General features: G+C 45.5%; 2 protein-coding genes, 1 non-coding gene and 1 pseudogene across 3 annotated transcripts; 1 reads left to right on the top strand and 3 right to left on the bottom strand.

Annotated features, from left to right (window-relative positions):
• Nucleotides 1-2,303: 2,303 nt before the first annotated feature.
• Nucleotides 2,304-2,389, bottom strand: LOC114228606 (U2 spliceosomal RNA; annotated as a pseudogene).
• Nucleotides 2,390-24,033: 21,644 nt separating this feature from the next.
• Nucleotides 24,034-116,056, top strand: ANO10 (anoctamin 10). Its single transcript, XM_054729815.1, has 13 exons — nucleotides 24,034-24,119; nucleotides 30,518-30,670; nucleotides 31,551-31,748; nucleotides 32,090-32,224; nucleotides 37,586-37,705; nucleotides 39,890-40,459; nucleotides 42,349-42,404; nucleotides 45,268-45,342; nucleotides 47,077-47,259; nucleotides 50,886-51,077; nucleotides 52,301-52,429; nucleotides 85,094-85,210; nucleotides 115,464-116,056. Exons 2-13 carry the CDS (start codon nucleotides 30,532-30,534, stop codon nucleotides 115,521-115,523), a joined length of 1,974 nt encoding a protein of 657 aa, XP_054585790.1. The 5' UTR covers nucleotides 24,034-24,119; nucleotides 30,518-30,531; the 3' UTR covers nucleotides 115,524-116,056.
• Nucleotides 116,057-117,855: 1,799 nt separating this feature from the next.
• Nucleotides 117,856-142,819, bottom strand: SNRK (SNF related kinase). The gene is made up of 5 exons (XM_008154506.3): nucleotides 142,156-142,819; nucleotides 128,826-128,967; nucleotides 126,872-127,084; nucleotides 124,713-124,847; nucleotides 117,856-121,514 (listed from the first exon to the last, which is right to left on the bottom strand). The coding sequence occupies exons 1-5, from the start codon at nucleotides 142,742-142,744 to the stop codon at nucleotides 120,296-120,298; spliced, it is 2,298 nt and encodes a 765-aa protein (XP_008152728.1). The 5' UTR covers nucleotides 142,745-142,819; the 3' UTR covers nucleotides 117,856-120,295.
• LOC114228625 (U6 spliceosomal RNA) lies at nucleotides 136,497-136,605 on the bottom strand. Its single transcript, XR_003614755.1, has one exon. It is a non-coding gene; the product is annotated as a U6 spliceosomal RNA (small nuclear RNA).
• Nucleotides 142,820-144,179: the final 1,360 nt, after the last annotated feature.

Genomic DNA, 144,179 nt, shown 5'->3' with positions numbered 1-144,179 from the left:
CTCCTTAGAAAAACCAGACTTAGAGACGAAAGTCATAGGAGTGGTTGTCCAACTTCAAGCTCAAATGCCAGTGGAGTTGGAGGCGAAAAGGGAGCAGAAAGGAAGGGGCCAGAGAGGCTAGAGTTCAGTTTCCAGACATGTCCCCAGGCCCCATGAAGTCATACTTTGAGAAGTGAATTTCAACAGTGTCCCTTTTCTCTACCTTTCGTTTGATTAAAATGGAAAAGTCCTGGATTTGTATTGTCAGTAGGATCAGTGTTTTTAAAAAGGATTTTTTCCTACCATATTTCAGTTATTTTAACTTCTCTTTTTCTTCGGATTGTTTTTTTCTTTTCTGATCAGTGTATGCCGAAATAATAGGCATTCTCACAGATCAGGAAAAGTGTTACCCTCCAAAATGTTCACATTGAAAATGAAAGGTGCCTTTCTGTGCTTGAACTTCCAAGAGCGATACCCATCTACGTAGCCATGATTTATGCAGGGGCAGGTTTATACAGTAGCAGAAAGTGTCCATACCCATAATTCCCTCTGACATTCATGTTGCCTCACCGTTTTGAAAATGCATCCTTCGGTTTAATACAGCTTATTGAATATCCATTCTGTTTAGTCTGCACTTGTGGTGGAAAACAAACAGCAACTGGTGTCTTGGCCTCTATTACGTTTTCTGACAAGTGGAAAATATCTGTTTGTGATGCAATGCATACTTGGTTTTAAGTAATTCAGCAAATTGGCTTATTTAGCTTTCGCTCTGCAGGGAACAATTTTCACCCATCATTGATTCCCCACTGAAATATGTTGTGATTGTTGATACCGGCAGCCGGAAGAACTTGGTGGTGGTTTGAGTGAATGAGGAGTCAGTGAAAATGCTGTTAGTGAAAATGCAAAACTAGCCATGCTCATTTTGCTTACCTACGTGACTGGAGCCGGCCCTTGTCAGTTCATGACAGTCTGGTGTTAAATATTCAAGAACTTGGTGAGCTAGATGTTTGAAATTGAGGGTGTTTACACCACAGAAATGGTCAATTTTTCAAATCAGGGTGTTTTTGTTTGTTTGTTTGTTTGTTTGAGAGCTGGTTTACCAACACACCATTTCCTCCTCTACCTCAATGTAGGAGGGCTACCAAGGAGATGGCAGGCAAAGAAATGAAGGTTTTGCAGGGAAAAGTGAATAAACACTAGTAAACTGAAAACGCAAAGAATCGGATGACAAAGGTATAAATTTCTGTAAAAGTACCCAGGTATAGAAAGCACATTTAAGCATTTGAGAGCTAGAGACTGGTTATTAGATCGAGCAAGTATGGTAATGACTCATGAAAGTGAGTTTCAAATAAGGCTTGTTTTCTTTTAAGTTGAAGTATACAGCACAAAGCATAATGGTTATCACAAAGTTAACATCCACATAAGCACAATCCAGATACCTACAGCTGGAAGAACTTTATGAAGCAAATTTTCTGGGATAAAAAGGCATAATCTAGGAGGAAGTAATGGAGGGGGCAGTCCAGGCAGGCATGCAACGAAAGAGCTCCATAGCAGTACTGAGCTTCAAGAATTTCAGTTGGCACTGGCGGGGTAGCTCATTTGGTTAGAGCAGTGGTTCTCAACCTTTCTAATGCCGCGACCCTTAATACAGTTCCTCATGTTGTGGTGACCCCCAACCATAAAATTATTTTCGTTGCTACTTCATAACTGTAATTTTGCTACTGTTATGAATCGTGATGTAAATATCTGTGTTTTCCGATGGTCTTAGGCGACCCTGCTAGCGGTTCTCAACCTGTGGATCGCAACCCACAGGTTGAGAACCGCTGCTGTAGAGCCTAAGACCATCGGAAAACACAGATATTTACATCACGATTCATTAACAGTAGCAAAATTACAGTTATGAAGTAGCAATGAAATAATTTTATGGTTGGGGGTCACCACACAATGAGGAACTGTATTAAAGGGCAGCGGCATTAGAAAGGTTGAGAACCACTGGGTTAGAGCATCTTCCCGATATGCCAAGGTTGCAGGTTCGATCCCTCATCAGGGCACATACAAGAATCAACCAAAGAAGGCTTAAATAAGTAGAACAACAAATTGGTAACAAATCTCCCTCTCGTTCTCTCTCATCAATACATTAAAAAAAATTTTCAGTTGGACAGTATAACCTCCTCTGGATTTTTCTTTTATTTTGATAGGTGCTGCAAATCAGTTTTATGAAGACTTTTTTAGCTGTGCTGATGAATATACATTTACTAGTTAAATTTAGGGCTTTTCTGCTTTGAAATGTGAAGGTGTTACTTAGGTACCCTCCCCTCTTCTTAGTGCAGTCTCTGATTCAATGTAATTTTTTCAGCTGCAAGAGGGCAAAATACTACACTTGATCTTAGCCAAAAGGCCGAGAAGCGATAAGAGGGCAAAATAGACTGTTATTAACTATCTCGGGTTCAGTAGCATCTGCGGTATCTCTGTTACTTGCCACTTCTGTATTAACTCATCAGTTTCATTTAGATACATGTACATTCTTTTCCTGGGGGAAAGTTGAAGTATAATAATTCCTTGAGAGTGAAGATATATAGCTTTGAGTCCAAAAGAAGAGGGCCGGCCGTCAGGGCCTACTAAATCCAGTGTAAGTTTTTCTTCTCTACAAGACGTTAACCCTTTGCACTCGCTTGCTTTTTTCTCGATTCCTGCTACCGATGCTAACCGTGTCGAGTCACACTCGACATCCGAGTGCACAAGGTTAAGTTCTGTGAAGGCTAGGACAATGTAGGACACACAGTGTTTGTTTATTAATTAGTTATGGACTTGGATTGGATAGAGCTGAATAAAATCTTTTGAAAGATGTTATGAATAGTGTTCTTATCTTAACTTCATCCAAGTTTTGCATCCATGATTTCATCTAATTTTACTGCCCTCCAAAAATTACAACACTTATTGATAGTTTTGTACCAGTAACAGAATGTTAATTGAAAGGAACACATACTTGCTGGTGCATCAGAGGGACAAGAAATAAATGATGTGATGAGCACTTTATTATTCATTTTATCAAAAGGCGCTGCCTCAAGGAGGTGTTGCTTATTATCAGTGCACTTGCACAAGTACATTTGAGGCTGTTGACTTCTTTCAGAGATAGTAAATTGCTCATTTATTACGTTAATGTTAATATACACAGCTTAAGGCATGCATTTCATCAGACAGGAAATCAAAAGGAGCTGAAGTAACACAAACAGAACATAGCTGGTTTAAGATAATTTTTTCTTGCATGTGTACTTTTCCCTCAGACCTGCTTTAACCCCTACCGAGAAACCCTTTGATGACAGTCTTGCTTTTTATTGAAGTTGTTTCTTTAACTTCTTCAAATAACTCCCGATTGCACTTTTTCTGTGATTCTTTATGATTTACAAAAAGAGGTTCAGGTTACTACCACTTGTTGTTTGATGTCCTGTTGCTTCTTTTTCTAATCACCCAAAAAAGACACTAGACCTGATGTTCTTGACGAATTTGCTCAGTAACTCCATGGTTTTTTTCTCAATTTTTCAAAGCAGTTTCCTTTCAACTACCTGTTATTTTTCTTAGCTTGCTCCCGTTAATGATCTTTTACCTACCTAGGCCATTCCTAACACCTCCCTGACTCCTCCCCAGGTTCTGTTGTATTTGGTGAATTCTAAATCCTCTCACCTCTCAACTCCAGTACTCGTGATATTTATTATTTGTCCTCAGGTGTTGTATGTGTGTCAGCCACAGCATGATATGCATCTATATGGGCAGGAGGGACCTTATCACGGTATGTGTGTGTACAACACATAACAGGTTTACAAACAAGTCAAAGTGGAGTAGATGAGGGACTAATCTTATAGGCACACAGCATTGGATATTTTAATATAGAGTATACATTCTTTAAAAAAAAACACACCCAGGTTTATTGACATATAATCTACATGCCATAAAGTTCACCCTTTAAAAGTGTCCAATTCAGTGGTGTTTAGTTTAGTCACAGTGTTTTGACTGTATCACTACTACTTATTTCAGAACATTTTCATCATCTCCAAAAGAAACCATTAGCATCTCTCCCACCCACCAGCCTTAAGCAACCACAAACCTATTTTTTGTCTCTATAGATGTACCTTTTCTGGATATCCTATCTAATAAAAGACTAATATGCAAATTGACTGTCACTCCAACACACAAGATGGCTGCCCTATGTGGTCAAAGATCCTGCCCCCATTTGGACACAAGATGGCCGCCACAAGATGGCCAGCAGGGGAGGGCAGTTGGGAGGGACCAGGCCTACAAGAGAGGGCAGTTGTGGGCGATCAGGCAAGCAGGGGAGGGCAGTTAGGAGGGACCAGGCCTGCAAGGGAGGGCAGTTGGGGGTGATCAAGCCTGCAGGGGAGGGCAGTAAGGGGTGACCAGGCTGGCAGAGGAGGGAAGTTGGGGGTGACCAGGCCTGCAGGGAAGGACATTTGGGGGGGACCCAGCTTGCAGGGGAGAGCAGTTAGGGGCAAACAGGCTAGCAGGGGAGCAGTTAGGCATCAATCAGGTTGGCAGGGGAGTGGTTAGGGGGTGATCAGGCTGGCAGGCAGAAGCAGTTAGGGGCAATCAGGAAGGCAGGCAGGCGAGCAGTTGGGAGCCAGCATTCCTGGATTGTGAGAGGGATGTCCAACTGCTCGTTTAGGCCCAATCCTACTGGGATCGGGCCTAAACGGGCAGTCGGACATCCCTCAAGGGGTCCCAGATTGGAGAGGGTGCAGGCTGGGCTGAGGGACACCTCCCCCCCCCATGCACAAATTTTGTGCACCGAGCCTCTAGTATCATATAAATGCAATCACATGATATTTGGCCTTTTATGTCTAGCTTCTTTAACTTAGCAATTATTCATGCTTTATCATGTATCAATACTTCATTTCTTTTTTTTTTTTTTTTTTTTTTTTTTTTTTTTAATATTTTTTATTGAGGTATTATATGTGTACATATCTTACCATTACCCCCCCCACCCCACACCCACACATGCCCTTCCCCCCAGAGTTTTGCGTCCATTGTTTATGCTTATATGCATGCATACAAGTCCTTCGTTTGATTTCATAACTCCCCCACCTCTCCCTAACTTTCCCCCTGTAATTTGAAAGTCTGTTTGATGCTTTACTGTCTCTGTATCTATCTTTTTGTTCATCACTTTATACTGATCTTTACTATCCCTAAATGAGTGGGATCATGTGGTATTTTTCTTTCATTGACTGGCTTATTTCACTTAGCATAATGTTCTCCAATTCCATCCAGGTTGCTGCAAATGATGAGAATTCCTTCTTTTTTATGGCTGCATAGTATTCCATTGTGTAGATGTACCACAGTTTTCTGATCCAGTCATCTGCTGACGGGCACCTAGGCTGTTTCCAAATCTTAGCTATGGTGAATTGTGCTGCTATGAACATAGGGGTGCATATATCCTTTCTGATTGGTGTTTCTAGTTTCTTCGGATATATTCCCAGGAGTGGGATTACTGGGTCAAATGGGAGTTCCATTTTCAGTTTTTTGAGGAAGCTCCATACTGTTCTCCACAGTGGCTGCACCAGTCTGCATTCCCACCAGCAGTGCACGAGGGTTCCTTTTTCTCCGCATCCTCGCCAACACTTGTCGTTTGTTGATTTGTTGATGATAGCCATTCTGACAGGTGTGAGATGGTACCTCATTGTTGTTTTGATTTGCATCTCTCGGATAATTAGTGACGTTGAGCATGTTTTCATGTGTCTCTTGGCCTTCCTTCTGTCTTCTTTTGAAAAGCTTCTATTTAGGTCTGTTGCCCATTTCTTTATTGGATCATTTATCTTCCTTTTATTAAGTTGTATAAGCTGCATGTAGATGTTGGAGATCAAACCTTTATCAGTGATGCCATTTGCAAATATGTTCTCCCATGCAGTAGGCCTTCTTGTTGTTTTGTTAATGGTTTCTTTTGCTGTGAAAAAGCTTTTTATTTTGATGTAGTCCCATTTGTTAATTTTCTCTTTAGCTTCCATTGCCCTAGGGGCAGTGTCAGTGAAGAATTTCTTTTGGCATATGTCTGAGATTTTGCTACCTGTGGATTCCTCTAGTATTTTTATGGTTTCCCGTCTTATGTTTAAGTCCTGTATCCATTTTGAGTTTATTTTTGTGTATGGCGTAAGTTGGTGATCAAGCTTCATTTTTTTGCATGTATCTGTCCAATTTTCCCAACACCATTTATTGAAGAGACTGTCTTGACTCCATTGTATGTTCATGCCTCCTTTGTCAAATATTAATTGAGCATAGTGGTTTGGGTCAATATCTGGATTCTCTATTCTGTTCCACTGATCTATATGTCTGTTCTTGTGCCAGTACCAGGCTGTTTTGAGAACAGTGGCTTTGTAATACAGCTTGAAATCTGGTATTGAGATCCCTCCTACTTTATTCTTCTTTCGCAGGATTGCTGTGGCTATTCGGGGTCTTTTTTTATTCCAGATGAATTTTTGGAGAGTTCTTTCAAGGTCGGTGAAATATGCCATTGGTATTTTAATGGGGAGTGCATTGAATCTATAGATTGCTTTGGGTAGTATGGACATTTTAATGATGTTGATTCTACCAATCCATGAACATGGTATGTTCTTCCATCTGTTTACGTCTTCCTCTATCTCTTTTTTCAGTGTCCTGTAGTTTTCCGTGTATAGGTCTTTTACCTCCTTAGTTAAGTTTATTCCTAGGTATCTTAATTTTTTTGGTGCGATGGTAAATGGAATTGCCTTTTTAGTCTCTCTGTCTGTAAGTTCACTATTGGTGTATAGAAAGGCCATAGATTTCTTGGCGTTAATTTTGTATCCTGCTACATTGCCAAATTCATTTATTAAGTCTATTAGTTTTTTGACGGAGTCTTTCGGATTTTTTATGTACAATATCATGTCGTCTGCAAATAAAGACAGTTTTACTTGTTCTTTTCCAATTTGGATGCCTTTTATTTCTTCTTCTTGTCTAATTGCAATGGCTAATACTTCCAGTACTATGTCAAACAGGAGTGGTGAGAGTGGGCATCCCTGTCTTGTTCCTGTTCTTAGGGGAAATGTTTTTAGTTTTTGTCCATTGAGTATGATGTTTGCTGTGGGTTTATCATATATAGCTTTTATTATGTTGAGGTATGAGCCTTCTATTCCCACCTTGTTGAGAGTTTTTATCAAGAAAGGGTGTTGGATTTTGTCAAATGCTTTTTCTGCATCAATTGATATGACTATGTGATTTTTATCTCTCAATTTGTTTATGTGATGTATCACGTTTATTGATTTGCGGATATTATACCATCCTTGCATTCCTGGGATAAATCCTACTTGGTCATGGTGTATGATCTTTCTGATGTACTGCTGGAGCCGATTTGCTAGAATTTTGTTGAGGATTTTGGCATCTATGTTCATGAGGGATATTGGCCTGTAATTCTCTTTCATTGTGTTGTCTTTATCTGGTTTTGGTATTAGGGTGATGCTGGCTTCATAGAAGGAGCTTGGAAGTGTTCCTTCCTCTTGAATTTTTTGAAATAGTCTGAGGAGGATAGGTTTTAGTTCTTCCTTGAATGTTTGGTAAAACTCTCCTGTGAAGCCATCAGGCCCCGGGCTTTTGTTTGCCGGAAGCTTCTTGATGACTGCTTCAATTTCGTCCATAGTTATTGGCCTATTGAGCTCTTTAGATTCTTCTTGATTGATTTTAGGAAGGTTATATTTTTCTAGGAATATGTCCATTTCCTCCAGGTTGTCCAGTTTGTTGGAATAGAGTTGTTCGTAGTATTTTGTAACAATCCTTTGTATCTCAGCGGGGTCTGTTGTTATTTCACCTCTTTCATTTCTGATTTTGTTTATTTGGGTCCTCTCTCTTTGCTTCTTGGTGAGCCTGGCTAGAGGTCCATCAATCTTGTTTATCCTTTCAAAGAACCAGCTCTTGGTTTTGTTGATCTTTCGTATTGTTTCTTTGGTCTCTATGTCATTTATCTCCGCTCTGATCTTTGTTATTTCCTTCCTTCTGGTTACAGTGGGCTTTTCTTGCTGCTCTTTTTCTAGCTCTTTGAGTTGTAGGGTTAAGTAATTTATTACCATTGATTCTTGTTTTTTGCAATAGGCTTGTAGAGCTATGAACTTCCCTCTCAAGACTGCTTTCGCTGTGTCCCAAAGATTTTGGATTGTTGTGTTTTCATTGTCATTTGTTGCCATGATGTTTTTTATTTCTTCCTTGATCTCTCTGGTGACCCAGTCATGGTTTAATAGCATGCTGTTTAGTCTCCAAGTGTTTGATTTCTTTGGATTGTATTTATTGTAGTTGATTTCCAGTTTAATGCCACTGTGATCTGAGAAGACGCTTGATATAATTTCTATCTTCTTGAATTTGAAGAGACTTTGCCTGTGACCCAGCATATGGTCTATCTTTGAAAATGACCCATGTGCACTTGAGAAGAATGTATATTCTGTGGCTTTGGGGTGAAATGTTCTAAAGATGTCAATTAATTCCATCTGGTCTAGTGATTCATTTAGGATTGCTGTTTCTTTGCTGATTTTTTGTTTAGAGGATTTGTCCAGTGGTGATAGTGGGGTATTAAAGTCTCCTACTATGATTGTATTGCTATTAATCTCTCCCTTGAAATCTTCCAGGAGTTTTTTTATGTATTTGGGTGCTCCTATATTGGGAGCATATATGTTTACCAGAATTATTTCTTCTTGTTGGATTTCTCCCTTTAGTATTATGAAGTGGCCTTCTTTATCTCTTGTTATGGCATTTACTTTGAGGTCTATTTTGTCAGATATAAGTATTGCTACCCCAGCTTTTTTTTCATTTCCATTTGCCTGAAAGATATTTTTCCATCCCTTCACTTTCAATCTGTGTGAGTCTCTTGTTCTGAGGTGGGTCTCTTGTAGACAGCATATATATGGGTCGTGTTTTTTTATCCATTCAGCTACTCGATATCTTTTGATTGGAGCATTTAGTCCATTTACATTTAAAGATATTACTGAAAGGTATTTGTTTGTGGTCATATCTATTTTTGTGTCTAAATTCCTTCTTACCTGTTTATTTCTTCTTTTTACAGTATTCCCTTTAGCAATTCTTGCATTGCTGGTTTGGTGGTAATAAACTCCTTAAGCCTTTTTTTATCTGCAAAGCTCCTGATTTCCCCTTCAATTTTGATTGATAGTCTTGCTGGATATAGTATTCTTGGATTCAGTCCTTTGCTTTGCAACACTTTGTATACCTCCGTCCATTCACTTCTAGCTTGTTGTGTTTCTGTTGAGTAATCATTTGACAATCTGATGGGTGTTCCTTTGTAGGTAACTCTCTGTCTCTCTCTTGCCGCCTTTAAGATTCTCTCTTTATCATTTATATTTGCCATTGAAATTATGACATGTCTTGGTGTGTGTCTTTTGGGGTTGATCCTGCTTGGGACTCTCTGTACTTGCGTAACTTTTATCTTTTCCATATCCGGGAAGTTTTCTGTCATTATTTCTTCAAATAGATTTTCTAATCCCTGCTGCTCTTCTTGTCCTTCTGGCAGCCCTATTATACGCATGTTACTTCGTTTCATGTTGTCCCGAAGCTCCCTTAGGCTTTCCTCCTGCTTTTTAATTTTTTTCTCCAATTGCTGTTGAGATTGAGCTTGTTTCTGTACCTGATCTTCTAACTCACTAATTCGGTCCTCTGCTTCTTGTAGTCTACTGTTGAAACTTTCCATGGTGTTTTTGATTGTAGCTATATCACTTTTCATTTCTTCCTGATTCTTGCATAAGTTGTTGATTTTCTCATCCATCCGATGTATAAATTCCACGACCATTACTCTAAACTCCTTTTCGGTCATGTTGCAAGCTTCAGTTTCACTGATTTCCTTTCTTGGCGACTCCACATTTTCTTTCCTCTGTGAGTTATTTCGTTTCCCCATTCTGGCTATCACCAGAAAGCTCAAGCTTCCGTTTGCGTGGACCTGGGCCGTGTGCTGTGGGGACTTCACTCCACCCGAGTTTCACTGAAGTGCTCTGACACTAGGACGTGTGGCTGCCTTTGGTTGGTGGGAACCAGACTTGCCCAGGGTCAGTGTCCCCAGTGTTCCGTGTGGTCTCGTGTGCACACTTAGATTCAGGGGCCCTGTCTGCACCACACTGTTGGTATGTGCCGAAAATGAGATCCTTAGCATGTGCCAGGAGTCAGAGTTTCCCTTTGTCTGCACCAAGACTAGAGTGTCAGAGTCTCTGTTGCCTTGTGCGGTTTCTCGTTGAGACTCAGGGTCCCTATGTGTGCATGCACCAACAATTGGGGTCGCTGGCTCTTAGTGTGAATGCGCTGTGAGTCAGGGATCCCAGGCAGCTGTGTCCGGCGTGCCAAATTCCCTGAAGTGGAGCTGCGACCTGTGTGTGCTCTCTCTACTGAGCCAAACCGGCTAGGGCGCACACTCTTGATTTCCTGAAGGTGAGCTGGCTCCGTGCACTCTACTGGAGTCCCGGAAGGGGGGCGGAGTCTGTCCTGCGCGCCAAATTCCCCAAAGGGAAAGCCCCTCTGTGCAAGATTCCCTGAAGGGAGAGCTGTGACCCGCAAGCCAAATTCCCCCAAATTCTCCGAAGGGGTGCCCTCTGTGCGCACTGACAGATTTCCCCAACAGGGAGCTGATTCTCTCCTGTGCGCTCTCGCGCGCGCGCGCGCCAAATTCCCTGAGGGGGAGCGAGTCCCTGCGCAAAGCTCTGCGGCTTGGGCGAGAGGCGGATCTATCAGTTAAAATGGCGCTGTCTGCGCGCCTGCGGGGAGGGGGATAGGCTCTTTGACTCACGGAATTCTGCCGGGACGTCTGGATTCTTGTTGTTTGTTGGTCTGAAGCTGTGATAGCAGTTCTCTGTCCCCAGTGGCTGCAGGGTCCTGGTTTGTGTCAGAAGCCAGGATCCGAGTCTCAGGCAGCTCTGTTTCTCAAGATGGCGTGGTCTCCGCGTCCGCAACAGCCGCGGAGATGTCAATACTTCATTTCTTTTTATGGCCAAATAATATTCCATCATATGGACATACCACAATTTATCCATTTGACAGTTGTTGGGCTGCTTCTGTTGTGTTTTTGTTTGTTTGTTTGTTTGTTTTTGCTATTATGAATAATGCTGCTGTGAACATGTATGTGCACATTTTTATGTGGACATGGGCTTTAAGTTCTCTTGGGTATATACCTAGGAGTGGAATTTATGAACTATATAATGACTCTACAGTGAACATTTTTAAGGATAGCAAAAACGTTTTTGAAAGCAGGCACAGCATTTTACAGTCCCACCAGCATTATATGAGGGTGCCAATTTTTTCACATCCTTGGAAACACTTGTCATTATCCTTCTTTTGGATTATAGCAACCCTGCTGGATGTGAAATGGTATCTCCTCATGATTTTGATTAGCATTTTTCTAAGTACTAATGATGTTGAGCATTTTTTCATGTGCTTGTTAGCTATTTGTGTAACTTATATGAAGAAATGTCTGTTCAAAATCTTTGAATAATTTTAAATTGAATTATTTGTCTTTTTTTATGTTGACTTGCAGGAGTTCTTTATAAATTCTGGATATAAGTCTCTTACCAGATAAATGACTTGCAAATACTTTCTCCATTCTGGGTGATAGCTTTATTGATATTTGCAGCCAAAAATTTAAAATTTTTTATGAATGCAAATTTATCTGTTTTTTTTTTTTTCATTTTTGGCTGCTTATGCTTTTGGTGTCATATCTAAGCTACCATTCATTTGTGATCCAAGGTCATAAAGTTTTGCTCTTATGTTTCCTATGAGTTTCATAGTTTTAGCTCTTACATTAGGTCTATGATTAATTTTTAGTTAATTTTTGTATATGGTATGAGGTAGGGGTCCAACTTTATTCTTTTGAATATATCCAGCACCATTTTTTTGGGGGAAAAAAACTTATGTCCTATTGGCTCTCTTGCCAAAAATCAATTAACCATAAGTGTAAGGGTGTATATCTAGATTCTCAATCACATTCCATTGACCTGTCTATCCTTATGCCAATACCACACTATCTTGATCACTGTAGCTTTGTAGTAAGTTTTGAAATCCAGGAGTATGTGTCCTCCAACTTTGTTCTCTTTCAAGATAGTTTTAACTCTTTCCCAGTCCACTAGACACACAATAATCACTAAATAAATGTTGTTAAATGAAGAGGTGAGCGATGCCCTGTGCATGCATCTCATATTCTAGACTTCCAGGAATCCCAGAGTTTGATAAAACTCCCAATTTGTATCTCATTTCCAGTTTTTTTCTTTTAAGATTTTTGGTCAGCTCTAATGTTAGTTGTAAATAACATCAGGTCGCTTTAATGTTAAATAATTACTAGTGATTGATTGTGCTTGACAAATCCCTTGAAGTTGACTATTTTTAGGGTGAACTTGAGTTAAATAAAATAACAAGCCCTGAGGATGGGCTTTCCATTGAGATGCCAGGCAGGTCAAATAATGCCAGTTCCCATGGGACTGGGCTTTTGGGAAGCTCAATCTTGTTCTTCCCCCTTTAGTGGCTGCTAAGCTGCTAGTTTTCATGGCTAATGTAGTTGGAAGGCTGTTGGTTTTCAAGGCTCCTGTGGAGCTGGGGAATGGGAAATGGGATTAGGGCATAGATCTCACATTTTCTTACTGTGACTCAGCTGTTTTTCTTGAATAAACACTCATTAGACTGTTGCAACCCTTTAGTTAATTTCCAGAATTTGAAAAAGGGATTTTGATAGTTTTTGCCAGTGTTCTATTGCTTTTATGGGAGAATAGATTTTCAGAGGTTTTTACTCCAGCATGCCTAGAGTCAGAACAGGTTATTATTGATTTTTTAAATTGAATTTATTGGGGTGACATTGGTTCAGAAAACTGTACAGGTTTCAAGTGTACAGCTCAACAAAACATCATCTGCACCCTGGATTATGTATTCTTTTTTAAAAAAAATCCTCACCTGAGGATATGATTTTTATTTATTTTAGAGAGAAGAAGAAGAAAGAGAAGAGAAGGGAGAGGAAGGGAGGGGAAGGGAAGGGAAGGGAAGGGAGAGAAACATTTATTGGTTGCCTCCCACATGCGTCCCAGGGATAAAACGCAACAACCTAGGTATGTGCCCTGAACCGGAATTGAACCAGCAACCTTTTTGATGTATGGGACAATGTTCCAACCAACTGAGCCACTGGCCAGGCCTGAATTATGCATTTTTGATACTTTACTTTTCAGCCTGATTGTCTAACCTTGAGTCAGGTTATAGTAGCCTAATTCAAGAAAGGCAAGTGGGAGATGGAAAACTTTAGCTTCTACCAGGGATCAGGAAGGAGGCAGCCCCACTTGTGCCAAGCCAGCAGGGCCATGGCATACTTAGCCCACGTTGGGCGCCATATGTGCCAAGCCAGCTCAGCCAGGTTCGGTGAGCCTGAGAGGGGGCGATGAAGGATTGAGAAAAGACAGACGAGAAAAAAGCTGGGTCTGGGTGGGACTCTGCTCTAAGCGCCACAGTCTGTAAGCTGTCTCTTTATTTTATAGCCAGACTCCACGAGGCAAAGGGTGTGGTTACAACGTTCTCGTGAGTTTTGAATCTACTCAATTACATGCACTTGAACTCTATCAAGTCCTCATCACTCAGCCATGTGGGACCACAGGTTCGGACCATAGGTTCAAGCTTACAACTATAGCCTTTGGCTATAATTGTGCTGGGAGGGCTTTGCTCTCCAAGTTAGCACTTGCACGTGGCTTTGCCATGAGAGAACCATGTCTTCTCATTAGTCCGAGGCTTGAACCTGTCCAAATGCTGGCCCCGCTTCTCTACACCCACTGAGGCAGGAGCCACGTAGGTTGGCTTGGCTTGGCTTTAACAGCAGGTGATGTTGTATAAATAACTGCTTTGCATATGACTTTCCTCTTTTGTAATGTGGGGATAATGTTGTTGACCTCACAGATTATTCACTGTAAGAATTAAATACACTACTTCATGTAAGACAGGGAAGGCACAGTGTAAACTAAAAAGCAGTTAATAAATATTCTTTCCCAATCCACTAGACACACAATAGTTACTAAATAAATGTTGTTAAATGAAGAAATAGCTAGAGCGCATGACTCCTAATTAGCACAGTGATTGATTAAGGTCATGGGAGCTGGAGCTCAGACAGCCTGCGTTAAAATCCTTAGTCACCTACTAGCTATGTGACTTTGGGGGATTAGTTACTATTACTATTGCCTATTTACTTTAATTTTGCTCAAATCTTGGGTGTGCCGTGGTCTCCCACTCTTTCACCACCCTGCTTACTGCCATCTAGGACAGTTTAGTGTTAGGTGCCTGAGGGAGGGACAAGCAATTTGCCCCCCTATACGAATGCCCAGTGAACTCTGCCATTTATTCAGTGAGCATGTCAGGTGTTCTAAGCTTCAGCACAGTGTTTGCCTAAGGAGCTATGGCTTCTGTCCCTTGGCTTACATGGGAATTCATGGGGAAAGACAGGAGCAGGTACAATAAACATATATTGTTTGACAGGTTTAAGGTTAAATTTTGTATTTATGTAAATAAAATATAAAACTGTATTTAGTAGGATCCTAAAGGATGGCGAGATCCTAGAGATTTTCATAGATAAGGGAAGGCCTCCTGGGGGTGACAGGCTGCAGCCTAGCTCTGAAGAGTAGATAGAGGCTGATTCGCCAGAAAGAGGAGATGCAGGGGCCCGACAGTGAGGGGGGCACAACAGCTGGAGTAGAGAAGCAGGTGAAGGCCTTTCATGGTAGTGGAAGTGGTTGTTGAGACTACAGCCATGCTAATCACTGTTCATGTACTAAGCTTGTTTAATCCCTATATAAATCGGTGAGTTTTAAGCTATTATTATCCCCCAATTGCAAATGAAGAACCTGAGACCCAGGAAAGTTAAGTCTGTGCAGATGAGTCACATGGCTGGTGATTGCATCAGAGCTTGATATTCTGTCTCCTTCCAGAGCACCAGGGAACATGGCTGAAAATAATGTGGAATTAGTAGAGGGGTATGGATACTTTAAATACAGAGTAGTCTTGTCTCCTGGACTGGACTCAACAGTTGAAGGAATGATGCTCTAATGGCAGAATTCTAGACATCGACCGCCAGGAGGTGAAAGAGGATTTTCTCCTCTGGGAAGGGAGAGTGCTTCCCCTCTTTCCCACTTTCACAGCAAACCAGCCTCTACCTTCCAGACGTTGTACCCCCAGGGTGACTCTGCAGTACTTGGAAGGAAGGGTTTTGTTTGACCAGTACCAACTTCCCCTTTCAGGGTTTAAGTAACCACTGGAAGTAAACACTCATACCGGTCCATACTGAAAACCTCTTAACTCAGCATGACCATGACTCTGAACAACATTCTTTTAGACCTGCCGTTTCCTCCCTGTGGAACATGGAGGCTGGATTAGATGACTTCTAAGGCCCCTTCCACCTTAACACTGTTGTATTCACCCTTTAACTCAAAGACAGATTCAGCATCGGAGTGACCTCTGCTATAGGATTAGAGCAATAAAAGGAGCAGGGCAGGTCACAGGCAGGAGTGCATGCTGTCTGCTCTCTCCCGGTCCCCATCTCCCCAGCTCCACATGAGAGACTGGGAAGTGTCCCTCTTACAAACATGGGACCTAGAACTTTTGTTTTTGCATCATGTTATAGTGAGGCAGTTAGAAACTTATCCCTAAGGTTTGTATTTACTGAAACAAAGCTGTCATAACTTTGAACATGACTCAGCAGTAGAACAATAAACTTCCCTTGGAAGTTTCCCACTGATCAATGAGACAACTAATAACAGGCAGAGGCACTTAAATAATGATGCTCCTGACCTTTAAAAGCTGAGTCCAGAAACATCAGAGTAAAGACATGTACCCAGGAAGTAGCACCCGGGGCCTGGCTCTAAGTAATGGGGATAGGGGATTTTGTTTTTTAACTAACCAGACCGGAGCCTGCACATGCTCGTGTCTGACTTCAGCGCAATCACCCAGAGAGAATACCAGCTCAAGACATTTTAGGAATGCTTTTAGTGGAATCGTCTTCAGAGGCAGAGAGCACAATCGTTGATGTCCAGTTCAACCTTAAATCTTTGAGGATGGGCTTGATTTGTAAAACCAATCACAAAGTAAACCAGAGCCTTGTATACGGAATAAGGAAGATAATCAAGAGGAATAATACCCCTCTGGACTTCATCTGGAGATGGTGGAGTAGAACCCTATCGCCTACCTTTTTGCTGACAGAGTGCTATGTTTTTGTGATCTGTTGGTATCAGTCATGCGCTAAGGCCAAAGGGGCCTAAGAAAAAGGATTTAGGAGGTCGTTTTAACAGCAGTGGTGTCGGTGGGACTGAGGAAGCAGCTGATCGGGAGGACTCTGGATCTGGAGGGGTCCGTGGAGGACAATGCCCATACACTGTTGTGAGCATTGTTCCTCTCTATTCCAAAGCACCAGGGAGCAATTTTCTGCTCCACAGTAGAGTAAAAATGTCTATTTGTGGATCTCTTTTCCACCCAGATGTTTGTTCCTTAGTCTCTGTGTCCTACATTATATATCAAGTTAATGTCTAAAAATGAATCAAATGGGCTTTTGCATAAATGGTGGTTGGACAAATAGAAAGTCACTTGGAAACCTCACATTGAAATAAACTCCTAACAGATCAGAGATCCAAATGTAAAACATGAAACCAAATAATTATGTATGGGTACTACGCTAAAGTTGTGGGTTCGATCCCTGGTCAGGCCATATACAAGAATCAATCAGTGAATACATAAATAAATGGAACAGCAAATCTCTCTCTCTCTCTCTCTCTCTCTCTCGCTCTCAAAATCAATAAATAAAAAAATAAAATAAATATGTCTTTCCTAGATCTGTCCACTGAAAGAACCTAGAATCAATGCTACTTTAGTGGGAGTGAGCACTCCTTGCCCCAGATCTTGGTTTCTAAATATCATTTCTCACCAATAAGAAGAACATCCTTATTAGGAGATGGGTATTGAAATATTTAGGGATGAAATGGTGTGAGTCTACCATTTATTTTTCAAATGCTTCAGCTGTGTGCATGTGGGTTGATGGGTGGGTGGATGGGTGGATGAATGATAAGGATCTAACTATTGCACCAAGTAATCCCCTTTCCTGCACCTGACATAACCTCCGAAGAATTAGCTCCACCTGCCCACACTCTCTTGAGCACATGGCCTCCATTCTGAAGATGAACCAAAGCCTGGAGGAACACTCATAAAAAGATCAAAATTACTAAATTGCATGTCCCCGATGCTTAGGGATCCTAAAAATAGACAATGCCACGTGAGCTCTAATTTTCTGCTTAAAGCTCCTTAAATTCTTTCAATTCAGATATTTAAAATAGAACACCTGGGACTTCAGTCTTACTAGTCAAATGCATTTATTGAAATACCACTTCCCAGTGCTTTTGTTTGTGTGATTATTTGGGTGTGACCGGTGAGAGCTTTCATTAGAAGTTACTGTCAGTTTCTGTGATTTTGAGTTTTCTCCAAATAGGGCTTTGCATCTAAGAATAACAGGAGTGGAGAGAGAGAGAGAGAGTGAGAGAGAGAGAGAGAGAGAGAGAGAGAGAGAGAGAGAGGAGTGAGGCTTTATTGGGATATGAAGTGACACCTGGAGCAGGATAATTTTTTGACATCAATCTTGTGTCACATTCTTTAAGCATGTTAGAATGGATAAGGGTGACAAATGGTTCTTCAAGTATAAGAACAATATTTTGGTATATGATTTTATTTTTAATTATCCTTAATTACAACAATTATTTTCTTTTCAATCTATAAGAAAAAGGATGGGTTCTGAGTGGTTCTGTGGCAGGCAGTTAGACTGACATGAGCAGAGCAAGAACATGGGACAGGTACAGAGAAGGTCACCAGGGCAGAAAGCCACAGGTGCCTAGCAACGGGCAAAACTGGGAAAACAAGGATCTTCCCCTACCCCCTACCCAGGGTAAACTTTTCCTCCCCTAGCATATTGCTGGTCATGTAGTTTAGACCCCCTGACCTTTCATATTGCTGGTCATGTGGTTCGGATCCTCCCCTGACCTTTTCCCTAGTATGCTGCTAGTCATGTGGGTTAGACACCCTTAGAAGAGAAAGAACAAGGGGCCCAGCAAATAGCCCTCAAGTTTCATAGGGCACCAGAAACACCAGAAAAGATATCCGACAGCCCCCTGAGTCTAAGGGAGAGGGGCTGTTCCCGTCTCAATTCTTGTCATGCTCGTGGGAAAGAATTCAAACAAGCGACAGACAGGAGCATTGTAGTTAATTTATGAAGGAAGCAAAGCAATGCATTTTATTAAAGAAGTGAATCAGGCAAATCTATCAAAATAACACCTGGCCTAAAGCACAGGTGGGCACTCCCCGTGGCGGCAGCTCATGTGGGAGCCTGTACAGCTATGCCGGAGTTGGCCGGGGATGTGTAACACACCTCAGATGTTGGTTTAATATGCTCCCATGCATATTAAGTAACCTACCAGGGCAGGACAATTGACAAAGAGTAAATCTTCTGTTTACCCGCATGACTGGGGATAGACAATCAACCGTGACCATCTATCTAAAAGTGTTAGAATACAAACGCACCAAGCATGAAATCCTATTGAAAGCCACTTCATTCTCTTGATTATTCATTAGGGTTGCTCAGAGTCTGACAGACCTTCAAGGTCATTACTGTGAACATTACTTATCATTGTAATGTGGCAATGGAAAGTGTGTTCTAAAAGAGTTCCGTTTAGTAGAAGTCTGCACGTACAAGAAGCCACCGTTTTATCTGGGTGTGTGTGAATCCACCCTTCGGCTGTGTGGTGTCAAAATAGGGATGTTGGGAGCAAACCTTCCAGAGCCTTTTTTGGTGCCTGGGGTGTGGGTACCTGCTCTCCATAAACTCCTGTGCAAAGAGGCCTGGAAGGAGAGGGCCTTGCTGATTGGGGTGGTGGCGGGGGGTGGGTGGGGGGGTGGGGAGAAGCGTTGTGCTTGTTTGGAATTGGTTGAGTGGAGCAGCTTCAAGTCAACTCCTTTCACAGTGTAAGTTGGAAGCACACTTTTCAACCATTTCTTCCCTACCCCCTCAAAACATACAACCAGGAGTGAGAGGTACTAGGAAATATAAACCCATTGAATATCAATGTATCTAATGAGTGTTATGTTTAAATATCAGTTCTTCAAGCAGAGTGTAAAGTGGTTCACTTTGAAGTGACTGTCCAGAAACACCGTTTTCAGTACCCCCACCCTGGCTACCCCAACATACACGTCGATAGCCCCAACGCTGAGGACTCGGGCTGCTCAGGCTAGGGACACTCCTATGGGTTTAACTGATTGTGTTGAGTAAATACTGCTGGAGAAGATCTCCGCCATCCAAACAAGCTCACTATACTAACATGTAAGAAGCTAGTTTCTGGAAAAGCAGAATTGTCTGTATTCCCATCACAAACGGATTCCTTACCTTATTCTAGATGTGTGGCAATAGGGTCCATGTCTGAAGCATTAGTTCTAGGAATGCAGGATAAATCCCCAGGAAGGTGTGGGTGGGAGTGCGTGGTATGTGTGGGGAAGCTGGCTGAGTCGTCTGATCCCTGAGCTTGTTGTACTGAGGTGACTTAAAATGTTAGGTTCTTTGACCTTCTCTTCAGAAGATGGAGCCGAATTCCCCTCCCCTTGATTGGCAGCTGGACTGAGTGATTTGCTTCTAACAAGTTAAACAAGCGGAAATGATGGTATGTGACTTTAGGGATTAGGCCGTCAGAAGGTATTACAGCTTCCTGCCTGCTCTCTTTCCTGTCCTTCCCTCTGCTGGACGCCGGCTGCCATGTCAGGAGGACATGGAAGCAGTCCTATGAAGAGGCCTCCTGCCAACAGCCCAGTGAGCGAGCCGCCTTGGATGAGGGTGCACAGCCCTGCTGACATCTTGACAGCAATCTTGGGAGAAATTCTGAATCAGAACCACCCAGCTAAGCCACTTCTGCATTCCTGACTCTTAGAAATGGGTGAGATAATAAATCTTCGTTGTTTTAAGTTGCTGTGTCTGGGGGTAATTTGTTAAATAGCACCTACTGGATGGTACTGTTGCTCAGCCACATACACCGTGAAGAGAACTGTCTCTCCTGCAGAGGCCAGAGGCCATACAACTCCGCCCCAGTGCACTCTGGGAATTGGGCCCTTGACCATGGTTTCACACTGAGTGCCAGGCAGCTGCTCTCTGGATACTTGCGAGTTAAGTACTTTTACCCTTTAAAGTCATACTTCAATTTGAATAGATGTTTTATTTTTCAGAAATATTAAGGTCGGGAAAAAGATCTGTCCCATCCATATCCCATTGAACTAACTGAGTAGCCAATATTATGGGCATTTACTGCTTTGATTTTGAGAGTTTAAAATCCCATTAAGGTCACAAATGCTTTAGTAGGAAATTCAAAATTTTAGGGCCTTCCAAGGTTCAGAGCACTAACATTTGACATGAATGGTAGACACCAGGGCTCAGGGGCTCAAGTTAAACTCAGAATGTTTTGCTTGCTGTGAAGGAAGGAAGTAGATGCCAGCAATAAGGTGTCCTAAATGATGCATGAGTTGTCACATGGCAGTTCTGTACCCTTGTCTTGAGGTGAGACTGAAGAAGATCCCCAGGAAAACCATTATTGGCAGCAGCACCACATTCGAAGCCCTGGCCATGAATGCTTCCTCCTTCTCTCCCTTCCTCATGACCTTCTGCTCCTTGTTTCTCCAGCACATGCTTTGTCTTTCTGCCTCTGTACATTTGCACATGTCTTTCTTCTTTCTGAATGCCTGTCTACTCCACCCCCTGTCCCCCACTTACCTCTCATGTGTCCACAGGACCACATCCTCTCCTTTCCTCAAGGGCCGCACTTGGATGTCACATCTGCCATCAATCCCCCCAGCAGTCCCTCTAGCTCAATGATGGTGAACCTATGACACGCGTGTCAGCACTGACACGCGTAGCCATTTCTGATGACACGCGGCCGCTGAGGTTTATTAAATACAATTATATATAACAATTATACATTTATGTTATTTAAACTATAAATATCACGAAATAATGTTTTTTCCTCAAAGTGACACACTACCCGAGTTATGCTCAGTTTTTTGGTGAAGTTTGACACACCAAGCTCAAAAGGTTGCCCATCACTGCTCTAGCTCCAAGTAATTTATCCCTCCTCTGGTCTCCTGTAGTACATTGATTTGTTTCCTGCTCTAATTATCTACACTAGTAAAAGAGAAAGATGCAAATTGACCATACCTCCGTGATGCCCACCAGCCAATCTGGAGTGAGTATGCAAATCAACCCAACAAAGATGGCAGGTTAATTTGCATATGCAGGCACAGAGCGAAGACTGAAGACTGAAGAGGCTTGGCTTCTCTGCTCTAGCCTCAAGGCTTGGCTTCTCCTCTGCGGCCGGAGTGGAGAAGCCAAACCTCACTGTGGCTGGAGTGGAGTAGCCTAGCCTCGAGGCTTGGCTTCTCCACTGCGGCCGGAGTGGAGAAGCCAAACCCCACTGTGGCTGGAGTGGAGTAGCCTAGCCTCGAGGCTTGGCTTCTCCACTGCGGCCGGAGCGAAGCCTGGGTCCCAGGTGCCAGAGGAAAACCGGTGCCGGCAGCCAGGGGAAGGAAGGCCTATTGCATGAATCTTCGTGCAACGGACCTCTAGTTTATGTTATAATTGTGTGTGTGTAGATGCCTTGCTCTCCTAGACATGTGTGAGGTCAGTGAGTGGTCACCAGTGAGTTGGCCCTTTATTCCAGCAACTAAAGTAATGCAGGGATTTTGAAAGTCACTGGATGAAACAAACGTGGTTTTGGTTTTAGATTTTTCATCTGTCTTCATTTTGACTGTTTCTACTGGGTGAGGATGTGTAGAGTAGACAAGAATTTCAAATCAAGGAGAGATGAGTATATACATCCCGCCTCCAACCTGTTCGTGTGTGTGTGTGTGTGTGTGTGTGTGTGTGTGTGATAGATAGAGATAGATAGATAGATAGATAGATAGATAGATAGATAGATATAAAATCTCCAGGAAATTCAAAATAAGCTGGTTTCCTTTGGGGAGAAAAACTGAGTGGTTTGGGGATAGGAAGAGAGATCTATTCTCTTACAGCTTTTAAGTGGCTGTGTTATCTATTTAACTTTTTTAAAAATTAGAAGACACGTGACAAGGAAATCTAGTTATCATCTGTCCTCTTACAAAGTCTGTGTAACTCTGAAGGTCTGCTACCTGTGTGGGCTTCTGTTGGGAAGGCTCAGTCGTACTGATAGCAAGGCTACTCCTAATTGTTGGGAGATAATTCTACGTGGGCCTTTTGTGTGTAAGCACATCTACTGAGTAAAGGCACTGACGTCATTGTTCTAAACTATCTATTGAAGGATACTTGCATAGCAAATAGCCTTGATGATAGAGCTAGTTTCTCCCTATGGAGCAGAGGGCAGATTTGTTTCCTGTGTAGGGTGATGTCTCCCTCAGAGGTAAGGTTGAGCAGGCTTGCTAGCAGCTCCTTTAAGAGACCAGGGTTACCTAAACTCAGAGATTCTTAGCTACGATGCAAACCCAGTGAGTATGCAGAATCCACCTGGGTTGCTCCACGTTACCCCCTTGGAACTTGGGGGCAAGGGGAGCTGAGGCAACATGGAACTCACACCAACTGCTATGCAGTGAGTAATAAAGTCTTCCGTCTCTGACCCAGGAGTTTCTTGTCTTCATTCGGCATCCATGAAATTGTGAGATTAATTTATTAGCTCACAAATATGGTAAAATGTTATATCCTCTGTACTTCTTGACACTAATGATATAGATTTTGATAGTTGGAGATACCCATCTTAATCAAAATCTAATAATTTAGGATGAGCAGTTCTCCTCAGGTGAGCAGTTTCATAGAGAAATTCTATTATTTCAATGGCTTTATTCCAGGAATGTATTGGATACACAGAAGACACAGGAAAGACCCATTAGCCATTTCGCCTGTTCCCTGCTAAGACAAGAAATTGAAATAACACTGGGAGCTAAATTGTGTCCTTGGTTGCTTGGCAGATGTCAAATGGGTCATTGCGCTAGGTTACAGGTTTCCAGTAAAACACAGCAGAAATAAAATAACACTTTCCCCAGAATATTCAAAATACTTATATGACATATCGGCTGCTCTAGCAAATAGTGTTTGTAGTCAACACGGGGAGGATGCAAACAATTTACATATTTCTTTCTAGAAGGATGAGATAGGTCTTTTAATATATGAAAGACACAGGAATGCAGGTAAGGTAGATAGCAGGGTGGGGAGGAGAGCAGGTATTGAATAGGATGGTCAGAAAGGACCTCAATGAGAAGGTGGGAGTCCACTCCTTTGAGGAAGGGGAGGAAGAAAAACCATCTCCATAATTAACAAAGAGCTTTTTAGGCCGAGGGTCTAGCCAGGGCAAAGACCCCGAGGTGGCAGGTGGGAGGGTGTCAAGTGAGTTCTAGGAAGAGCAGGGAGACCAAAGTGACTGGGGCAGAGAAAAAGAGCGTGAAAATAGGTTTTCTGAGACATAAGGGATGATGAGGGGGCTGGGAGACCCTCTAGACCACTGTAAGGAATTTGGCTTTATTGGATGTGAGGTTTAATAATAATATGAATTTGGGGTTTCACCACCTGAAAATGAGTTACAACTAAAATGATACTTGCAAGTGACAAGAAAACTGGATTCTGGACCTTAAGAGATGGAAAAAGAGGAAAATGTGAAGTACTACCTGCTCTAAGTACTGTACCCAGCGAGGCCTCGCCCCTCCCATTGTGGTCCCGACCCCTTGGAGTGACAGGCCTCGCCCCCCCTCCTGTGGTCCCGCCCCCTCAGAGTGACAGCTCAGCGAGGCCTCGCCTGTCCTACCGTAGTCCCGCCTCCACTCGGAGTGACAGCCCAGAAGACACGCCTCTCCCCTTCCCGGCTCCGCCACCACTCCACATGACAGGCCAGGTAGGCCAACCCGGTCCTCTTCTGGAGCGACACGCACTAGGCCCCGCCTCTGCCACCGTGGCCCCGCCCCCGACGGCGCGTAATCGCGTCTAGGCCCCGCCCCTCCCCGCAGGCCCCGGCCCGCCCCGCAGGCCCCGGCCCGCCCCTGCCTCCGGGTCTCCCCGGCACTCGGCCCGCCCCCAAAGACGTGGAGCGCCGCGGCGGCCGGTGAGTGGGGGAGGGGACCTCGGACCCCCTCGCTCTCCGCGGGCCGGCGCCCCAATCCAAACCCGGGACGCCTCCTGGGACTCCTCCCGACCGCCGCCCTTCCTCCCAGGGACCTCCCCGAGCTGGCGATCCCGGGAATGGGGAAGTGGGGTGGGGGGTGTTCAGGTGGGGAGAGGGAGGAGGGAAGGTATTGAGGGGGAGTGGCTGTCGCAGATAGGGGGGTGGGGACAGCCCGGGTGTGGGGAGGGGACGTGAGTCTGGGCGCGGAGGGTTGAGGAATGGAATAGAAGAAAGGCGGTGAGGCCGAAATCTGGGGTGGCGAGCTGAGGATGGGGGGCTTCTCGCGGAGGGAGGTGCAGAACGTTGGGGAAGGTGGTCGCGAGTGGGGTGGAGGAGTCAGCGAAGCATAGGAAAGGGCGTGCTTTGGAAGGACCAGCTCACGGAGGCCCAGGATTTACGTTTCCCCTGACAATCTGGGGTGCAGGGAACCTCAGAAAGGGCGTGGCGGGAGCGGGCTTGCGGGGTGATTGGGTTTCCATGCTTCTGGCTGGGACACGTCGTACAGTTTAAAATTTTAAATAATAGGTGCAAGTGAGGGGCAGTGCCTGGGACACAGGAGAAATATGGACGGAATGGGGTCCTCCGCCTACAGGCTGCTCCAATTTTCCTGGTGCCTTCACAGAGCCAGCACTGGTGTGCGCTGTCTTCTGTAAAACCCTGTTTGAGCAGATGAGACCATGGATGGAGGTCCGGGATTTTAAAAGTATAGTTGAGGTTTATTCAGTCTCATAAACAGTTTTATCGCATTGGCTTAAGTCCTGCGGAGTTGTAATTCTAAAAAATCTAATCCTACCCCTGAAAGAATCTTAGAATCGCGATGAAGAATGACATTTAAAAGATTGAAAAGAATGTAAAGGTATAGAAAAGGCCTGGTAAATTGGAGAGTGTGTGCACTTTAAAAAAAACAGTGAAATTTCTTTTTCATTGTAAAAAAACTTGGAAGAGAGAGAAAAGTATAAGGACGAAAATGAAAATCCCCATTAAAATCTTGATGCAATTCTTCTTTTGTACTTTTTGTGTATTTAAATGTACATATTACTTAATTGGGATCATATTATCTGTTACTTAATAATTATTTTGCTTTTTCCTCACCATTTTCCCGGATCATGAAAAATTCTCCTTACAAATTTTTAAAACTGTTGTATAATACTTAGTCCATCGTCTGAATTCATTCTTTTATCACATACCAGAGTTTCAACTGTGAGCCAGCTCATGTGCTTGGAGGTGAGATTCAGGGTTGCTCCAGATTTTCAGACATTATCCAGCCAAAATGACCAAAATCTTGGTAGTATCTGGGGTGATGACAGTAGACAGAAAGTGTGAGAGGAGGACAGTCTTGTCTCACCTCACTGGTCACTCCACGCAAGACTCAGTTGGGTGGCTGTGCCTTCTGACTGTGCAGCGTGCAGTCAGGCCTGGGCCGCTGTGGCCAGGCTGTCTTCAGTGTGCCCTGTCTCATCTCCTCCAGCTTCCTGTTGAGTCCTGAGGTCACGAGGTTCCCACATATGTTCCTCAGGGAATGGGCCTCACCAGCCTCCCTACTCTGTCGGTGTCTCTGAGAAACTCGAGTGGGGGAGGGTGGGGGGGAGGGTGGGTGTGTGCGGTGCTGATTGTTCACTCCCCTATCGGCCCATCTCCTACGTAACCGAGAGTCGGCTGCCCTACATCCCAAGGAGGGGGTGTCCCACAATTGCTCTCAAACTTAACTGCCTGTGGGAGGTTTTAGCGGACGCTGCTGGGTTGTCTCTGGGGGAGTCCTGTCCCACTTCTAGCCCTGGCCCTTAGGATGACAGCTTTCCTCCCAGGAAGCCCCGCCCCCCGTCTTCCAGCTCCATCCGTGTGGCCCTTCATTTTTCTCTCACGGACGTGTTCCATTCTGCTTCATGACTGAGTGGGTTTTGTAATTTTATTTCACGCTTCTCCTTGGGTCTGAAACAAGTTGATTCCTCAAGACAGCCTTGTGCATTTTCTTATTGGCCTTTGAATTTATGATAATTCCACTTATTTTTTCCCCCCTTTACCCAGACTCAGGAAGAGAGTAAAGGGCCCACTGTTATTTTTGTTCATTGATAAAATATGCATATACGCCCCCCCACACACACACACATACACATACATGGTTGAACCCTCCTGCCCCCATACACACACATGGTTGAACTCACAGTGGGTTTCTTTTCCTGTGTTTCAGTCCCCATGGTCAGGATTCACCTCTTCCTGTAGTAGTCAAGTGATTCCAGGAGCTAATGTAAAAGACACACAAATCAGTAATCCAGCTCCTTTGTACTGCTCTCCTCGGCCCTGTGTGCAGTTGTACACGTGATAAAGAAGAACAGAATTTGGGATGGCTATCTGCTGAGCCTGTGCCCCAAGGCCTGTGTGGAACCTGTCGCTCCATGCTGTAGTCATTCCTGGCTGCCATCCTGGCTGACAGTCTGGATAAAAGGGGGACATTGGCTATGGTAGTGGAAAGCAGTCTCCCTCCAGTGTCCAAGAAGTCTGTATACGTTGAATATACTTGTTTAGATCTGCCCTAACTGAAACCATGAGGCCTTTTTCTGCACCCACACTTAAAGCCCTAATGTGCCCCCATCTGGTATTTTGGTCCCATGTACTCATCTGGTATGCACAATGCTGGTGAACAAGCTCCCATTAAGACCCTCTGGTAAAGGCAGATTGCAGAACTCAGCTTAGAGCAGTGCTGCCATGAGGCTTCTTATTTCCAACATCTAACACTTGCTATTCACATCACTGGGGAGAAGTGGGATTGGAGCAGGCCTGGGTGCCACTGGCCAGCGAACTGCAGAGTACAAGTCTGCCTGGCCTGCATCCTGTGCATGCCCAACACAGAGAGGGGCAGAGATCTCCCGAGGAGAGGGCATCCCCAGAGGTGTTACTGTACAGTGACAGCTTTCCTGAGCAGAAGGCACAGGAAGCAGTGCTCCGGGTTGCAGGGACAGGAAAAAGAGAGCACAGGTGGTGTAAGAGGATTGATTCCTGCCTCTTAGGTAACCCAGGCTGTCAGTACACTGTGGCCCAATGAATGGCACATATTATCTCTGCCATCAATGTGTGAAAAGGCCTGGTTTTTTGCAACTGGGTTCTCTTTATCTTTCAACCTCTGCAAATCTGAGAAGGGAAAAGTATCTTGTTGTTACTTTTGCATTTCTTTTGTTAGTAAATTTGAACATCCTTTTAAATGTGTGTCGGCCACTTGTATTTCTTCTTTTGTGACTTGTGATTTCAGTGTTTTTGAATTTTTTTGTTGTTGAATTTGTAAGAATTCTTTGTAAATCACGTATTGTGACACTTTTGTCTGTAATGTACTGAAAATCTTACTAAGGTTGTGCCTCTGCAATAAACATAGGGGTGCATATAGTCTTTCAAATTATATTCTTTCGAATTAGTACATTTAGGATATGTTGTTTTTATATTATGTACTAGAGGCCCAGTGCATGAATTTGTGCACGGGTGGGGTCAGGTTGGCCTGCCCTGATCAGGGTGGGGGGACCAATTGGGGAGAGGCCAATTGGGGGCGGGGCTGGCCGAGGGGAGGGGCTGTGGGCAGTTGGCTGGCCCCACCCCCTGATCGAACTCCTGGTCAAGGGGACAATTTTCATATTAGTCTTTTATTATATAGGATATGTATATGTATATACACATTATACATATAGGAGAAAAAACTATGTAATGCCTAACTTCTCAAGTTATTTGCCAAATGTTGCATTTCCAGTTTAATATATATCCTCATAAGTATATCTAGCATTTATGGATCATCTCTCTCTCTCTCTCTCTCTCTCTCTCTCTCTCCTTCTCTCTCCTTCTGGTCTGGAGTTTGAACATTAGACACAATTAAAATGCTCTAATGGAAAAAGAATGCGCCTTGAGGAATAAAAGGGAGATTATATCTCAAATGAGAATAAATCAATGAGCAAATATTTACTCTGAGTTTGTAAATAGTGCTCATATATACGTTTAAAACTGAAACCTGCTTTTCATGTCTCAGAAAGATTGTTTTATGACCCGGCACTTATGAGGTAGGCCTTTTATTACATGCCAGTGCATACTGGGTAAAAAAACTTTGACCTTTGATGCCATCTACATATGCCCTGCTGAACAATTTCTTGTTCCCTTCACCTAACCAGTCTTTTCAACGTTGCTGCTTGTTCATGCACAGTTGTTCTTTCCATGTCTCCGGTTAGGAACCCTGGAGCCATCCATTTATCTTTCCAAATTGTAGGTTGTCTAGTTCCCTTCCTTCCTTCCTTCCTTCCTTCCCAGAGAGTTTGTTCCCCTCCTCAGGAGGCCCCTCCACCCCGGATTATTGCTGAGGTACATAGCCCAGGTGTCAGAATGATTTGATGCACACATGCCTCTGCTATTAGACTGGGAGCTCCTCAACAGTAAGATGGAGACCTTATTTATTTTGTACTTTCCAGACTATCACAGCTTGGTTCACAGTAAGCACGTGATTCATGGTGGTTGTGTTTGGTATTTTCATTTAAAAGATGATGATGCTTATCTCATAGTCTACTGGTAGAGTAACATTTTCCCGCAACATTTTTTTAAATGAAAGATTCCAGAAGTTCTGGGGAGTTGAAAGAATACCAGGAAGACCACGCATATCCTTGTTCCCTAAGTTTACCCACAGGGAATCACATCACTCTGACACCTAGCTAGTCCTCTGCTCAGAAACCGACAGTGACTCCTACTGGCCATTGGGTCAGGTGTAAATGACAGCATTAAGTATTCTTAAATGGTTGCAGTCTTATTGTTCTACACTGTCCTGATTCTCACTTAATTGATTCATACATGTTATTCCCCTGTGTAGCACAGCTTCTCCCTTTGCTTGATCCAAAACTTCTACACATGAAGTGTTCTGAGTTCCATAGCTCTAACTGCCATCTGTATAAATCCTGACTATATCATTAGCTGCTTGGAGGTGAGTACTAGGTCCTATTTTGATCCGGTTTCCTTTATAGAGCCTCGTGTGCTGACTTTTGATTTGGTTGGTATCTTTAATAGTATTCCTGATGTATTTGTAGTGTAATTTGAAAATAACATTGATTTATAATACCTGTGTTGCCCCAAACAAAACTTATGCTCTGTTAGAGAAAAAAACAAAGCTTATAGGTCCAAGCTAGACAACCTGGATCTCTTTGATCAGCTTGCTGCAAGATTTCCCCCAAAGAAAGGAAAGGCGTTCTATGTTGTTGGTCACTCCTTTTGTGATTGTTCTAGAAAACTGACTTATACTTGTCCTTTGGAGTCATTAAAACTTATACCAAGTTCAAAGTTAGAATAAGTAAGTCTCCAGTCTGAAGATCGCCCCCTGAGAATCGCTTGGTCAGAGAGATTCATATGAGAAATATTTTACAGAGAGGCCAAAGGCCTTAGTGACTGATAGCATTTGTGGGTCTCCAGTTGACTCTTATTTTTCAAGCTTGGTAACAGAGATAAAGGTAACAGAGAAAGCTGATGCTAGGAGATCAACTCTATACTGAAACATGAAATTGGACTGTCAGTTCCCTTCTCATAACAAATGAGTGACTCCCAGCATCTATTGGACAAGGCCCAGTTCCTCTGTAATCATGGGCCCTTGTTAGTTACCAGCTCATTCCCATCCTCCCTCCACCCTTCACACAGATAATGCACCTTTTCTGAGTCTGTTGGCTAGTTTTCATTATTTTATTTTATTTTTTAAAAAATATTGAATGAATGAACTTAAAAAAAATTATTTTTATTCATTTTTTTTTAGAGAGGAAGGGAGAGGGGTAGAGAGAAACATCGATCAGCTGCCTCTTGTAGCACCCAGCCCACAACCCGGCATGTGTCCTGACTGGGAATTGAACCGGTGATCTCTTGGTTCATAGGTTAGTGCTCAACCACTGAGCCACACTGGTGGACTATTTTTCATTATTATTTTGTGGGTAATACAGCTTTCTCTATTTAGAATGCCTTCCATTGTCTGTGTGGCAAACTCCTATTCATTCTTCTAAATCCTGTTCTGCTGTCATGTCCTTTGTAAATAGTTTCTAACTCCTCTTGTGCAAGAGCACATTTTATACTGTTACTTTTCTGTTACCTGAATGTCTTCCCTATTGTATTCTGAGCTGCTTACGGAAATGGATGGCGTTCCCTCATCTTTGTATAGGGTCCGGCTCACATGGTGCTTGAACCATTGGTTAAGCCGGTCATATAACCCATCTGGATCATGAGAAATGTTGCTTTATCTTGGAAGTCAGAATTAGGTGTAACTAAGAGAAAATGCAAATACAATTTATATGTTTCTCTTTCCCATTATATCCCATGTGTGCCTTTTATTGTATTTTAATTTTCAGCAAGTTTGTCAAAGATGAAAGTGACCTTATCAGCTCTGGATACTTTCGAGAGTTCCTTCACGCCTCTGGTAGTCATAGAACTTGCTCAGGATGTCAAAGATGAAACCAAGGAATGGCTGAAAAACAGAATTACCATGAAAAAGAAAGATGGAGGTGAGTAAAAGAAATATTACTCAGACTTACTCATGCTCAGTGACTAAAAATTTTTTTCAAGTGTATTTTACAATTTTTTATAGATATATTTCTAAAATTAATGTTGTCTCTTTGGTCTTTATTATTTCAGAGAAGAAGGGAGAGGGAGAGAGAGATAGAAACTCAATGATGAGAGAGAATCATTGATCAGCTGCCTCCTGCACTCCCCACACTGGGGTTCGAGCCCGAAACCCAGGCATGTGCCCTGACCAGGAATCGAACTGTGACCTCCTGGTTCATTGGTCGATGCTCAACCACTGAGCCACGTTGACTGGATTTAACATCTACTCTTAACATTTGGAAACCTACTAAAGAAAACTATCATTAAATTCAATCAAACGTAGACATTTATGGGAAAAATCATTGAAAATTATTTATTTGATATTTAACATTCACGCAATCTGTTATAGTTCAATGTAATCGTGTAACATTTGAAGCATTTTTACTAGGTTATTTTATTTCAAATTAATTTTCTTAAATTTTGATCTGTTATTTTTTATATTAGAAACTATATCCTTATCCGTTATAATGAGTACAAATTTATAGATAGAACTAGTAAATATTGAATTCTTGTCTCATATTTATTTCTAGTTTGAATATTTGGCAAGCCACTTATTATTGCATTTTCCAGCTTTGACTTTTATTTCAAAAAGCTATAAAGAACCTGCCATCTCCATCTTACTTATATTTCCTGTTTATTTGGAAGATGGATTTAAATTGTTAATATAATTTATTTTCTTTCTACCAAACTAGAGACATAATATTTATTTAGAAAGTTTTCATTTTTGAAACTTTTATGTTTGTCTCTTTCTAAGATTGTGCCTACCTTTTGTTTTCAAAGGTGCCCAGCTGTTGTTTAGACCGTTGTTAAATAAATATGAGAAAGAAACAGTGGAGAACCAGAACTTATACCTTGTTGGTGCCTCCAATATTAGATTGTTACTCGGGGCAGAAGCGGTGGGATTGGTAAAGGAGTGCAACGATAACACCATGAGAGCCTTCACCTACGGAACCCGACACAACTTCAAAGGATTTGATGGTGAGTCCCGGGACGGTTGCTATCAGAATTACTTTATTAAAGAGAATTTTTTGATGAATAGATCAGGGGTCGGCAAACTTTTTTAGCAAAGGGCATATAGAAATATTTGAGGCTGTGCGGGTCATACAAATCACAATTATTCAACACTGCCATTGTAAAGCGAAAGCAATATAAGGCGCTTTATATTTTGTTAAATTTACCACTTTTCTATTTTGCTTACTCCTTATGTTAGTTATTTATTGTTTATATCATTATTTCCACAACCCCAGGTTATTTGAATATTATTAACTTTATTTTGGCTATTACTGAGAAAATAACTGGAGATTTTTGTTTTATTTTAGATAACAATGATGATTTTCTCACAATGGCAGAACGCCAATTCATTATCAAACATGAACTTGAAAATCTTAGAGCCAGAGATGAAAAAATGATCCCTGGTTACCCCCAGGCAAAGTTGTATCCAGGAAAATCTTTATGTAAGTGATTATCTCAACCAGCTTCATGAATACACGTTCTAATGCAATTACTTTTTCTTCAGAGACATAAATAACACATTACAGGGGCTTTATTTTTTCCCTCTTACTGAGAAACTTACACAACTTTACACGAATTTATTTTTTCATGAACATACCTTTTGTCTTTACAAATTCATTATATTGCATGTATTGTTATTTTTTTATCATATTTTAATTGAATTTATTGGGATGACATTAGTTAATACATTATATTGGATGTTTTCAATCAATATATTTGTTCTACATGGTTTGTACTTCTTATTATCAAGGTCTCACAGCATTCAGTTAGCGTAAAGCTGAGTGTGAACACCTGGACATATTACTCAGTTAAAATGAGCAAAGTTTCCTTTATGCCCAAGCACTGTACTATAATGAAAATCTGTGGAGGAATAAAAGCGGAGACCTGGTCTTGTCCTGGAGCTCTCTCTCCACCTCCTCTCATCTCCCTGGTATGAACACAGGCAAACATAGAAAGGTTAGGAAGAGTCACAAGGTGACAAGACCTGAATGAAAGTTGACATTAGGTAATTCCATTCGAGTGAGATGCTAGTTCGCAGAATGCAAGTGTCTACTACAATGTGTAATTCCAAGTTTGCCTCAAACCCAGATAGTGGCAAAGCCTCAGAGCATTTTTGCTGCCTCAAATACACTTTATTTTATTTATTTTATTTTGTGGTTTAATGACTGGTTTATTTTATTTTTTTATTTTTATTTTTATTTATTTTTTATTGAGGTATTATATGTGTACATATCTTACCATTGCCCTCCCCCCCCACTCAAATACACTTTAAACATGTGAGCTTCTGTGTCCCCTAGTCTGGCTTCTTTTTAATAGTCAGTTAATACTTTCTAGACTTTAATGCTGTTTTATTATTACTAAAGTATTATTGAAGCATAAATACATTTAACACTACCTTTCAGTCTTCACCCAGGAGGACAGATGCCCAAGAAGCAGTCCGTATTTAAATTTTCTCAGTTGTCACCAAATATACAGGGTGTCCTCCCAAGATGTATACATGCACATTGAATAATTATAAAGGCATTGCCTTTATTCAATGTGTATGTACGCATTTTTGGGATACCCTATATTTTGGGGGACACCCTATATTTTAGAGCTGGTTTGTCAAAGCATGATCCAATCATAGATCACCCATTTTGTTTGGTTGGTATAGCTCTTAAGTCTCTCTCTCTTTTTCTCTCTCTCTCTTTCTCATTATGTCAAGTCTCGAGAAGAACATGTCTTGGTTCTTTATTGCCTGACTTGCACGTGAACTGGATTTTGTCGTCTTCCTGTCTGAGGAACGCTGCAAACATGTGTTATGCTGCTTTTCCTTGCTCTCCTGGTTGATCTGAGTGGCTTTTAGGAGCTGTCAGGAAATTTGAATGTTGGTCCTCATCATTCTTGATTGTCTACATTTCCAGGTGTCTGCATATATCTTGATATTGATTATTTTGTGGTTGTTTTTGTTAGACCTGTGTTCTTTTAATATAGAGATGAGAGATCAGCATGGTTTCAGGAAAATTTTCTTCAGTCATCTGTGAAGAGTTATTTGGTTGTATTTGCTCTGTTCTCATCTTTAGGTAAAAAATTTCTTGAAGGAAAGATGAGGCTTTTGTAAACAAGGGTCTTCCCTTCCCCTCCCTCCTCCCCTCCCTCACTTCCTCTATTTCTTTTTTTATAGTAAATATAAAAACAATAAAATCATCTGAATCATGGTCATTTGAAAAACTTTTATACCACCTGAGGTAAGAATCATATTAAGTTGCCAAGTCTGTATTTTAAAGTGCTGCATTATTCTCTATCTTCATGTCTTTGACAATATAATCTCTAATATGCCATCATGAATTTTGCACCATTTTAACTTTATAATTTCTGTTAAAGAAGAAATGGTATATGAATAATTACAAACTGTGAACTATTTTCAGAGTCCAAGTAATAAAACTTAGAGTAATTTAAAGCCCTAGATTTTCATTAAGTTTAATCCAGAGAAATAAGTGGAAAAGCTTATCTTCACCTTTGAGTTTTGAGGGAGCCGCTCCCCTTGGGGCGGCCTCCTCTCTGAAGCTGAGGGGAGGAGGGCTTGTACCCTGTTCGGTGTGACCCCCACCGATGCTTTGAGAGCTGGCCAAGGCTCCCCTGAGAAACACTCTCATTTGCCTTAGGCTTAATTTGCTTTTGCTTTTAAATGCAGTGATTGATGATCCCTTTGCTTGCCATAATGTTGTGTTTGATAGAAAGCTTTCATTAAGTAGATGGCACCATGTGTCACTGTAGACATGGCTTTGAGGCAGTGAGGTAGTGCTGTGAGCTGCACGCTTCAGGCTCTCCCTCACCCGTCACACAGCAAGCACTGCGGAGACCTGGGAGCGCGCTGTGTGTCCTGGTTGTCAGTGTTTGTCTTGGTGGGCATCTCATCTCGTTTGCTGTGTGAGCTCAGATCTCTTCGTATTCTCAGACTCTGCCTTCTCCCGTTGATCCCTCATGGTTAACAGTCATGCAAATAACCTAATGACAGATTTTCTTTAGAAAGTGGAGTTAAAGGAGCCAAAAATGTCTTATGTGTGTTAACGGTATCTTCAGGGATGTTATTTAGGTTAAAGCTCTGTCTTAAAATGTCTACCTGATGATTGATGGCATATGGCATGTCTCATATTAGGCCTTTTATTATGTTGTTATTCTTTTAGAACATTATGGTAATTTCCTCTGAATATCTTCTATATGCAAATGGATCGAGTGTCAGGTATAATGTGTCTTTAAAATTATTACTTGTCCTTATAAGAATATTAGATTAGATTTCAAGTATCATGTAGCAGGCATATACATAAGAAGGTTAAGCTATTGATATATTTATAGATGTATGATTTTGCCGGGTACAGCATGTATATATACAGGGTGTCCCCCAAAAAATGTATACACAATTAACAGCTGATAGCTCAATTGGTGTTTTTTTCTTTTCAGATGTAACCCATTGGAATTAATAATTATTCAAAGTGTGTGTACATTTTTTGGGACACCCTGTATATATAAACACACACACACACACACACACACACACACGTATACACACGCACTGTGTTTTGCTACAGACATATTTGCAGTGAAAGTAATACGGGAATATAAGAACGTATTTTGAAAACACAGGTAACCCCAAGAAGCAGTTTTTCCTTACTAAGACAAAAGTGGGCTGCTCACACCAGAATGCTAGAGTCGGGTGATGCCGGGGAGGGGGTGCAGGGGCACAGCAGCAGCTGCAAAAACTGCGGGGGTGCAGAGGGCCCCATCTTCATGTGCAAAGGCTGCTGCGGGCCTTCTCTCCCCGTCGGGACTCTGTGTGCTCATCACTCCTTTGCTGAGGCTGATTCGAGGCAGCACGACCTGCCCCTCCCTGTTGCACAGAGACACAGTGAGGAGTGCGAGAGAGATTTTCGTTTTTACTTTTGAACTAAGCACATCACATTAGCCGAAGGCAGAAGCAGTACTGTTGGTATTGTTATTGCATTCTTTAATTTAGAGGGTTCAGTTGTAAGCCAGGTTACTGATAGTCCCCCTTCAATTAGATTTTGGGTTGTTCAGCTCATTGTTAAAGGGCTGTAACAGGAATAACCCTAGTACTTGACAACGGATCCTTCAGCCTACTCGAAGGAAGGAATCCTGGTTGAAGTTGTTCCTTTCTATAAATAGGCCCGAAGAGCATCATATTTTCCTTTGAAGGTAAGGCTCATGTTAATTACATTTTTAGCTGACATCAGAAGGTTGAAGGATTTTTTTAAAACCCTCTATTTTTAGAAGCTGAAACCAGAACCATGTTTTTGGCGTTGATGGTGAAGAGAAGCCCAATAATTTAGGACCTGTGGCTTTATATTCTCTTCACAGTCCTATTTTTAGAAGTATTCAAGCTGGTTTTTATGCCTGGCTGGAAAGTCTTCTACAATAGAATGGAGTCATTTTTTTAAAAAGAGAACTTAGAAATAATAAAGTAATAATTTAGATGCTGTAGATCAGTTCAAAGTTTTAAAAAAAAGTGATATAGTAACTGAAAAGGATAATAACAGGAAGAATGAATGTGCTATAATTACGTCCCCAAGAACGAGAGAAGAATCAGAACAGTTGTGGGTGATCGACTTTCACTAATATTAGCTAAGAAAAAAGTCCACAGAAACGCTTTAGAATAAAAATACTTAAAGGTGGGTTGGATAGCACCAAAGACTCATTTAACTTAAAGCATATACCTTTTCCAATCACTAAGGAGGATTTCATTACAACCCTACCTTTTAAAAACTGTTCTTCTTTATAGCTTACATGAGAAATAATTGTACGAAGAACCATAATTAAGACTTTTTTAGACCCAGACTTTTTAGTATCAGATATCTCCTTTTTATTGTTATCCTTTCTTTTATTTCTAAGGAGTTAGGTTTACTTTTAAATTAGTAAATCTGGGGATTTTATGAGAGGACCTAAGTGTGTCCTAAGAACACACTGCTTCTTTGTCCTCCTATGTAGTAACTACAGGCCTGGTGCACGAAATTTGTGCACTTAGGGGGTTCCCTCAGCCCTGCCTGCGCCCTCTCACAGTCTGGGAGCCCTCGGGGGATGTCTGACTGATGGCTTAGGTGGCAGTTGGACATTCTTAGCACTGCTGCAGAGGCAGGAGCGGCTAGAGCCTCTCCTGCCTCTGCAGCAGTGCTAAGAATATGCTCTCCAGCCATGAGCCCGGCTTCTGGCTGAGCGGTGCTCCCCCTGTGGGAGGCACTGACCACCAAGGGGCAGCTCCTGTGATGAGTGTCTGCCCCCTGGTGGTCAGTGCGCATCATAACGGCCGGTTGTTCTGCTGTTCATTTGATTTGCATATTAGGGTTTTATTATATAGGATTACTAAATGAGAAAAGATTACAGAACAATGTGTATAGGATAATCCCATTTATATATCGATATATAAATGTACATATACATATATGTACATATGTATATGTGTGTGTATATATACATATATATTTTGAAATCTAGTTATACACTAAATTGCTATTTACAGTGGTTATTTGGTGGGGGGAGGGAGAGAATAACTGGGCATCTCATTCTGATTTGTACATTTCTGTATGGTTTCAAATTTTACATCGACTTGTATTGCTTTCATAGTCAAAGGAAATAGTCAAGATAGTGCCGTTCTGAAGAACAAAAGGAGAATGCACCTTTGGAGGAGGCGGTGTGCGCTTGCTCTCTGTGGAGCACTCCTCACTGACTCGAGTGGCTTCGTAGCACCACATGGAGAGTGTCATGAGCGATCGCAAATTCATTTTATGTTGTTTGGCACTTTCCCTCCGCAGTGAGAAGACTGCTCACGTCTGGCATCGTGATTCAGGTGTTCCCACTGCATGACAACGAAGCCCTGAAGAAGCTGGAGGACTCCTGGTACACTGGGTTTAATTTGAAGTACCAGCCCATAGGTACGTGCCAATGCCCGTTCCCGTAGAGAGAGGAAGACCTACCAGTGCAAAGTCGGGCTTCAGCAGTGGTGTCATCTCCCTGGGGCTCACGAGGCAGGGCTCACCAGCTGCATGCTGGGAAAACAGGGGGCAAGGAGTAGAAGGGGTTAATGATCTATTTATTTCTAATATGATTTTAGATGGACTGAATTACAGGCTTTCTATTTCACCAACAACACAGGCAGTTCAGAATATCCTTCATGAGTGCATGTCAGAGTTGGAATGGAACAGGTTCTATGAGAATTTAGTTTGTGAATATTTTGTATTTGAAAATTTCTCTTTCTTTAGAGCTAGTCGTTTGGAGTTAGTCAAGTTGCACTCACTCTTAGGTGCCGACTTGTGGGGCTAAATACCTTTTGAGGTGGGTTTATAAGTATCGTGTATATTACTGTTGTCTATCCATTTTCTCTGAATACAGTGATAAAAATAACCGTGAATTTATTTGGTGTGTGTTGAACCTACTTTGTATAAATAAACTTAAATCAATACAGATGTCTGAATTTGGGGGTTTAGATATTTTTTTAAGTATAAGAATTATATTTAAGCTGGTAGATTTCACTATAAGTATTACTATCAGTTTTTCCTTAAAGGACATTTCTCTTTTGATTTTATTTAAGGGAATCCCTCTAAAATGATTTTTTTAAATTTCCATTCTGAAAACAACTATCACAACATTATAACTGAACAAAAATGGTTTTTCAGATTATATTTTGAAATTGTATTCTGAATAAATTTTTTGTAGCCTTTGAAAGGAATAGTTTTGTTTTTGATATTTCAGGTGACACAGTAGTCATTTCATGTTACACTATGACATTTTAAAAATTTTGGCATTTAGATGGCGGTAAATTTAAATATTGCTTCTAGGTCTTGGTATGAAGTATTTATTAGCTACTTTTTAGAAAGTAGGGGGAGAAAAGGAGTTAACGGTGAAGGCTGACCATGGCTGTGGTGGGGGGTCTGAGGCCTCTGGGGGTGCTGGGACTGGTGACTGTAGCTGGGGCACAGGCAGATATTGAACTTCCCCTTGAGATCAAAAGAGAACGATCATCTGATTTGGAGCCCATGAACACCTTTTTTTTTTTTTTTAACATTGCTTCAGATTTTAACCTGATTCAGATTTGAGGCAACCTCACATACCCGCTGTTTATAAATGTTGGCATTTAGGTGGTGATAAATGCCACCTGGGTTAGCGAGAAAAAAATAAGGATAGGAGAAAATAGCTTATCTCAATTTATTCTAACCTGCAACCATAGACTGATCTGACACATGACCTTAAGAAAATTACATTTTAACTGTGTGTAATTGAGCAAGAAATAACTTCTACTGCTGCACCTCCCCCACCCCTGGCATCCCACCCCGGTCCCGGGGCAGGGTGCTTGTACAGTCCACACGCTCACCCACGTGGATGCGGCCGACAAAGGACGCAGTGTTGGTGGCCGCTCTTGGATTAGACAGCTTGTGTCAAATTCACGGAATATTAACAGTGATGTTGCTTGGACCTTCTTCTTCCTGGTGCTCATATGAAGGTGTAGGTAATGTTCTAGAAGTCAGTATGTAGAACGTTGTTTTGTGCTTTTGATTAATTTTTCTTTAATGTATTGAAAGATTTGCCATGACACATGGGTGAAAATTTATATCTTTAGTTGGGGGGAACAGGATACAATGGATGGGGAGTCTTCTTTGAAAAGAACATGTGTAACTACAGTTTTAAAGTAGGAGAAAAGTGGAGCGCATAAATTAAAAGGGGAGTGCAAGTTTAAATGTTTTATTGGCCATGACTGAATTTAAATAGGGACCTTGGAGATTTGGGACAAACCCCTCGGCGATTTGTGCCTTTGGGAAGAAGGCATCCATCAGATGAGGAAATAAAGAGGAAATAGACGCAGGGTGCCTGGCAGAGCCTGGGCCCTGAGCTGGGGGAAGTGTCAGGCATACAATACAGATAAATGGGGTCTTTGTACTGCGTTTAGCATGAGGATGGGTTTAGCATCACACACTGATTGGGAAATTATGGTATTAAGCGATCCCCACTTAACTAAAGAAATGAATCAGCTTAGTTGAAATGATAAGAAAAGAAAGTCTTTGGTAGTCTGTAATTAAGGTCTTTTTTTCTTCTTCTTCTTCTTTTTTTCCCTTTTATTACAGACGGTATCCGTGGCTACTTTGGGGAAACAATCGCTCTTTACTTTGGATTTTTGGAGTATTTCACTTTTGCCTTGATCCCCATGGCGGTCATTGGGCTACCTTACTACTTGTTCGTGTGGGAAGACTATGACAAGTATGTGATCTTCGCCTCCTTCAACCTGATCTGGTCCACAGTGATCCTGGAAGTGTGGAAGCGTGCCTGTGCCAGCATGACCTACAGGTGGGGGACCCTGGTCATGAAGAGGCAGTTTGAGGAGCCCCGGCCAGGATTTCACGGGGTCCTGGGCATCAATTCCGTCACGGGCAGGGAGGAGCCGCTCTACCCCAGCTACAGGAGGCAGCTGCGCATTTACCTGGTCTCTCTGCCCTTCGTGTGCCTCTGTCTCTACTTCTCTCTGTACATCATGATGATTTACTTCGACATGGAGGCCTGGGCCTTGGGTCTCCACGAGAACAGCGGGTCCGAGTGGACCAGTGTCCTGTTGTATGTGCCCAGCATCATCTATGCCATCGTGATTGAGATCATGAACCGCCTCTATCGATATGCTGCCGAGTTTTTAACTTCGTGGGGTAAGACTTGATGCTTTGTTTTTTATCTCATGCGTCAGTAAGAAATATTGCTTCCACCGTGGGATTCAGGTAACTGCTACCTCGCAAAGCAGATGGATGCTGCTCTGGGCTCCTTATAGAGTCGTGAGGAGAAGTCCTGGGCTCTGTGAGCTCCAGTGATCTCCAGGTCATAGTCATCACAGCTCTCATTCATTGAGTGTTAGTTACTCCATTCCAGGTACCCTGCAAAGCACTTTACACGGTACCTCATTCTCACCTCCTCAGGACACGCGAAAGACACGTCTCACCATTTTATGGCTAAAGATACTGAGACTTCACCAGGTTCAGACAGCAGACGGTAGAGCCAGGCTAATCCACACCTCTCTGTTCTAAACCTGTGCCCCTAGTGCTATGCTGCTGGGCTTTATGCTAACGGGGAAGTAGATTGGATTATCTTCCTGAAACTCTGGACGGATGAACTTTGTCTGAGTATCTGAAAACCAGTTGTCTAGTCGTGCCGGGCACTGAGGGCTGCCATGGAACTCAGTGAGGTGCTCATGTGTGTCTGCGGTAAAAGAGGAACCTGCTTACAGTTTAAAAACAGCCTTGATAGGCCCTTCCGTCTTTCACTTACTTATTCATTCAAACAAGCAAACGTGTTATTATTCCCTAGGAAGAATCTAGGCCTTAACCACGAAGATATTTTAAATTACTTTTGATAGTCACGTAACAGCAACTGCTACCGTTTAGTGAGTGCTTTGCCGATACTGGGCTAAGGCTGTGTATTCCTTCTAATCCTGACGGTGACCCTGGGAGGAGGGTGGTGTCAGCTCTGCTTTGTAGACAAGGAGGCTGAGCGCCGCAGGTTACGTGACTTGCCCACGTCAGACAGCGGCTGAGTGGCTGGGTTGGGTTTCCAATCCAGGTCAGCCTAACACTGCCTCTCTGTGCACGGTGACACTTCCCAGCGGAATCTTCCTTTTGTTCTTCTGTCCTGCTGTTCCGGGACCTGCACTGTGTCTCCTCTTCCTGGCTGAGGATGGAAATTTGAGTTTCCCTTTAAGCTAAGCCTTCCAAACCACACACTGGAGAAAAACTTTGTTTATTGCCCTTCTCTTTAGGCAGGGGTGAGGAACCTTTTTTCTGCCAAGGGCCATTTGGATATTTATAACATTTGAGGGCCATACAAAATTATCAACTTAAAAATTAGCCTGGCCCTAGCTGGTTTGGCTCAGTGGATAGAACGTTGGCCTGCGAACTGAAGGGTCTCGGGCTCGATTCCGGTCAAGGGCACATGCCAGGGTTGTGGGCTCGATCCCCAGTAGGGGGCGTGCAGGAGGCAGCCAATTAATGATTCTCTCTCATCATTGATGTTTCCATCTCTCTCTCCCTCTCCCTTCCTCTCTGAAATCAATAAAAATATTTTTTAAAAAATTAGCCTGCTGTATTTGCTCAAACATTTAATTAGCTCACCCCTAATTTCTTGACAGGGCCAGACCAAATGATTTTGAGGGCCGTATATGGCCTGTGGGCCGGGTGTTCCCCACCCCTGTTCTAGAGGTTGCTATCAGTTTCACCATCCCCACTTATTCAGGGTCTTTCTCTGGGTGGCTGTCTATGGGATCATTTGCCAACACATCCCACATTTCTTTGTAGCAGTAAGATTGAAAAAATAGTTTCAGACTGCAGTGATACTGTGGTACCCCCCCAAAATGTGTCTTAACCTTGGTTTCTTCCTTGTCGGATGCTCCTAGCAGTGAGCAGTAGGCATGATTGACAGCCTAGAGCATTTACTGACTGAGGCTCTGTAGTTGACATCCTGCCCACAGTGCAGGTCTCACTCACCTCACCACAGTGCTCCCTGCTGCTATCTTATCTGAGAGAAATGACCTCTCCTTTTGATGTTTTAGAGAATCACAGATTGGAGTCTGCCTACCAGAATCATCTAATTTTGAAAGTTTTAGTGGTAAGTAGAGTTTTATATACAATTCATTTTAATTATGAAATTAATGAATACCATTTAACACATTAAGCACCCAGCCTGTTACAAAACTTCCAGACGGTAAGTATAGTGTTAGTCACCGGTGACTGACAGGGCACTTAACGTGTTAATATTTAGGAATATAAATATGAAGACTTGCTTCTAATTTCAAGATATCAGATAGTTAATACATTTTGAGCAAGTAGACAAGGATTGATTAATAGGTGTGTTTATATCTACATTCAATCCTATATAATAAAATCCTAATATGCAAGTCGACTGAACGGCAGAACGACTGGTTGCTATGATGCACACTGACCACCAAGGGGCAGATGCTCAATGCAGGAGCTGCCCCCTGGTGGTCAGACAGAAGCTGGGCTCACGGCTGGCAAGTGCAGCGGCCGTGGCGGGAGCCTCTCCCGCCTCCACAGCACCGCTAAGGACCCCTCCTGGGGAGTGGGCCTAAGCCAACAGGCGGACATCCCCTGAGGGGTCCTGGACTGCGAGAGGGAGCAGGCCGCTAGTAGTCTTATAAATGTGAATGTGGTTTAAGGCTTCAAATGTAGAAATTTGTTTATAGCCAATTTCTATTTATGTAAAAAGCTAATTATCTACTTTATAGTCATGTTTCTCTTCTCTTTGGTGACATCTTTGAATGCTTCACTATTCAACAATCCCTGCAGTTATGCACAGTTCATTTAGTGATAGAACGTTAAATTATTTTTTTATAAATTTTGGTGAAGAATGCTTAGAGTTGAGGAGGTTCCCAGCATGTTCTGATGGGCAGAAGGAGAGAGATGGAGAGAAGGCACTGTGTTACTTGCTTGCAGGTTGTGTAAAAGCTCACACATTCTGCCTCCTTCCACCATCATTATAAACAACAAAGATGTGCCGGCTTGAAAGCACCTCACTTATCAGGAGGCATCTGTACCATAACTGAGGATCAAGACAGGTGCATAGAGTCCTCTGAACTTGCAACTGTAACCGATTTAACACAGTTCATGTACTTGACTCCCCGAGGCAGAGATCGAGGCCCCCACTGAGAAACAGTCTTTGTTTAGCAGTAGAAATCATTTTGAGAAGCCTATTTATCTGTTTTTTTCAGTCCTTAAAAGATCAGATACTGCCATTAGTATCTGGAAGATGTTTAGGTTTCTGGAAGTAGGTAAATTTATAGAGGCAAGAGCGGGCTTGGACATAGAAAACCTGTCATAATAGGTGCTCATAATTCAACGGTGTAGCAATTTGGACATTTGTGCATATCTAAAAAGGCTCTGAAGGCCTCATTCTAGCCCCACAAAGTAATTGATATTCAACATATTGATGCCGAATCAGCGAGGAAGTTACCTTCTCTGTTGTCTGTGTAAGATTCAGGGGAACATGTAATGCATTAAAAAGATCATTCAAATTGATTTCAGTATGGAGCCTTTGCCCTTAGAGGTAAAAAGCTCCATTTGGCTTGAAGAATTCAGTTATTTGTGGGACTTCATTATTCTCTGACATTTCAGATACGTTGTCAGGTGACTGCCTTGTGAAAAGACTCACATGTTAGGATCTGCTTGTGTTCCCTGGGTCTCTCCCTTCCTTTTTAATCTTACGGGGAGAGCATTTCCCACTTTCCCAGGCTTTCGCTTTCCACCTTCTACCCTGACTTAGTCCTCACCCCTCCCCTGGCTGCACTGATCTTATTGCTGACTCTCTGCAGTGACTCCCTAGTCCCTCACTAATGAAGTGCCCACAGCTGTACCCAAAGCAGTCTTCTGTCTCGGGAAGTAGCCAGCATGAGGCTGGAGGCAGAGAGGAAACCCATTAGTGCAGGGTGTGGTTGCAGATTCTTGAGCAGGGGAACTGCTTGAAGAAATGGCACTTGTTATGGTGGGATCCCCAGCCCAGAACTGTGTCTGAGCGGGGCAGGGGCGTCTCAGGCCTGTGGTGACAAAGATGCCTCCCACACTCGGCTGGTTGTTACAGCTGGTCTCTCTTGCTGGTGCCACTCATCTACCTAGGCCAGTGATGGCGAACCTATGACACGCATGTCAGCACTGACACGCGTAGGCATTTCTGATGACACGCGGCCGCATGCCGAGGATGAAACATTTGCTGCTCCTGAGGATGAAACATTTGCGAAATAATGTTTTTTCTCAAAGTGACACACTACCCGAGTTATGCTCAGTTTTTTTGGTGAAGTTTGACACATCAAGCTCAAAAGGTTGCCTATCACTGCCCTAGGCGTCGAGTCTCAGGTCCGTGGGCACAAGGAGGCTTCTGGGGCTGGGCTACTTGTGGTGGTGGTGGTGGTGGTCGGCAGGGGGGGGGGTGTTGGGGGTCCTTCTTGCTGGTGCTGCTAGGCCATCCTTGCAAATCCCCTCGGGGAAGGCAATGGGGGGGGGCCTGCAGGAGGGAGGGAAGGAGAGCATAGCCCCTTGCAGCTCATTGTTGGTGGGGGTCCCCATAGTTCCTCTTGGTTCATCTGCTGTTTTCAAGCTTCTAAGTGGGTGAGTGGGGAATGAACCCATCTGGGCCACCTGGCTTACCAGGTTGGAGGTGGGAGTGGTGGGCCTTGGTCTCCCTCTTGTAAGAACAGGGCAGAAACAGGAGCGTCAGCTGCGCTGGTGCTGTGTTACTCACCCAGTCCTGGGTTATTCCCCAGCCGGTTCATGGCCTCTGAGTCTCCTCCGGGTGCCTCCTGCATCATGTGCAGGGTTTATAGACGTGCCCACTGAGGGGGAGGAGGGAGAACGGGGCTGGAAGTCTCTCGGTGAGTTTTTAAATGCAGTACTTACAGTTGTAAATGTAAATGTAAAGTCCTATGAAGCAACACTAAATATTGTCACCACTTTTTTGCCAGTTCAACTTTCTGAATTGCTTTGCCTCACTCTTCTACATCGCCTTTGTCCTGAAGGACATGAAGCTCTTACGTCAGGTGAGTGTGAGTAGCAGAAAGGTATCCATTCTTCAGGCTTTAGAGGCGGTTTCTTGTAGTCAGGTAATGCAATCGGCTTCCCATGATTACTTTGACAAATAAAACCTTTTCAATTTTGTCTATTTCTAAGCCCAATTCTAATTAAAAACAGAAAACCCATTAGCACTGTGTAGTGTACTCAACTGAAAAGAAATTAATGGAAGCTAAGCAACTTATAAAATTAATGATATAGGGCAGTAAAATAAAACATGTAGTTCCTATATATTTGTATTTGTATAGAATTGTAAGAAGAATTCTAAAAACAAAACATATTTTTTAAACTTTTGTGTGTGTCTCAGGGTGGGGGTGATTGGTGTAGCCTTACATAGGTCTGATACATTTCATTTGTAAATTATAGGTTGTTGTACTTTAGAGACCAGCAGATCTTTTTCTGAAATGCTAAGAACGTCTGACATATATTTAATACTGTGTATGCTTGAGTCAGCTGCCGGGGAGGGCTGCTCCCTCCTGGTGTTAATGTCCTGTGATGGTTAGTGAGCAGCCTCAGAGCCGAGGCTTCTTAGTATTCATATGAGGACTTGGGATCATTTTCCAGAAATTTTTTTTAAAAATTGTATAACAGAGAAAGTATTTTGTAGTTATGGTCCTAACAGCTTGCATAAAAGTAAATTAAATGTTGTGCTTTTAAGAATTGCACTCTCTATATTGCTACTTTTTAAACATTATTTTTGAAAATGGAAAAAGTAGTTGGATGCATATACCTTCCCCAGTCCCACCAGCAGTGTTAGTGGGGTGTGACTTCTCATTTCTTACACTTTAGAGAGTCTCCTTCATATAACAGGGGACAGAGGGATGGGAGAGGATTCTTGAAAAAATAGAATTCTAATATCAGCAAAGACGTTGTGTGATGGAAACACTGATATCCATCTGGGGAAAGTAGAAATTGACACACCACCTCTGGAAACCATGCCGGCAGCTTTGCCAGGAGCCTTAACTCATCCCTAATAAATCATTAGAGATGGGTGAAGATTCATATATGTAGGTATCCAAAGAGCAGCATTTGTAGTAGTTCAGGTTGGGAATAACACCTACATTCAACAACAGTGCCTGGGCTACATAAAGAAAGAATTTTTATTGGCACAGGAAAGTGCTCACAATATGTAACGAGGGGGAAAAAACAATACAAAGCTGTATATAGTATGTAGTGGATGATTCTACTTTGATTTCTACATATGATTGGAAATATCCAAGATGTTAGCAGTGGTTCTGTCCTGTTTGTGGAAATCATGGGTGACTTTTTATTTTTCATTTTCTAAATTTTTTGCAGTGGGTGGGGGAGGTATTAGTTTTATAATATTTTTAACGTTGTGGCCAAGCTATTATTTTTCCAAAATTGGCAACATCATTTAGATATTCAAATTTTGTAGCCAGGATGATATACCAACAACAACAAAACAACAAAATTTAAGGAAATTTGTTCTACTGATTCGTAACTGGTTTATTTTTTATTATAATATTATTTGTATTATAATCTTTTTGTATTTTAATCTAAGTCTTCCCTGTGGAAAAATAAACACACATTAGAAACATCATTCCAACACCTAACTTTTCTGATACTAGCTTTTATAACAGTAGTATACTATTTGTTGAAAATGGCCATTTTCTTTGCGTAACTGTGCGCATGGGGTGGTTTTATTAAGCGACACTGGCAAATAGGTGTGTGCTTCTCCTTAGAGCCTGGCCACGCTCCTGATTATGTCCCAGATCCTGAACCAGGTTGTGGAATCCCTGCTGCCTTATTGGCTCCAAAGGAAGCACCACGTGCAGGTGAAGAAGAAGGTGCAGGCTCTGAAGGCAGACATCGACGCCACGTTATACGAACAAGTCATCCTGGAGAAAGAAATGGGAACGTATTTGGTAAGCTTGAATCTGGTTGAGTTTAGCATCGACTCAATGTGCATACCAGTCACGTACCACGTACATACACACACGTAAACACTCACGGTCTCAGCTCAGGGCTCTGCAGCCAGTGCAGGGCTACTGTCCTGAATCTGAAGTTATGCCTAAAACACAGAGGATGAGCGTGGGGAACCCTGTGAGTGCTCTGCCGAGGTGCTGGGAACAGCAGCTAGAGCCGGTGGGCAGGGGGGTGAGACGGCCATGGGGCTAGCAGCGTGGCTCGCTTCAGACGCAAAGAAAAGATTGAACGTGGGTTCTGGAAATAGCGGAGGGAACTTTGTAAAGTATGTGGTTGTCTAACCACTATGCTGCACACTTGAAACTAATACAAAATAATATGTAAACTGTAATTGAAAAACTTAAAAAAAAATTTTAAAACCAAAGAAAATATTGAAGCCCATCACTAAAAATGAAGATTAATTTATAGTTTAAGTTACTTAGTGCTATTGTAAAAATAAAATAGTTCCTAAGACAGAAGCCTGAAATTCTTTGGGAACTATAAGGAGATCATTGGAGAGTCATAAAACCTAACCATGTATTTAGTGAACTTTTATTGAGCTCCGACTACATTCACTACGAGGTGTTGAGGTCACGTTTGCTTTAGGTCATTGTTTCTTCTATCCTGCACCTACCTTCTTCCTATGATATAGTCTTCTTAGTGCGATAGAGCCTTTGGTGAGGACCCACTGTCATTAAACTTCCATAGTCTTGTTTTTCATCATGAATGAATTCATCTCCTGATTATTGAACTAACTTTCTTTCTTTCTTTTTTTTGTTTTGTTATATTTTATTTATTTTTTACAGAGAGGAAGAGAGAGGGATAGAGAGTTAGAAACATCGATGAGAGAGAAACATCGATCAGCTGCCTCCTGCACACCCCCCACTGGGGATGTGCCTGCAACCAAGGTACATGTCCCTGACCGGAACCGAACCTGGGACCCTTGAGTCCGCAGGCCGACACTCTATCCACTGAGCCGAACCGGTTTCGGCTGAACTAACTTTCTTACTTAGTTTTTTTCTCATATGCTTAAGAATTATAGTTTGCATGTTCATCTGGAGTAGGAATTTATTCTCCCCCCTCTCTCTCTCCCTCCCCTTCCCGGCCCCTGCTCACTGCATCTCATATGCTAAAAATGCCAGGCAGAGCTTGGCATGACTGCCGGGCTGCCCAGCAGCACATCTGAGAGACATTATCTGCACATCTCTGCAGGGGCTCAACCTTTTACTTTATGAGTCAAACCAGCACAATTTTGAAAGCTGAGCATAGGCTATGATGGTTTCTTAAGACCGAATTGTGGTAAAACCGGCTTGATTGCTAAGATTTTTACTCTTTCCCCACTCTTGATTACTTCACTCTTCAGAGAATTAAATCAATGCTATATCGCTGGGCATATTTTAAAGCCACATCTGTATGCTGCAACACAACGTAAGGAAATGCTTTCTAGAGCCAAATGCAACCAAAGAGCAGTTTAGAAATTGCTCGCCACTGAATCCCCAGCTGAGCATCCACCGGCCAGCTCCGAACATACATGTGCTTGGTGTTGCTCTTTGACAAGCCTTGGAAACTGCCAGAGAGACTCACTTGGAATCCCTGGGCCCATGCTTCATCCACGTAGCCAGAGCATCTGAGACAAGCACTCCCTCCATTGCCAGTACTCTATAATTAAGTTAGGAAATTCTCTATTTCAGCAAAATATAAGATACAAAAAGAAACTGACTAGAAGTAGAATCTGACTTTTACTAAAGCGCTCAGCTCCGGAGTCTAATAGGCATGTCTTGGAGAAAGACCAACCCTGAGATGCAGTAGTAATAATGATTCATTTCGCAATATCCATGTTTAATATTGCTTTAAAATACTGGGATGAGTATTTTTCTTAAACTGAAGTTGTCATTGCGTATGCATAGGGCGATCATGGGGAGGTCTGGAGTGCAGCCTTAGGCAACATGGCAATTACGACACAGCATAAAGCATTGCTCAGCTTCCCTCGGGTCAGAATAAATGTGATTGTGAACAACAGGCATCTAGTGAGGCATTCGGGTAGCGTGTCCCTGTGTCCAGTGAGAGGCGGTGGTGTTACTCAGGTGGTGGTGTTACTTAAGCATCCTGCTTCAGCGAGGGCTTCGTTGTCCAGTTATTAAAGATCACTAAGTAACTCACCCCACCCTGTTAGTATCTCTTTAGTTGTTGAGGGTACACAACGACTATTGCCCCTCTCCTCCTTTGGACTAAACCTTTACAAACATAGCGGAAAGGTTTTTAAACATGGTTTCAGAGGGATTTCTCCATGCTCCCATGGTCTCCTTATTTTCTGCTGTAGACTCCTTTCTTTGGCCTCTTTGATGTATATACTGCTTTTGTTAGGGTGACCCTGGGGAGTTTCCTTGTTCTATCAGCTTTGTTTTTCTTTACTTTTAATAGAATTGAGATAAATGTCTTATACCATAAAATTCACTATTTTAAAATGTACAATTTAGGGTTTTTTAAAATAAGTTCACAAGGTGTGCAGCCGTCACCACTATCTAATTCCAGAACTTTTCATCATCCCCCAAAGAAACCCATAACCATTATCTTTTATTTTATTATTTTTTAAATTAAATTTATTGGAGTGACATTGGTTAAGAGGGTCAGATAGGTTTAAGATGTGGATTTCTAGGTTACAAGATCTATATATTTCACTGTGTGCCCACCACCCAGAGTCAAATAATCTTTCATCACCATATATTAGGACCTCTTTACCCTCCACCCCGCCAAGGGAGAAGCCTGTAGCACGGGGGGCGGGGGGGAGGGCGGGGGACTCAGTGAGGCTGAATAAAGGTGAGCCTTCTGAGCGGAGTCCAGAAGGTACCACTGTCCACATCAGGTAGTGACTTCTCTTTGGAGCGAGGCCTGTGAGACCTCCAGCCCCTCTGCTCCCTCTGCTCCTGGGCGTGCCTGTTGTCACTTGTGACGGCTGCTGTGGACCTGGGAGCAGGAGGTGAATCTCGAGTGAATTTAAATGCACAAGATTGAGCTGTTTTTCTTTACTAAGTGCTGCCTGAGTTGCTACTAGCCGTGGGTTAATTTTCACAGTACTGAAAACGTTGATTCTGACAGATTTTGCCCCTTTTGTTTGTTTGTTTGGAGGGGCAAACTTCCGGAGGTCCTTACGCGATCCTTTTTTGCTGGCATCACCACTATTAGTTTTTCCTTTGGAAGGTCAGGGCCTGGGGTTCTATGGGGCCCATACTGTGAGGGGCCACCATGTAAGATTTTTTTTAATTTTTAATGTATTTTTATTGATTTCAGAGAGGAAGGGAAAGGGAGAGAGAGATAAAAACATCAACAATGAGAGAGAATCATTGATCAGCTGCCTCCTGCACATCCCCTACTGGGTATCAAGCCTGCAACCCAGCATATGCCCTTGACCGGAATCGAACCCGGGACCCTTCAGTCCGCAGGCCAAAGCTCTATTCACTGAGCAAAACCGACCAGGGCTCTAACTTTTTTTTTTTAAGTTAAATTTAGTGGGATGACATTGGTAAGTTATTCTTATTAGACGATATTAAAACCATGCCTGTTTTCTCCTTGTGGCTCACAATTCCAGGGCACCTTCGATGACTACCTGGAGCTCTTGCTGCAGTTTGGCTACGTGAGCCTTTTCTCCTGTGTTTACCCGTTAGCAGCGGCCTTCGCTGTGTTAAATAACTTCACCGAAGTTAATTCCGATGCCTTAAAAATGTGCAGAGTCTTCAAACGTCCATTCGCAGAGCCTTCGGCCAGTATTGGTGTATGGCAGGTAATTATTTGAGAAAAAATATTCCTTTAAAAGAAATAACAGAACGAGGCATTGTGATTTAAAGCCAAGAGCCCAAAGGAGAGTTTGGGAAAACTGATTTCATTCTTGCTCGGCCACCGAACAGCCGTGTGACTTCAATAGCCATTAACTTCCCCTGGCCCTCACTTTCCTTATTTTTAAAATTGGGGGTAGGGGTAAGGCAGGTAAAATATAATCTTTATGACTCCTTTCAGGTGTAAAACTTGGACAATTTTCTAGGAGAGTAGCCAGCTGGGCTTTCACTCACATAACGAGGTCCTCCCCACTGCAGTGTCAGAAGAAAGTGGCACAGTACTTTCCAAATGCTTAGAGTAAAGTACTGTCAATACAGAATCTTACATTCACAGAAAACATTCTTTAGGAGCGCAGGAGAGAGCAAGACACTCTCAGATGAAGGGAAACCAATAAGAGATTTTTTATTGTCAGGGGACCTATCCTAAAAGTATGACTGAAAGTTCTCAAAACTAAGGAAATTATAAAAGTAGGAATCTGGAGACATTAGGAAGAAATAAACTTGCTAAACAAAAATACAAGTCAATACAATAGATTTTCCTTCTCTTCTTGAGTCTTTAAAGTTATGTTTGAGAGTTGAAACAAAAAATACAAACCTATCTAATGATTCTAAATACTATATGTAGAGAAGATATTTAGGCAATTATATTACAAACTAGAAGCCTGGTGCACGAATTCGTGCATGGGTAGGTTCCGGCTGACCTGCCCTGATCGGGTTTGGGGGGGCGATCGGGGGTGGGGTCAGCCTGGGGGAGGGGCCACGGGCAGTTCACAGCCCCCTGGTTGAACTCCTGGTCGAGGGAACAATTTGCATATTAGCCTTTTATTATATAGGATAGGGAATGGTAAAGGGAGGTAAGATTTCTATATTTTACTCGAGCTGATAAATAACAACACAAGTAAAAGGAAAAAATGTATATACACATATAAAATATAATGTAACTATATATGTATATACGTGTGTATATAATATAATTATATATATATATATATATATACACACACACACACACACACACACACACATACTTAGAGCAACCCCTAGAAAGCTATATAAAAATATATTCAAAAACACAGATAAATCAAAATGGAATATCAAAAAATGTTTAGGTAACTCATAATAAGACAAGAAAAACAAAGCAGTTTTAATTTCATGTTCTTTTTTCTTTCAGTTGGCTTTTGAAACAATGAGTGTTATCTCCGTGGTCACTAACTGTGCTCTGATTGGAATGTCGCCGCAAGTGGATGCACTCTTTCCGGAGTCAAAAACAGACCTCATTTTGATTGTAGTAGCAGTGGAGGTAAGTGAGAGCTTAACTCTCTTTCAAATAGTTTCTACATCAGATGCCTCTGTTGTTCCAAAGCAGTGATGTCTCTGGCTGGCAATTTAGCAACATGCATTTACTGGTATGAAAGCAACACCGTTCAGGAAATGGGAAGACAGGAGTCTGAGGCTGTGCATTCCTGGTGATCACTTGGGACTGAAAAATGGTCACCACGGAGGAAACAGGAAAGTGACTTTCCCAGCCTGGTCAGGGCTGAGTAGATAAATCTTATTTGAAACTAGAGGCCTGATGCACGAAAATTCGTGCAAGCGTAGGCCTTCCTTCCCTCTGGCTGCTGGCACTGGCTTCCCTCTGGCCACCGGCAGGCACCTGGTATACGGGCTTCACTCCGGCCCCGGCTTCGTCCAGAAGGACGTCAAGAATGATATCAAGTCTAATTAGCATATTACCCTTTCTTTATTATAGACTAGGGGCCCGGTGCACGAATTCGTGCACCTTGAAAGGAACTGTGGGCCATGAGGCTGCGGTGGGCACAGGGGCGGTTCTTGGCCCATCCTCTGCGCCCCTGCCAGCCCCTCCCACTGCGGCCCCCAGTCTCCTGTCTGCCAGCAGCCCCGCTCCTGCCTCCGCTGCTCCCCTGCATTGATGGCGTCGGCCCTGCTCATACCCTCTGACAGCATGGAGTGACTGGGGCTGGTGCCAGCAGTGTGAGCGGGGCCAGTGCCGTCAGCGGGTGTGAGCAGCGGCTGCTGCCCGACTGCCCCTCAGGAGCGGGGGTGGGAGGGGTGGAGAAGCCCTCAGGGGCGATCAGGGCTGGCAGCGGGTGCGAGCAGGGCTGATGCCAGCAGCAGGTGCCAGCACCGGGCGGGACCGCGGTGCACGGGAGCAAAGAATTTTCAGTAACCACCAGAGACTCGCCCCGATGACAGCAACCGGTGCCCCACCTGGGTCTGGCGCCCCCGCTCACCTGCTTCACCATCCCGCCGCGGCCAATGCCCGCCATGTTCTGCGCGCGCGCCCCTGGTGTCAGCGCACATCATAGCGACCAGTTGTTCGGTTGTTCTGCCATTCAATCTATTTGCATATTAGGGTTTTATATATATAGATAGAATTCTGTAGGTTTAATATGGTGGGGTTTTTTAGTCTAATCTAGGGATTTGTCACTTTTACTTTCTTAAACAAACCCTAAGAAAATATTTTTTTGAGAAAAATTCATGTTTAAGTCTCATTTCCAACAGGTATGGAGCCCATTGTGAAACATTCTAAAACTCCAAAGCGTGCTATCATGTGTAGGAGGACTCTTAGTTTCACATACAAAGCACAAGCTGGCTGTCTCTGTACTGCTTAGAAACCATTTAATTATGTTTCTGACTATGGATTGCTGTACCATCTTAAAAATCAAGCACTTACCAATCACAAACAAGAATTTGCAGGCAATTTTTTGTTGCTAGTGATTTTAGTTGTCAGGAATATTGTGATCTTCTAGTTTTAGATATTTAAAACATAGGAGAGTGATGAAAATTTGTTAAAGCAAACTTTGGCAGGAACATAAAGTAGTGATTCATATACCTAAGGTCTCAGGACTTAGAGCTGACCAGAAAAAAAAAAAAATGAAATCCTGGAATTCATTTGTGCATTCAAATGTACATTTGTACATTTCCAGTAGTGGCTGAAGAAATACAGTCTGCTTTGCTCTATTTTGCTCTTTTAGCATATTTGATAGGAATCTGTGCTTGTGATAGATGCTATATGTAGAATATTCGTGTTGGAGAATGATTTTAGATGGCAGTGTGTAGGAGGGGAAAGAGAATGGCTCTGGCAGATAAAAGTAGGTCTGTTTTGGACTTGTGAGTTGAATAGGATTTTGGAGAGCTATTTGCAAGGCTGATTTATTACCTGTGGAAGTGAGAGATCAAAACAGAGAGGGCCCTTAGCCAGGGGATGGCCGGCTGGCCAGGCTCATAATGTAGCTTCTTGATTTAGGATATGGCCCTTAACTTTGCAGATCTAGCAATTTGTCTTTGCCTGTAGTACATCCAGGGCTAACTAGACTTTTGGGACTGACTTATGCTTAAACTAATGAGACTCACAAGGGATTGATGAGAATGCCAAGTAGTTCATTTACAGAAGATACCCGTTGAGCATCTTTTCATGGATTGTAAATGTTTTCATTTGTAAATCTTCTTTGGAGAAATGTCTATTCAAATCCTTGTCCATTTTTAAATTGTGTTGTTTGTTTTTTAGTTGTTGAATTGTAGAGTTCTTTATATATTATAAACATTAACCCCTTATCAGATATATGATTCACAATATTTGCTTCTATTCTGCAGGTTGCGTTTTCACTCTGTTGATACTATCCTTTGATGCACAAAAGCCCAACTTCTCTATTTTCTCTCTCTCTCTCTTTTTTGTCTTTGTTTTTAGTGTTATATCTAGGAAATCATTGACAAATCTAATGTCATGCAGATTTTGTCCTATGTTTTCTTCTAGATTTATAGTTTTAGGTCTTAAGTCTAGATCTTTGATTTATTTTGAGTTAATTTTTATATATGATATAAGGTAAATCATTCTTTTGCATGTGGCTATCTAATTTTCCAGCATCATTTGTTGAAAAGACAGGCCTTTCCCCAGTAAATGGTCTTGGCACCCAGTCAAAACCCATATATGTGAGGGTTTGTTTCTGGGCTCTTTATTTTATTCCATTGGTCTGTATGTCTATATTGTCTTTTCATGCATTTTATTGGGGGTATGATTGACATACATAAAGCTGTACATATTTAATGTATATAAGTTGACAAAATAAGTAATATCTATCTTTTTGCCAGTATTACACTGCTTTGATTACCGTAGCTTTGTAGTAAGTTTTTAAATCAGAAAGTGTGAGACCCCCCCAACTTTGTTATTCTTTTTCAAGATTGTTTTGGCTATTTGGTTGTATGTTTGTAGTAACTATAGCTACTTATTTTCTGACTTTTGAAAAACTATTGATCAAAAGTTGAATTATATAGGCACAGATTGGTATTAAACTAAGTCCTCCACTTCTACCACATTAATGTATTTAAAGATTTATTTATTTTTACTTTATTGACATTTGAGAGAACCCTTGCTTTGTTTTCTAAATTGAGGATTTTCTGTGTCAGAACAAAATCAAGCTCAGAGAAAGTGTTAGAAGTAACCAAAAAATTAGTAAGTTAGCTAATTTTATTCTAGTGTTGCTGAGACCTGTGCTGAATGCCATCTGGTCTTGTAATGAATCCAAAAAGTAGAAAGTTTACAAATAACTTTGAAAATATAAGTTTTGTTGTTTATTACTACATGTTTGTAAAATCATACTGAAATTCTAATTTAGTATGTTATAGAAAAGTCATGAGAATCATCAATGGATCAAATTAACATGTTTCTGTATATAAGGTTTTCTCTTTGATCTGCAGTGTCATCAAATTGGGGAGTAAAATCTTAAAATTATAATTTATTCCCTATTTTTTCCTTCATTCTAGATAAATTGTTAGTTTATCGAGTTAAAATGTTTTGCTAGTAGCATATTAAATAAATAGCATGCTGTACTTCCCTATATTCATTCATGGCTCCTGAAAGAGTAGAAAAGTTACTAATTCAAAAAAGCCATAATAAGTCACAAATAAATAGAAACAAACAAATAAATAAAATCGTTAACATCTTGATGTAAAAAGTAACTTAAGATATTTTATTTTAAAAGATTTTTCCTCCAAATTAGGTAAAATTTAAAATAAATTCATGTTATCAGAATTTTTTAAACTAAGAAGACAAAATATAACTATGATGTTGATGTTGATTGAGAGCTAGTGTTCTCATATTCAAATTGTGGATGACTGCTTAGTTCAATAGTTTTTCTGGTTCACATTTCTGAAGCCAGAAAACTTTAATTTTTATTTATTTATTTTATTTGTTAGGGTTTTTATTTGGTAAAACTTGATTTAATGCAGCATATAGTTGAGTAAAAGGCAAAAATGATCATTACTGTATGCTAGTAACTGAATGTCATATTACAACTTTTGTGTATTTACTGCCATCTAGTGTTGCCTTCAAAAATGACTGAAATTTCACTTTTTAAAAAAAGGAAATTTATTGGGATAACATTGGTTAATAACATATACATTTCAGGTATACACCTTTATCATATAACATCTGTGTGTGCTAATGTATGTCCACCTATATACTAAGAGAATAGCATACCAATATAAAACACTGCTGGAACCACATGAAAATGCCGTTTTCTAGGTTAAAAATAGTCAAATACTGGCAATGTCATAAAGTCCAGCCCACAGGATCAAATCAATATTCAAATAATTTCTTTTAAATAATCATCATGGTCCTCACTCTTGAGGCAAATTTAGTTTACTTCTTTGATGTAATTTCAAGCAAAGGGTCACTCCTTTAAATGCAGAATTACACAGTGATCTCCAATTCCTACAAAATAGAAAAACCCTACAATCTTGTAAGTATCAAATGCTCAGTAATACCTTATTTTAGTATTAAATGCATTCATGGTTTTCTTTTAATTCTGAACTTGGCAAGATGTGCCAGTTAAACATATTGAAGACTAACAGTTCACCTGCTAAGAGCCGTTCCTTTTCTAAGATGCAAATGAATGAACTACTCACCCCAGAAGTTACAATGCACTTCTAATCATTAGGTCGTGGTGAGCAGCAAGGCAGTCTGCACCATGCATGTTTCATTGATAGTTTTAAAAACATTGCTTAATTGCAGTGTTGTTGTTGTTTTTTTTTAAATAGAAGTTAGGTAATTTTATTTTTCTACAGCTGCATAGAAACGGAATTGGTTCTCAGTTGTTTGTAACGACTGAAAGTGTCTTCTGAGAGTGGACTGAGCCCTCTGCTCTTTTATGCCTTGACTCACAGGGTTTATTTTCCTATTTTTAAACAATAGTTTCAGATTTAAAGAAAAGTGTAATACAGATGCAAGCACAATACAGATAATTCCTACATACCCTTCATTAGGAGTAACTACTATTTTGAGCATTTTGCCACATATGCACCTTTCTTTCTCTCTGTCTCTCATTTGATTTATATTTACTCCTGTGTTTATATCTACACATGGATATTCCAAACTAGGGAGATTCTGTCCCTGCACTGCCTCTTAGTGCATCACGGCCCTGGGCCAGTTACCTTGACCTGTAAGCCTATTTGCTTGACTGCAGAATCGAGGCCAGTCCAGCTTCCACTGCAGGGATGCTCTGAGGAGTAGAAAGGGCACATGTATAACCCTCATCACAAGGGTCTGGCATTGAGCACATGTGCAATCAATTGCAGGTCTTGCTACCACTCTTACAAGGCAGGATATAGACACTATTATATTTGTGAAATGCCAAACACAGACCCGGGCACTCGGCCGAGGCACAGGGATGTGAGCTGCAGTTCTAACAGGCTCAGCAATGGCAGAATGAACTTGTATTGTCTTTGTTATCATCGCCATCATTATTTGTTAAGCGGGCATGATAGCATGGAAATAGCTTGGGGTGTCAGAGTCGGGAGGTAGCTGGACTAGAATCTCAGCTCTTCCTCTGAACTCTGCAGTGTCCTGGTTTCCTCCGAGGCAGAATGAAGACATTGGCAATGTGCACATAAGTGATGGGCACCAGGTCTGATACAGAGGAGGAAGTGAAAAGGTGATCACTTAACGGTACCACCGTTGTTAATGAGTTAGCCCTTTAGCAGTTAGCTCCTATGTCTCCATCAGCTCAATGATTCATTTCCATAGGCTTGGTTCTCCATAATACTGAATTGGTTTGGTTTGTGTTACGGTTCCTTGTTTATATGTTAACCACCTCCCCTGTGATCTTGTTTGCATCCCATGTCATGACTCCATTTTTCTCCTCTTCTTGATCTTGTTTCTACAGCTGAGTCCAGCCCTCCCTCCCACCTACCCTTCACTCATCCAGTCCTACTGATTCTGACTTCTGGATCTCTCTTTACTCTCTCTTCCCTGTTACTGTAGGCATGGATTGAGTTCAGGCGCTCACCATTTCTCATCTAGACTTAGCTTTTTAAATAGCTTTATTGAGGTTTATTCACATACCACATAGTTTACTCAGTTCAAGTGCACATTCCACGGTTCTTACCTAGACTTTTACAGCAGATCTTCACTAGCCTTCCAGTCTTCATGCTCTCTCCTCTGCCCCCACGCTCTCTGCTGCTGGAGGGGTCATTCCAAAACAAAATCCTGGTCCTATTTCTCCGCTGCTACAGGCCTCATAGGAATCTCCATGACTTAGAAAAAAATGCCTCAGTCGGAGATCAATTCTATACAGCCCTCTCTCCCTGCTACCCATTCCACCCTTGGACATCCCACAGCCCTTCCCACAGGTAGCTGCTAGCATTTACTGAAGCTGTAGGACCACGTGTGTTCCTTCCACCAGGCTCAGCTTCCTGAGAGCCTGGGTAAAGGCAGCATGCAGTAGCATTCAGTAATTGAGAAATGTCCATTAAATTACGTTAACTTACTTTTCAAGTGATTAAGCCATTGTTTGTTAAATCTTCATTAATGAATGAATGAGTCAGGCACATATAGGTGTTTTTCAGTGAACATATAGTTAGTGGTGGTTAAGAATTGACTTCAACTTTATAATTGAAGACTTTGATGTGCCTTTGGAAGTATAACAAAACTCTCAGGCAGAACATGGGATTATAGTATTTATAAGAAATGGTGAACCGAATTAGGCAGTATGATACAGTGGTTGAGAATGTGGGCTCTGGGTTCAAATCCTGACTCCACCCTTGGCAGGCTGTGTGTCCTTAAATGAGTTTAGTACCTAGAGTTGTCACAGGGATAAGTGAATGAATGCATGTGGTATGCTTACTGCATTGCTTGGCAGGATTAAGTATTGAGTATGTTAGTCATTGTTATTGTTGTTTCAGAAAAAAATCTATCTTCTAGAAGTCTCTACCTAATTGAAAGGTCTGATTAAACTCGGAATTCAATTTAAAAAATTGCCTGGGAAGTTTTTAAATTGAATTATACTTATATATATTCATCTGGTCACTATCAACTATATTCATCAGGGCACTGCTTCCCGGCGTTGGAGCAGGTGCTGGGTTCCTGGGAAGGTAAATAAGGGTTTAACTTGTGGAGTAGGATACTTTTGAATAGAATTATTGAACAGGGTTTTTTTCTTCCTTCTTTGGTTTCCTCTATTCCTGTGATAATCTTGGTAATTTTCTGGTTTGTCTATGGGCTGTCGCCCTCTTGAGTTTTATCCAAATGAAACACTGCTCTGTGTTGTGTTGATTGTGTGGGAAGGATTAAAGACAGTCATTACTAACTATAGCCCTGGCTTTAGAAGTGCTCACCGACTGGGTCCCCCAAGAGGCGAACCACAGTGCAGGGGAGGGCTCCCGAAGACCAGCTCTCTCCATCCTCCCCGGGCAGAGTCCAGACTGGCCGAGGCTCCGCGGCCCACCCAGCGGTGGGGGCCCGGGGACTATGTTCACGCACCAAGTTGAGTGCTCACCAAAAGGCATTTTGTCCCCAAATCTGTTTCCGTGTGGTATTCTTGTTACTGTAATTGGCATAATTTAATTAAATGGAATGGAAGTTGATGAAATGTGTGTGCTAAAACAGAAAGAGCCGTCCTTTCTGTGAAAACCTTTGGAAAGACTCCATAAAGACATATTACTATCCGATTGGGTAAAGATGAGGCAATTATAAAAGATTAGGGAAAAATCATAAAATATGGACAGCTTCCAGATTCTGTTTTCACATGGCTTCACACGTATCTTTGTTTTCACTCTTTTTCAAAGAAAGCGAACTTGGGAATCTTTGACCTTGAATTGTGGGTGTTATTTGTGAATGAAGACAGTGAGAAAGTGTCACTGGATTTGCTCAAAGGAGAGGCCGTGGCCCTATGTTATAAGACTTGCAAATAAATGTACTTTCAATGTTTGCTAAATTAAAATCTTAAAAGATATGCATTTTTTAAATGATTCCTCATTTTAGCTAACTTTTTTTTGATTAACTGAGGAATTACCGATCCCAGGTGTGCCACCTAAATGAGCTTCTTCTGTCTGTGGGGAGTGTGGAATCAGGGGCCTAGCTTTTGCATTTGTCAAAAATGTGAAATATTGGTGTTGTTAAAGAGCCCAGTGCCCTCCAAATCGATGGTTAGTACATAATATGTTTAAATATGACTGTTGATATCCAGTTTTTGTAAATTAGCTTAGGTTGCATTCTTTTAAGGTATTAACATTGGTTAACCTAACCCTGTTTCTTGGCCTAGAACAGTGGTCGGCAAACTCATTAGTCAACAGAGCCAAATATCAACAGTACAACGATTGAAATTTCTTTTGAGAGCCAAATTTTTAAACTTAAACTTCTTCTAATGCCACTTCTTCAAAATAGACTCGCCCAGGCCGTGGTATTTTGTGGAAGAGCCACACTCAAGGGGCCAAAGAGCCTCATGTGGCTCGCGAGCCACAGTTTGCCGACCACAGGCCTAGAACATTTAGCAAAGTCAAGTCTCACACCTCCAAAAGAGATCCGTTTATATTCAGGATGGAGTTGTTTTCAATTTATTTTTAGTATTTACCTTCTATTTATGCCAGTAATACAAATTTTCCATTTCTGATTATAGAAATGGCCACAAATTCTTCCTCTCTCTACAGCCTGCCCTTTGCACTATGACTTTGTCTCCCCCCCGCATCAGGAAGTGAACTCTATTTCCCCCAGTCTTTTATCTAGGCTTGGCCATGTAATTTGTTTGGCCAATTAGACATTAGCAAACATGTGCTGGGGGCTTGCTACTCTTTGGAACCCTGGACTGGCCGCCATGGAAGGTCATATGGAGCAGAGAGTAGCTGTCTCATCTGAGGCTCTCCTGGACTAATAGGCTGCCAATCATCAGACATTGGCCATCCGTGGCTTAGAGTGATGACCAAATATATGGATTAGAATCCATCAAAGACCCCCTATGATGGCCACTGGACAGTTGGACATCTCTGTACTGGGTCCTCCCTCAGTGGCAGGATCACAGGAGTTAATTTGCTCATCCATCTGGGTCAGTCCCTTGAGAACATCTGTTTTGTGAGTTTGGTGTATATATCACCAATTGAAGAAGAAGTAATACTCTGTCTGTGAGTTTGTAATCTAATTGTAATGTGCTCTGTGGATATGATTACAGAGATTGATGGAAGTTCTAAAGAGAAACAGAATTCAAGGGTCATTATAAACAGGGCACAGTGGTGTTCATTTTTAAGAACATGCATTCTGCAATGTCTTGGGGGGATCCTGCCTAGGTATGATATGATTTATGATATGGTATGATATGATATGATATGATATGATATGATATGATATATGATATGGTAGAATCCTGGGCTTCTCTCTAATTTCTCTCACCCCACAGCATACATCTGGTTTCTAATGTGTTTAAAATTCATGCCCTTTTAAGTTTTATGTTTTAGCTAAATATTGCTTTTCTCTTTTAAATCACAGAAAGACTATAAACCAATTCTGGTTGAAACATGGTCTGCAGACTGCTATTAGTTCAGAGTGTTTGTTATAGGTCTACAGTGAGATAAGCACAGAAATGGAGGGTAAGCATTTGGAAACTTCTAAGACAGTTTGACATTTAAGCATGTGATCAGTGGGCTTATCTTGTTGAACAAGTATAGACCAATTAGAGTAGTGTTCACTTTGCATGGTGAGCTGCATGTGGTTACATGCAGTAAGTATTAGTCTGCTCTGGCTGCATAACAAAATACCATCAACTAGGTGGCTTCATTCACAGAAGTTTATTTCTGACGATTCTGGAGGCTGGATGTCCATGCTTAAGGTGTCAGCAGGGTGGATTTCATTCTGAGGTATCTTCCCTGCTTGCAGGTAGCCACCATCTTGCTGTGTGCTCATATGGCCTCTTCTTTGTGTGCATGTGGAGAAAGAGAGAGAGAGAAAGAAAGGGAGAGAGAGAGAGAGCTCCTTGGTGTCTTTTCTTATGAAGACAGTAGTCCTATTCTATCAGGGCCCCATTCTTATGACCTCTTTTAACCCTAATTACCTCCTTGTAAGCCCTATCTCCAGAGTCCCATGGGGGGAGGGGCAGTGAGGGCTTCAACATACGAATTTGGGTGGGACACAATTCAGTCCAAGCACTGTAGGACCACATGTAAGTCCATAAGGACTGGGGATTGACAAGGTTGGTCCTTCACCACAGATAGTTTGAGAAGCTCTGCCATTGACATAAGTGGAGCCCATTAATGTAATCACAAGTAAATATTACTATATAGAACAGTGATGGGCAACCTTTTGAGCTTGGTGTGTCAAACTTTGCCAAAAAACTGAGCATAACTGGGGTAGTGTGTCACTTTGAGGAAAAAACATTATTTCGCAAATGTTTCATCCTCAGGAGCAGCAAATGTTTCATCCTCGGCATGCGGCCGCCTCGCGTGTCATCAGAAATGGCTACGCTTGTCAGTGCTGACAAGCGTGTCATAGGTTCGCCATCACTGATATAGAAGCAGGAAACCTTAGGATTAGGTTAAAATGTTTAAATATTTATGAAATTGATGTATCTTCACGTTCAATAAAGTTGTTTTGTGTGAAATGTTGACTCTGTGAAGAGATTAGATGAAAAACCAGAAAAGAGGTATTGGATAGTTCATTCCCGCCGAGGCCTGGCTTTAAGCTTAACGTCATTGCAGCGTCGTGGCTGCTCTTGCAGCGTAGCTTCCTGTCTGTGCAGCCAGCTTGTGAATCAGTGCCTGCGGCTGCCGGCTCTGGCCTCCAGCTGCCTGAGGACATCTCCCCGAGGCCATCCTCAGAAATCACCCTCTCAGCCTCTCAGAGGGAGGACGGCCTCCTCCCTGGGACCCACTCTTGTGCTTCCTTCTTTCTCTGTAGTTTATAGCTTCACAAATAGGATTGTGAGCTTCAAGGTGACTCATTTTGAAACCGTGGAACATTTTTGGTTTCCCTCGTTTCCTTTGGAGATTTCTTTTGTCTCCCACCTGCTGACTCTGCCTCTGGATGCCTCCTCCACCCATCCACTCCTTCCCAAGCGGCTGCCCGGCACCAGGCTACTGTGGTGGTGCCTTGTCGGGTGGGGCATTTCCGTGAGCATCCAAACGCTCTCCGGGCCTCGGGTTCTTCCTCTGCAGTCTCATATTTGTAAAGCGTGGTTCTGTCAGTACAACCTTTTAAAAAACATTTTACTTTTAATCTATATGTGTCTGTATATGTCAAGTGTGTTACGATTAGGTCTTTTTAAATACAAATCTGATCAAATCTGAGTTTTAACTGGGGTGTTCTAGCATTTATATTTAATCTGGTTATTGATATACTTAGATTTTATTCTACCACCTTGCTCTGTATTTACCATTTGCCCCATTTGCTATTTGTTCTCGTTTCTGCCTTTGAGTTCATAGCGGCATGGGTGCGTGTCTGGGTGTGTGTTTCCATATTTTTTTTTCTCCTTTGTTAGAATTATTAACTGTAACTCTTTATCTTGTTATCTCACTGGTTACTTTAAGGTTTATAGAATACGTTTTTATTTTATTGTAGTCTACCCCCAAGAGGCATTATACCACTTCGTGTACAGTGTAAGAACTAAACAATAATATGCTTCCTGATTTTTTCCCAGGATTGAGTCTAGACCCTCTAAGGACTTGCTCTGAGTACCTGTGAGTTAGGGTTTCCAGTCTGGCTGGTGGGAACATACACCATTCTCAGTCCTGTGTGCGCCCCAAGTGCTGGTCCCTGTAGTCCATTCACATGTAGCTTCCCCGGACCTCACATGTGTGTGCGGTCAGCACCTGAGGGCGCCGTCCGCAGATGCCCCAGGGTGTCTGTCCTGTGCAGCTCTCTCCTTCGGTACTCTGTCCTGCAAACAGGTGGCGCCACGTTCCCACTGCCACTTGGGAGTCACTTGGCTCAGCCCGGTCTCCTCCTCGCCCAGTGCCGCAGCCCAGACACCTCCTCCGGGAGTGAGCGGGATGACCTGCCACCTTGACTCCTGCCGCTTGGGGATCCTGGCCCTTGACTGCCTGACACCCAGGGCCCTGAAAACTGTTGTTTTGTGAAATTTTGGATGTTGTTTTGGGTGGGAGGGTTAATCCATCCTGGTGGAAGTTGCCCATCAGGATTTTTTACTGAGTAAAAATGTCATATTTTTAACAAAGCTCAATGGGTAAGAAGGATAAAAATCTGACTGCTTCTCTCCACCTCCACCGCTAGCATTGTGGTCCAGTCACGCAGTGTGACTTAGCACAAACCTCCAATCTGTAAAATGATGATAGTAGTGCCCACCCTTGTAACGTTGTTAGGAGGGGGGAAATTGTTGTTTTTAAAGTGCTTTGTGCCTGGCATATATTAAGCATTATAGGGGCATTATTTAAATGAAAGGGGGCCGATATGGGGTTCTCTTGTGTCTGCCTGGCTCCTGAGATGTCGATCTTCCATCTCACCCCTGCTTTCCCTCTGCCTGGAGCTGAGGTCAGTGCAGGAAGATACTGAGGGTGGGCCCCTTCCCAGGAGACCCTGGCCAGTTAGTGGGGTGACAGCCTTGATGCAGGAAGCAGGAGTGACTCTGGTGGCATCACCCACCTACCTAAGTGGGAGACCGTGGGCTGCAGCCCTGCGGCTAATCCCGGTTAATGTGGTAGCAGGGGGCGGGGGGCGGGGGGGGGACAAGGGGAGGCAGGGGTCCTTCATTCAGGAGCCACCTGCATCCCACTCCACCCTCAGCTCACAGCGGGGACGTCCTGTAAGGAAGGCACAGTCAGAGCTCGCCACCCCCTGAGTTTATCAGACAGGACTGGGCTTTGCAGTTTAGCCCTGTACTGTGGACCTCACGTCGAGGGCCCTGGGGCCCTGAGGATCCAGGGGAGAGCCCCACAGCTTGTGAGGGGTTTCTGCGTTCCAGAGGGCAGTGTCTCCCTCCAGAGAAGCCCGCGGTCACGTTCTTGCCCCACTACAGACAGGAACCGCTCTGACCCGCTCAGGTGTGGAGGCCAGTTCAGGCTGCACATTCCAAAACTAAAAGTGGGGTGCCGAGGTGGCAGCCCAGAAATTAAGGGTGATGTCACCAACAGACATAAGCCAAAACCGAGCGAGTGTCCTCTGCCTGGCTCCGAGTGTCCGCAGTCGTGATTTACATGTGAAGAAGGATGCGTAAGGTTATTGGATAAAAGATTGTTTTCAGGCTGAGGTACGGGTTGGATGGTAGACGGACATTAACTTAATATGGAAGAGTTTATGGAGGCTCCACTCTCAGGCTAATAGAATTGGAGATGGCAGCCTGAGCTAGGGCCATGTTAAAACATTTTTCTGAGATTTTGCAGATACTGTCAAGTCAGTACATAAATTGATATATGGACTGTATTTTGTGAATTTTTTTTAAAAAAAATCTAATTTGTGTTACTAGAGCAGCAGTAACACAGCTAAACAACCATAATGCATAAATAAATTATGTTGGCAATGTAATAATGCTCATTTTTTATTTTGTGCATGTTACACTCCATTATTTTATTGCCATTGGCTCTTTTTGCATTAATCATATCTGTTTCACTTAAAGCCATAGTCTGAAAATGAAATCATTAAAGTGATAATGAAATTTTGAATGTTGCTTGTAAAAATTCACTAATTGGTCACATGAATTAGACTCTACTGTTCTTGCTTATTACAAAGGGGGATAGCATTAGGTGGTTAATTTTTGTCACCTTGAGGACAGTATGCTTATACTGAAACTAAATATGATTGTGTCCTACTATTTAAAAAGATAATCTTTTTTTTCCATTCTAGCTGGAGATAAGCATAGTGTGCAGAATGTAAATGCTGGCCGACTTAGTGGGACAGTTGGGGAGTTTTTATGTAAATCTGGTCGGTTTAATTAACCATTGGGTGTATCACATTTTCCAACTCTACAAGCTCTCTCCCTTGCACACAGTGACATACTTAGTTAGGTCCCAGGGACTAGAAGAAGGTGCCATCAGATGACAGCAAGGTAATGACCTCATGATTTTTTTTTCCATTGAAATCATCCTACCTAATAATCCTACCTAATAATAGACAAATATGCAAATTGACCATACCTTCGCTATGCCCGCGATTGGCCAGGAGGCGCGGGGGGGGCAGGACTCGGGGTGGCTGGGGTGGCCGATTGGGCCAGCAGGATGCTGAGCTCGCGTAGCCAGCGGCGGCTCGAGCTCAGCGTCTGCGCCATGGCTGTGCTGCGGCACAGAAGGGGCCTCTGGGGCAGCGAGCTCACGTCCCACCGCGGACCATCAAAAGCGGGGGAGCTGGGTGCCTGTCCACTCAGGCACCAGGCCTTTCAGAAGCCTCCGCCGCGCTGGAGGCTTCTGAAAGGCCTGGTGCACCAGCGGACAGGCACCCAGCTCCCCTGTGATCGAAAGCGAAAGCATGTAGGGGACCCTACACGTGCATGATTCAATCATGCACTGGGCCTCTAGTTATTAAGATAATTGTAGGTTCACATGTATTTGTAAGAAGTAATACATAGAGATCCCTGCACCCTCCCCCAGTCTCTTCCAGGGCTAACATTTTGTAGAACTCTAGAGCCATGTTGCAGATCAGGATGTTGACATCGATACAATCTGCCGATCTTGTTTAGATTTTCCCAGTTTGTGTGGATTTAGTTCTACACAATTTTATCACATGTGTAGTTTGCATGTTCACCGTCACAGATAGATACAGAGCAGTTCCGTCAGCACAAGGCTCCCTCTCATCCTTTCATAACCACACCCACCTCTCACCCCTCCACCCCTCCTTCTCCATCTCTTACCCTGGCAGCCACCGACCTGTTCTCCATTTCCCAGTTGGTCGGTATATACCCTTTTGAGTATATATGGGCTTTTTTTTCACTCAGCACGGTTCCCTGGAGATTCCTCCAAGTTAGTATGTGTATCAATAGCTTGTTCCTTTTCCTTGTCGGGTATTGTTCCATGGTATGCGTGTACCACAGCGTATCTAACCACCTACTCTGGCTCTTCCCAGATTTAGGGGCTCCTACAAATAAAGCTACCCTGACCATTTCATACAGGTTTTGGGTGAACATAGGTTTTCATTTCTCCAGATAAATGTCCGAGAGTCACATTGCTGGGCTGTATGGTAACTGCACGTTTAGTTTTACAAGAAGCTGCCAAACTGTTTTGCCGAGTGATCCGGTTTCTCCACGTCCTTGCCAGAATGGTGGAGTCACTAATTTTTATTCCAGCCATTCTGATAGGTTTGCATCGAGAGCTGGTTGTGGTTTAACTTGCATTTTTCTGATGGCCAATGAATTGACTTATCTTTTCATGTGCTTATTTGCCATCTGTCTGTCCTCTTCCGTGAAATGTCTGTCCACGTCTTTTGCCCATTTTCGAACTGGATTTCTTTTTTAAGTAGTTGGGTTTTAAAAGTTCTTTATGTCTAGGTGACATGGGAGCTGCTGGAGATTCTGCGCAGAAGATGGTTGGGTTATGTGTGGGTGTGGTGACAGGAGACTGTGAGGGATGAGGACAAAGGCAGAGAGACCAGTTCGGAGGCCATGGCAATGATCCCGGACAGAGACGGTGGTGCCCTGGGTCAGGGTAGTAAGCGTGGAGGCAGCGGCAGTGGTTGGGTTCCGGATATATGTTCAAGGCAAATTCGGAAGGATCTGGTTAGAGGTTCCAGGTGGGATGGAGCAAAAGCAGGCATCACGGAAGACCCCCGGTGTGTCCTGAGCACCCCAGAGAATGGAATTGTCCTTCCTGAGACGAGAACACCAGTATAAACGAGTAGGGCCAAGAAGGTCTAGATAACACCGCAAGGGCAGCTCTGATACACATTGAGGATTAAAAACATACAGTAAAGTGCATTAAGGCGTGCTCATCTGAAATTGTTCATTTGCAGGAATAAATAGATTTTTTTTTTCATAAAGATTCGAGGGGAGATGTTTTTCTTTGATTTCTTTAATTATTGACATCTTAGATTCTTTACCTTTTTAGCTCTTCTGAGAAACAAGGTACATCTCTCTCTGCTACAACTTGAAATATAACATTGATTTGTTCTGCAAGTATCTTTCACCCCTCTTACGCAGACTCCTAATCTCCGGGCCCTGTGGGGGAACAAGAAGGTATAACTGCTGGCCCGAGGGACCGTGTTCTGTTGTTAAGCATAAGTAAAGGGTGTGAAAACTGCAGAGTCAGGGAGATTGCAACAAACCCCGCTGGCTAACGTTTGTGTATGTCACCTCCTTCTCTTGAACATCTGTCACAAAACGACAGTGTGTTGGCTCTGTGATCTGAGAGGGGACTTGCTGTAAAGGGCACGTGAGGAAAGTGTGACACCTCATTCCTGAGGAAGAAAACCAGTTGAGGCTTTCATGTGGTATAATTTGGGGTCTCGCTGGGACCTGAGTAAACCCCTGGAGATGATGACATCTCATGATAAACTTACTCCTCAGTCAACTCACTAGTGAAATAACGTCAAGGGACCAGCCTAAGCAGGACAAGTGCTCTGGTGATTAAAGCAATTTCAATCTGCCGCTGAGTTTCCCATAGAAAAAGTGATGTGAGAGAGAATTGTATTCTGACCAAGGATCCAAGGTTCACCATTGTATAGTATTTACCAGACACGTTGCATTTGACTATATTTGTTTTCAGCTGTAAATGGTTGCTACTTAGTATAAGACTAAATAGTTTTACTAAAGCAAATCAGAGAAACTGTCATTACATTGAGAGGGTTCAGAAGAAGTTCATTCAGAATGATTTTTACCATTATCTTTGAAAGAGACTTTGGACCAGTTTGGTAGTTTGTTGAGAATTGATTCAAGAATAATTATCTAGCCCTAACCAGTTTGGCTCAGTGGATAGAGCGTTGGCCTGCAGACTGAAGGGTCCCACGTTCGATTCTGGTCAAGGGCATGTACTTTGGTTGTGGGCACATCCCCAGTAGGGTTTGTGCAGGAGGCAGCTGATCGATGTTTCTCTCTCATCGATGTTTCTAACTCTTTATCCCTCTCCCTTCCTCTCTGTAAAAAATCAATAAAATATATATTTTTTAAAAGGAATAATTATCTAAAAGGACTTTTTTCTCTAAACGAGGTGAACTAATCTGATTTTTCGAAAAAACCAACAAGCAATGCCTCGCTTAGCAATAGCAGAAAATATATTCCGTCCCAGCCACAGCTATAATTAGGTACCAATTACATTACCCAGCTGTAATTGTCATAATTGTTATTTACATTTCTTAGTGGAGGTATTTCATGCTTTTTCTTTGGATCCTTTGCACTTGGCTTTTTGTTGGTATTGATTTTTTGGACCTGCAGATCGCCAACACTTTATTGCATCATTATATAACAAGATCCCAAGCCTCAGCACAGACGGCAGCCACGGCCAGGTTTGCTGCTCTGTAAAAACCCTTCTCTCTCAGCCATAACATTGCCTCACTGGAGTGAGGTTTTTAATAGGATGCATGGCTGTGCAGTGATGCAACCTTTCTCTACATGGCAGCCTTGAAAAATTCAAGCAGATCTTAGCTGGCCCAGCAGCCACAGCATCCTACAGACTTGGGCCAGGATTGGCATAAAGCCCGTTAGAAACTAATCCTTTTAAAATGTCTTCCAAGAGGATTTTGGAGCCTTTTGAGAGCATTAAATTTTTTTTTTTTTTTTATGTTGTGGTTACAGCTCACTCCCCTTTGCCGAATCCCATTCTCTATTCCAGTCCCCCTGCATCACGTGGCTTCGCTGTTCGCTGTCTGTCCCCGTCTCTCGTCTCTCGTCTCTCTTCGCTTCTTGCTGCTTGAGCTTCTGATTGTTTTGGAAGGAAGCAGATGAAGTTGCTTTGTGACTTTGGGTCTCTGGGCCTGTTCCCCTCTCCTCACTACTGGGGTGAACACTGTAGTGAGCTCTTTATGAGACTGGTATTTTCTAAGAGGAAAAGGAGTAGGTGATACAAAAACTAAAAAGAAATGATCAAAATAAAGTAGAAACTTCCTTTAAATATCTAAGGGTGAAAGGTGTTTTAAACCACTAGAGGGAGCCCATATTGTTCCGATTTCTGAATCCTATCAAGTTTCACAGCTCGCTTTTAGTGGCCATAGAAGAGGGCACCTCCAAACAGTGATGTGCACGTGCATAATTGTAACGCTCGCCTTCAGTTGGCTTTAAGGTGAAAATGGGAGGTCACCAGTCTACACTGGTGGTCTCCCACTCCATGTCACAGAAGGCCACGTGAGTGAAGTCATTGGAGCCAGGACCTCGCCAGGGTCCCTGCCTCTCCTGCTCCCCTTGCCTGTCACACTCATGGCCATCTCCCACCCGCTTCCTCCCACCATTCCCTGGGCAGATTGAGTTCCATCCTGCAGAACATCAGTCTTGTGTCGACATGATGCTGGGCTCTGGGCAAATTGGAAGGTGCCTAATACAACTGTCTCTCATGGCAGGACAGGAATCTTTCTTCCTCTCCCACAATCTTTCTTTTTGCTTCCAATCCGCTGGTTCTTGCTTCCATGGCTTGGGGCTGCCCCTTCCTCTGTTTAGTGCCCCTGTCTGCCTGCTGAAGTCCTAGGCTTCCTCTGAGGCCCAATCGGAGAACGACTTCCTGTGCCACGCCTTCCCTGGTAAACACATTTCTTTATAATCAAGGTCCTTGTGTGGGGGTATATCATTTGAACCACACTTGAATATACGTTGCCATGGAAATGTTTTGTATGTGCTTCATGCCTGGATTCCTCACTTGTAATAGATTGTAAACTCTTTGTGACAGGGTTATGTCTTCTGCGTTCCAGTGATTTTACCCATAAGGCCTAGCATTGCTTAGGAACTCCCTTGGTAAATACTTACCGATTTTAGCTGTGCTCTAAATTTTACTAGAAGTTGCCAGCACCATTGTCAGGAACATGAAGACATCTTATGAGAAAAACCAGGGCAAACCCTTTAGCTGCCCCCCCTCTCCAGCTCTAGAACGCTGGGGGAGAAGGGTGATTACATCCGTGGTGTGATTTTAGCTTTTTCCTCAGTATTCACCACCACCTGAAGTCAGTTAGGGCTGGGAACTTACTCAAACACCCCAAGGACTACATCCTCGAGTCCAGAACCGTTTGATGATGTAGGAACACGTAGATATGCCCAATAGCTTCCCAGGAAGCGGGAGGGGAAAACCGCTCCCACTGTGGTCCGCTTCACCTGCCCTCGGCCAGCCGGCGGCCGGTCCCTGCTCAGGGCCTCATCCTGCTGCCAGGCCGCTTCACGATGCAGAGCAAGCACTCGGTACTCCTCGCTTTAAAAAATGCACAGGCGGAGAATTCCATGCTACTTCAATCCTTTGAAAGTAACTACCAGATTGTTAATGACTTGATTCGCAGCTGAGAATTCATCCTGATAGGGACAAGATATATGTCATTCCACATACAAAGTGCAGAGATGATGCAACAAAATTAGAAATTAAGCATCAACTTGTACCATGATTTTCACTTTGGGTTCTTTAATTTCATGTTTATGTTAGCTTAATTTGTATTGTTTTTTTTCTCTTTCTTTGAATATATCATAACAAGCAATGCGAAAATATTATATCTGGGGCGAATTCTACAGTTCTACCAATAAACTCGCTGCAGGGAGCAGCCCTCTCCCCTATAAACAACAACGGGCATATGAAGGGTCTGCAGGAGAGCAGAGGGCACCTGGGAGGAGGCGGGGACCGCTTCACAGGGAGCCCAGGGAGGTGGGTCTTTCCTGCTGAGGGGGCACAGCCTGAAAGAGAGGCCCCTCCTTTTAAAGGGCCTGGGTTTTCTGTGGTCAGGAAAACAGCATCAGGAAGGAATTTTGTTGTGTTCGTCTGGTGTCCTATTTATATTTAGATATTTAATTCATCTGGAAACTATTTTTTTGTTTTTAAAGTAGGAGTCCAACTTTGTATATCCCAAAGGAATAGCCATTTATATTTATTTCCTTTTTAAATAAACCATCTTTTTCGGTAACCTAAATACTACCTTTATCACATATGTTTTGAGAATCTGTTCTATTTCACTGATCTATTTGTCTCTTTTTGAGCCAATTGATATTGTTTTGATTGCAGTTATTATAGTAAGTTTTGGCATTTTTCCCTAATTTTTTTCTCCTACTTCCCCCCTACAAATTTGTTATTAATTTTTATATATTTATTTTTCCAGATGAACTTTAAAATTACTTAGTTTCGTTTCAACAAAATCCGTTGGTTTCTGATTACAATTGAATTAAATTTCTATGTGAATCTGGGGAAGCTTTAATACTTTGTGATGAGTTTGTTTAAGAACACTGCATTCAGGATCTCCATGTATCAGTGCCTTTTTCTATGTTCTTCAATAAAATTTTGTTTTCCATCATATGAGCTCTGTACCTTTCTTATTTTCCTTTGGTAAATTGTATTGCTCTTATGAATAGTATTTTTCTAATCAATTTCCATGTCTTACCAGTATACAGATAAGTTTTTAAAATATATTTATATCCAACAACTACTAAGCACTCACTTGCTGCTGCAAATAGAGATGTTTGCTCTGCCAGTGCTCATGACATTTGTTTTATATCTTTTCTTATTGCATTAGTTAGGGTCATGTTGAATAGTAAACATCCCTATGTTAGTCTTGAATGGTAATGGCCTCAGTATTTCACCATTACCTAAGTTGTTTGTTGTAAGATTTTAGTAAATGGCCTTGATCTGATTTAAGTATCTTTTTCTACTTCTATTTTAGGGAATTGTTTGTTTGTTTTCTTGTTTTAATTAGGAATGACAATTGAATTATACCAAATGTTTTTTAGCCTCTATGTTTTATTGATATTGTTTTTATGTTTTCACTGTAAAAAAAATAAATGTAATAAATATGTTGATAGCTTTCCTAATGGTGAGTAATCCCTGCATTCCTGAAATAAACAATGCTTGGTCATGTAATATTATTCTTTTAATTCACTACTGGGTTCTGTGTGCCAGTACTGTATTTAGAATTTTTGCATCTATATTTATAGTGAAATTGGTCTTTTTTTTTTTTTTAATCAGGTTTTAGTGTTAAGTATATTCTAGCTTCTTAGATTTAATTGGGGTAGCTTTCCATTCTTTTCTATGGCCTAGACCAGTTTGAGTACACAGTATCTGTTCTCTGATGATGTCTACTGTCCAATGTTAATAAGAGTTTTGGGTACTACCAAGCTTTTAACCTTTACCATTGTGATTTTAAAATATCTTATTGCTTTAAACTTTGAAGGGAGGTCTCTAAAATGCTTGTTTTCCCCTCTCGTTCAAACTGCCAAGATTTGGGCTGTTTTATTGTTTTTTTTTTTTCTTTCTTTTGTTTTTTTTTTGCTTGTGTTTCCATGAAAAGTTTTAGAGTTTTAGTAATAAGCTGAAAGCTTTTGCAACAGGAAGGAATCCATGGAGGAGGGTGCTGTACATATAGTGTCCAAGCATACTAGATGTTGCATAGTTGGAGATGTGAGAAGGGAAGGAACCTACATTTAACAGGAAAAGGAGGACAGGGCTGGTTGTTGAAAGCCTGGCCCCAGCTCCAACTCCCTGCAAGCTGGGTGACGTTAATTAAGCAAACCTCTGAGCTTTAAGTCGTTTTTCCTCATCCATGTGTCATGTTGATAACTGCCTAATACAACCACTATGAGGATCAGAAGAAATAATATCAAAAGCGTCTAAATCCTTAAAGCACTGTGTTGATACAAAGGTTACTTTACAGGGTTATTCTTATCAAATGATTCATATAATAGGAAACGTCTTTCATGAAAGGAGATTTTTATTTGCAGATGTTTATTTGGGTAGTTGTTGATTTATTATTAGACAGTCTTTTTTTTGGTCAGGATCAGTAATGACCATGAGATAATTAGAACAGGTTTTAAATTTTGTTAAGTCATCTCAGGTTTAAAGATATTACACTGTACCCCAATGAGCCGGCCAGGTCACACTTTAGCATCCTGGGATCATTAGCAATCTTAAGAAAGTGAACAAAACACCAGCTCATTGGTTTTGTGGGCAGCACTACACTTTCTGTCTTTTTCCTTGTCCTCATAGAGAGAGAGAGATTTTTCCCGTGTCCTTTATTTAGTCACCTGGAAATAGAGGACCCCCCCCCCTTTTTTTTTTGTAGCAAAATGCTCCTCTAGCACAAAAACAGAAAAGAAGCATTTTCTCCAGCGTGTGCTTACAGCACCAGTTAATTGAATCACAACACGTGTTAAGCACCTGAAATGAACGTTAGTAAAGAGTCCATCCTGGCAAACTGTGTATAATCTCCGCAGCGTCACGGTGAGAACTTGCCGCATCCTCTTTCGCCCCTCGCGTCTGCAGTGAAAGGTGTATAATCAGTTCCTTTAGTCCACACCAGGCCCCTACCCGCTGTGCGATCAGCTGCGGACAGGTGAAGTCCAAATACTTAGTGGACTGGTCGTGCCCACTGGGGGAGAGTACAGCCTCCACCTCCGTAATCAATCAAGGGTAACGTGGGCTCAGGAGTCACTGAGCAGTGTGAGGTGCTGAGCGGCTGAATGTACTCCTTCCTGTCGCCCGGTTAGGAGCCAGGCCGGGTGCTGAGTGCTGCCCAGGGTGCAGCAGCAGGATGACTCTGTGGGAATCTCGCGGCAGAAGTGAGGCCCCTCTGATGCAATGCCATTTTGCGATGCAAATGAGAGCATGAAACAGGGCATCTGAAGGAAATATCACAAGATCCCCAACACTATAAAAATATCCGGCCGCTAAGCTCATTGGGACAAGGGCCCAGGGCCTGGAGGCAGATCTTTTTCACTGGGACCGAGTCACTTCAGAGATCATTCTTTCCGCAACAAATGAACACACAGCTGGAGAGAAGAGGCTGAAGGTTTTTTTTTGAAGGAACGGCCTGGTTGGATTTCTGCTTTGTGGCATTTGGTGCTGATCACTTATCAGTGCCCAGACCACAGAAAGCTTACAGCATAAAATCATTTGTTCCTAAGAGAAGATATAATTAAATAATTCTTAACCATGACCAAAAATTGAATCTCTGAAGAGACAAATTCAATAGCAGTCTCTTTCCCCAACATCCGTGTCCTATTTATTGAATTGCCTGCCCATGACCCATTTCTCCGGGAAACTGGCCTCCGTCCCTGACTGCAGTGGGTGCAGCCGTGGCTCCTGGTGGAAACAGCCGTGGCTTCTGGTGCCAGTGTGCCCCACCCCTGCCCCAGGATGAGCAGTGAGCACCCAGCCTACGCGCCACCATGCCACTCTTCCTTGGAGGGATTGGAGCTGCCACCAGGGGCCGCTCGTCCTGGTCTGGCTGCTCTCGGAGCCGGGAGCTGTGAACTTGGGAGCTGTTGTTGGGGTCTGCTTTGGTCACACAGCCTGGGGAGCAAGGAGAGCCCCTCTGGAGACAGATGGGAACTCAGAAAAGAGGCCTCAGGGGCCGTGGAGGGTCAGCACGTTCATCTGGTGTGGCATCCTGCGTTGTCGATGAGGGCCTGGCTGTCCTGGGAGCAGTTCCTGGGGCAGAGTGGTCCGTGAAGTAGCTGGTTGCGCACTGGGGAGCAGGTGGCATCAACCAGATGACTGTTCAGGTGCTTCCAACCCTGAGATCCCATGGTTCTCTCAAGGCACAAATGACGTGTGTCTGAGTCCTTGCCAAATTTAAAAACCATATTTGACAAAATTTTCTGCTTATAGTTGACCAAGCATATTGAGGTTCCTCTGACAATCACATTTAGGTTTATGAAAGTAATACATATTCATAATTCTAAAGGTCAAATATTTCTTTAAGAGGACAGTAATAACAAAATTACAGGTCACTGCTTTCTTCTCGTTTCTTAGTGTCAGTGACTCAATATTTTAGCCCTTCTAGTTACATCTACATTTCTAAAAAACATGTTCAGTTTTACTGACTCCCCTGCTAAATAATATGAGCAGTGTGAGGTGCTCACACTTACCACATACTTCTGTTTCTCCATCCTCCCCATGTAGCTTTACGTCACAGTTTTGGGTTAAATTAATATTGAATGATTACATTATTATGTAACTATTACTTACAGGTGAGCATATAACGTGCCGTGATTATATTTCCTTAAACATCGTTGAGGTGATCATTGCCTTATATTTAATCTGCTTGGTTTTCTATGTGCCTATGATGGATTCTTTCCTAAACTCGGTGCGCTTAAACACATCCGGTAACTTATTTGTGTTCTTGTCTGTTGTCTTCCTGGGAGAGGTTACTCCGGGCATCATGGTGTCCGGTCCCGACCGTGGCAGCTCACTCTCTAAATATGCTGTGAGACTCTTATCCTCACTTCTAACTTCCTGAGAATTGACTTCGCGTTGCTCCAACACCCGTTCCTAATCCCTCCTGTGTTGGCTGGTACCGGGCAGAGAAATTTTAGGATCCTGAGTGTCTGAAAGCTTCCCCATGGCCACCTTCCCTCCAGGTTTGGAAGGCTCTGCTCTGTTGCCTGCGGCGATGCTGGGAGGCTGACGCTGGGCTAACCCTGTCTTCCACCTCCATCTGCTCAGTCTCTCTTAGATGCTTTCAGGTTTATCCACGTTGTTTTGAAATTTCATAGTGATATGTCTGGGTGGGTTGGGCTTCTTTTCTCTTTCCCATCAATTGAGCTTGACACATGCAAACTCCTGTTCTTCAGTTCTGTGACATTTCTTGAATTATTTCTTTGAAAATTATCTTTCTCCATCTTTTATCTTCTCTATTCCTGGGCCTCCATTGCATTATCTGGATTTATCATTTGTTGTGTATTTCTCCCCCCGACCCCCACAATTTTCTGTCTCCTTTTTTGTTTGTTTTGATTGTTTTAGTCTGTTTTGAGATTTCCCCAACTGTATTTTCTAATTCTTCTGTTGAATTTATTTCTGTTGTCATTGTGTTTAATGTCCAAGAGCTTTTTGTTCTCTGAATGATCTCACCCCCTTTAAAAATAGTATTCTGCCCTTTGCTTCCTGAGTGCACTGTCATTTCTCTGAAGTTTTCTTCTGGTCCTTGCCTTGTCTGTCTCCTCCTAAGTCCCCTTTCAGTGTCATAGCATTTTCATTGCAGGGGGGATAGGGGCTGGCTCTCCTGGCCAGGAGAGAGGGGCCACAGGAGCCCGGCAGAGGTCACTGGGTCTGGACACAGAGGGCTTTCATTTTAGTGAGGTTTGGGAGGAGAGGGGAGGAGAGGAGAGCAGAAATAAGCTCATCTGTTTATTCCAGAAGTGTCTCAAATCCCAGTATTACATTTTGATTTTAACCATTTGGTAATTAACTTTTCTCCTACTCGGTCTGTCTAATACTTATTTAGAAATGCCTGCAGCTTTTTAAAACTTCCTCTTCCCTCTAAAAGCTCACTTCAGGGCGATGTACCAATCAGATTTCCCCGAGGGTCATTACTTGTCTGGTTCTGTTTTTATCATTGAGTTCTGTGAATTTGTAATTTTTACTACATTGTTTAATTTTAGATTGGCCAAATTCTGAATTGTTACATCCAAGTCTAATGTTTCTGTTTTGTTTCTGCCTCCACCTACTTGAGGATGGAAGTAACTACAAACGTAAAACTGTGTACAGGAAATTAGGCTAAGAAACTTCCAGAGACTGTGTGGACTAACAGGGACAGCATGTTCTTATCCACCCACACGAGATGAGAAATTCAATACAGTCGGGCCTTCAGTCTTGCCTTGCGTTCTCCCTTCAGCTGAAGTAGAAGGGGAAAGGTAATGCATCTTTTTGTTATTAAACAAAATAAAGCATAAACATTCTGCTTTAGAAAAACACATTTTTTAAATTAAGCTCAAAGTTGACTTTATTATGTAATTCCTTGAATGGGGAACCTTGGTTTGCATAATGATCAGTGTCCTCGAGAATGGTTTTAGAAAATGGGCAGAATAGGCCGTTCAGATGGTTCAATGTCATTTCTCAAGCGCCCTAACGCGTAGAGGCACTTCTGCAAGGGCGTGGCTTTGCTTTCTGATGCTTTAACCTTAAAATAAGGATAGAATTTGGAAGTCTAATCCCCTAGTAAACTTTTCCAACTACTTGATTTCTCGGGCTTTTGCCAAATGTTGGGTCATGGCCAATTTATTTTTTAATTATCTACAACTTACACGTGGTGTAAATATTCCATGTTGTTTAAAATGAGAAAAAATTATATCAAGCAAGAACACTACATCGGGGTGAAAGTTAAGCATTTATGAAATTAACTACTCGTGCCTGAAAACTTCTCTCCACCTCGAAGGCCACCTACATTATCGCAGGCACAAGCCATCAGAGCAGGTAGAGCCACTAGGAGGCAGGAACCGAACCTCAGTTTCCTCACCTGCCAAATGGGAACGTAGTGTATTGTTGTGAACATTAAGTGAGTAAATATACGGAAAGCACGTGGAGGAGGGTCTGGCACAGGGTAGGCACTGTATTCAAGAGTGAATTTAAAAAGTGGGAACTGCTTCTCCAGGGACTGGCGGCAGGGAAATAGCTTCAAGACTTGCCCACCCTCACCCACCATGTGAGCCCGTGGTGGGCTGGTTGGCTGTCACCTGCCAAGTCAAGGGGTTCCGTTCCAGTGTAAGTCATCCTCCCTTTTCTGCTCAAAACCAGTAATACGCACCTTCTGTGGTAAGATTATACTTGGTCCAAACAGGAAGACATGTCACCCACCTTCCCATGTGCTACTACGCATGATCACATGCCAAGCCCTCTGACAGCACGGGAGGTGTAAGGGCATTTTTTGACGAGGAGCAATTTACCATCAGGCCATTCCCTCCCATTCTGAGCTCACCACAAGGACAGTGGTCCAGGGTCTCAGGGAGCATTTGAGCCTTGGATCTACATTGTGATTATTCCATTTGATTCACAAGTGACTTTTATGTGATTATATATTGACTTGACACTTAAAAAAATAACCATCAGGCTCCGCCAGCGTGGCTCAGTGGTTGAGCATCGACCTATGAACCAGGAGGTCACGGTTTGATTCCTGGTCGGAGCACATGCCTCAGTTGCAGGCTCAATCCCCTGTAGGGGGCATGCAGGAGGCAGCTGACTGATGATTCTCTCTCATCATTGATGTTTCTATCTCTCTCTCCCTCTCCCTTCCTCAATAAAAATATATATTAAAAAATAACCATCAGTTGTTCTCAACTACTTTATTAATAAGGTAAACTGGAGGATAATAGTGGATCTGTCTTTTTCCCCCCAGTAGTTCTTTAAAACTTTATTTTTAAAAAAACTTTTATACCTAGGGAAAATGTAGGAATATCCATGGGAATGCACCAAATATAGAACTTTTATTAGTACAACTGGTTACAGGGTAGAGTTTTTTGGGTTTTTTTTATTGATTTTTTACAGAGAGGAAGTGAGAGGGAGAGAGAGTTAGAAACATCGATGAGAGAGAAACATCTATCAGCTGCCTCCTGCCCACCCCCCACTGGGGATGTGCCTGCAACCAAGGTACATGCCCTTGACCGGAATCGAACCTGGGACCCTTGAGTCTGCAGGCCGATGCTCTATCCACTGAGCCAAACCGGTTAGGGCACAGGGTAGAGTTTTAACACCCCTGGTGTACACCCTGAAGAGCCATCCTCTGCAGTGGAGGGATACAGTGAGGTTTCAGGTCAAGAGTAGAAAATGTAGACTTGCAAGGACTATTCTGTTTCCTATGCATAGAATTTTGAAATTTTGAGACTTTGTATCCCAAAATGAGACATCTTATGGTAAGTAATTTTTAAAAAGTGTTTTATTTGTACTCAATTCCTTAATATTTCTTTTGTAATTGGATGCACCTTCACTGTGAGTTAAACCTGGGATTGAATGTTTGATGTTATTTAAATAGGTTTCCAACTGGGGAGAGTGTTTTCTGGGCCACCACAGCCGTGTTATGTAAGAGAGGAAATCATTATGTCATCCTTCCAAAAATACTTCACCGAAAAAATATTTTGCAATCAGAATATGTCTGTTTAGCTATGTAATACTAAAAACCTTGTAATCTTGATGTACAATGTACATTTTTAACTTAATACTTTATATTTAGAGCATTTTTCATTTTACAGAAAAATCATATTGAAAGTACAGAGTCACCATATACCCCAATCCCCCCAGTTTCCCCTACTATTAACATCTTTCATGAGTATGGTACATTTGTGATAGTTGATAAACCAGTATTGATCTGTTATTAACTGGTAAAGGCCCACAGTTTACATTAGGGTTCACTCTGTGCTGAGCTTGGGCTCAGCTTCTCTCTGGGGACTGCAACCCTACACAAGGCACTCTCCCGGGAGATCACGTGCTTCCCTAAAGGACACGGCGCTGGCCTTAGTGCGAGGGTAGAACCTGCAGTTACTTGTCTTACGAGGCGCCATGAGAAAGGGCTCCCTGTGGCCCCCGCTTTCCTGAAGACAGTTCTCTAACGAGCTCACTTTGGTGCGGACTCCCTGGCCCACCCTTCCTTTGTGGGTTGAACGTGACATTGGCCCCTCTCTGAGGCTCCTTTGGGAGGTCCTTCCTTTGTCTCAGGAGACTCGAGCTGCACTTTCTGCTCCATCAGAAGTTCTGGCAAATTCTTTTGTTTTCCAGTCTCATTTTTTTTTTTTTTTTTAGAACATATACTTCTGTCATTTCAGGGGGCCTTGGGGAGATGGAAGAAGTAGATGTGCATGCTACCATCTTAAAATGAAAATTTCTGAGTTTTTTTTTCCTTGAGAGCCTAATTGCATATATTTTTTTCAATCTTGAACTCCATTAACCATTTCTTATTGATTGGCATTTGGCATGCAATTCGTCTGGTAATCATCAGAGGATGCTTTTCTGAGGGAGTTTCTTTTATTCAGTGGCGGCTGGCTCTGAATGGGAAGAGGTACCACTGTAGAAATCAAATTAGCTTTTCAGAATTTCAAGAATTCAACTCTAATTTGCATTTTCTATTTCAGAAGAGAGGGTTGGGGACACGCTGCTATAAACACAGCTGCTACTGTCGATCACGTCATGAGGTTTCTAGTTTTTGTAGAATAAAATGGCCCTGCTCACCCTCTGTGTACCCGGCACAAGATCCTGAGGGCTGGCAGCCCTGCAGTGACCAAAGGTGAGGGACGTGCTGCTGGCAGAGTAGGTGGTGCCTACCGCTGGCGCTGGGAGGCATTCCACTGCTGAGTGCTCATCTCCTCTTCCTTCCTCTCCTAACTAAGGCACCCTATAGTCACTACTTGAAGCACATTGTTTGGAGTGCCAACTTCTTTGTATGTATTAGTTTTAAAATTCTGCCCATTTGCCCTAGCCGGTTTGGCTCAGTGGATAGAGCGTTGGCCCGAGAACTGAAGGGTCCCAGGTTCGATACAGGTCAAGGGCACGTACCTCGGTTGCAGGCTCAATCCCTGGCCCTGGTTGGGGCACATTTGTCTCTCTCACATCGATGTTTCTCTCTCTGTGTCTCTCCCACTCCCTTCCACTCTTTCTAAAAATCAATAGAAAAATATCCTCAGGTGAGGATTAACAAAAAAAAGGAAATAAAGATAAAATCTATTTAAAAAAATAAAATAAAATTCTGCCCATCCCTCCCACATTCCCCCACCCCCGCCCCCCGCAAATGTTTTTTCTCTCCTTTACTTTGTTTAGGATATAATTATGTGAGTTTTACTTTAAAAGAAGATTGTTGGTGAAGAATCACAGTCGTGGCCCAGAAATTGTCTTCTCTTTTCATAGACAGACTATGAAAAGCCCACCAACTATTCATTTTGAGTATGTTTTTCTCCAAATCTGCACAGATTCGTATTTCATCTTAGCTTTTCTTTTATTTATGAAAACAAGCTGAAATGCTTTTTATCATTTTTTCCCCCTCAGTTTAGTTAGCACAGTTTTTAGCCTTAAAACAGATTTGCTGTACGGAAAATATAAACAAGATTTTAAAAATTAAACTTTTGAAACTTGGTGGGTGTCTTAAACTATCCTTTCCTGACCACGGAGCCAGTGTTGGCTCATTTCTGCCTCTTTTCACCCCAAGCTGCAATGGTGCCCTCCCCACCCCATTCATTCCCAGGCATCCGAGGTGGTCAGGGTGGGGGCAGGGCAGAGAGAAAGCGTTTACTAGCACCAGCTCATAAATTAACTAACAGGTGTCTGTGAACGGGGAAGCTCCTCCATCCTCCCAGGGGTGTTTTCACTTTTTAAAAAAATGATGTGTTTAAACCAAACAAACCTGTAAGATGGGTGGAACTTCCGGGTGTGTCGCCAAGTCAGGGTGGGGGAAGGGCATCATTGCGGCAGAAGATTTGGGAGGTAAGGATGTGGGGGAAGAAGGCCACATCTGAGCAACGTGGCCCTTTATACACACTCTCCATGCATTTGCAGAATGCGTGAATAAAAACCGACTGCCGGACTCTGAGTCACCAGATGTCTGGTTTGGGTCTGCACTGGGCATATGGACAGTTGTGACCAGGTGGGCGGGTTAGGAGCCGGACAGGTGTCACTCATTGGTGAAGTGGGGGATCCCTGTGTTCTTTTTCACGTAAGTGTTTTTCCCATGAAAAGTCACACATGTCCGCTAACTACCCAAGATAAAGAGATCACCCATAGCACCACCATCCAAAGAAACCCGCTGGGACGAGCTGACACATGTTACAAGCACCTTACGGCCGAGGGAAGACCACAGCGGGGTCTTTCTTCTCACTTATTCCCACCGAGAGTCCGAGGGAGAGAAAACGGGGTCAGAGTTGTTAGGAGAGAGGAAGGAGGCCAGGGCCTGGGTCATGACGGGGCTCTGACAACTTTAGGACACGCAGTTTCTCAAAAATATGGAAGATGTTCTTTTGTTTATTTCCACTGCAGAGGTTAAGTGAAATCATATCACAGTATTCTAGTGGAATGAAATCATGGCACAGTGTAGCTTTTTCTGAATTATTCATTTGTTCTTTGTAGATTATATTCAAGTTCCTGTTAATTCAATTCACTTAGTTCAGAATCAGAACACATGCTGCACCTGATCCGGGCTGGATTATCCACTTGTTTTCCCTCGATGGACACCCAATCAGTGTCCTCGAGTGTCTTCTCTGGGCGTGGCCGTCCCGTTTCGGTGCAGCCTGCCCATCCCTGGTCCTCCGCATCTCTTGTTGGTACCCGGCAATGCCTGGCCTGCCTTGGGGTTCTGCCAGTTTTCTCGTCTTTGGGTTGAATTATTGCTTGTTTTGGTATGATGCTGACTTCCTTCATCACTGCATGCGTCTCCCAGGAGATATCCACATGTTATTTATCCTTCGTCCTTCTTTTGAAAATGTGACAGTAAAAAACTCATTTAATTTTTCAGCTGTCTTTTTGTTGTTGTTGTTGTCAGTAATTCAATGCAACATTTCTTAGAGGCTGTCTCATCTCCTTCACTGATATTTCTCAATGTCTTTTATGTCTTACCTTTAAAGTCATTTCACAGGCTTTCATATTTAATAACTCATGCTATCAACAAAGAGGCAACTTTATTTTCTGACCGTTCAGATTTCTGTGGGTGTTGATCCTGGGCCACAAAATGCGGTTAGAATTGGAGACCCATATGGGCGTTGAGGTTGTGCATCTAACAGGCTTACCATTGGAAGCAGTCCTGGTGGCTTATTTCTGTCCCGGAGAGCAAGAAGCAGAATTATAAACTTCCCATTGTTGTTGTAGAGGGAACAACCTCTTTATGATGTTGAGGTTGAAGAGAAATCACATTAGCCACGCTGTAAGGTTCCCGTGTTATAATGGACTAGAGGCCCCATGCACGAAATTCGTGCACTGGGGGGTTGGGGGGTGGGGGAGGGTCCCTCAACCCGGCCTGTGCCCTCTCGCAGTCCAGGACCCCTCGCTCCTTACCCACCTGCTTGCTGCTCCTTACCTCTTGGCTCACTGCTCCTTAGCACTGCCACGGAGGTGGGAGAGGCTCCTGCCACCGCCGCTGCACTAGCCAGCTGTGAGCCCGGCTCCTGGCTGAGCAGCGCTCCCCCTGTGGGAGCGCACTGACCACCAGGGGGCAGCTCCTGTGTTGAGCGTCTGCCCCTTGGTGGTCAGTGCGCATCATAGCGACCAGTTGTTCCTCCGGTCCTTTCGAAGTTCGGTTGATTTGCATATTAGGCTTTTGTTATATAGGATACACTCTGCACATCATAAAGGATGCTCTCTGCATTTCTGTGTACCTGCCTGGCAGTATTTGGAGTCAGCAGTGTAATCTAGTGTATCACCATCAGTCACTTGGTCAATATTTATTGGTTATTATTTCATGAAAGAAACTACACACGGCTCTATTGAGGATGCAGAGGCTTCGGGGCACCTGCTGCTTCAGACACATGCACATCTCCTGTAGCTCGGCCTGAGGCACAGCACAAGGAGGATGTTGCTGGGTAAAGAACAAAGTGACTGCCAATGTCGTATGCTAAGGTGCATTGGCTATTGAGACCCAGAAAGAGAAAAACATTGTGTGGAAGACTGTCCAGAATAATCTTTGTTTTTCCTATAAAACGGTGAGGGCAGCCTATGGTATCAATTTAAGGGAATCACTGATTTGAAAAGAATAGAGCAAAGCAGTCAGTAATGATTGAAGGGGCCACAGTGGGTGGACTAACTGTAACTCACGGGCCTGGTTGATCTTTGATGCGCTGCAGGCCAGTAATTAGAAACTGCCCAAGATTAATGAGCAGGGCTGCAGGCTGCTTAGCTCCTACTCTGTTTCCTTGCCCATGCGGTCGAATGTGGCACATCAACGTGTACTCTTTCTTGTTTTCAGCACGCTCTCCTGGCTTTGAAGTTTATACTTGCCTTTGCCATCCATGATAAACCACAGCACATCCAGCTGAAACTGGCCAGATTGGAATTTGAGTCTTTGGAGGCGCTGAAGCAGCAGGTAAGGGCAGCTGTCCCGAAAATGAACGTGTTTCTCTGGCAAAGGCCGGGAGACGCAATCCAGAGTGCTGGCTCTCAGCATGTCCTCCGGCCTCGACCTGACCAGTTTAATAAACACAGAAGACTCCCGTTTAAGAGGGCATCGCAAAACCCACATCCTAGGAATGTGCGCCACAGTAGGTTAATGAACTAAATAAACTAAGCAAAAACAAAAATACTCAAGCAATGTTAAATAAAGAATAGGGCTGGCATTCAGCAAACAACAGAGGCTTCCAAGAATCACCCTGGGGCGCTCCTCACAGTTTCTAAGTCTGCCTCCTACAGGAACATGAAGTAGGACGAAGGGAGTAAATAGAATCCTGAGTATCTTGCGGAGTGAGGGAGAACAAGAACGTGTGGGCAGAAACAGCAAAAATGCCAAAAGTGGAAACCTCTTCCCATGATTTCCACATTCTACTAGAGACCAAAGAAATGAGAGAGAGAGAGAGAGAGAGAGAGAGAGAGAGAACACATACCATGCTGGAACTTACCAGTTCTCCCTCACGGCGAGGGTTTGAATAATTCCTTCACTTTCCTAATGTCATTCATATACTTCCTCCTCTTTCCTTCTTCTTTTTTTTACAAACATTCATATGCTTTTTTTTTTAAGGAAAAAAAATTAAACATCAGATGGAATCTTTAGAGTGAAATTTATTTTCCCATTATATGTATTTTAGACATAAAGCTTGAGGCCATGAATCAGGTGGGGAAACCAAGATGCCGTAGGAGGCAGGTGGAACTTGCTTGTAAATTCCTCAGGAAACCTCCGTAAGGCTGAGTGAGCGAGACCAAGACAAGGACAGGCCTGCCGGCTGCTAACTTGGCACCCCACTCCGAATTGAAAGCATTTGTTCCGCTCTCACTTAAAGGACAGGCTGAGACCGCAGGGGCGCGGGGCAGAGGAGTAGATGGACGGGAGGGGTGGGCAAAGCACAGCCCCGCCACACCGTGACGCGCCTTCGCTCCTTCATCTTTGCGAGGAGCCTGTGGGCACAGACAGCTGCAGGGGCCTCGGTGCTCAGACCCTCAACTTACACGTGTCCTCCTTCCTGAGACAGCATTGCCCCAGGGTGCCCATGAGTCCTGGCTCCTCCCGCTGTCCACCCATCTCTCCTTGCACAGGTGTCTTCCGCCCACTTTGCAGAAGGAACCATCTTGAACCCTATCATGTGCCTTGTCCCCAGGGTGAAAATCTCCCAGGCGACAGAGAGCCTTTCAAAACCGAGGTGGCGCAGCACCCCAACCTCCCGCCACCAAACCAAATCGTCTTCTTAAGAGATGCATTTTTAAACTTCATCCAGAAACCTATGTCTAATAATTGTTTATTAAAATGTATATTATATTTATACTAGAGGCCCAGTGCACGACATTCGTGTACCTGGGGGGTGGGGGTGGTGGCGGGGTGTGGTCCCTCAGCCTGGCCTGTGCCCTCTCACAGTCTGGGACCCCTTGGGGATATCTGCTTGCCAGTTTAGGCCCGATCCCCACCCCTTTCCCAACCCCCCCGCCCCCCCCCTCCCACACACACACACACACACACACACACACACACGCTCTCGCAGTCCAGGACCCCTTGCTCCTTACAGTGGAGGCGGGAGAGGCTCCCGCCACTGCTGCTGTGCTCGCCAGCCGTGAGCCTGGCTTCTGACTGAGTGGCGCTCCCCCTGTGGGAGCGCACTGACCACCAGGGGGCGGCTCCTGAGTTGAGTGTTGTCTGCCCCCTGGTGGTTAGTGCGCATCATAGCGACCAGTCGTTCTGCCGTTCGGTAGATTTGCATATTAGCCTTTTATTATATAGGATAATTTTAATCATTTATGGGTCAGTAATAATTGTAATGACCAGTCAGTGCAGAAGAAAAATTTTAAATACTTAGAGCACAGGACATGTTTTTAAACTTCTAAATTTTCATTTATGAGCATATTATAATTTCAAGCAAGCAAATATATTTTGGTAAGATACATTTCTTTGGGAGAAGTGGAAAGAATGTGACTTCAAAGAGGAAAAAATGCAAGACATAAAATTGTTACTATTACTAACATATTTGTGTATCTTTAAATGTGTGATGGTGGATATCACATTAGTATAGTATTTATTAGACTTGGGCATCTTTAAAAGAGTAATCTAAAATTTTATTTATAAGTGTCATTATTTGCAGTATGCTAGAAATTACATTTTTGCAAATATTTCATTATTGATGAAAATGTTAGATGTCAACTTAAAATTGTGAGGAAAGGCAAGTAGCATCCAAAAGATTTAGGGGGTACATAAGCAAAACAATTTAAAACTGTTAGCATTGTCATTGTCCGTTGACTACATTCCTAATGAGATGTCACGACGGGCAGGCAGCTTGTGGTCAGCACACGCACACCTTTGCCCAGGTCAAGGCCAGTCTGGCTCTGTGTTAGTAAAGCTCTCCTCTCACCAGGAGTTCACGTGCTCATGTGTTTGTCTGAAAGCAGAGGGTCTTTATTGATGTTGGATATTATTAACACGCCTCATGGTACTAACTACGTTGACCTAAAAGTCCTGCTACCGAGCTGTTTTGTTTGCTTTCAGGGGGCTCACGGATATTAGTGTTTATTAAGAATCCGGCTAAATGATCTCTCTGGTCCTCTCAGCTCCTAGAGTCCCACCTCTTCAGACACGCCCTGCCTGACCGTGCAGCAAAGCCCTAATTCAGAGGCACAGTTTATTTACACTCATCTAACCAGAATCCTCTCTCCTATTATTTAAAAAGAAGAAAAAGATCTAAAAGGTTGTAAGTCCCTCTGGGCCTTTTTCTCGTGTGGACCTAGACGTGAGTCTCTGATTAAGATCACCTTCTGACAAACACATGGTTGTGGTGCTGATTTTGCTGTGAGGGCCCCGGAGGCACCGAGCTGTGGAAGAGGTTTTGACTCAGTGCATTTATCCAACGCCGTCAGACAGGACGTTGCCAGCTTGCACTAGAGGTGACTTTAAATGACAGCGTGTGCAGCTCGTGTCGCCGCTCCATCAAGCGGGCAGGAGTCAGGGTTTCCAGGACCTTGTCTGCAAACCAGGGAGAAGTGTCCCCCCTGCACTGCTTCCTTGTTAAAGTGACAACCTGAGAGTACAAGGTCCAGGGTAGAAGCTGGACTGAGCTCTGTCCCAGCTGCCCCCCCCCCCCCCCGGCCCCTTTGTGCTGCCGTCAGTAGGCCCAGAGATTGTCATCATCTTGCCGCTGCCCAGAGGTCCCCAAAAGGCCAGACGGTCCAGGTGTGAAAGGTCACCTGCTTTGTGCTTTGCAGAAACTCAAATTAACCGGCGTGTCTTCGGTTTACCTGCGGAACTATTGGCATTTCTCGGATATGGAATTTTTCTTATTTTTCTTTAACCTGACATTTAACGGTCTGCTTTGTAAACAGGCAGAGCCTCGACCCACTGGGCTTTTCCCAGGTATCCGAGGCAGGGAGAGCGTCCGCCCCGTCCTCTGGTCAGTTGGTGGGCCCCCGATCGAAAACCGAGTTGTTGAAAGCTTGCTGAAGAATAAATCTCATTAATGCCTAGCCTATCTCCAGACTCACTATTAAGTGGCCAGAAATCGACAGCAAGCTTGTCAATAGAAATTATTCCGTTTGATTAGTTATTATGTTGTATTTAATTTATATTTGAATTGCTACTTTTCAACTCACTTTCCATTTTATGGACAAAACGCCATTGAGAAATTTAAGTCAGCAGAGTTCTTAAATTGGGCTGTGCGACCTGAACGTAGGACTTTAGAAAAATACGTGTGCCTAGGCCCCACCCTCCGACGTTCCTGATTCCCTAGATCTGAGGCGGGGCAGGCACCTACACTTCTAAAACTCTTCCTTTTGTTCCCTGCCCCCACCCCGACCCCCAGCCCCCAGCAAAGACAGACCCCAGGCGTGGTCCGGTGAGTGCCCAGAACAAGTGAGTCCTGGGCCGAATTCAGCCCCTGTGAACCAGCCCGGGAGCCTCTTTGCAGCTCGGTTTTTGTTTCATTAACTAAAGGCCGGGCTCCGTGGTCTGTGGGAAGGCTCGGGCTTACCTGTCTACACCCAGCTCTTGTGTGGTTGTAGGGCAGGATCGGGAGCCCCCCTGTAGAAGCGCTCTGTGGGCCCCAGTTATTCCTCAGCTTGGGGTGGTGGGTGTGGTGAGTGCAGGGGTGAAGGAAGAGAGGCACTGAAAGCAGTTGTCTTTCCTTGTCAGATAGGAAAGTGCGGCGTTTCTGAATATATAGGCAAAGTAGATGTGCTTAAGGAGAGAGGCAGACTGGGCAAAATAAAACTGTTTGCTTTGCAAAGGGCATTTTCAAATGATCAACTTTCAGCGGGCGAGACCTTTACAAAGACTCCTAGACAGTAAATATCATCCTGGGGATGCCCTTTTATTTCTTTTCAAATTGATTTATTCAACGCTCAGTAATTTAAAAATTTTTTTAATCTTTATTGTTGAGAGATTACAAATGCCCCCCCCCCCTTTTTTTCCTCCATTGCCCCCTCCACCTGGTTCCCGCCCCACCCAGGCCTTATATGTGGAATCTAAAGCTCAGTAATTTTAAGATTCAATTAAAAATAGAAAGGAGTCATGGGATGGAGCACAAGGACACACATCCTGGGTTCAGTCACCACAGAACTGGCCTCCGGGCAGCCAGCCCTCCCGAGAGGGAGCCGCACCCACAGAAGCAGAGCTGGGTCCAAATGGAGCCTTTGAGGACGATAACAGCCTAGGAAATCAGTTGAAAGAACAAGATAAGGGCTTTCGGAGGACACCACATGCTAATTATAGCCTCGGTGACCTCAGATCAGATGTGGGACCCCGGACAGGGCAGGCCACGTGCCAGCCTGCATTAGGTAATGCCTTTGTTCTCTAGGTTCAGTGCATTTAAACCAACTCCAGCAGTTCCCAGAGCCTCTGAACCTTTCCCTCCCTGCATCTGTGCTCTGAGTGATGTGGACAAATCAGCATTTTTAGTGGAAAGTTGAAAGTTTCACACATAGAATGAGGGTGTGAAGTATTTGACGGTTGAACATGTATCCCATGTTGGTCTGTCAGCGTGTCCTTAGGATGAAATGCTGCATCCAGGGAAAGACCTGGCTTCTGAGAACCCTGGGGCAGGCGGTGCGGAGCCTCAGTCCTTGGGGAGGAGGTGGTCCGTTGCCCAGGCCCTCGAGGGAAAGGTAAACCAAGTTTGGTGTTTCGGGAGTTCAACTGGTCTGTCACCTCTTCCTGTGTCAGGCGACTTGACCTTTCTGTGTCATAGTCTCCCCAACACTGAAATGAACCCAAGGAAAATGATGCCCATATGTAAGGTGGATAAGGCTGAAGGGAAGCAGTGTGACTAGGACACAGTGGGAAGGAGGGGATTGGGGGGCGGGGGGGCAGGAGGGGAGATGAGGATGGTGATGGTGATGGTGATGGTGATGGTGATGGTGATGGTGATGGTGATGGTGATGGTGATGTGATGGAGGGGGAGGACCACCTCACACTTGGGCGCCCTGCATCATTGGGTAAACCAGAAAGGAATGCTGGGATAAAATGGTACCATAACACCAGATTAGATGACGAGTCACAATTCCACCTCTGTGGAAGCCCCACCTGTTCTCGTGACCTGAGCACAGCCGTGCAGTGAAAATAACAGAGGGTAGTAACAGCTGGCATGGGTGGGCACGTGAGCCAGGCACTGTTCCAAGCCTTCTGCATGAGCCAGGGCTCCTCAGAACAGGTCTTGGGGTATGATTTATCTCCAGTGCACAAATGCTAGCTTTCTTCAAAGGTGATTCATGCTGTAACACAGACTGGCTCCCGGCGCCTCTTCAGCCCCCTCTCCTGTCACTTCTTCCTCTTCCGGTTGGGCCCAGCAGGGTTGCACTGCTCATGGGTTCCCCAGCACCCCTGCTACCTCGGGACTCTGCCGTCAGCTTCACAGACCCACCCACCTCCAGGGGGAGCCTCCCTTTGTTGTGTGACCAAGGACTTGCTGCCCAGTTCTGTGCATTCACCTCACTGCCCCTGGCCAGGTGATGGCTTACCCCTGTGTCCCCTCACCCAGCACAGGACCTGATGCCCCGTAGACTCTGAATAAATCTCCACTTAACCAAACTGAATTTGTTGACGCATACCTAGTTGAGAAGCTAATATATTAAGCAAATGACAAATGATGTCCTTGGACAAAAAAAGAGAAATCTTAAAATAGGTACTCTGGCAAAAACGGGAACAGTTAGGTCACATGCCTTTCTGGGATCCCTGGGGAGGAGGATGCATTCTGAGGAACTGTATGTGAGCACTTTGTAAGGACCCCATACCCAGCCTTGGTAAAGCTCAAACCCTATTTTATTTTTAAAAAGATCAACTGTGTTTGACATTGGTAACAAAGGTGGCTCCCAAAAGACTATAAAATAACCCCAAACCAAGCCAGATAGAATTCTGAAATAGTTTTTTTTCGCACAAATTCAGACTCTGGAACAACCCTGTCCTTAACCGTTGATAGGTAGACTTTTCCCAGCATTCTCTGTTCTCACCAGAGATAAAAGTCTTCCAAGTGCACGGGGGCATCCAGACGTTAAAATGAGCTGCTTCAGTCGAGCTCTAGAAAGCCTCCGACCACTCTGTCTTCACTAGTGAATTTCTATATAAGTCACTTCTTATTGCCCTGGTTTTCTAAGAAAAATTGAAAATGTGTGTATCTTATTCTCCCCGATGTAAGAAACACGGCCAAATCAGGTTTGGTTTTACTTATGGAAATTACTGAGTGGGCCATGACACAGGGTAACATGGAGCATCTTCCTGGTCTCCCTACGAATGCGGGTCAGGAGCAGTGTTGGCAGAGGGCTGGCGGCCCCGATCCACTCCCCACAGACGGGCCGGGCGGGCTGTGCTGGAGAGGGGACACCTGAGCTTCAGGCCAGTGCACAGATGTCATTAAAATGTGTCTGTGTTTGCAAAGGAAACACTCGCTCTGTAATAACTTCTAGAGATTCCAGAATGCTTAAAACTATACATTGAAAAGGAAAAGATATATTTTGGTAAGATGTTAAAAGTTCCAAGAGTCCCAATCTCAGATTCCGTTCCAGATTAATAATTCCATTGTCTTGAGGACCAACAGGTGTGAGAGTAGGTCTTCCTTTTCCCGGTAAATGCCTATTGTTTTTACCAGATGTTCTAGGATATTAAGACTATATTGCTGATTTCATCAGCGTCAAAGACATTTGTCTGTGACCACCAGCCTGGCAGCTTTATATTTGTTGAATGAATGAGTCAGTAATTAAGTGAACATTACTAGGTATAAGCCCCATTCTTTTTTGCCCTTTTCTATTACTAAATTCCAGCCCTTTGACTTTGAAATTATCTTCTGAGTGTTAATTTGGGATTCAGGAACTCATTATTGAGCGCTTACCATGCCAGGAAACCACTTTATTTTTAACTTTTGTTTTTAATTGCTAGTATATTGCTAAAATAGAAAATATTTTATTTAAAGTAATAAACAGTATTATTTTCCATTGATTTCCAATGCTACAGAACCTTAGACATGATTGGATATTATATCATGCAATGAATGTAAACCTAAGAGATTGGGATGAAAATATACTGATCGATAGGCTAATAACTTTAGACTTTCAACTACAGCCCTAAGTGATTTGCCTCTGTCTCATAAGACTAGAATGCAGAAGACAAGAAATGTTTGGATTTAGGAAGTTTTTTAAATACTACCTAATTAAAGGAAAATGATCACTTTGCATTAATAATGGCTCTAAGAACACAAATAGTGAATCATACTGAATTCATATGTAAGACAAAATTAAAATACAGATATTGAAATTCAGCAACAAATATTGAGTACAATCTATTGTACTCAAAAATTAAAGCAAAAAATGTAAATTATGAGAAATTCCCTGCATTATCTATTTGTCAAATGTTAGAGCTAGAAAACCTCTTGACCCTGTGCCAAGTTCTGATTTGAAAGATGAAGGAAAGGGTCATTCACCGTGGTTGTCTGCTGCAGAGATGGTCCCAGAGTCCCTGCCTCCTTGTGGAGTGGCACACAGTAGGTTCTCAAACAGTGAGCTTACCTTCTCTTTCAAATCCCTTTGAAATGGAGTCACCCTGAAAGGGTTTTAACTGTGCTGATGGTTGGGCACCTGAAGTGGATGTTTGAACAACTTGTTTTGCGATCCTTTACATCAGCTACATGGACTCGCCTCCCAGCGGGGTGGGTGAGTTGGATTCAGAGAACGGGTGTGGATTATTCTGCTCCTGTAGTTCCCCAGGACAGTGGTCAGCAAACTCATTAGTCAACAGAGCCAAATATCAACAGTACAACAATTGAAATTTCTTTCGAGAGCCGAAAACCGACTTCTGCACATGGGCCACGAAGTTTCAGTCCCACTGTACATGCGCACCCATACATGGTATTTTGTGGAAGAGCCACACTCAAGGGGCCAAAGAGCCGCATGTGGCTCGCGAGCCGCAGTTTGCCGACCACTGCCCCAGGAGAACCAGGAAATTAGTTAGTCTTGGATTTTGGACATCTCGTGCTTCCTGTGATGCCCTTGCTGATGCCTTTTATCTGTGGGATAAAATGATGTGAACAGGTGAAGAAAGCAAGCGGTGGGGGCCAAAGAGCAGAATACTAGACCTGCTTATGCCACTGGGTCCCAAAATTCAGTTCTCTTTCCTTTTTCCTTTCAAAAGTCTGTTTCATGTCATATTCTCCTATCCTAAAGTGTGGCTGGGAGGAAACGAATTTTTCCCTCATGAATTTTTGAGTTTTTATTTATTTTTTACGGGTGGCTGTCCATTTAGAGTCTATAAGGCGGTTACTATCTGCCAGGAAACTGTTATCAGGGCTCTAACTTTAAATTCTTGATCCCCACCCCCTTAAAAAAATTTTTTTTGGAAAAAATCCCTTACTTGTTATTTGGAAAAGAAATGCATCTCAAGATTGTCTTCACTTCTCTGTTCAAGTAGCTTCAGGCAGTGTTTGTGTGGGCAGATCTGCAGGCTGTTTTGTTGGAGTTGTCTTGAAAAAAAAAGATCGGCATATTTTTAATTTGCGCGTCTGGTTTTAGTCACAGGCATGGGAAAGATGATCTGCCAAATGTCTGGGGGACACAGCTCCACCCCCTCTCCTTGCACATGTGCTAGATACTGTTTTGATTGGAGGCAGAACAAATCCAGATTGCCTTTTTTGACTCCTTGGACTAATGGGTTCCCTTATTTTTAATGTATGTTGTAGAAAACCATTTCCAAACACATCAATCTGGGTTATTTACATTTTGTTCAGGATAGCTGCGCACAAATCATTTCTGTGAAAACGACGTGTGATTAAACAATTACAATTGGAGAAACTCACGAAGGGATTGTCACTTTTCTTCACAGTCTGTACCAAAACATTGGCCTGAGATGAAGCATTTTGGTTCTCTGAGGATGTGTAATGTGCCCGGAGCAGGAAGCGGGGTTTGCATGCCTTGGGGGTTAAGAGAACAGCTTTTGGAATCAGGTATATGTCTCAGGAATCCCAGCTTCACCGTTCCTTAGTAACGCTGGGCAAATTACCAAACCTCTCTGGGCCTCAGTTTCTTGCTCTGTAAAGTGGGCACAATGACAGGAACACTGCACAGGGCGAGCAAGTAGAGTCAGGCCCAGGCTGGCCGCTCTGAGTCAGTAGCTTTCCCATCATTCTCTACAAGAGCGGATGGGTATAAAAACAGAGTGCAACCAAGAACATCTTAACCATTAGAAGATAAAATTATATTTTATCCTTAGAAGTGGCTGGTTTTCATGCTCTGTCCTTTGAGATCTTGCAGAAGAGAAGTAACTGCCTACTCTGATACTTGACCTGCTTTCTGGCCATGAGCACTCTCACATCCAGTGATGGCGAACCTCTGACACGCGTGTCAGTGCCATTTCTGATGACACGCGGCCGCTGAGGCGGCCACATGCCAAGGATGAAACATTTATGTTATTTAAACTATAAATATCGCGAAATAATGTTTTTTCCTCAAAGGGACACACTACCCGAGTTATGCTCAGTTTTTTGGCAAAGTTTGAAACACCAAGCTCAAAAGGTTGCCCATCACTGCTCACATCCCTCCTTTAAAGTAGTTGCTGTCCAACTATATTTTAACCAAAACTAAGTCATCTTGAAATGCTAATCAACCAAAACTAATTTGGATTTCAAATGCATTTCTGGGAATGAAGAGCAGGGTCAGGTGGCTGGGCAGTGGCCTTCCTTCAGAAGTTACAATGAGGCTTTTGTGGATGGTTCTCCTTGGGCTCATGCTTGAAAGGATAAGTCTTTGCTCTTTCGGGGACAGAATTCACTGAGTAGTGGATTTGAATAAATTAGAGCATGATTTTCTAATAGGAATAATGCTATGTGTCTGGCCAGTGTGGCTCAGTGGTTGAGCATCAACCCATGAACCGGGAGGTCATGGTTCGATTCCTGGTCAGGGCACATGCCCAGGTTGCAGGCTCAATCCCCAGTGTGGGGTGTGCAGGAGGCAGCGATCAATTATTCTCTCTTATCATTGATGTTTCTATCTTTCTCTCCCTCTCCCTTCCTCTCTGAAATCAATAAAAATATATTTTAAAGAAGACTGATGCCATGAGTTCAACATGCTAGAACTGAGCATCTGTTCTACAGGATCTTCGTGTGTATGGCAGCCACCCTTTCCCTTCGTTTGCCCCTCCTCTCTCTACACTCCATCTTCAGCTCTTCTTTTTTTCTGTTTTTCAAGAAAGGAAAAGGTTAACACACAGAGTGGCTATTCTTTGAATGTGATGTTATCTGACTGCCCTCCGTTCTTTGTGCCTGTGTTACTATTTGCATCCTCTTTTTCTTTCTTCATTTCCTTTAAGCAAATTATCTTGCTTTTTCCTCTGTTTATCTTTGTAGATGCTCATGCATCTCATTTTTAAATCCTGCTGGATCTGTCTTCCAGTCTTCGAAGCACGTGGTCTCCAGCCCTTTCCTGGGACGGCCACAGGCCTGGCGGTCAGCGCTCTCAGCCAGCACCCCTGCTTGGACCGCTCTGTGTTGAGATGCCTTCCCTCACGAGGCTGCCCTCTCTTGGGGGGGGGGGGGGGGGAGGGGGGTATGCTGTTGGGGGCTTCAGAGCCCTCCCATCCAGCTGCCAGTGGCCCATTCTGGCCGGGCATGCTTGGCGAATCCCTCCCAGGACTGCTGGCTGGTCCCTGCAGGGGCCTGGAGACCTGCCAGCCATCTTCCTGGTAACAGCCAGGAGGTGAAACCAGACGTAACTCAGGTGCTGCTGCGAGGGATGCAGCCCTACAGCCAGCTTAACTCTGTTCTCTCAAGACAGTGGTCGGCAAACTCATTAGTCAACAGAGCCCAAATATCAACAGTACAATGATTTAAATTTCTTTTGAGAGCCAAATTTTTTTAACTTAAACTTCTTCTAACGCCACTTCTTCAAAACAGACTCGCCCAGGCCATGGTATTTTGTGGAAGAGCCACACTCAAGGGGCCAAAGAGCCGCATGTGGCTCGCGAGCCGCGCAGTTTGCCGACCACAGTCTCAAGAGACTGGTCTGCCTCCGCTGATGGTCATACACGAATTCACTTTCAACTGTTGCCACACTAGGTGGCAAGCAAGGAGCCCGCCCTACATTGAACCAGAACCCAATGTACATGCATTCCAGGGAGAGAAAACCTCCTGTCTTCTTCTGTGGCCTCTCCTGTGGACTTGGGCAGAGGAGAGGGAAAAGGAACAGGAAACAGAAAGCTGAGCATCTGAGAGCTCTACCGGAAGTTGCCTCCGCATCCTATCAGGATTGTTTTATTTCCAAGCACAGGGTTTTTTATGGCTGTGCCATAGCAAAGATTTTGTTTGAGATCAGAGTGCACATAATTTTCATTGTTCAAACAAGGTAGGGGATAAAGACAACTGTTTGCCATTTGTATGGTTTCCTTCATTTGATAAAAAGAATGATGCTCTTAACTACGAGAGGGCATAGGGCGTGGGCAGCGCTCGCTGGAGAGATGAGCAGTGGACTTGGAAGTGCATTCTCCAGGGGGCCTGGGGCAGTCAGTGGACGCTGTTCCGGCAGCTGGTCCAGTGCTGGCCGTATCGGCGGTTCTCAGCCATTGCCAGTAGCCGTGCCTGGGACAGAAAACCACCAGGAGTCTTGGCCGTTGTATCCAGCTGCCTCCCTTTCCACATTCTCTTAAAACCAACAGCTTCGGCATTGGCCACCGTTGTCAAGCTCTGCGTTACCCAGCACCCCTCAGGCCCCCCAGATTCCCTGTCAAGCCACGTGGACTTGGTTAGAGGTGTTAAGTGGTTAGAGTTAGAATCCTTATGGGAGGCAGAGTGGGTCTGAAATTCATTTATGTTTGGTTGTGGGACCTGGTTGGTTTTCCATCCCCATCAGATGTCTGTGTGACAGTCCAGACACCCCTGTTATTTGGACTTAGTAGTTAAAAATGCATACATACATACGCTCTCTCTTTCTGTCGACAGACACGGGATGCTCAGGTCAAACAGTTTCCCTGTAGAGAGAAAAAAAAAAACTAATTTCTTGTGAGTTCATGACATCTTAACACAATGGCAGTGGCAGGAAGAAATGGCTGGTTGGCACATAGCTAATCCCCTTGAAACTAATTTTTTTCTGAGAAACAGTAACTCCAAAATGCAGTTGTGTCTGAGCCTAAAATTACAGACCGAGGCGTCTTTAAATGGTCCTCCATTAGACTCGAGACCATCTGCTTGTTTGCAGCCAGAGTATAAATTTTCCACTGTTGTGAGCGCCGTGACGATGGCACCGCTCCAGAGAGAGAGGCGGCCCAAGTGGGAGCCCGAGGAAGCTCCGCCAGCCTGCTCCGCGCGGCCCTTCAGCTCATTTCCACGGATTTGGTTCAGGAACAAAGAGCCAAAGGAAAAATAGGATGTCTTTTCAAAACTGAGCGCCGCTCCTCCCATCCCCTCCCGGGCTCCCAAGGGATTAAGTCTCCCTCCACCGGCCTTCGTGCGCCGTCAGCTGTAAGACCGCTGTCAACCTCAGGTCGATCTGCTTTTGGAGGGCTGCACCTAAAACGGAGGCCAGTCTCTCCTGCGGGAAAATCACCGGACAGAAAGGTGGTGTCATGTCTGGCAGCACCCTGGGCTGGGCCTCCCTCTGATCCCTAGGGTAGTCAGTTCTAAATTAACATTGTAGTGGGACTGTATCCACGCCTCTCCAGTTTCCCACGTCGCTACGCTGAAGTGTAATAGCGAATCAAAACACTGATTGCCTTTAACCAACACGCCTGAGGTCCAGCCTGAACTCTGGCTCGGAGCAGCCATGGCAGCTCAGACAGGTCTCACACCCTCTGCTTTGTCCTCATCACTGCACTGAGGTCCCAGACCAGGCGATCCCCCAGGTGCCTGGTTCCCCAGGGCAGCCCTTCCCAGGGAGACTGGGTGCACACTGCAGGGCAGGCGGACCTCTGGCTCCTCCCCGAGGGGCTCACCGGGCAGTCACGTGATCGGCTGCCCCCCCCCCACCCCCCCCCCCCCGTAACCATGCCTGTTCCCTTTGCCAGGAGGGAGTCGGGGATGTCGGGGTGTCACATCATCTCTTCGCTGTAGCGTGATGAATTAATTTGAACTTTTTAACCACACAGCTCTGTGGGTAGCCAGGGGTGTAAGGAAGTGGTTTGCCTTGACTTCCGGCACACCTGTCTCTAGCGAGCCTTCGGCAGATCTGGGCCATCCGGAGTTGGCTGTCCCACGACCCGTCATGTCAGCCCCGCCCTGCCACTAATAACTGGTGTTCCTGCCAGTCAGACGTGTGCTAGAGGTAATTCTCTTGGTGCTAATAACTTACCAGCATGGCGGTGTGACTGTGGTTGAAAATCAGTGATAGACAGGTGGTGGTGGCTCCTGTTTGGCCTCCAAGATTTCAGTCTGGGCTCAGAGCATTGCAAAGGCTGCCTCTGAAAATGTGGCCCTGGTCCGTTTAACTGAACACCCAGATGTGTAAATGAGCTGGGTGTGTGCACACATCTGCCCATTACGTGCTCACGGTGTTTCCAGTGTGTTTTGGGAGCGAAGGCCCGGACTCGGCTGGACCGTGCAGCCTGCTCGGGACGCGGCCCACGCAGCTCCGGGAGCAGCAGCTCTGCGTTACCCTGTGCCCGGCTGCAGGCCCGGGTAGGGGTGCCGGAAGGTGGCCCTGAGCGGTTGCCATGGCAGGTGGATTCTCCCTGCTCCCCTGAGAGCTGCGTTTCTGCACCGGGAAGGGGTTCGTGGTTATCGCGGTGACAGCCTGTGCGTAGCCTGCTTTCACGCTGATGAGCCCGCTTCACTGGGGTGGCTTCTTTTCCCCGCCTTTCCACAGCACACTTTCAAGAATGATTAGCATAATCATTTCGCCGTAATTACTGTGCCACTTGAAGTAAATTAGAGGGAAATTGTTCTTCCCCTCAGGCCCAAAGAAGTAGTAATCACCTTTGGCAAAGTGGCTGATGAAAAGAGAGCAATAGCAGAATCCCTTGCCCTGTGTCATGTAATGTAACCCGCGTGGGAGTGACATCCCATCACGTTACCACAGTCTATGGATGAGCAGCAAGTCCCAGCTTCCACTCACGCTCAGGCAGAGGGGACTGTCCGAGGCATGGGTCCCAGGGCATGGGAATCATTTGGGGGCTGGGGGCGTTCAGTCTGTTGATTAAGTTGAAAGATTCTGTGAGAAGTCCGTTGTTTGGAATGCAGAACAGGGTGATCATCTGTCGTTAAGCTTATAGGTGAGCTGGCAAGTCCTACATGAAACAGAGTGCGGCTCATCTAAACGTTGCTGCGGGTTTACCTCGGGTTCAGGACAGGATGGAGGGGTGTGCAGTCCAGGAACAGGCTCCTTCACATCTCAGGGCGCGGGGCACCCCTGTCCAGCAGCTCCAACCACCCCGTTCCAGCCCTGTGCGGTGATGGCCACACCTGCTTCTCCCTACCCACAGCTGGAGCGGCCCGCCCTCCTGCTGCTCGAGCAGCTCCCTGTGGCGCCCTCACAGGCCCAGCCCAGCCCTGTGCACCCTGATGGCCTCTCTTCCCCCCAAGTCAAGACCAGTCGAGGTTCATCTCCCTCGGTCTTGACGGAGAGGGAGGAGTCCGGCACAGGTGTGGAGGAAGGCTGACTGTCATGGGCTCTCGTCTGACCTCTGACAGCTGACCCCCGTGACTTCTCCGCAGTGCTGTGGGGTGCCTCTGTGCACACTTTGAGAACCATGGCTCAGGGTTCCACCTGTGCTGAGCACTCACTGTTTGCAAGGTCCAGTGTGCAGGCTGGGCAGCGAGCGGAGGAAGAACTTGGCCAACAGCAGACGGCAACACTGAGCAGGATGAACAGGAGGCTCCGCAGACCCACGGGGGGCCGACAGGGGAGGCGTGTGGAATCCTGGGTGGGTGTGGAAGGAGGCAGTTTGCCTTGGAGTTGCCTGGAGCAGAACTAAACCCTCAGGAGATGGCGGCCGAGTCTTGGTGATGGTTTGTGGTAGGGCATTGGCTTCCCACTTGAAATGACAGTTATCTCACCGCCATCAATGAGGACAGCAGGGGGTGTTCGAGGCTGTGTCCTCCAAAAGGCTGGTGCCCACAGCACCTGCTTTCATGGGCACAGGGACCTCCCTCTGAGAGCCCTCTTCCTCCTCAGTAAAACGGGGGTTAGGGTGTCACTTTCTCGGAGCCACTGTGCAGATTAAGATGAAAGAGCAGTGCCCACGCCTGGCACTCACGGAGTGTAAGTGCACCCAAACCTGCATCCGACGACGATGGCCCCTGGACGCGTCTGAGCCTGCGAGGGGAAGGCTAAGAGTCAGAGGGAGATGTTGGTACTCATCTTATTTATCACATCTGTTTCACAACCCTGACCATTGGTACATGCACGGGAAGGACTCCGTTCTGTAGTTAGAACAAAAAAGCCATCGTGTGGAATCATCGCGAGTTCAGTTCACTCATTTTTCCAACCTGGGAACAGTCTGGGAGATTTTGTAACAGTCCATTTTGCCTGAAACAAATTGGACCGTGAAACTGCTGGTCTGTGAAATGATTGAACAAATTAAAAATGTGTGTAAACAGCCAGACAGAATTAGCGAGGAGTCGAGCAGAAGCAGAACTCATTAACAAAAGAGAGTCGTGAATTGTACTTGCGCCGTATTTTTGTGTTTGCCTTTTCCCTCCTTTTAAAAAATGTAATGTGTCTTCATGCAGAGTGATTTAATGGCAGGACTTTAGCCTCGGTGGGAGCCTGAAATCTTAGAGTTTTTATTTGTTTTTGGAAATGGAACTCTGTCCTCCTTTGGACCATGAATGACTACAGATGCTGGGAAGTGGGTGTTTTCCGGTGCTGGTTCCTGGTATTTTGCCCTGGCAGTTCCTCTGTAAATGCTGCAGCATTTACTTGGGGGGAAAATACTATGGAAACTAAAAATAAATAAATAAGTAAATAAAATAAAAGTGTGCGGGACCAAGATTGTAGAAAGCGAGTCCACACGTCCCTAACACTTATCACATCAACTAGGACTGTGGTCAGCAAACTGCGGCTTGTGAGCCACATGCGGCTCTTTGGCCCCTTGAGTGTGGCTCTTCCACAAAATACCACGGCCTGGGCGAGTCTATTTTGAAGAAGTGGCGTTAGAAGAAGTTTAAGTTTAAAAAATTTGGCTCTCAAAAGAAATTCAATCGTTGTCCTGTTGATATTTGGCTCTGTTGACTAATGAGTTTGCCGACCACTGGACTAGGACTTCCTAGCTCACACACTCCATTTACTCCTGCCTCTTCCAAATCACATATTTTAAAACAATGGAAAATATAAGAAAAGCATAAATCCATTTAAAATGTTGGAGAACAAGAACGTGTACCATCCACTAACTAAAAAAAAAAAAAAAAAAAAAGGTTGAGAAATTTCTATGAAATGGAAACAGTCCAAAGTTTGACAGAGAACTCGAGCTGCCGTCAGCTGCTGCACCTGTGAGGTGGGCAACACCCCCAGGCGCCTTCTCTCCCCCGCAGCACCGTCCCGTGCGCTGGCATCACCTCCTGGTTTGCGTCGCCAGCATGGACAGCGAGTCCATCAAACGTGAAAACACACGTGAGCGCAAGGGTGGGTTTGTGTTTTTTTTTTGTCATTGTTTTCCATAAATTCTAGCTGGTGTTCTTGCTAGCCAGGAAGGTCCAGCTCTGACGTTTTGGAGGGGGTTAAACATCCCTGTGCAGGATGGAAGGAAGCCAGGAGAACACACGTCCTGGGAAGGCCTCGGTCAGGAGGTGAGAGGGGAAGAATGCGACACAAGGGGAAAGGAAAATTCGGAGCTACTGGTGCCGTGTTTATAACAGGAAGGCTTCCCATCGAGGCTAAATCTGGACTCGCCGGGGGAAGCTGGACAAGCAGAAAAATTCCCAGGTCACAGGAAGCCTGCTCCTGCCCACGGGGCCACGGGGCCCTCGCCGCCAGGCAGGAAGGATGGTGTCGCGTTGGCACCTGTTTCTAAGATGTGAGAGCAAATCTGCCAACACTTACCGGCCCTCGCAGTCACCCTGAACCTCCCCTGGCTCTTGAAAATGAAGTGTGATAGAAACAAGCGATAAAACCCCGGGAGTGCCCACACCTTTGCCTCCCCCGGAGTGTTCTCGCTCGACTAGCTCTGTCCCAGGCTTGTGCATAGACAGAATACTTCGGGGTTGGTGGGGGCGGAGAGCTCAGGCAAGATGGCCTTACACTGGAAAAGGCAGATGAGCAGGAGAGAACTGGAAAGGGAGGAGGGAGCAAGGGCTGAGCCGGCCACAGGGGGCTCCGCTCACAGGAGGTCACTCAGGTTGCTTCTCTGCTGAGGGAGGGAGACCTGGGGTTGTTTCGTGTTGGAGGTGGAGACTTTATAACCAAAAGGAAAGGGCAGCCAATAGCTGCCTGGAGCGTCAGAGAGCATGCTTTGGGGTCTAAGGGAGGCTTCGGGTGTTGTGGTATAACAGCCAGTAGAAAGCACCGCGGCACACGAGGAAATGAACTTGTCGGAAAATCGGCCCGTGTCATCAAGAGACCCTTCAGTTATCGTTCACGGGAGGAAAACAGACGCCCAGACAGAACCTGCAGACTGAGCACTGTAAACAGCACATCTGGCACATGGAGCTGAGAAGGTGCCCAGGAACTTACAGGAGAGCCAAAGAATGACGAGATTCAGGAACTTTCAGAGCCTGTGATGTTTCTGGGTTGTTCCCATAGAAAGAATAAAAGTTTAATTAAAGTGTACTTGAAGGGCGGGGTGACAAGCAGTCCCTAAACAGGCCTGCCCGGGTTTGGGGACCCGCCCAGTGCCACCGTGAAGGGACTAGGTAGGCGTTTTCTATTTCCCCACCCAGACACTGTCAGCGTGTTGGCTTTTCATGGTGGTCATAGGTGGAGGGGAGGAAGGCGGCTTCTCTTCAGAGTCTCTATATTAGGGAGGAAATCCTTGCCCAAAGCCCCCAGCAGATTTCCCTCCAGCCCCACTGGCCAGGATTTAGTTATTGGCTCAGGCCCAGCTGTCGGGGGCCTGAGGAAGCACCTGGCATTGGTGACTTCCCGAGTGAGCGGTGGGCTCCTGCACCCCCAGGAAGGAGGAAGCAGCGGAAGGCACTGAGCGGCAACCCCAGGGAATGCACCTTGTTCTGATAGGTTAGTGTTTGCAGCGAGCTCTGAGGGTCAGAAAAGTGCACCCCCAGTGGGAGAGGCATGAAATGAAGACACAAAGAAAAGGGGGAAAGGTGGTGGGCTGCGCTGGATGAAGACTTCAGTGATGGAGGTCAAAAGGAGAGGTTAGCCCAGCAGGCGTGGCTCAGTGGTTGAGCATCGACCTATGATCCAGGAGGTCACGGTGTGATTACTGGTCAGGGCACATGCCTGGGTGGTGGGCTTGACCCCCAGTAGGGGGCGTACAGGAGGCAGCTGATGGATGTTCCTCTCACATCCATGTTTCTATCTCTATCCCTGTCCCTTTCTCTCTAAAATAATCTATAAAAACATTTAAAAATATATTTTAGTAAAAAATGTAAAAAGGGAGAAGTTAACATTTAATCAAAATAAACGGAAGGCTTCACATTTCATTGGTTTTTAAAAATCAATCACAGAAAAGGAGAGGCAAGAGACGTCTGACCAAATGAAGTACATGTGAGGAAAGCAGGCCTGTCTCCTTGGCTGCAAGTTCAAAGGAGCTGAGACTGCCAAGAAGCTTATGTAACCAGAGGCCTCTGCAGAGAGCACAGTTCAGAACAGAGGGGCGCGACCCCAGGCCTCCGGGGGCTCAGCCGGGGCCACCTCTCCCCCCAATCCCTCTCCCCGGATTTTTCCGCCACCTTCATTCCTTGGCGTCACACTGTCACTGCTCAGAAAGCCTCTTTCGGTGACGGTGACAGTGACGGCTCTGCAGACACCATCCTCCATTCACTCAGTCAATGCTTCCTTCCTTCCTCAGCCTTTCCTGACCCCCAGCCCCCTGACTCCCACACCCCTGGCCCCCAGCCCCCTAACCCCAGCCCCCTGGTCCCGAGTAGAATCACTCACTGCCGCCTTGTTTCCCCACCGAGCTCCTGCCTAGCACTTACCAGCCCCTCAGCCCTGCACCTCTTGCTGTTGGACCCAAGCCCTACTCTGAGGGGCTCGGGGGACCGCTGGTGCCTGCAGGAGTGGGAGGTACTCATGGCTGTTCTTGGTATAAAGTGTTAGTAAGGGAGGGTTCCAGCCCATTCTGAGCACACAGAGTGGTGTCTCCACCTCCCAGGTGCCTGCCCCTGGGTCTTCTCAGTGCAGATTCGCTTTGAGCAGGTCTGGGGTGGGGCCCAGCTCCTGCTTCAGGACGGGCTCCCAGGAGAAGCTGGGATTTCCCCAGAGCTCCCTGCGCAGGCCCCGAGGCAGGGGAGCCGTAGAGGTGAGTTCAGGGTCTCATCCAGGAGTGTCAGCCTGGTGGCCAGAGGCCCTTGTCTCCCGCCGGCTCCCCACCCTCCCGGGCCTGCTGCAAGCCCTGCACAGCAGGTAGCATCGTCAGCCAGTTGTGACTCGGCCGGGTGGGCTCAGTGGGGACTGTACTTTCCTGAGGGGGAAGAACACCCCCTGGGGGCACGAACGGAGACTTGTTGCCAGAACCGTTGGCCGCGGTCCCTCCTTCACGCTGTCACGTTTGGTGGTGGCATTCGCCCCTGAGGAGGGCTCTGCTTGGAAAGAGCTGTCCTCTGCCTGTGTGGCGGCCTCTCGGCTCTGACTCGCCGCTTTGCCCTGTTCCCTTTCTGTCAAGTGTGTTTTCCGCCTGTGGACAGCCTCGCTTCCTCCCGCCGGGGCCCTGGGCTGCGGGAGTGACCTGCTTCCCTAACACACCGAGGAAGTCTTGTGCTGATGCCAGTTCCTTCCTGAAAATAAGAATGGAACCTTCCCTCCCAGTGGTTTCCGTGCCCTGTTCACTAAGCCTACATAAGTAAGAGCATTTATCCACGGGGCTTTGCCATGGAATTCTCTGGAATGCTTGGTTCAGAGGGCACAATAGGCACTCACCCCCTCGGGTATGATTATTCATTTGGTGCAAGCTTGTTGGTGCGACTTGTCCAAAACAACTCATTGGAACGTTGGTTTGCTTCCCCATCCAGAGCAAACCAACGTCCCCATCCAGTTTAAATTAACTGCGTCCACTGTGGGCTTTGCTTGGTGACGCAGAATGACGTCACCAAACCCTGGCCACGTGCTCCTAAAAGGATGTATCCTGTCTCCTCGTCACAAAGCGGCTTGCAGGCCGTTCAGGGCAACAGGCAAAACTCATCTACTTCACGGCTTTCACCAGGGGACTCCCTGTTAGCGTGTAGCTCGCCTCTCCTGCTCTCCGTTCTCCTGGCTTCACACAAGGAAACAGAGTCATGGTACAGGAAGAACTAAATATTTGAAGGCATGTTTAATCCAACACCGATTCCAAGGATCAGCTCCTGTTTCTGGTAGTGAAGCAAGAAGGTGGGGTTTGGACCCTCAGAAATCATGCCTTTGGGTTGGAAACCGCATGGCTGCCGCAGGACTGCGCTGGCCAACAGCTTACCCCAAAGGGCCACTGCAATCTCTTTCCCAAAGGTCGCCCTACAGAGAACACTGGTCACAGGGGCTAGGCACCATCTTTCTAGAACTTTCCAGGTGCTGAAGTGTGTGATGGGAGCAGAGGAGGAAGCCCTGGCTGCTCTCTATGCATAGAGACTTGGGAGCAGGGACTAGAACCAGCAGAGCAGGCATGAGGAGGGCCCTGGGCAGGCTTCCTTCCCGCTGCGAGGCCCGGAGCCTTGTAACGTGCATTCCGTTCGGCTCCTCCTGCTTGGCACACTCCGCCGATGTGTTCCACGGCTAGAACCACAGCACTCCAGTCCTAGCTTTTATCCTCTTTCTGAATTCACTATTTTTTAAATAATACTGGCCTCATCTAAAGAACCAAAGTCTAAGTTTCCCCGTGCATTTGGGGCCTAAGAGAAATCAGAGCTTTTCTATTTCCCGTAGGTGGGCACAGTGTGCACCTGTGATGCTACATGTAGAATAATAAATTAGCTGTTGGGGTATTTCCATTATTTTGGAAAGAACCCCTAAGATCCTTAGGAATATGGTCAGAAGCAGGGATAAGCGCATTCGTTTGCACACGCCACCGCTGGGCCTCACCCTGACACCACTTCCCTCCTTGGGGGACCCCCCCCCATGATGGACCCCACAATTAACTTCAGTGAAACGGATCGTTGCCGTTTGGAAAACCCGGTCTCAGCTCATCTGATCCTGACACCTGTGCCACAGGCCGGGTCTCCCCTAAGCGCAGACCCCCCAGGAGAAACCTGCTGGGGTTTGGCTAGACTGCACTCGCGTGTCAGCCACGAATGCTCGCATTTCTTCATCCAGCCTCTGTGTTCTGAGCACACCAGGGTCTTGGATTTCTTTGCTCTCTAAGACCTATAGTTCACACGTCTGCAAAAAAGGCATTTCTTCCTCACCGACGAGGCTGTGCCCTTTTCCTCCAAGAAAAGGTCACATCCAGTTTTGGATTGCAAGAAAAGGGGGAAGACGTGTCCCCTGGGTGTGGGTGAGCCTCTCTTTGGGGGTGCCAGCCCAGCACTGGCAGACCACGGGACTCAGGGGACCCCTGCTGGGGCAGGCTGTGCTCGCTCCGGAGCTCTGGTGCCTGCCACCAAACACGCAGATTGGAGATGAAGGCTGACCAGATGGCCGTCTCGGCCTTGGCTGGTCACCACCCTCTCTGGGCTCATCTCCCACGGGACCCTGCTGGCCCTGACCTCGGCCCATGTGCTGTGAGAGAAGAGCGCTGCTGCCCCCCCCCCCACCCCACCCCGCTTCCTGGGCTTCCAGAAAGGAAGGGAGTGATGTCCTGAGGGCCCGGCACACCCTTCCTCTTGGGCCTTTGCCAACGGGCAGATCAAGAGCGGCCACTCCCAAGTGAGCGATGCTGAGCAAGTCCTGTCCAGGAGGTGCCTCCTGCAGCCCCGAGGCTGCTGGTCGTCTGGGTGGTCTGAACGCCCGGATCAATGTCCTGGTAACGTCACCGGATGTGCCAGTTCACGGCTGGTGGTGACCCATCAGACTGCCCACCTCCCTCTCTTCTGATCAACAGCCCAGCACCACATTGTAGCGGAGCCTGGACGGAGGCGTTCCCCTGCGTTCACTGCAGGTGACCTCTCCCCTGGAGAGCTGGTCACTCCGGTGAAAGGCGCCTTCCAAAGGGAAAGGAACATGGTCATTTTCCCTCTGATTTGGGACCAGCTGATCACGTGCTATTTTCACATGATTATTTGCGTGTATAGAGGAAATGCTTTTCCCTTTCTTACACAGAATTGGTGTGACCTTCATCCATCTTTTTGTCCTGCCCTTGGGGGACATCCCGTCTATGTCTTCCTCCCCCTGGCCTTTGTCACCCTCTTAGTTATGTGGTCATGAGGAGCGTGGCCGATTGCCCTTCCGAAAGTGTCTGTCATCGTTCTTATGTATTTACATTACTTGGCTTCCTTATAATTAGTCATAGCTTGCTTTTGATCTTGGGGACACTGATTCTCTTTACTTCCGATTGCAATTCCGTTCTGCAGATTCTGTCTGCATTCTGACCTGATCCTCCATGGTGGGGGCCACACGGACCTGGGCCCCTGAGAAGACCAAGTGCGGGCCCTTTTCCCCCAGGCCTGGCATGTCCCAGGGCACCCCGAGCCCACTGTCCCTGTTCTCCACATTCACATCCGGGTGTTTCCAAATGCATCCACTCGATTCAGCTGCCGTTAAGTAACATCTGTTACCAGTTTTCTCGCGTCTAATGGAGGAGACATGCTCCTGGGACATTTCTCGTTCCTGAATAATGGATTAATATCTGCTCTCCCCTTTACGTGTTCAGTCATTGCACGTCATCCTCAGCGTCAGGCTTCCCGCTCTTCGCTGGAGATGTCCCACAGCCGCCCCCCATCGCCGGCCTCTTCGGGTCTCAGCAGTTCTCCCACCTGTGATTTTGCCAACTAACTTCCCACTGTATTTCCCGCATTTTCTTGTTTTTGCGCCCTTTAGAAACCATTCTTTAAGGGGGAAATTATGTCTTTTTTTTATAATATATTTTATTAATTTCTGAGAGGAAGGGAGAAGGAGAAAGAGAGAAACATCAATGATGAGAAAGAATCATTGATCGGCTGCCTTCTGCACGCCCCCTACTGGGGATCAAACCCGCAACCCAGGCACGTGCCCTTGACTGGAATCAAACCTGGGACCTTTCAGTCCGCAGGCCCACGCTCTATCCACTGAGCCAAGCCAGCTAGGGCGAACATGATTTCTTTTCTAAAATTAACTCCTAAACTTTCTGGAGTTTTAAAATCTTGCTGAAATTTGTGCTTTCGTGTCAGGTTTAGGGCTTAGTGTGGTGTGTTCTAGACCCAGACTCGCTTGACTTAGAGATGGAGGAGAAACACAAAAATCTGAGCTGGGTGGGACAGGACAAAATTGAAGCCTCACCAAGAATCCAAAAAGTCCCGGCAAACCCTGGTGGGATGGCAGTGTGGTCTCGCTGAGGTGGCCCGTGGATAGCTGGGTGCTGTGATGACAGTACAAACCCAGGACAGCACCTGGGCGCACCTCAGGCAAGGGCTGGGCAGCCTGCAGGCTAGCCGCTCAGGCGCTGGAGACTGACAGCCTGGACTCAAACCTTCTATGAGCTGTGTGACCTCGGGCAGGTTTCTCAACCTCTCTGTGCCTCACATCTCTAGCCTTTAAAATGGTAATGGCATGTCTCTCACAGGGTGAATATGAGCAAAGGAGTGGATGTATGTGTCGTTTAGAACAGTGCCTGGCATGTAATGTGATCTAGCTATTGGCCACTGTGAATGTAAGTAACAGGAAGATAATGAAATATAATAGACACGAAAAGTTATGTCAACAAAGCAGGAGGAAAATGTTGCGATGTACAAGGACAATTAGAAATGCAGGACATGGGCAAGCTGGGAGGAAAGTAGCAGGATTCCCACGAAGCGGGCGCAGAGGAACACGTGTGGAGCCGGGGCTGGCGCTCTGGACACACCTCCGGAGTCTCAGCCTGTGGGGCACCGTCGATGGCGTGTGTCCATCCCCTGCAGAAACCTGGGGCTGCCCGGGAGGGCCTCCCACATCGGTTGCTCAGTGATCTCACATGTGTTTTGGATAGATGGAAAGGACCCAACGTAGGGTGCCATCGCTTCCAGAAAATGCCAGCACCCGCTGATGGGTGTAAAAGGGCAGAGGTGACGAGCAGCTCTGGTGGAGGCTGTGGGCACCTCGTAACGTTTCCCAGACCCAGCGAGGCGGCTCCCTCTCTCATCAGTTTTGCTTTGTCTTTTTCTCTTAGTATCCGGGGTTCAGCATGTCCAGCCACCTTAGAACCTCACGGCCTGTGGCTTTGGCCGGTAGTAATAATTAACAGCCCAGATTTAACAGCCGGCTGTAGCCAATCAATCGCACCGGCTCCCTGCCCCAGAGGCACTAGAAGTGGCTGGAAAGCAAGCCCCAGGCTTCCACGGGCCCCTCTCTCCTTAGCAAGCGGTTTGCATTCTCAAAAGCACCTGTGAAGGCTCGCTTCTGCTTTTGAAAATTCTGCTCTGAAACACAGATACGCAGAGCACGAAACTCACTGAAGTCGAATTGAAAACGTTTTCTTGGAAGCTGAGCCGATGTTGTCCTCCCCAGGGCCAGTTTGTGCAGGTAACGACCTCGTGCTGGGGCTGCACGAGCCGCCCGCCCCCGTCTTGCAGCTGGCTCTCCACCTTCTTGGAGGAGCCATAGTTTGCAGCTGGGACCAAGCTGATACTTGGACCACCTTCCTGATGGCCCCTGAGTTTCCTCCTCTCTCCTCCTCCACCAGCTGTAACTGCAGACACCCTCACCCTCACCAGAACCAGAGCCACCCCTGAGGCCCTAAGTCCCCACTGAGTGAGAGTCTTCGAGGGGTGGGGCGTGCTGGGGCCAGGTCTGCGTTGTTGCCAGGGCAGGTAACGAAACCCTGGAACTTCTGGCCTAAAGTGCACGCTCCGGTGTGTTTCTGTGACCCCATACACGTGATAGACAAATCTGTGGTCCAGAGAGCATGGGTGTGTCCATTTACATACACAAGAAAGGAGGCCGGACCTGCCCATCCTGCCATGCTCAGAGCACCGCCCAGTCAGAGCCTCTGTGGGAGCTGCGATAGGCCCGAAGCCTGGTGGTCCCGCCTCCGCAAGTATTTATAGAGCACCCCCCACGCCCCCCGATTGTCAGAGCTGCTCTCCGGAGGGAGGGAGGTGACACACTAGGTGGGACAGGGCATTTAAAGCAGGAAAAAATAAAACCTAGTGCCCTGGCCGCTTGAGCTCAGTGGATAGCGCGTCGGCCCGTGGACTGAAGGGCACTCACCTCCGCTGCAGGCTTGATACCCTGCAGGTGCTGGAGGCAGTCAATCGATGTCTCTCTCTCTCTCTCATCGATGTTTTTCTCTCTGTCTCTCCCCTTCCCTTCCATTCTCTCTCTAAAAAAAAAAAAGGGGGGGGGGGGGAATATCCTTGGGTGAGGATTAACAACAAAAAATCCCAGATAGTACGAATGGAGTGCAGGGATTAAGATAGAGGGATGTGGGGGTGGCAGGTGACGCCGCTACAGAGAAAAGTGGGGGCCTGCTTCAGTCCAGAGCCTGTGGAAGCCCGTGTTTTGGCACGTTCTGGTCCTGTGTTAAACGTGGTTTAAGCTGCTTTTGGACACGCGTGGGAGAGTCTGGGAGGGGGTTCGGGGTAACGGAGGGGACAGCTCTAAGGTGGGGCCGGGGGGTGAGGAGACTGGGGTGTGCCTGGCAGGGGTGGGAGGGGGGCTTCAGAGCACCAGCACGTTTGGTTGTCAGCAAGTTTTTACGTTTTGTCAAACATCAGAATGAACCAGCCCACCCCTCCAGAGGGAGGGCGGTGGCTGTGCCTCCCAGGACAGCCGGGGCTGCTCTGCCCTCCTGCCCTCCACCGCGGCGCCGCTGGCATCGCCGGCCCGGGCAGCGCTGGCGTTTGCGGCGTTACGTTAGGATTTGTCAGAATACTGCCGTTTGAGGCACACCTGCCCCAGATCCAACCAATAAAAGGCCTTTGTCGGAACCCTTTTCACCTGAATTGCCGGACCCTCGCCTAATTCTGCCCTGACTCTGCTGCACGACCTCAGACACGGTGCTTAGCCTCGTCAGGGACACAGACAGGAGGCCTTGCTCGTGCCTGTCAGGTGCGTGGGCACGGTCATGTGGGAGGGGGGCCCCCATCAGCTCCCATCCTGCCCGGCCCGCTCCTCTGGGCAGAGCTGGAGAAGAGGCCGCCTTTCAGGCCGGGCTCACCCACCTACGGGATAGAGTCGCCAGGAGGAGTTTGCAAAAAACGCTGGTGCCCAGGCCACACCCCAGCCCCCTTAAATCCCAGTGGAGGGGCTGGAGATGTAGGACTGGGGATTGCCACGCTCTGTCACTCTGTCACAGGCAGGCCTGGGCACCTGAGACTAGCAGGAGGGGCGGGGCAGGCCCCAGGCCCCAGGCATTGATGCTGAAACTGAACTGGCCCGAGAAGCCAGTTCCTGTTTGAGCTGCTGCCCCAGCACAGCCAGGCTCCAGCGGCCAGCGGCCCGGCTCCTTCCCAGCCACTGAGAGAGCCAGCTGCAGTGAGGCCCCGGGGAGCAGGAGAGGAAGGCACAGGTGGAGACCCTCTGTGGGTTGCTGTTGCTCTGGGGGAGGGGTGATGGAGTAGCTGCTAACAGATTTCAAATTGGGTAATAATGTCAACGATGGGTCGTGATCTCCTGTGCATGGGGGATTCCAGAGCTGTGTGGCCCGGCCAGCGAGGGTCTGCCTCAGGCCTGGGAGGGTAGAGCTGCCCAGGCCTGGGGAAGCATCCCGGCTCTCAGACCATCTCGCTCCTCCTCCACGGGGAACAGGCGTGGTAGAGTTACGCACGCGCTCAGGTTCAGCTGCGCTTTGGCCAACACTTAGTGACTAGGTTCCTATTATAACCATTACTAATAACGATGCAAAAACTCAGTCTGTGCTGTCTAAAGAGTGATTGGGAACATGAGTGTTTAATGAGTCATGAGTTGGGGAGGATTTTATTCTCCATCTGATGCTTTTTGTAGGAAAGAAGTGAGCACTGTGATCCTGCTTATGTTTAATAAGGTTTTAATTTAAGAATCCCAAAGAAGCCAGATTTGTTTTAAAAGAGACGCAGAGGTACAAGCCCCAGTCCCTCCCCCAGCCTGGCGAAGGCCCCCAGGCGGCATTCCCTTTGGGGATTGGATCACAGACCCAGCCCCGAGGGACCCAGCCACGGAGGGAGGGGCTGGGGTGGTTTGGCCCAACACACAGCTGGTCACTGGTTGGCTTCCAAGCAGCCAGCCCTGCCCTAGGACAGGACAGGCCGGAGTGCAGGCAGGTGCTCTGTGCAGGCGGAGCCTGGCACCTGGCTGAGGCTGGACAGAGCGGTGGCCAGCGTCCTCCTACCTTTGCTGGGAGCAGCGCAGTTCAGTGTAGATGACCTGTGACCTCCCGACATGCCCATCCTCTTAGGAGCTGTCCTGCGCAGGCAGGCTCTGCAGTGAGAAGGTGCCCAGCTAAGAGGGTGTGGAGTCCCTCCTCCTGGCCTGGGTAGCCCCCTGCCAGCCAACCTGGGGCCTGAGAGGAGGGGCAACTCCAAAAGTTATACTGAAGTCCCTTCGGGCCAGAGGTGCAGGGGAGAAATCCATCAAACGGGCCCATCCCCCAGCCGCTGCGGAGCAGGAGGCCCTCCGGGAGTGCTGTCTGACGCCCAGGGGCTCCCAGCACAGACACCCACACAAATGGGGGGCCGAGGGGGGGGCAGCTGCACCTCACAAAGAGCCTCCCAGGCTCCTTTGAATCAGGATGCATTTGATCCGACTCACATTGATTTTCCTCCCCAAGTGGAATGCTGGGAAGTGCGGCTGGAAGATTCTGGGACAGCTGGGGAATGCTGTCCTCGATGGTTCTAGTTTAGTCAGTGTAAACAGCTGCTTATGGTTACTTGTCAAATCTGGAAATAGATATTCTCTCTCTCTCTCTCTCTCTCATTAAAGATGAATTTTTGCCGAAACCGGTTTGGCTCAATGGATAGAGCGTCGGTCTGCGGACTGAAAGGTCCCAGGTTCGATTCCGGTCAAGGGCATGTACATTGGCTGTGGGCACATCCCTGGTAGGGGGTGTGCAGGAGGCAGCGGGTCGATGATTCTCTCTCATCGATGTTTCTAGCTCTCTATCCCTCTCCCTTCCTCTCTGTAAAAAATCAATAAAATATATTTAAAAAAAAAAAAAAAAAAAAGATGAATTTTTAAGGTCTGACGACACCCGCTGGAAGATGGGCTGAATGTTAGTTTTCTGGGGATCTTTCGCTTCAGTAGCTCACAGGCCGAATGGGCTCGGGTGAGGACAGGGAGTGAGTGACAGAGAAGGCGCAGACGCACCAGTGACTGCTGGGAGACGCGGGGCATGCAGCTCTGTTTCTCCGTCCGGCTTGTGAGCCAAATCCACGGCCTGCATCGTCCTGTCCGGCTGAAGCCGCGTACACAGGGCAGCTGCGGTCACTGGGGCTGGCACGTCCTGAGGCCGGTGTCGCTCTCATGCCACCCTCCGCTCCAGGCCTGCGGAAACGCTGCCCCACCTGCAGACTGGTCACCGTGACCCCGCCCAGTCACCTTCCCATCATACGCCATCCCCTGGACCCAGCTTCCATGTGGCCGCGGGAGGGCCAGGCAGCCCCCTCAACCCGATGGAGGGGTCAGCCTCCAGGAGCCCATCTCTGCCCCGCCCTGTGGAGACAGAGCAGACGCAGAAAGGGGAGAGCCGTCCCCGTGAAGTGGGGCCTCCCGAGAGGGGGGCCGGGGTGAAGAGGAGGCCGAGGCTTTGCTGCAGGCTGTGAAGGGCTTCCTCCCCCGAGAGCGAGGGAGCGGGGCGCCACGTCCAGCCCCATGGGCACATGGGCTCCAAATGGGGCAGCGTTGGTCTCCGAGTTCTGCTTTTCCCGTGAATAAAGAGTTGTTGTCAGAAACCTCTCCTGTGTTTAAGCCCCATTCCAGAGCAGTTGGTAGTCCTGTTGGCAGCGCCCCCGGGTGGAGCGCAGGACTTCCTCCCCGGGTGACTCCACCCTGGGGGGCAGGCCCCTCCCTCTGAGCCTGGCCTTGCCCCCGGGAGGGACTCCATCGGTTGTGCCCATGGCATTGGACGGGGGTGGGCGCTGTGGCCGTAGGGACGAAGGGCTAGTAAAATTGCTGTTCGGGAGCCTCTGCTGTGGACAGGGGCCTCCTGTACAGTAACCCCCACAGCCGCCTGCAGACCGTGCCCCCAGGGCAGATGTGGCCGCAGGCTCACAGAGGTCCCTGGCCACGTCGGTTCAAGAGGCAGAGCAGGGGCTTGGCCCGTCCATGCTCAGACCCCTGCGCGGCCTCCCCTGGTCCCGGGTCCAGGAGGCAGGTCACGGCGGCTGCTTCTCCTTTCAGGGTCTTTGAAACCCCGCCGAGCTGCCTCCCACATTTCCACCCACCCTCCTGGGCCCATCTCGTCCGGTCCAGGAACGGGCCGGGCACTTACAGGAAGCCCCGAGCAGCATCAGGGGGTCACAGCGTCTCGGGGTGCCTTGACAGCGAAGGAGCACGTTGCCCAGGGCCTCCCGCAGAAGGTGGGAGCCCTGCCGCCATCGAGGTGCCTCTCCCGGGCCGGCGTGGCTCATCCTGTGTTCTCTCAACAGCAAATGAAGCTGGTGGCCGAGAACCTGAAGGAAGAAGGCGGGAAGGAGAAGGCGACCTGAGCGAGGCGGAGGGCACCGAGCGGCTGAGCGGCTCCCAGCCCAGACCCAGGCTTGGCCGGACGCAGCAGCTCCCGTGGCAGCACCCACTCCTCCCAACGCGGTGTCCCAGCTCCGGGCAGTGAAGGGGGCGCTGGGCCCCAGCTCCTGGCAGCTCCCTCCCCTCCCCTCCCCTGCCCCGCCCCCACTCCCCCGGGTTTCTGCCCAAGCCCCACACTCCATTCCTCACGCTGCACTCCACCTGCTGCCCTGAGCCTCTCTGTGGACCAACCACCAGCTCTCCATGGCGCCCCTCACGGGACAGTCACACCCACCCCACCGCCGCCCGGGGATCCGTGGGGCGGGTGGCGGCCCGGGTGCGAGCCACGCTGAAGGGGGCTCTGCCCAGCCTCCGTTCAGAGTGAGGGGTGGACAAGAGGCAGGGTTTCCAGTTCCCGACAACTCTACCTCTCTCCTGGTTCTGTTCTGCAATATGTTAGACACCTGATCAGCAGAAGCAATAGTATCAGCTATTAAAGGCACCTCTCTGGCTCCTACTTCCCACGCGTGGACTGTGATGGCCCCGGGGTTCTGGGAGGGGCTTGGGGGCAGGTCCTAAGTGGGGAGGCTGAGCGTGGGGCTGGGCACCTGGTGCCACTTCCAAAGCCTGCCCCGGGGCGCCTGGTGAGGGCTGCGGGGGCTGCTTCCATGCACATGGCAGTGCCAGGCGGAGAGCCGGCTGCCACACGTGGCTCCTGGTGTGGCTGACGCCTGCGGAGGAGAGGCCTAGGCCAGGGGTGCTGTGCCCCCCAGCTGTGCCGTGGGCTGGACCTCTCACAGGCACAGTGTGCGTCACGGGGGTCCGACCCTCCAGACACAAGGCAGCGACGGGAGCCCGCTGCTCCCGCCTGTGGTCCAGGCACGAGGACCACCTGCAAGGGCAGGGCCTGGCTTCCTCTCTCTGCCAGCTGTTCACACTCTGCCTGTGAAACAGCCACCCCTGCCCCTCCCCCTTACCCGCCTCCCCCTCCTCTCTCCCCGCACCCGCCCCGGGGTGCATGTCCCTCAGCCGGGACACTGGGGCGGTGGGCACGTCCACTCAGAAAGCTGCAGCGCCTCGGCCACTGGGGTCGGCGGACGAGCAGGGGGAAATGAGGGCTTCAGCCTGGACCTGTCCCCTCCCTCAGGGCCGGCCCGAGTCCCTCACATCAGGATGGGGGTGGCCTCAGCCCGTCAAGCATCATGTTTTGGGGAGCCGGCCCCCGGCTGCCACTCTTGGCTGCTCAGCTGGTCCTGCCAGGCCACTGCGCTTGCCAGCATGCCTGCCTCTGCTTGGTCTGACGCATCAAGGCCCATGTTCGCGTCCAGTGGTTGTTTGAGGCTTAAGAAACGCTTTCTAGAACATTCTCCTGATTTAAACCAGCACGTGTTCCCCACCACTATGGTCCTCAGCCAGGAGCTTCCTCGCATCCCAGCCTGGGCGCCTCGGACCCAGCTCATCGTCTCCCCGAGTCACATGAACACGGTGGGTGGGGGCAGTGGGTTCCAGATGTGAACCCCATCAGCTGATCTCCCTGCCCATTCACATGGAGGTTTCTGTCTGTCCCCCTCCCTCCCCCTCACTCTCGAAAAATCCGTGGAAAAATCAGGCCTGTGCCTATTGGAGACTGGGGGGTTGGGGGTGGGGTTGCCCCCGAGGGTCAGCAGACCTGGACCCACCCAGCTCTGCCCCTCCTGCCCTGGGCCTCAGCACTCCCAGGTGTAACCGGGCGACGGCAATGGGGGTGGGGGTGGGGGGTGGGGTCCTGACACTGCGGCCTGTGTCCCCTTGCCCTGAGGAAGTTCACAGCACGGTGGAAGGGAGGCCGTCATTTCTGCGACCTTGTCGGCGACATGGGTGCCACAGGCTCAAGGCAAACTGCCATCAAACCTCCTCCACGTTTTGTGGTCGATCGCGAGGCCACACACCAACGACCAAACTGCGGAGAGCACCCCTTCCCCAGCGTGAGGCCGGGAGGGTGGGGGGGGTGGACGGCATCGTCCAGGAGGTCTCCACGGTCCAGTCAAGATAAGGACCTTGGGGTGTGGAGCCATGAAGGGGGCCTTGGCTCCTCCCACCCCCGCTCCTGAGCACCTGCCACAGCGAGATGCCACCCACTGGAGGGCGGGACACGGAAGAAACAGAACAGGGGACGCCGTTCTATTGCTGAACACCAGTATGCCACTTTATTGTCTGGATTTCCTCCCACTTGTCACAGGCCTGTCCACGTTCACACGATGAGGAAAATCAACCCGCAGTGCACGCAACTGACCAGGTCAGGTGACCATTCTGTATGCTCTTCACACACACCAGCTCTCACGTGGCAGAAATACCTTTAATTTGATTCAGTCTCACGGCTATTCTTAAAGTCGGTGTCAAGATTGTCACATCTTTAAATACAGATAGAATTGTCAGAAGTACATATTTTTATATATATATTTATATATATATACACACATATGTATATATGTACACACACATACAGAAAAATACAAGACGAATTGTCCACAATATTTAATTTACACACTACTGTAACTCTATGCAACTTCTGAAGACAGGTTAAGGGGTACAAGAAACTGTTAGAGCAAGTAAGTAGTTTGGTCCAATATTATCTTAATGTAATGGTTATTCGCTCCCTCTCTTTTATGGGACAACATACGATGACATACAACACATGCACAGTCATTCACTTAGGAACAAATGAGTAAGACGCCACTCAGACTACCATCTGTCTACCCAGAGGGCCAACCAACCACACACAACTAATAAGGCTATAATACAGCTATGCAGCATAAATGGTCAACACTGCTGATCCTAAAGTGAGCACCATATATACATCTGAATATAAAAAACACAATGAAAACCGAACACATACGGGTTCAAATGTGCCATTCCAAGGCTATACATAATCACAGGAAAAAGTATTTACATTACTTGGAAAACAGCTGCAACAAAGAGTTTATTGCCAATGCCCTTTTATAAACTTCTCTCCTATGTTTAATACAGATGTTACGCTCACTGTCTATGTGAACCACACATCTTATTTCTGGCCCTTTAGAAGATCCCTGCTCAAGAGTTTCAAGCAAATGTGTTCTATGGCTTCACCCACACACCTATTCTCATAGCTTTCAATTATAAATATCACATTGAACTAGAGCTATAGCTTAAAACACATCTAGCCTAGGTCTAGAAAGTAAAAGAAGTATTTGAAGTATCATCTTTACTTAGTCTAGTAAGTATACAGTGAAATTCAGAGTTCTGAGTAAAATAGCTGGATACTCAAGTAGCAAGGTCAGTGTATTCCTGGAGGAGCTGTGCCAATGGAGTGCCGTCGCCTGGTGCTCTGCCACTGTGTGGACCAGACACCCCGCCGGAGGCTGATGAGCGGGGCAAGGCCCCGCCCGGCCGCATCCTATGGCCAATGTGGCTCAGCAGCTGAGACCCCTCAGGGCACAGCAGAGAAAAGGAGCGTCTGGCCCTTCCGCCATCAGCGATGTGCAATACACTGGGCCCCACAGACACACTGTCTCGAAAGGTGATTATCTGGTCAAAAGGAGTCTCTGTGCAGGAATAGTTTAAAGCAAGAGTTCTTGATTATTGTTTTGGCAGGAAGGCAAAGTGAAAAATATTTCCAGCAAAAAAAACAAAACTGAAGCAGGTTTGGTACAGTTTTGTTCGCTGATTGTGTGGATTCTACCCTTTGATGTGTATTTTTTGATTAGCCAATTGTCATAGCTAATTGAGCTAAAGGATATAAAACGGAAATAACAAAAGAGACAACCTAATTACCAACCTCGTAAAAATCAATCCATGTGTCTATGCATGTGTTTATATATGTTTTTCTCATTGACGGGGTTTGACTTTGCCCACCTCTGTGTGCACTCTGCCTCCACGTGAGGCCCTAGTTTCTTCTATCTACATGGTTCTGAAGGAAACCCCGGGCTGTGCCCTGCGGGAAGGAGCTTACACGAGCGTCATTTTGTTCTGTTAGACAGACACACTCTCTAAGTAGAGTTAAGACATCATCAGTTCACACATTACAAAATAAGATTGTCTGCTTGTCATTTACCACTACAGGGGAAGCTGCCGTATAAATCTAAGTACTTCATCTCACCTATTACAAAACAGGAAAATCTTTTTCAGTTAATTTTTAAGAGCCCAAACTTTTTTCACACTATAGCTTAAGACAAACAGGTGTGGGTATGTTGAAATCTCGGTTTAAGGTTCTAGTGCAGACGTCGGCTGTACTCGGTCCGGCGCAGCCTCGGAAAGCTGGCAGGCACGTCCGCGGGCTCCGGGCCTGTCGGCATCTCACGGTTATTGCTTTGGTTCTGTATCGGACACCAGAGTGTGCCCGGAGCGCGGAGTCTCCGTGTAACAGAAGGTCAGGACAGGAATTTAGATTTTTCAACAAGGAAATACAAGCATGTTTTCTCTGTCTAGGTTAAGTGCGGAACATCAAATTTCTAAGTGCTCCATTTATGTTAGCTTCCAAATATACATTTTAATTTAATCCTGATCATCCACACTAAAATTCTGAATGTGAAAGTGACACAAGAGGTTGACTTTTCGGCTGGGACAGAAAAGCAGTGGCTAGCAGCAGCATGCACAAAGACCATGCATTGTCACGGCGCCAGGCGAACTAAGGAAACGTAATAAATAACTGCCCGCTAAGAGTAAAACCGGAAAGGAAACAGTGAAGGGAGCCGGTCTTCACCGCTCCGAGCAGGAAGCGTGCGAGTGGCCGCGGCCGCCGTCAGATGACGTGGCAGCAGGTGGCCTGGCTGGAGGCGCACAGCAGCCCCTCCTTGGGGTTCCGCTGGATGTTCACAGAGATGGTCTTTTCGCACAGAGGTAGCTGGAGCACGTTATTTTTCAGGTTCTTGCTCTGTATCCGTTCTAGCTCAGTGGTGCTGTCCGCCACGTGGTCGGAGAAGAACTTGAGGCTGCCCACCACGGGGGCCTGGCCCGGGTTCCCCGCGGAGCTGATGCACATCTTCCACGTGGACTTCTCCTGGACCTTGACACTGGAGAAGGACAGGCCGTGCTGCGGGTCCAGAATGTACTTGGTGCCCCCGTGGAGCTGAGAGCCCAGGCAGAGGCCCATGAGTTTGAGGCTCTGGACCAGCTCCCCGGCGCTGCGCGAGGCCAGCTGCGTGGAGTTGGCGGGGCCGGCGCAGCGGCGGGTGCTGCCCGAGGTGCCCCCCGGGGTGCCGCCCGAGCCGCCCGAGGGGCTGCCCCCGCCCGCGTTGTTCTCGCTGGGGCTGGCCTTGTCCGCCCCGCCGCTGCTGTTGCCGGGCTTGCTCTGGCCCCCGCCGTCGCCCTCGCTGCCCGGCGGCCCCTCGCTGCTGTCCCGGCGGTGCCAGGAGTAGGTGAAGCCGCTGTCTTTATCGAGCCGCCGGCGGCTCTCCGAGTCGTCGTCGCTGGTCTCCGAGCTGCTGCAGCTGGAGCCGCGGCCCTGGCTTTTCCTCCGGTGGTAGCGCTTGTGAACCGTCCCCGGGGAGGCGATGTTCATCTTTAACCGGCTCAGCTTGGGGGGCAGGTTCTCATCCATGTCGAACTCGTCGTCGGACTCCCCTTCCTCAAAGATCTGGTTCAGCACCGGGGCGCTCTTCCTCGAGGTCAGCCGGTTGGTCACCGAGGGCTTCCGGCGCAGGACCACTTGTGTGGAGAGGGACATGGGTTTCTTGTCCTCCTCATCCTCCTCTTCATCTTCTTCCACCCGGAACAGGCACTTCCGCCCACTGGCCGCGGGCTTCAAGCTCGCCGGCGGCACCGCGGACAGTGCCGGGCCAGCCAACTCGGGGAGGTCGTCCTTCTTGGCCGTGTCGCACAGGCCTTTGCTCCTGTGGCCATTGAGGACGTTGTCGGCAGCCCGCGCAGGAGCCGGAGGGACGGTCGCGTGGGACAGAGGAGTGGCGGTGAGGTCATCCTCCAGGTCCTGGGGCACGTCGATTTTGGTGGGCCACGACTGCCTGTGTAACAGACGGGAAAGGGACACGCATGTAATCATATGCAGACTTTGTTCAAGTACATTATACACAACTTCCTGGGACAAAATCCGCACACTTAAAAGAAAAGAAGAAATGGCAGCCATGCAAACTCATTCAACCCCCTGTGAACGTCAGCAAGGACACCTGAAGGGCACTCGGGTTCTGAATGCAGCTCAGTCTGAGCTCGTTGGCCAAAAAACTTCGTCCCAGCTCTCAGAAAAGGTCTGCAAAGGGCGCCTCTTCTATACAACAGTTTATACCCCAAGAAAAACATTTTTTAAAAGCACACGGCAGTCACCTCCAAAGCAAAACCCGAACACCACACACTCAGTCCCTGTGGGACTTAGATCACAGCTTTTGATGGAGTAGTTCACCTGAAATTTCCAGTCCTCCTTTTTGTAAAAGTCTGATATTTACAAAGATAAATGGAAATAATTGAATCGATTTAACATGAGAATTTTGGAAAGAAGAGTCAGTGAATGCTGGCATATATCAATCTCCTCACCAATAAAAAAATGAAATCAGCAAAATATAAATACTTCTATTTTAAATGCTCACGCAAGAGTACTGGAGAGCAAAATCCACTATGACGTAAACTTTGGTTTTATTCCCCAATCTGGACTCACTCGAGTAACAAGAACCCTGCTTGGTAACTAAAGAAAAGGACTTTTGAAAAGGAGGTCTCTGGCTTGTCTGAATAAACGTCGTGGAATTCTCAGCTGTCCTCCCTGCCCAGGGGACCAGCAGATGCCAGACACATTTACAGCAGCCACTTCCACACGATGACATTTTCATTTCACACCAGTTATGTGATCCTAGAAATAACACCTAATTAAATCTATAGCTTGGTAAAACTCATAGGAATTTATAACCAACATCCTGCCCCCAGCTCAGAGCCCTATCACATTCCCTCGAGGGTGGAGGGCCATTTGCTGTCGTCACTGCGTGGTAGTTTATAGAAGCTGAGTGTCAGATCATGTTTGTGAGGCCAAGCAGTGTCTCTGGACAAGTCGTCTGTCCGCCCCCAACACCACTGCGCCCACTCCCGGTGAGCCTCGAGGTCCCACAGAGCAGAGCCGCACACACTGCTTTCAGGCTGAGCAGCCACCAGAACATCACCCCACGACCACTGGGGAGCCCATGGCGGGGGGCGAGGTACTGACTTGCCAGAGCAGCAGCCAGTCCATTCGAGAAGGATGGGGAGGGGCACAGCCTGATAAAGGCGCTTCTCTCCTCCCCTCCCCACCCCGGAAACAGGATGGGTGAGGGCTGCAGCTGTAGTGGTCATGCTGACCATTAGGCATCCTCAGCAACAGAGCCAAGCCAGGCCCAGGGTCTGGACACCGGAGTCACAGTGCCGTAAAGAGAAGGCAAGCAAGCAGACACAGGAGGAAGACAGGTCTGCAGGGCGTCTCCGCTCCAGAATCCCCAGGAGGGTCAAGGAAACTGTGTGGGAGGCTCTGATACTTCTTTATAGCTGCTATCGGCTTTGCAATTTCCAGAAGTAAAACCAATTTAACTCAGCTACTATTTGATCACTTTTAGATCGAGCTCTGTTCTGTCTCACTGAACAGACAACAGCTCAAATCCAAATGTCCCTTCTCCCGACCAAATGTCCCTTCTCCAGAAGAACTGGGTGGCTCCCGACTTGGTGGCCCAGCATGGGGCAACTACTCAGAGGCTGTGCTTTCCCTCCAGAGGGCTCAGCAGGACGAGGCTGGCCCACCCTCTCCATGTCACTCTCCTGCTCTGTCTCATGCCCAGAGTCCCCTGGCTCCCCGGGCCCAGGCCTCTTCCAAGCCGACACCAGACAGCGTGCCTAGTTTCCATTACAGAAGAATGCGTGCAGGACACTAAGTTCCTACACTCAGCTTCCAGCTCAGACTTCTCCCTCTTGCTTCTTCAGCCACCAGGACTGCTTTCTTCTCTCTCCTCTGTTGCTCCAGCCCAAGCAACAACCTAGCATGGCAAGCGACTGCAGGGAATTTAAATCCAATGGTTTTCCTCCTCTTTTTAAATAAAAAGTATACACTGAGTGGCCAGATTATTATGATCTCCTATATAATAAAAGGCTAATATGCAAATTGTCCCCTCGACCAGGAGTTTGACCAGCAGGCAGGCCAGCCAACCGCCCATGTTCCCTCCCCCTGGCCAGGCAGGCCGGACCCCCACCCATGCACGAATTCATGCACCCGGCCTCATGCACACACACACACACACACACACACACACACACACACACACACACACTGAGTGGCCAGATTATTATGTGTTTAGAGATCATAATAGTCTGGCCACTCAGTGTATATTCACACACATATAATCATTGACTGTTGGATGTACGAGTAGAGAATTATTCAGAATTGGGAGCGTCCTTTGGTTTTTCATTCACTACAGTTCCATGGGTTACTTTATCTGGATATGAATTCTAATAAATTTCCCAATGATGATGTAAAAGGTAACCCTTCCTACGCTCCGATTTTAAAGGGAAAGCTAGCATGGCAGGAGAAAAGGAAACTGGAAGGAGGATGGAGAGCTCAGGAAGGACGAGGGAAGAAGAGACCGGGTGGTGACAGTCCTACCAAAGGCAGCGAACAGGGAGCCGGCTGGACGCACCGCACAGGCCCTAACTCATCTGGCCCCGCCACACCCCCGGAGGCGGGCCGTGTGACTCCTCCCACCTCACACACAGCTCCGCAGCTGAGTCAGAGGTTAAGTGACCTCCCCAGGTCATCGGCCAATAAATCAACTGGTTCATCTGACTGTCAAATCCCTGAAATCCTGAGACAACATCACGGCCCAGAAATGCCCTGTCATTTTAAAAAGTTATTGCAAATAACTGAGGGAAAACTGGCCTTGTTCCTGGAATAAAAGAATAAAGAAAAGAATTTATTAATCCATGTCAGACCTAGAAGAGTTTAATGAAAATAAACTACAGACACCCTGGCTTGAGACCGAGTCTCCAAACATGTTCCTGGCCAGGCCAGCAGCCGCAGCCCGCTGAGCCCAGGAGCCTGCGGCATCCTTGGTGACGAAGGCTCCAAGCCCCACGCGTGTGGAGAGCCCGCCATCGCTGTTCACGCTCTTGCCCCGGAGTTAGGAAGCATTAAGCAAACAAACAAACAAAGTCCACTATTTCAAAACGTTAACTTACTAAAATCAGTGAAGATTTTTTCTCACCTAAACTGGGCCTTGATATTGCTGGGGCTGGCAGATCTGGTTTGGATTTCTTTCTCCTGCTTCTCCCTCAGGATCCTTTCGGCGAGCAAGAAGTACGTGGCCGTGATGTGGTTGTACCTGTTGGTTTCCAGGGCTCTGGAGAAACAGGGAGAGGGCACAGAGACCTCAGCAGCAGATTTTTACAAGCAAAATTGATGTTTTTAAAGTACAGTACAAGCAAATGGAATCCAATGCTTAGTCTTTAAAATTATGAAAGATCACAAACAAGAAAAAAACTAGTATTTAGATTACTCTTGAAACTCTAAAAAAAAAAAAAAAAAAAAAAAAACCTGCATAAAAATATTCTGTAAGAAAAACCCAAAATGCTGATGGCATGTGGGCTAGATGACAGGTGTAGGTGCATAAAAGGAAATGAGGCTTCAAGAATGTACACATTATCCAACACTCGACTCTGTGTCAAAGTGCTTGTCGTTGAGCTGGCTCACCTGCTGCCATCAGCAGTGAAATGGGTGCTATGAATGTGCCCTGAGACACGGATACCAATCACAAAATCAGGGAGTTTTTACTCTTACGCTCTCTTGGCATTTATTGGAACTTTATATATTAACGCTTTATTACTAATGTAACCAAGAGCCTGTCATTAGCATCTTCTTTGTCAATGTTTTCATTCATCCATTTCAAAACTGATGCTCTGAGAACCGAGTGCAGCCACTGGGGCTGGGGAGCTGCTGGGGGTGCAAGGCCCTCCCAGGGGGCCCTGCCTGCTCCCCTGAAGCTGGCCTTCCAGGCAAGAGCAGGAGCAGGCGACAGGGGCCCACTAGGCCCAGAACTACTCGACCAGGCTTTTCAGGAACTTTCTGTCGTTAGTGAAAATGCACAATGAACACTAGGAAAGGAGCGACATGGGGTCACTTTTCACCACGTGTACCTGGGCCACAGCTTAACGGGCGGGCGGGCTGAGGACAGACTCCAAAGTAAGAGCCCAGGAGAGCCAACACATGTGAGTCTCTGATGCAGGGTCACCCACAGAGGAGGGGCTCACGCTGCTCACACTGTGAGACCGAGACCGCCTGGGAGGGCAGCTCGGGCGTCCAGATCCCCGCTTCCCTCCGGCGCATGCTCACTGGTGGACGGGCACATGGAACCTCCTGAACCACTTGAGCGCTCCTTTTGGGTTTATAACTGAATTTACATGAATTAAATAGCGCTGTGACACCCCGGCAGCTATTTATTTATTTAAGCTAAGAACATTAAGCCAATTCGGGGAGACAAAAATAGCCTTCTATCTACTCAAAAACGAACCATCATTTCCTACACACGACTAAAGTGCGTGTCCTTGGCAAGCCACTCTTTCCATCGTACCAGCTGTTTCCATGGGGTAAATACGTTTGACTTTTCCTCTGTGGACGTGTTCCATATTTTAAAGCTAGGACCTCTACGGAAATGAATCAATGCTAAAGCAAAGCAGCTGTATCTTTATATTATCCTTGACTCTAAACTGCTCAGGTTACTTTAAAAAGTTAGGTGATTTCTAAGCCCCGTAGGTTCTGCAGTCCTTCCGTGGTGTTCGGGACTTAGTTAAACTCATGGGCCTTGCGGGTCCAGGTGGTGGCAGCAGGGGCTCTTCAGGACCAGAGAGCAAGTGTTTCAGATTTTGAGGGTCATGTGGTCTCACAGATACGCTGCAGGAGCACATGCACCGTGGACAAAACATACAATGGGTGGGCACGGCTGTGGTTCACTAACACTCCACTTACATAATGCATGACTGGCCCCCACATGCCAACCCCTGACTTAGGGGATTTGAGATGCTGCCCCATTCTCCCTGCTCACTGTGGGAACCAGTGAGGGACACGGGAATGACGAGAATACTGCTATGGGCAAGGCATATACTGGGATACAAAGCAGGCTGCACCCCAGAAGGAAGGGAGAAAGGCCACGGCGCTCAATGACACACCCCTTGTCACTAGTACAAAAAGAAACAAAATACAACAAAACCTAAGAGCCAGGACCTGGGCAGGGAACTCTAGAGACAAATGGCATGACCCCGTCAGCTGGATCTCTAGCCATCACACAGGGCCACAGGCCCTGGCAAGTACAGAGAGAGCCCGTTCCAAGCGTCTGAACCCATGGCCCCATACAGGTGAGTGGTAACATACTCGACAATGGCGTCTCGATCCGCTATGTCCCCGAGCACCATGCGCTGAATGATGCTGTTGTGCTCCTCCTCTGAGAGGTTCTTGTAGGACACCAGGGGGATGTTATACTTGGTGGCTGGCGAAGGGTCCACGCCCTGAAGCCAAGGATGGTTTTCAATCTCTTCTAAAGAGGCCCTTCTCTTGGGATCTCTCTGTAGCATCCGGGTGATCAGGCTGGAAAGGGAAGTAAGTCCATTGTTCAAACAAACCAAGGTAGTTCTTTGAAAAAGACGAATGAGATAATAAACCGCAGGCATGATTGCACAAGACAAAAATAAGAGAAGGCAACAGGTATCTATATTAGAATGAAAAAGTACAACACCCCCACTAATCTATAGACTTAAAAGATATAATTAGAGGGTATTATAAATACTTGAGACCAATAAATCTGAAAATTTAGATAAAATGAACAAGTTCCCGGCACTACCCTCCAGGGAGCATGCCCTTGCCATTCCCTTCTCTCTCTTCTTCCCCCAAGGCTCGTATTCCCTAACCTCTAAGGGGCCCCATGATATTTTTGCTATGGTCAATAAATTCTTGCTTGCTTTTCCATTAAGAAAAAAAATGAATGAGTTCCCTGAAAAACACAACTTAGCAAAACTGACACAGGAGAAAGTAGAAAACTGAGTGGTCCTATGATTATTAAAGATAATTCCTCTTGGAGGGAGACACAGAAGGCTTCTTTCTACGTTATTAGAACCTTTCCATTTCTTAAACTGGATAACAGATACAGAGGTGTTCATTTTATTACAGACACATTTTAAACATTCTTGTGAATAACATATTTCAATATAAAAATAAGTTTTTGAGTAGAGGCTGTGGAGATATTCCTTGAATTGCAAACATTTAACATGCACACAACATATATCCTGCTTCCCGGGGCAGAGAAGAATAATAGGAAGGACATAAACATCGCCATCATCAACATTCACATCAGGTGCTTCCTCTGTGCTGAGGGCTGAGCTAAGAGCTTTTATAGACATTAACAATAACCCTAAAAGGTAGGTTCTGTTATTCTCACATCATTAGTAAAGGGAGAAGATAGTTTGAACAGCTAAGTTCTTAACAGTCCACCACATGGCCTAAGATGGGGCTCCACCTGAAGAAAGGATTCTTCCAACTCAGATTTCCTTCTATTTTTCCCCCCAATTACAGTTGACATTGAATACTATATTAGTTTCAGGGGTACAGCATAGTGATTAGACATTTCTATAATCACAAAGTGATCCCCCATAAGTCTACTACCCATCTGGCAACATACATAGTTACCAGCTGATGGGAGAAACTCAAAACTATGTTACTACAGCAAAATCCTTTAAGTGGTAGCTATACTCAGCCAAGCTCATTTCAAAGTATCACCCACAACATCAATGAAACCCGGAACTTCCAACAGTTCCTTTATTCCACTATATTCCTTACTACACATATCAGAGTACTGTGTAGTACTTTAAATCCAAAACAATCAACTTGGGTGTATTTTTGGTTGGCTTCCCATCGTCACATGAACCAAAACGGAGCTCTGTAGTTAACTGGGGGGAGGGGTGTGGGAATAAAATTATGAGACACACTATGTAAATCCCAAAATGGTGTGTTGATCGTCTATTTCAGAAATGCCCTAACTCTTCTCTGGAACTTCAGATAATTCCAGGTGGCCGTGCTGGTTGCTGATGCAAACAGCAAAGAGTAGTCCTCGTGGTAATGTCTCATTTCAGGTGAACGTAACCCCCTCTCCTGGAGCCTGAAGAAGCACATAATGAGCTTCTTAAAAACCGGCATATTTAAGCAATACAGTCATACACTCTGTATCTAATATCAAATTTCAAATCATATTCTGGGGTTAACTCCCCAAAACACACTTACCAAGAACAGAAATACTAAGTTCAAAAATTAAAATAAGCACTTTTTTTTTACTTACTCTTTACACTCTTTAGACACATGGGATGGGACCGTGTATTTACAATCCATGATCATTGTCAATGTTTCACTGTCATTGGCCTCTTGAAAGGGTGGCTGCCCGCACACCAACATGAACAGGATCACTCCCAGACTCCATATATCTACAAATCAAAGACATACTGCTCAATAGTGTGCCAGTCAGAAAACCAAGAACACTTCGTTAAAGGAAACTAACAATATTATTTTACTTTGAACAGTCAAAAGCACTTATATCTCAAAGTACAAAGACCAGGGAAGAAAGATTAAGCCCCAATGAGACAGAGGTGGTGTCTGTCTTGTTCACTGTTTAATTCACTTGAGGCCCAAGCAAGTGCCAGGCACATGGTGAATGGTCAATATGTGTTGACTGAAGAGACGAATTAATTCATTTGTTAATAACAAGAACGTCAACTGGAAAGTGCCTATCAAGGTTCACAAACTGATGGACCGGCACGGCTGTTGTCCCATCACATTACACACCAGAGGTAAAGCTAAGAGGGTAATACTCTGAGCCGTGGAAAGGATTTTACCTAAGGTCACAATTATCTCGGCTGTTCTTCACCTCGATCCTGGTGAGATAACCAGATCTTGCAACTCGTGATCATCTTATAGATAAGAAAATTACAGCTTGAAGAGGAGAGAAACATTCCTGGCTGTCAATGAGAGGACGAAGCTCGGACTGAAGGTGTAAGTCACCAGAAGCACACTCTGGCTTAAAAACGGCAGGACCTACATAATACAGCTGTTGAAACACTGGGAAAGGTAGCAAACTTCCTGTCACTGCAGATGCTCCAGCAGAGGCTGGGCAACCACCTGTCCAAAAGCTGCATAAGGCGCCCTGCACACTGCAAGGCTGGACCAGTCACATCCGAGGACCCTTTCGCTCTAGCAATAGACTAACGCCTGTGATTATAAACAATCCCTTACTTTTTGTATGAAATAAAAAACAAAGCTGTCAATCGGATGGAAAAATGTCTTTTTCAGATGAAAAAAAAAATCCACTTAGGAAGTGTATCGTATAAATTAATTCATCCCAAAAACTCAAGTACAGGCAGATTATATCAACATTCACGTAAGAGAGAAATTCAAGAAGCTTTCCGGACCACCGAAGGCTTGGAGGAGAACGGAGGAGCAGGCCACCTGGCCTCTGTGGCCACATCTGTTAACACTCGACTGCTCCAAGAGAATTAAACCTTGTTAATAAAACATATTTTCCTTGGTCCAAACTAAACGAAGGCACAAACACAAAAGTTACACACACACTGTGATTCTTAATATGTACATTAAATTTTCCTAAGGATGCTCCAATGGACGTTAGCGAAGCAGATAGAAAACTCCACTAAAATGAAAACATTTATACAAATGAGAACGAAAGGGACCTACGGATCTTTCAGTCCGAAGCCGTGGCTCCGCAGTGTCCCTGAGCGGCCCGCCTGCATTGCTTGTTGGATCCATGTGTTATGGGCCCTCCTGCCCCCAAACAGATCACTGGCTCAGCCACCATTCCACTCACTGACCTGCATTCTTTACCTTGACCTTGGACTCCAGAGGGCCATCCCCCTTCAAAGTCAAACATCCCGAGTAATGTGGCTAGTGGCACCTGCTCTTTAGCCATCCAGTGAGAAGAACTGATTACCCCATTATACCTTATGAAGATTTTCAGTGGAAATTTATATAGGCTGATGTTTAACTTAAACCTTCTTTGTAGAACTGAACCTGCTGTTTTTGGTCACCTTGCCCCAACTCTCAAGCCACCACTGTGAACAAGTGGCAATTGCAATTATTCTCCCTTTAATGTATATGCCTTTCATTTTACAAGATATCAACTATCACGTAAACCCACCTTTTCCCTAATGCTCATTACACAGGGGGATTTTTCAGCAAGTTTTTGTTTATAATATACACTTGACTATCTCCTCCCCAAAGAAGGAGGGTTTTAACCCTTTGCACTTGCTTGCTTTTTTCTCGATTCCTTTATTCTAATGCTAACCCTGTTGAGTCACACTAGACATCCGAGTGCAAAAGGTTAAATGGCTTACAAAAAAAAAAAAAGTGCATAAACATAAAAATTAGGATTAAAACAAAAATTTTCTTCTGTTGTTAATATTGACAATGTCTAATACTACTTGCTACTATACCCAAACCTAACCATCAATATGTATTGTATTTGAGATATGATAAATCATATCGTTCCAAAGACATCCTACAAACACATTTTTTGTAAAATGAATTTGGTTCATTATTTCTTCTACCACCTCCTACTTTGCCTGTGGATAAAGTAGTTTGGTTTTTACTTTGTCTCTGTGCTAAACTGGAGATGCTATCTGACAGTGCAATTACACAAAACCGATGTTTTAAAACTATAATGAGTAATATAAATATCGACTAATGATGCCCAAATCCTCATCTGGTTAAACACCACTTTCTTTTCTGTTAAATATTAACCTCAGCAGCAACAAGCACATCCAATTATTTGGCAATGTTCTCTTCAAGACCATCTGCCCAAGCGAACGAGCACTGCTGATTAGGAAGTGACGCATGACCAGCAGTTACAAAATAAAACCAACATAAATATATACACTGTCTCCAGTTAGGGCTCAAACCATTTCTGAACATGGAAACGCTGACGACTGGAAACTTAGGAATACAGTGCCATGCAGTGTGACGCCATGGTTCGGAGCAGCGCCTCTGGGGAACACAGCGTCACCTAGAGGGCAGTTTTAGAAGGCAAACGACCCAGCCCTAGCTGGGTTGGCTCAGTGGATACAGCGTCGGCCTGCAGACTGAAGGGTCCCGGGTTCCATTCTGGTCAAGGGCACATGCCCGGGTTTCGGGCCTGATCCCCAGTAGGGGGCATGCAAGAGGCAGCTGATCAATGATTCTCTCATCACTGCTGTTTCTCTCTCCCCCCCTCCCCCTTCCCCTCTGAAATCAATTAAAAAAATATTTAAAAAAAAAAAAAAAGGCAAACGACCCTCTCACTGACAACATGAGTATTCAGGGGCCATTTATTCCATTTACTTATCTTCCAGACTTTTTATTTCTCTTTGTACTCTATGTTTTGTTCTTTGAATCATTTTATTTTTTCATCCTAAGGGCCAAAGGTAAGAGATAAGTGTCACTAAACAAATGCAAAGTGATATGACTTTAACCTGTCTTTAACGTGGGAACAGTAACGGTGATCTACTTCCTCTTAGAGCTGCTGTGGGCCTGAAAAGGACTGAAATGGACTCAGGACAGAGCCCAGCGCACAGGAAGTGTAGGGAGGGCCTGGAGGCAGAGGGGGTTGCTGCTGCCCGGCTCCCATTCGAACGTCCAGGCCCTGGTCCAGCACAGCAAACATGGAGGTACCCTTGCCCTGACAGGGCTCCAATTCACTGTGAGAAACAGACAGGAACAGGAAGTAGGTAAGCTCAAGAAGGCACAAAGCCAACAGAGAGAAGAAAAACTCCCAGAGACAGGCGAGGGGAACAGGGCGGCCTTCCGGTAACACAGGTTAAAAGAAGGGATGAGTCAGGAGCGTGGGTCCCCAGGACCAGACATCGAGAATGGCATCAGGACAGATTCTCTATTACGTTCCCCCACAAATGGGGAGGGAGGCAGTATTTTCTTAATAAAAATTCATGTTAGTGGATATTTTAAATGATCTTCTTTTCATTTAAAAAGGTTTACTAATAAAACTACAAACTCTCAAGGTACAGATCATAGCCTCAGCCTGAGATCCTAGGAGCACAGGGATCCCCTGAGTCTGTCATTGGGGGGTTGGGGTGGGGAGGTGAGAGAAAGAGCATGGAACAGGGACTTCACATTATTTTCATTTTTTAAAACGTTCAAAGAATTCCCTACTCATAGTAAAGGTACACAGGTTAACAAACATCAATCAACCACCTGAAAAATCAAACTTAATGTTGACACTATTTGAAGCACATGTTTTGATTTCATACCTAGCTATAGACTCTTGGTTAATAAAAATGGAAAAAAGAAAATATCAATAAATACAGTTCCTTTGATTTATATGTATGTGTGTGTATATATATATGTGTGTGTGTGTGTGTGTATATATATATATATATATATATATATATATACACATTTTTTTTTTTTTTTTCAGAGAGGAAGGGAGAAGGAGCAAGAGATAGAAACATCACTGATGAGAATCACTGATTGGCTGCCTCCTGCACACCCCCACTGGGTATCGAGCCTGCAACCAGGGCATGTGCCCCGACAGGGAGTCCAACTGTGACCTCCTGGTTCATAGGTCGACACTCAACCACTGAGCCACACTGGTCAGGCCCTTTGGTGTTTGTTTGTTTGTTTGTTTGTTTTTAAATCTTCCCCAAAATAAAAAAAATCTTCCAACTCATGGAACTGTAGAAAGGGGTGCAAGATAGCAAAGTCTTTGTTAGTAATAAAGGGTGGAGTTGCTGGTCCCCCAACTGGCCCTGAAGCTGGAACTCAGAGCACAGCCATGAGCACTGAGGTCACCTCTGCCAAATTTCAGCAGGTCCAGTTACCATCATACAACTGAATTCTGCTGTTTCTAGCGTTAGAGATGGAGTTTCTATCACAATGCTCTCTGCAAGCAGGCTAACAGAAGATCAAAATGAAAACAAAATAAAAGAACAAGCTAATGATTAATTTGAGGACAAGCAATTGCCATGGGGGGATGGGGTGGGGGGAATGTCCTAACTACTGAGATTTTCTAAACATCATTTCTGAAGTGAATTTTCTAGACAGCAAAAATAAGAAATGGGGATTAGAGAGTAATAAAAACGGAAGGCCAGAAGTAAGGCTCTAGGTGGAAACCTCTATTTCTGTCTCTTTTATCAGTGTAGCCATGAGTCATGGCAGAAGCAGGGGGAATAGAATGTTCTAAAACCACGACAGGGAAGCAGAGACGGGCACCTTTCACCACTTTACAACCGGCAGGATTTATGCAACCACTTCTGAGTTCCAACTGTGCTCACAGCAGCGGACACATGACCCGACGCTAACATAAAAGGCAATGCTTTCTGAGAATAGCAAGGACGGCTGCGGATGGTCGAGGATGAAACCTAGGAACCCCGCTTCTTGTATAATATTCACAAACCTAAGGTCTACGGTCTGCTGATGAGAATTCCTGTCTACACAGGAAGACGACTCATTTGCATTCACCATCACCTAGAGCTTTAGCTCCTAAGGATCCTTTCTGGACAAGATCAGTGGCTGGTCCTAAGGGACGTGACTAGAGACCATTCTGAAAGTAGATCATCTGAATGAACAGACGAGGAATGAAAGCAGAAGAGGAATGAAGAATTTGGACAAGTCCATGTTTTAGGATGTCTCTGTTATTCCTGGTTTTATCAACATTCTAGTGAGAAGCAAAGTTTTATTACTTAACGAGGGAATTATTTCTTCTCTTAAAAAATAAAAATAAGGGTGAGTGCCATCATCCCATATATACATCAAAAAATGTCTTTCCCACATCAAACATCAATGCTGCCCAAACTAGCTTATCATCTCACCCGAGCTGTTCGTCTCCATTTGTGTTCTAGCCTGGTCAGTGCAACTCCACCCAATCAAAACCCTGGAGACATCCCAGACTCTACAATCTGTGGGTTCTCTGGCTTCCCCGTCAGGGAGGTCCTGCCAGGGCCTGTGCTTAGAACCCTCAGAGGCCCCGAGTGACCTGGCGATTCAGCATCACTACAATGAGCGGTAGTTACAGGTGTTCTGTCTCCCTCCCTCCCACAGAGCGCCTCAAATGCAGAGTGTGTCCCCTGCAGGAGGCAGTCCTGCCCAACAGGGCAGAGCCCCCAAAAGGCAGCTGAAGTGGAGGTGGACGGTTCCTGTCCTTCAAATAACCGCTGAGAGAGAAAGGAGGGTAAGGAGTGTGGAGGGTGTGCACACGGGGTGGGGGCCGTCAGTGAAGACACCCTGCATTTCGCTTTAGTTGTGTCAGGCCCTGTGCAAACTTGTTTTCTAGTCAGAAGAAAACAGGGCAAAGTCCCAGGAGTCAAAGGGTTACCAAGCACACACTGGAGGACTGCACAGGTTAACTAACCCGAACCAGAGAAGCAGAAGACAACTGCAACTCAGCACTCGTTCACAAGTAACTTCATGACTCTGACCTTGGCGCCACTCAGGAGGTGACCTTGACGGATGAAGAGGGAAAGATAACCCAGGCTGAGACAGATCGCTGTCTGACTTCTTTCAGCAGAGACCTGGGTTCAAATTCTACTCTGGTCATTTCATTAGCTATGTGTTCCGGGCCTGGCTTTTATGCATCTTACTTCTCTCCTCGGAAAAGTGCGACACCACCACTCCTCTGGTAACGTCAGAGGGGGGTCTGGGCCAACAGTGGGGCACGATCGCTGCACAGCCTGCGAGGACTGATAAAAACAGCGACTCTAAGTGCAGGAGACGGCTAGAAAAGCAAAAAGGAGTTTATACTTTTCATTCGAGATACCCCTGTATTATTTGAATTATAAGAGCATTCATTTATTACTTGTAAAAAGTTTTAAAAATTTACTGCGCTTGAGAGAATATTATGGTGTGTACACACTTTAACTGCATAAGCACAAAGCTCTTTATAGGAATATAAAAGGCAATAAAGCCTGGACACGCCCCTCCTCGCGAGATGGCTCTCAGCCCGTGCGCTGGGGACACGGCTTCGCGAGGCTCCCTGCATGGATGCACAGACCACTCTCTCCACAGCACGCGTGGCTACAGCAGGAATTATTTTCATTGTCATTTTTAGCACAAATAGCTTCCTTCAAGGATTTAAAAACTCAGATATTAAACTCACTGATGTTTCATAAAAACCCCGAATAGTTTTATAAAAGGTGGTGAAAGGAAAAAGGGGGACTGTGGGGCCACAGAACCCCAGACACAGCCCAGTTTTCCGGGTGTCGCTCAGCAGCAGTGTGTAGGCAGGGGTTGGGGCCTCGGAGAGCCAGTGCTGCGGGCCTCCCCCTCACGTGCCAGTTCCCTGCTTCAGCACCAACCTGAGGGTTCTCGGCGGGAAGGGGACACTGAGCCAGAGCTCCAGGCACCCACTCGGGTACATTCCCCGACAGTCAGTCTGGATGCTCTGGCTGTCCTGAAATTCCCACCTAGCCAGAACAATCCTTCGAGCTATTTCTAAATACCTGGGTGAAGCAACCGTTACAAAGTTGTACCTTACCACAATCTGGCCTTTTAAAAAACACCTGGTGAGGCCCAGCCGGTGTGGCTCAGTGGTTGAGCGTCAACCTATGAAGCAAGAGGTCACAGTTCGATTCCTGGTCAGGGCATGTGCCAGGTTGCAGTCTTGATCCCCAGTAGGGGGCGTGCAGGAGACAGGCAATGGATTACTCTCATCGTTAATGTTTCTATCTCCCTCTCCCTCTCTGAAATCAATAAAAATATATTAAAGAAAAAAAACCACCTGGTGAGAAAGGGCTTCATGTGGTCCATACTATACCTGTGAAACCACGGCTCTGAGCCTCTCTGCAGAGGGAATCACAGCTTTCATTACACTCATAGTGAGTCTAGAACTCACTAAATATACAGACAGAAGGCAAGAAAAGGCATTAGGACGTGAGCAGAGACCAAGAGGAGCAAGGAGGGGACCACCAGTAAACTCTAAAGAAGTTTAGAACGTACATTTTCACTTCTTTTTGTTTGTTTTTTAAATACGGAACACTTCACGAATTTACGTGTCATCCTTGCGTAGGGGCCATGCTAATCTTCTCTGTATCGTTCCAATTTTTTAGTGTATGTGCTGCCGAAGCGAGCACCACTTTCATTTCCTTAGTTCATCCCTGTGATATTGATTCAGTTAAACAAACACGGAGAGCTTGTCCTGTTTACCAGGTGATGAGGACGGGGCACAGATAAGATATAAACAAACACACAGTTCCCTCTCTCAAGGACCCCACTATTGAGCAAGAGGGACAGGGAGCCATTTGGAGTGTGCAAGACTTGGCATCACCCCATCCAATTCCAAAGGGAAGAGGCAATCGGGGCATGTGCCCTCTGCATTTCATCACCCTCTTTTTTTAGCCGCCTACAACCCCCCTCTTCTTTTTATCCAACCAGTGCGCCCACCCTGTGCCTGGTGCGTTCCATGCACCAGGGTTCCGAGCTTCTATAAAGAGTCTCGCTCCACACTCTTGTCTTCCTTCTGGCAGACACCGCCACACATCCTGAGGTGCTCCTGAGGCTCCAAGTTTAAATAGCGCTGAATGAAAACTGTAAACTGTTAAATTAGGCACTGTTTTGGGCTGTACATCACATCACTAGAAGGCTAATAAATCAAGATAAATCAGGTAAGACAAAGGGAGCGACACAGGAAATGGGTTCCATAGAACGGTGGCAATCAGAGCGGTAAAGACAGTGACGGACACGTATGGGAGTCCCAGCTGTAATGAGCACTGGTCCCCGGTGCATCTCTGCTGATGAGCGGGCTCAGCTCTGTGGCACCTGCTCTACTTCTGCTCTCCTCCGCACCTTCTCCACCGAAGTCATCCTTAACCTGTGAGGATCTGATGGACAGCAGCCCCAGCCCCTGAAAGAACTAACCCAAGAAGTGACTCTGCATGATAATGTTGTTGTTTCTCAAGAAGCCACTTCCTGACATGAGCAGACGGGGTTTCCCTAGAAACTGTCACTACCTGGTCCCATCAGGGCCATCTCGGAGCGAGCACAGAGAGTCAGGAAGCACAGCACCCTGATGTAAGTCGAGAGACGTGTTCTGCAGCAATTCTTAAAAACATGACAAGAATTCCACTGGCCACTTGGAGTTGAGTCTGCGCAGCGATGGGTATTCTTTTTGTTGTTAATCCTCACCCAAGGATATTTTCCCATTGATTTTTAGAGAGAGTGGAAGGGAGGGAGGAGGGGAGAGAGAGAGAACATCAATGTGGGAAAGACACATCGATTGGTTGTCCCCCACACGATCCCTGACCAGGGCCGGGGATCAAGCCTGCAACTGAAGTATGTGCACCCTGATGGAAATCAAACCCTCGACCCTTCAGTCCACAGGCCAACGCTCTACCCACTGAGCCAAACTGGCTAGGGTGCGATGTGTATTCTAACAGGATTCCAAATGTATTGTGTTAAAGTTTGTTCTAACTACTGATTTTCTGTTCTACAAACTAGACTTTCCTCGACAGGTTTATGTTTCTTCTCCCCCGCCCCCCACACCCTCAGAAACACACAAAAAGCTTTAAAAAATACCCAAGCTGCTTTGATATTTCCACCTGGCTAAAGGTTCCTTCTCCTGAGCTACAATCTGAAGTGAAAGCATGTGGCTTCAGTTTCTGCGTGGATTCCTGTACTAAAACAGTGACTATTTGAAAAGCTCTTCTGAAGATCCAAGAAACTAACCAGTTATCAAATAAATACCAACTCTTTCACGTTTTATTTTATCTAACATTTAACACACACTCAGAAAAGTGCCTACTTTAGAAGCTAACCTACTCCCTAAAGACAAATAACCTGACATTCGGAAAGTTAAATACAACTAAAACCGTGGGGCAGAAAAACACAGGAGCAAAGGTCTCGGGCCTGCCCTTCCTCCCAGTTTCCCACGGCAGCCAGCAGCTCAGAAATTCTCCCGAGGACAGATTTCCCAAGAAGAAGAACCCCCTCGGAAGGAAGGCCAATCCTTGCACGCGCTCTGGGACGGCAGCCACAGCACCGAAGACACATGTCATCCGCGATCCCTCCATGAGGAAGTGCTGTGACGCACCGCTGATCACCGAGGCTGCGCTTGCCTCTGCCTAAGCTCTGTTCTTCACATGCCCTAAGCATTCATCTAACCCCTAACAGCCCTGAGGCAGGCACTGCTGTTACCCCGATTTCACCAGGGGAAGCCAGAGAAATGAGGCAGGGAGGCAGGAGAAAGGCAGTGGTGGGGCCCTCCACTTACAGAGCAGAGGGTGAGGCCGCCAGGAAGGTGGTATGGGGGCCAGGGGAGGGGAGGTGGAGGGACCTGAGGCAGGCGTGCCTGTGGACTGTAGCTAACAGCGAGGAGGCGGCGAGGAGGCGGAGTGGCTGGAGCTGAGCAGGCAGCTGGGAGACAGTGGGAGGGATTAGTCTGCGAAGAGCCGGGAAGCCAGTTCTGAGGGCCATGCTGGGCACCGGGAGGGCTCTCGTTTTGGTTCCGATGAAATGGGAGGTCTTGAAAGTGTTCTGAACAGAGGGGTGACGTGAACAGACTGAATGAAAGGGCAGATGAAAAGAAAATGACGATCACAGCTTTCTTTTGGCATCAAAACACAACTATACATTCTTGTGCCCTTTTTGAAGCTAGATGTTACATCCCCCGCCCCCAACACTTACTCTTTAAAGAACATGAGAATTAAAATGCTGGACATCTATTTTCCCACTAGTGACTAAAAATACGGGAATCTAGGGTTCAAGCCAACGGTAGGTAGGGCTGGACGCACGTCGGAAGCCCAGGGAAGCTTCTAGGTGTGGCCACACCAAGATGATCGGAATCAGAATCTTTAGGGGTGGGGCCCAGGCAAGGTGGGGTGTTTTGTTTTCATCTCCCCTAGTGAAATCGATGGGTGGTGAGCTGAGAACGACCTGTTTAAAGCTTACCATACCACCAGTACAGTAGAGTAAATTATACTTTTCAAAGGAGCATCCACCTCTACTTCATTTGACCTGGGCTTATGACAGGGAGAGCAATAAGCAGAATTAACATGCAGCAGAGAAAACATCAAAACTCATAAACCGTTTCTACCACCTTTTCCAGGCCAATCACTGAAGAATCAATGACTGAGTTAGCCTGAAATAACCATCTTTATGGTACCTGTAGATTCCTCCACCCATGACATTTCATGCTCAAGAATCTTTATTACACACACTAAATTCAACAGTAGCTTAATTATAAAACCCAAGGCCCAGAAGCTTGCCTACCTGCTTCCCAAATACACTCATACAACATTCACATTACAAACCCGCACATTGTAAATGCAGAAGTAACACTGAATAAAGCGCTTTTATTTACAGAGAGTTCGTGCCAGATCAATGAACTCTGATTTCGGAAATGAATGTCACTTCTCATAGGCATGTGCAACTTCAGAAAGTTTAGGAGAGGGTTTTTGTTTATGCTCGTGGCTTTATGTGACTCATGATGATGTTACGCTTTGTGAAAGGTAACTTCGGAGTAAGTGGCCTTGCACTTGGTGGCTGGGCTGGGAGCGTGTGTGGCACATTTGCATGGGCATGCTTTTCAGTTCTTGACAACTGAAAGCCACGTGTGTGACTGTGCCGGGACCCAGGTGGCCATGCAGCCTCTGCTGGGCAGGTACAATGCAAGCTTTATGTTTACTTTAAAATGAAATAAACAAGGGACTATGTTAAATTTAACAGACCAACTTCCTTCCCTAGGCGGAGAAGAGGCACAAATCTTCCCTCAAAACGTATGATCCCAATCTCCACGCTCGGAACTAAAACTGTGCCACCGCCTATGGTCTCCCAATCGGAACCCATCAGACCCATGTGTCCAGTGCAACAGTGGAAGAGTAACTAATATCAACGTTAACCAGGTCAGGAAACACTGACCCATAGCAGGACATCCGCCTCTAGGTGCGGCTACTGAGGTGGGAAATGAAACTGTCCACACTCAGACCTGGTGCAGCTGGGAAGCACTGGGAAAGCAAGGACATGCACAGCTTCCCTGGAATAAATCTGAAACAGAAGCAAGGAGTTACCAACCCTTGACATGAAATATAACAGCAGATTTACAGAAACCAAAGAGGAACTTTCCAATCCTTTAGGCCTACGTCAAAGTTCTATCCCAAAGGTATCGTGGCTTAGGTTGTACTATCTGTATGGGAAGGAGTAGTTTACAAAATTCTCAGGGAAAGTATTTAAATATTTGAACAGATTCTACATGTATTGCTGCAATCAGGTCTTCTGGGGCCACCCATTTTCTAGATCCTCTAGGACAGCGGACCTCACGGACCACCAGTGGTCCACAGACCGGTTGACGAATGCTGCTCTAGAAGACCCTTAAGGAGGGTGTGTGAGATATTTTATCCGAGGACTAGAGCAGAGCGAGGAGTAACTACCTCAGTGCATTAAATGTGGCTTCTAGTCTAACCACCTCTCGGCTTGAATATGTCAAGGTTTCCCAAAACGCACATATTATACAAACCATAAGCTGCATAGAAATCAATAGTCCAGAATGTCTCAGCTTACGTTTTACTAATCTACTTCTTCACAGGCAAGAACCTCTCTTCGGATAGACCAGACAGTCATTTGTAAATTCACACTGGATTCTGCGATGTCCCTCACGAGTAGTAAATTAGGTCCAGAGAGGGAATAATTAAAGATGCTTAAGCATACAATTTTAAGAAGTGTCCACCAGAAGTTAAGGTATCACTGAGCCAGGGGAAGTGAAGAACTGCTGCTCTAAAACTAATACAAGTGCATGCTTTGAACATGGTGAGGGCTAACTGCTCTCACCTCAGCGGATACAGGATCATTGTTGGCTAATTACCTGATTTTAAAATGGCTTTTATTCCTAAAATCACAGTGTAAGACTGATCTTTGTTAGCATGCAGGTGAACTAACATAAACTTTAACCAGGTCAGGAAAAAGTGCAGTGTGTTTCTATCATAGCGACTTTCATTCCCAGGCCATAATTACTAAAAATGAAGTAAAAACAACCCCTACACACCTCAGGAACATCTACAGTGGGATGCCTGCCTTCCAGAAACCATTCCTTAGCCCTGTCTTTTCCAGAGCACATAGTCTAACTTGAAAAGCCATGTCTTGTTTGTACATGATACCATGATGCCTGTAGCTGATCTCTGTTTTATGGATGAAGAAATGAAGCAGAGAGAGCAAGTACACTGTGCAGGGTCACAACGAACAAATGGTTCCAAAGCCCAAATTCCTCGCACTGCACGGTAATCCGAATTCGTAGTACCTTCACAACACGGGTCCCAGTGACTGTTAAAGGGATTCCCAGAAAGGAAATGACTAGAAGAACCTAAGAAGATCGGAAAAGCACCCGGACCTTTAAAAACATTATAATAACCAGGTAAGAGATTACCTTAAATGATAACTTACTCGTTTTCCTTTGTTCTGACAAAAATTACTTTATAAACATTTGCCATTTAAAAGGTAAAATAAACTAATGGCCAACTTTAGGGCTCTATGGCATTCATAAAACTCAATCTGTTCATGAAGATGCATTTAATAGAAATTCTCTTAGAAATTATTTTTAGATTAAAAACACACACACACACACAAAACAACTGACCTGACCCCACTGCACTCTAGCCACTAGAATTCAAGTGAGCAGATGTTGGCAGGTGACCTACCTACGGCAGGTGCATCATACTCATCCCCAAGCAGGATTTCTGGAGCAGAATATGCGAGAGACCCACAGCTGGTAGTGAGCTTCTTCCCTGGCTGAAACTTGTTGCTGAAACCAAAGTCTGTCAGCTTCACAAGACCTTGTTTTTCAAAGAAGACCACATTCTCGGGTTTCAAGTCCCTGTGAACCACGTGCAGTTTATGGCAATAAGATATAGCATGAACTATCTGGGCAAAGTACTTCTTGGCCAGGTCTTCATTCAGGCCCTCCTCGTGTTTCATGATGTAATCGAACATATCTCCTCCATCCCCAAGTTCCAGAATGAGGTACAGTTTGGTCTGGGTGTCGATCACTTCGTAGAGACGCACGATGTTGGGATGCTGCACCAGTTTCATGCACCTCACTTCCTGGAAAAGGTGGCCAGTGGCCAGCGTGTCCAGTTTTGTCTTGTCAATAACTTTCACTGCCACCTTTTCGCCTGTAAAGACATGCCTGGCCAGCTTAACCACTGCAAAGTGACCTCGGCCCAAGGTTTTATCCAGATCATACAATCCAGCAATCTTCCCATCGTATCCTCGCTTGAACCCTGCCATGCTGGTCCAACAGAGGAAAAACTATTCAGACTGTTGGAAACGTGTCTTCTCATAGAAGAGTATCTGGTGAAAACAAGGAATTCATTTTCAATGTTGCCATGGGCATCTACAAAATAAGAGAAGAAACAAAATTAAGTTTCTATAACATTTCCTTTTATAATTTCATTAAAAAAAATTTTTTTAAGAGAAGCTTGAAGTAAATACATGGAAACTGAATTTTCATTTCAAAGCCCACACCCTTTATAAACATTTGACTACTCTAAACAATGTTACATTTAAGATATCTTAGGAGTTAAAATGTCAACAATAAAAGAGGCATAAAGTCAATCTCCCATGCAAATGGAAATGATATGAATCACATATCTATGACTACCCCCCCATACATATATTTAAATAAACAAAATAAGTCAAAACATGCGAAATGTTTCTGGTCATCCTCATTCAATCCTTACAATTGCCCCCCGAGATGAGGATTCATGGCCCCGTTTTGAGGCATAGAGTAGTAAGTAACTTGGCCGAGGCTACAGGCCAGTGTGTAAGAGGTGAGCCATCTGACACTAAAATCAGTGCTCTGAACCATTATGCTACAGTTTCTGCAAATTAATTTCAGAAACCAAACTGAATTATTAATTCTGTTTCTATTAAGATTGTTTAAATAAGAAACAAGTCATATGTATAAGTGTGTATGTGTGGGGGGGGAAGCAAATTTTTTCTATACTGTGTGTTATCCCTGTCATCTGAGCTAATAATTTTAATATGATTAACAGGAAAATCTAAATGGTAAGATCTTACTTTATTTGGACAGTAGTTCCCTCCAAAAAAGTTTAATTCAAGCATATTTTTCAAAAATAGAACTCTAAGCTAACTCCAGGGGGCAGAAAAGTATCTTTAAATCTTTAACTTCAATTAATTATAAGGGCAGTAATTATTCTTAAAATTCTACCTAAGTCGATGTTACTATTGTAAATACAACTTCAGTTTTCAAAACAAACTTCTTCAGGATGCCCCCAAGTTATATAATACTTTCTTTTTTCATCTATCACTTTAGTTTAGATGCAATTCATGGAAAGTGGATATATAAATCACATTTTATAAATAAATCTGTTTGTTTAAATTACCGTATTTTCCGGCGTATAAGACGACTGGGCGTATAGAAGATTTTCCTGGGTTAAAAAGTCGTCTTATATGCCAGAAAATACGGTAAATTTTAACTTAATTAATTGAAATTTTTTATTACAAAAGTAGTAAATGAATAAAGAGATAAGGAAAAAAGTCTTTTTTGGGGTACCCAGAGGAGGTAATCACGATTAACACTATGACATTTCTCTTCCCAGAACTGTGCCAGCAAAAGGGCACTAGGAAATAATTTTTAATCTACTAGCAAGTTCATGGGAACGAACCTTACAGGATCTCTTTGTAAAGACAGACTACCCTG

This window comes from Eptesicus fuscus, chromosome 18 (assembly GCF_027574615.1).
Source record: "Eptesicus fuscus isolate TK198812 chromosome 18, DD_ASM_mEF_20220401, whole genome shotgun sequence".
Lineage (NCBI taxonomy): Eukaryota > Metazoa > Chordata > Mammalia > Chiroptera > Vespertilionidae > Eptesicus > Eptesicus fuscus.
This window is presented reverse-complemented; position numbering and strand designations above follow the sequence as displayed.

Coding starts and splice junctions, on each gene's coding strand:
- SNRK (XM_008154506.3), bottom strand. CDS start 142,744: ATGGCAGGGTTCAAGCGAGGATACGATGGGAAGATTGCTGGATTGTAT. Junction 128,968..142,155: donor GTATGATGCACCTGCCGTAG/GTAGGTCACCTG, acceptor TTTGATTTGTAG/ATATATGGAGTCTGGGAGTG. Junction 121,515..124,712: donor AATATCAAGGCCCAGTTTAG/GTGAGAAAAAAT, acceptor TCTGTTACACAG/GCAGTCGTGGCCCACCAAAA.
- ANO10 (XM_054729815.1), top strand. CDS start 30,532: ATGAAAGTGACCTTATCAGCTCTGGATACTTTCGAGAGTTCCTTCACG. Junction 37,706..39,889: donor TTTGAAGTACCAGCCCATAG/GTACGTGCCAAT, acceptor CTTTTATTACAG/ACGGTATCCGTGGCTACTTT. Junction 40,460..42,348: donor CGAGTTTTTAACTTCGTGGG/GTAAGACTTGAT, acceptor TTGATGTTTTAG/AGAATCACAGATTGGAGTCT.